Source organism: Cavia porcellus, unplaced genomic scaffold (genome assembly GCF_034190915.1).
Source record: "Cavia porcellus strain 051 isolate PalLab524CR breed Dunkin Hartley unplaced genomic scaffold, mCavPor4.1 scaffold_37, whole genome shotgun sequence".
Lineage (NCBI taxonomy): Eukaryota > Metazoa > Chordata > Mammalia > Rodentia > Caviidae > Cavia > Cavia porcellus.
Window position 1 is genome coordinate 8,127,287 of NW_026947520.1, and position 136,580 is coordinate 8,263,866.

Here is a 136,580-nt window from a genome sequence, read left to right on the forward strand (position 1 = left end):
TTTAGGGTTAGGCTTAGGATTAGAGGTTAGGGGTTAGGGTTAGTGTTAGGGTTTGGGTTAGGGTTTGGGTTTTATGTTTTGGGATAGGGTTAGGGTTAGGGTTAGGGTTAGGGTTAGGGTGAGCATCGGGTTAGTCTTAGTGTTAGGTTTAAGGGTTAGGTGTTAGGGATAGGGTTCCGGTTAGTCTTCGGTTTATGGTTAGTGTTAGGCTTATGATTAGGTTTAGTTTAGGGTTAGGGTTACCGTTAGGTTTAGGGTTATGTTTAGGGTTAGTGTTAGGTTTAGGGTTAGGGTTAAGGGTTATGTGTTAGGGATAGGTTTAGGGTGAGTATTAGGTTTAAGGTTAGTGTTAGGGTTAGTTTATGGTTAGGGTTAGGGTTAGTGTTAGGTTTATCATTAGGGTTGGGGGTAGGGTTAGGGTTAGGGTTAGTTTTAGGGTTAGAGGTAGGGTTAGAGGTAGGGTTAGGGTTAGGGTTAGGGTTAGAGTTACAGTTTAGTGTTAGGGTTAGTGTTAGGTTTAGGGTTAAGGTTAGGGTTACGGTTAGAGTTTAGGGTTATGGTTAGTGTTAGGGTTAGTTTTATGGTAAGAGGTTAGCGTTAGTTTTAGGGTTAGGGTTAGGGTTATGGATAGGGTGAGGTTTAGGGTTAGAGGTTAGGTTTAGTGTTAGTGTTAGGGTTACAATTAGGTTTAGTGTTAGGGTTACTGTTAGGGTTAGTGTTAGGGTTAGGGTTAGTTCTATGGCTTAGGTTTAGTGTTACTGTTAGGTTTAGGGTTACATTAGGGTTAGGGTTAGGATTAGGGTTGGGGTTAGGGTTAAGGGTAGGGGTAGGGCATTGTTTACGTTTAGGGTTTCCGATAGGTTTAGGGTAGTGTTTGTGTTCGAGTTAGGGTTAGGGATTAAGGAGAGGGTTATTGTTTGGCATTGGGTTAGGTTTAGGGTTAGAGTTAGACAAGGTTAGGGTTATTGTTAGGGGTAGGGTTAGAATTTAGGGTAAGTGTTAGTGTTAGGGTTTTGGTTAGGGTTATGGTTAGAAGTTAGCATTAGGGTAAAGGTTGGGCTTAGGGTTAGGGTAAGAATTAGCATTAGGGTTAGAAGTTGGGGTTAGTGTTAGGGTTAGTGTTAGGGCTTAGGTTTAGGGTTAGGGTTAGGGTTAGAGCTAAGTATTAGGGTTAGTACTAGGGTTAGGGTTAGGTTTAGGGTTAGGTTTAAGATTTGGGTTAGGGTTAGGTTTAGGTTTAGGCTTTGGGTTATCGTTTGCGTTAGGATTAGGTTTAGGGGTTAGGGTGAGTGTTAGTGTTAGTGTTATGGTTAGGTTTAGGGTTAGGGTGTTGTGTTAGTGTTACGGATAGGGTTACGGTTAGGGTTAGGGATTAGGTTTATGTTTAGAGTTAGTGCTGGGGTTTGGGTTAGGGTTAGGGTTACGGTTAGAATTTAGTGTAAGGGTTAGTGTTAGGGCTATGGTTAGGGTTATGGTTAGAGGTTAGCATTATGGTTGAGGCTGGGCTTAGGGTAATTTTTAGAGTTAGCGTTAGGTTTAGAGGTTACTGTTGGGGTTAAGGTTATTGTTAGTGTAGGGCTTAGGGTTAGGGTTAGGTTTAGGGTTAGAGCTAAGTTTTACGGTTAGTGTTAGTGTTAGGGTTAGGTTTAGGGTTAGGGTTAGGTTTAAGGTTTGGGTTACAGTTAGGTTTAGGTTTAGGCTATGGGTTAGCGTTTGGGTTAGGTTAGGTTTCGGGGTTAGGTTGAGTGTTAGTGTTACTGTTAGGGTTAGGTTTAGGGTTAGGGGTTTGGGTTAGGGTTAGGGTTATGGTTAGGGTTAGGTATTAGGGTTATGGCTAGGGTTAGTGTTATGGTTTGGGTTAGGGTTAGGGGTTGTAATTAAGGTTAGGGTTAGGGTTAGAGTTTAGGGCTAGGGTTAGTGTTAGATTTATTTTTAGGGTTAGGTTATGGTTAGAATTTAGAGTTAGGTTTAGTGTTAGGGTTATGGTTATGGTTAGTGTTAGGGTTAGTTTAGGGTTAGGGGTAGGATTAAGGTTAGGGTTAGTGTTGGGGCTAAGGGTTAGTGTTGGGGCTAGTGTTTAGGGTTAGGGTTAGGATTAGGGGCAGCGTTACAGCTGGGGTTAGTGTTACTGTTAGGGTTAGTGTTAGGGTTGGGGTTAGGGTTAGAGGTTAGCTTTAGGGTTTGGGTTAGGGTAACGTTTAGTCTTATGCTTAAGGTTAGGGATAGGTTCAGGGTTAGCATTAGGCTTATAGGTTATGATTAGTGTTAGGGTTATTGTTAGGTTTAGGGATAGGTTTAGGTTAGGATTAGTGTTGGGTTATGGGTTAGTTTTAGAGGGTTAGGGTTAGGATTAGTGTTAGGGTTATGGATAGTGTTAGTTTTAAAGGTCAGTGTTACGGTGAGCATTAGGGTGAGGTTTAGGGGTTAGTGAATAGGGTTAGGGTTAGGGTTAGGGTTAAGGTTACAGTTAAGGTTATGGTTATGGTTAAGGTTATGGTGAGTTTTACGGTTAGGTTTAGGGTTAAGTTTAGGGTTAGGTTTAGTGTTGGAATTAGGGATAGGGTTAGGGTTAGGTTAATGGTTAGGGTTAGGATTAGAGTTAGGGTTAGGGTTATGGTTGGGTTTAGTGTTACGGTTAGGGTAAGGGTTATGGTGAGGTTTAGGGTTAGGTTTACGGATTAGGTTTAGTGTTTGTATTAGTGTTAGGGTTAGGGTTAGGATTCGGGTTAGGGTTAGGGGAAGGCTCAGTATTAGGATTCGGGTTAGTTATAGGTTTTGGGTTAGGGTTAGGTTTACTTTTAGTTTCAGTTTTAGTTATAGGGTTAGGGTTAGGTTTAGGATTTTGGATAGGTTTAGGGTTAGGGTTAGAGGTTAGTGTTACAGTTAGTGTTAGGGTTACAATTAGGTTTAGTGTAAGGGTTACTGTTAGGGTTAGTGTTAGGGTTAGGTTAGTGCTAGGGCTTAAGATTAGTGTTTGTGTTAGGTTTAGGGTTAGGTTAGGTTAGGGTTAGGGTTAGGGTTAGGGTTAGTGGTAGGTTATTGGTTAAGTTTAGGGTTTCGGATAGTGTTAGTTTAGGGTTTGTGTTAGGATTAGGGTTAGGGATTAGGGATAGGGTTAGTGTTTGGCATTGGGTTAGGATTTGGATTAGGGTTAGGGGAAGGCTCAGTATTAGGATTCAGGTTAGTTATAGGTTTTGGGTTAGGGTTAGGTTTACTTTTAGTTTCAGTTTTAGTTATAGGGTTAGGGTTAGGGTTAGGTTTAGGATTTGGGATAGGTTTAGGGTTAGGGTTAGAGGTTAGTGTTACAGTTAGTGTTAGGGTTACAATTAGGTTTAGTGTAAGGGTTACTGTTAGGGTTAGTGTTAGGGTTAGGTTAGTGCTAGGGCTTAAGATTAGTGTTAGTGTTAGGTTTAGGGTTAGGGTTAGTGGTAGGTTATTGATTAAGTTTAGGGTTTTGGATAGTGTTAGGTTAGGGTTTGTGTTAGGATTAGGTTTAAGGATTAGGGATAGGGTTAGTGCTTTGCATTGGGTTAGGTTTAGGGTTAGGGTTAGACCAGGTTAGGGTTTTGGTTAGGGGTAGGGTTAGATTTATCGTTAGGGTTAGGGTTAGGGTTACAGTTAGGGTTAGGGTTAGGTTTAAGGTTAGGGTTACGGTTAGGGTTTTGATTAGAGTTTAGGCTAAGGATTATGGTTAGGGTTATGGTTAGGGTTATGGTTAGACATTAGCATTATGGTTAAGGTTACTGTTAGGGCTACGGTTAGGGTTAGGGTTAGCGTTAGGGTTAGAGTTTACGGTTTGGGTTAGTGTTTGGGTTAGGGTTAGGGCTTAGGTTTAAGGTTAGGGTTAGGTTTAGGGCTAAGTTTTAGGGCTAGGGTTAGGCTTACGGTTAGGGTTAGGGTTAAGGTTAGGTTTAGGGTTAGGTTTAGGATTTCGGTTAGGGTTAGGTTTAGGTTTAGGCTTTGGGTTAGCTTTTGGGTTAGTGTTAGGGTTAGGTGTTAGGTTAGTGTTAGTGTTAGTGTTAGTGTTAGGGTTAGGGTTAGGGTTAGGGTTAGGGGATTGGGTTAGTGTTATTGTTTGGCTTAGGGTTAGGGATTAGGGTTATGGCTAGGGTTAGGGTTATGGTTTGGGTTAGGGTTAGGGGTATAGTTAGAGTTAGGATTAGGGTTAAGTTTAGAATTTAGTGTTAGGGTTAGTTTTAGGTTTAATTTTAGAGTTAGGGTTATAGTTAGAAGTTAGAGTTAGGGTTAGTGTTAGGGTTAGGGATATGGTTAGGGGTAGGTTTAGCGTTACGTTTAGGGTTAGGGTTTGGTTTAGGTTTTGGGGTTAGTTGTTAGAGTTAGCATTAGGGTTTGGGTTAATTTTAGGTTTAGGGTTTGGTGTTAGGGGTTAGGGTTATTTTTAGGGTTAGTGTTAGATTTAGGGTTAGGGTTAGTGTTTGGCTTAGGGTTAGGGTTAGGGTTAGTGTTAGCTTTAGGTTTGTGGTTAGGGGTTAGGTGTGAGGGATAGGGTTAGGGTTAGAGTGAGGGTTAGTGTTAGTGTAAGGGTTAGTGCTAGGGCTTAGGATTAGTGTTAGTGTTAGGGTTAGGGTGAGGTTATGGTTATGGTTAGGGTTAGGGTTAGGGTTAGGGTATGGGCTAAGTTTAGGGTTTCTGATCAGTTTAGGGTAGGGTTTGTGTTAGGGTTAGCGTTAGGGATTAGCTTTAGGATTAGAGTTCAGCATTGGGTTAGGTTTAGTGTTAGGTTAGACAAGGTTAGGGTTGGGGTTAGGGTTAGGTTTAGGGTTAGGGTTTGGGTTACGGTTAGAGGTTAGCCTTCGGGTTAAGGTTAGGGTTAGGATTACGGTTAGGGTTAGAGGTTACGGTTGGTTTTAGTGTTAGAATTAGGGTTAGGGCTTAGAGTTGGGGTTAGGGTTAGGGTAAGGGCTAAGTGTTACGGTTAGGGTTAGGTTTAGGTTTAGGGTTAGGGTTATGTTTAGGGTTAGGTTTAGGATTTGGGTTAGGGTTAGGTTTAAGTTTAGGCTTTGGGTTAGTGTTAGGGTTAGGTTAGGGTTAGGGGTTAGGGTTAGTGTTAGTGTTAGTGTTAGGTTCAGGATAAAGGTTTTCATTTAGTGTTAGTGTTAATTTTAAGGTTAGGGTTGGGGTTAGGGATTAGGGTTATGGCTACAGTTACGGTTTTGACTTTGGTTAGGGTTAGGGGTTATAGTTAGAGGTTAGGGTTAGGGTTAGAGTTTAGGGTTTGGGTTAGTTTTAGGTTTATGTTTAGGGTCAGTGTTAGGGTTAGAATTTAAGGTTAGCAATAGTGTTAGGGTTAGGGTTACAGTTAAGGTTAGGGTGAGGGTTAGGTTAGGGTTAAGTTTAGGTTTAAGTTTAGGGTTAGGATTAGATTTACGTTTATGTTAAGGGTTACGCTTAGGGTTAGGGTCAGGGATTAGGATTTGGCTTAGGGTTAGCATTTGTGTTTGGGTTAGGGTTAGGATTAGGGTTAGACAAGTTTAGAGTTGGGGTTAGTGTTAGGGTTATGGTTAGTTTAGGGTTAGGCTTAGGGTTAGAGGTTAGGGGTTAGGGTTAGTGTTAGGGTTTGGGATAGGGTTTGGGTTTTATGTTTTGGGATAGGGTTAGGGTTAGGGTTAGGGTTAGCATTAGGGTTAGTCTTAGTGTTAGGTTTAAGTGTTAGGTGTTAGGGATAGGGTTCGGGTTAGGCTTCGGTTTATGGTTAGTGTTAGGCTTATGATTAGGTTTAGTTTAGGGTTAGGGTTACCGTTAGGTTTAGGGTTAGTGTTAGGTTTAGGGTTAGGGTTAAGGGTTATGTGTTAGGGATAGGTTTAGGGTGAGTATTAGGTTTAAGGTTAGTGTTAGGGTTAGTTTATGGTTAGGGTTAGGGTTAGTGTTAGGTTTATCATTAGGGTTGGGGGTAGGGTTAGTGTTAGGGTTAGTTTTAGGGTTAGAGTTTAGGGTTAGGGGTAGGGTTAGTGTTAGGGTTAGTTTTAGGGTGAGAGTTTAGGGTTAGAGGTAGGGTTAGGGTTAGGGTTAGAGTTACAGTTTAGTGTTTGGTTAGTGTTAGGTTTAGGGTTAAGGTTAGGGTTATGGTTAGTGTTTAGGGTTACGGTTAGTATTAGGGTTAGTTTTATGGTTAGAGGTTAGCGTTAATTTTAGTGTTAGGGTTAAGGTTATGGATAGGGTGAGGTTTAGGGTTAGAGGTTAGTTTTAGTTTTAGTGTTAGGGTTACAATTAGGTTTAGTGTTAGGGTTACTGTTAGGGTTAGTGTTAGGGTTAGGGTTAGTGCTAGGGCTTAGGATTAGTGTTACTGTTAGGTTTAGGGTTACGTTAGGGTTAGGGTTAGTATTAGGGTTAGCGGTAGGGGTAGGGGTAGGGGTAGGGCATTGGTTATGTTTAGGGTTTCCGATAGGTTTAGGGTAGGGTTTGTGTTCGTGTTAGCGTTAGGGATTAGGGAGAGGGTTATTGTTTGGCATTGGGTTAGGTTTAGGGTTAGAGTTAGACAAGGTTAGGGTTATTGTTAGGGGTAGGGTTAGATTTATCGTTAGAGTTAGGGTTAGGGTTATGGTTTGGGTTAGGGTTAGTGTTAGGTTTAGGATTAGAGTTAGGGTTAGGGTTACAGTTAGAATTTAGGGTAAGTGTTAGTGTTAGGGTTATGGTTAGGGTTATGGTTAGAAGTTAGCGTTAGGGGTAAGGTTGGGCTTAGGGTTATTGTTAGAGTTAGCGTTAGGGTTAGAAGTTACAGTTGGGGTTAGTGTTAGGGTTAATGTTAGGGCTTAGGTTTAGGTTTAGGGTTAGGGTTAGAGCTAAGTGTTTGGGTTAGTGCTAGGGTTAGTGTTAGGTTTAGGGTTAGGTTTAAGATTTGGGTTAGGGTTAGGTTTAGGTTTAGGCTTTGGGTTATCGTTTGCGTTAGGGTTAGGTTTAGGGGTTAGGGTGAGTGTTAGTGTTAGTGTTATGGTTAGGTTTAGGGTTAGGGTTAGGGTTAGGGTTACGGATAGGGTTATGGTTAGGGTTAGGGATTAGGTTTATGGTTAGGGTTAGTGTTAGAGTTCGGGTTAGGGTTATGGTTACGGTTAGAATTTAGTGTAAGGATTAGTGTTAGGGCTATGGTTAGGGTTATGTTTAGAGGTTGGCGTTATTGTTAAGTTTGGGCTTAGGGTTATGGTTAGAGTTAGCAGTAGGTTTAGAGGTTACAGTTTGGGTTAAGGTTATTGTTAGTGTATGGCTTAGGGTTAGGGTTAGGTTTAGGGTTACAGCTATGTTTTATGGTTAGTGTTAGTGTTAGGGTTAGGTTTAGGGTTAGGGTTAGGTTTAAGATTTGGGTTATGGTTAGGTTTAGTTTTAGGCTATGGGTTAACGTTTGGGTTAGGTTAGGTTTAGGGGTTAGGTTGAGTGTTAGTGTTACTGTTAGGGTTAGGTTTAGGGTTAGGGGTTTGGGTTAGGGTTAGGTTTAGTGTTAGGGGTTGAGGTTAGGGTTAGGGTTAGGGTTAGGGATTATGGTTATCCCTAGGGTGAGTGTTACGGTTTGGGTTAGGGTTAGGGGTTGTAATTAAGGTTAGGCTTAGAGTTAGAGTTTAGGGCTAGGGTTAGTGTTAGGTTTATTTTTAGGGTTAGGGTTATGGTTAGAAGTTAGTGTTAGGTTTAGAGTTAGGTTTAGTGTTAGGGTTAGGGTTATGGTTAGTGTTAGGGTTAGTTTTAGTGTTAGGGGTAGGATTAGGGTTAGGGTTAGGGTTGGGTTAGGGTTGGGGCTAGGGGTTAGTGTTAGGGCTAGTGTTTAGGGTTAGGGTTAGGGTTAGGATTAGGGGCAGGGTTACGGCTGAGGATAGTGTTACTGTTAGGGTTAGTGTTAGTGTTCGGGTTAGGGTTAGAGGTTAGCTTTAGGGTTAGGGTTAGTGTGACGTTTAGTGTTATGCTTAAGGTTGAGGATAGGTTCAGGATTAGCATTAGGCTTATAGGTTATGATTAGTGTTAGGGTTATTGTTAGGTTTAGCGATAGGTTTTATGTTAGGATTAGTGTTAGGTTATGGGTTATTTTTAGAGGGTTAGGGTTAGAATTAGGGTTAGGATTATGGATAGTGTTAGTTTTAAAGGTCAGTGTTACAGTGAGCATTAGGGTGAGGTTTAGGGGTTAGGGAATAGGGTTAGGGTTAAGTTTAGGGTTACAGTTAAGCTTAGGGTTATGGTTAAGTTTATGGTGAGTTTTACAGTTAGGTTTAGGGTTAAGTTTAGGGTTAGGTTTAGTGTTGGAATTAGGGATAGGGTTAGGTTTATGGTTAGGGTTAGGATTAGAGTTAGGGTTATGGTTGGGTTTAGTGTTATGGTTAGGGTAAGGGTTATGGTGAGGTTTAGGGTTAGGTTTACGGATTAGGTTTAGTGTTTGTGTTAGTGTTAGGGTTAGGGTTAGGATTCGGTTTAGGTTTAGGGGAAGGGTTAGTGTTAGGCTCAGTATTAGGATTCAGGTTAGTTATAGGTTTTGGGTTAGGGTTAGGTTTACTTTTAGTTTCAGTTTTAGCTATAGGGTTAGGGTTAGGTTTAGGTTTTGGGATAGGTTTAGGGTTAAGGTTAGAGGTTAGTGTTACAGTTAGTGTTAGGGTTACGATTAGGTTTAGTGTAAGGGTTACTGTTAGGGTTAGTGTTAGGGTTAGGTTAGTGCTAGGGCTTAAGATTAGTGTTAGTGTTAGGTTTAGGGTTAGGTTAGGGTTAGGGTTAGGGTTAGGTTTAGGGGTAGGTTATTGGTTAAGTTTAGGGTTTCAGATAGTGTTAGGTTAGGGTTTGTGTTAGGATTAGGGTTAGGGATTAGGGATAGGTTTAGTGTTTGGCATTGGGTTAGGTTTACGGTTAGGGTTAGACCAGGTTAGTGTTTTGGTTAGGGGTAGGGTTAGATTTATCATTAGTGTTAGGGTTAGGGTTACGGTTAGGGTTAGGTTTAAGGTTAGGGTTACGGTTAGAGTCTCGCTTAGAGTTTAGGCTAAAGATTATGGTTAGTGTTAGGGTTAGGGTTAGGGTTAGGGTTAAGGTTAGGGTTAGGTTTAGGGCTAAGTTTTAGGGTTAGGGTTAGGATTACGGTTAGGGTTAGGGTTAGGGTTAGAGGTTACAGTTGCTTTTAGTGTTAGAATTAGGGTTAGGGCTTAGAGTTGAGGTTATGGTTAGGGTAAGGGCTAAGTGTTATGGTTAGGGTTAGGTTTATGTTTAGGGTTAGGGTTACATTTAGGGTTAGGTTTAGGATTTGGGTTAGGGTTAGGTTTAAGTTTAGGCTTTGGGTTAGTGTTAGGGTTAGTTTAGGGTTAGGGGTTAGGGTTAGTGCTAGTGTTAGTGTTAGGTTTAGGATAAGGGGTTTCGTTTAGTGTTAGTGTTAGTTTTAGGGTTAGGGTTAGGGGTTAGGGTTAGTGCTAGTGTTAGTGTTAGGTTCAGGATAAGGGGTTTCGTTTAGTGTTAGTGTTAGTTTTAGGGTTAGGGTTAGGGTTAGGGATTAGGGTTATGGCTATGGTTAGGGTTTTGACTTTGATTAGGGTTAGGGGTTATAGTTAGAGGTTAGGGTTAGGGTTAGAGTTTATGGTTTGGGTTATTTTTAGGTTTATGTTTAGAGTCAGTGTTAGGGTTAGAATTTAAGGTTAGCGATAGTGTTAGGGTTAGGGTTACAGTTAAGGTTAGGGTTAGGGTTAGGGTTAGGTTAGGGTTAGGTTTAGGGGTTATTTTTAGGGATAGTGTTAGGGTTATGCTTTGGGTTATGGTTAGGGTTAGGGTTACAATTACGTTGAGTCTTACGGTTAGGGTTAATGTTAATGTTTGGGGGTTAGGGGTTAAGGTTAGGCTTAGCGTTAGAGTTTGGGTTAGAGTTAGGGTTAGTGTTATAATTAGGTTTAGGTTTAGGGTCAGTGTTAGGATTAGGGTTAGGATTTGGGTTAGCATTAGGTGTAGGGTTAGGGTTAATGTTAGTGTGAGTGTTAGGGTTAGAGTTAGTGTTAGGTTTAGTGTTAGGGTTAGGGGTTAGTTATTATGGATAGGGTTAGGGCTAGGCTTTGGGTTACGGTTAGTGTTAGGTTTATGAATAGATTTAGAGTTAGGCTTAGGGACAGCGTTAGGTTTAGGGTTAGGATTAGTGTTAGGTTTAGGTTTAGGGTTAGGGGTTAGTGGTAAGGGATAGGATTAGTGTTAGTGTTAGGGGTAACGTTAGTGTTAGGGTTAGTTTTAGGGTTAGGTTTATGGTTAGGGTTAGGGTTACTGCTGGGTTAGGTTTAGGGTAAGGTTTATGGTTAGTTTTAGGCTTCAGCTTTGGGTTAGGATTAGGTTTAGAGGTTAGGTTTACATTTAGGGTTAGGGTTAGAGTTACATTTTGGTTAAGGTTAGCGTTAGGCTTCATGTTAGGGATTAGGGTTTGTGTTAGGGTTAGCATTCGTGTTCAGGTTAGGGTTAGGGTTAGACAAGGTTAGAGTTGGGGTTAGGGTTAGGGTTAGGGTTTGGGTTTTATGGTTTGGGTTAGGGTTAGGGTTCAGTGTTAGGTTTAGCGTTAGGCTTAGTGTTCAGGGTTACTGTTAGGCTTAGGGTTATGGTTAAGGTTAGTGTTAGGTTTAGGGTTAGGGTTATGGCTTATGTGTTAGGGATAGGTTTAGGGTTAGTATTAGGGTTAAGGTTAGGTTTAGGGTTAGTTTTAGGTTTAAGGATACTGTTATGGTTAGGATTTACGGTTAGGGTTAGTGTTAGGGTAAGGTGTATGTTTAGGGTTAGTGTTAGGTTTAAGTTTAGAAGTTAGGGTTATGGTTAGCTTTAGGTTTAGGATTTTGTTTAGGGTTACTCTTAGAGTTTAAGGTTAAGGTTAGAGTTAGGGTTACGGTTAGTGTTACAGTTAGTTATAGGGTTAGGGTTAATATTAGGGATAGGTTTAGTGTTAGGGGTTAGGGTTAGTGTTAGTGTTAGGGTTATGGTCAGGGTAAGGGATTAGGGTTACGCTTATGGTTAGGGTTAGTGTTTTGGTTAGGGTTAGGGGTAGATTCAGAGGTTAGGGTTAGGCTTAGGGTTAGAGTGTAGGGTTAGGGTTAGTGTTAGGTTTATGTTTAGGGTTAGTGTTAGGGTTAGAAGTTACAATTAGTGTTAGGGGTAGGTTTAGGGTTAGATTTAGGGTTAGGGTTAGGGTTATTGTTAGGGTTAGTTTTAGAGTTAAGATTAGGGTTAGGGTTAGGGGTTAGGTGTTAGCGATAGGGTTAGGGTTAGTATTAGGGTTAGTGTTTGGTTTAGAGTTAGGGTTAGGGTTAGGGATCGTGTTAGGGTTAGGGTTAGAGTTTAGGGTTAGGGTTAGGGTTAGGGTTAGGGTTAGGGTTAGGTTCCGGGTTAGGTTTAGGGTTAGGCTTAGGATTAGGATTAGGGTTAGAGTTAGGGTGAAAGCTTAGGTTCAGTGTTAGGGTTAGTGTTAGGGTTAGGGTTAGTAACAGGGTAAGGGTTTGGATTAGGGTTAGTGGTTAATTTTAGGGTTAGTGTTACGATTAGGGTTAGGTTTAGAGGTTATTTTTCACGTTAGTTTTAGCATTAGGTTTAGTGTGAGGGTTAGGGTTAGAGTTAGGGTTAGGTTTAGGGTTAGGCTTATGGTTATGGTTAGGGTTAGGATTACAATAAGGTTAGCGTTAGTGTTAGGGTTAGGGTTGGGGTTAGGGTTTGCGTTAGATGTAGTGTTAGGGTTAGGGTTAGGGTTATGGTTAGGTTTAGGGGTTAGGTGTTAGGGATAGTGTTATGGGTTAGGGTTAGGGTTAGCGTTTATGGTTAGCGTTAGTGTTAGGGTTAGTCTTATTGTTAGGTTGAGGTTTAGGGCTAGGGTTAGGGTTAGTGTTAGAAGTTAGGTTTAGTCTTAGGATTAGGGTTAGGGTTAGAGATAGATTTACGGTTAGGTTTAGTGTTAGTGTTAGTGTTAGGGTTAGGGTTAGATTTATGGGTTAGGGTTAGGGATAGTGTTATGGTTAGGTTTAGGGTTAGGGTTAGGGTTTGGGTTAGGGTTAGGTTGAGGTTTAGGGTTAGTTTTAGAGTTAGGGTTAGGGTTAGGTTTTGGGGTTACGTGTTAGCGATAGGTTTAGGTTAGTGTTAGGTTTAGTGTTCCGTTTAGGGTTAGGATTAGGCTTAGTGATAGTGTTAGGGTTAGGGTTAGGGTTTAGGGTTAGGGTTAGTTTTAGAGTTAGGGTTAGCTTTAGTTTTAGTGTTAGGGTTAGTGTTAGGGTTAGAAGTTTGGTTTAGTGTTAGGGTTAGGGTTAGGGTTACGGTTAGGGTTAGAGTTTACTGTTTGGTTTAGGGTTAGAGTTAGGCTTAGGGTTAGGGTTAGGTTTCAGCTTAGAGGTTATGGTTATATTTAGGGGTAGGTTAAGGTTTAAAGCTTAGATTCAGGGTTTCAGTTAGTGTTAGGGTTAGGGTCACAGTTAGAGTTTAGGGTTAGATTTAATGTTAGGGTTATGGTTAGGGTTAGGGTTAGTGCTAGGGTTAGTCTTACGGTTAGGCTTTGTTTTAGGTTGAGGTTTAGGGTTAGGGTTAGGGTTAGGGTTAGGGTTAGAATTTAGGTTTAGTGTTAGGTTTAGGGTTAGGGTTAGGTATAGGTTTATGATTAGGGTTAGTGTTAGAAGTTAGTGTTAGGGTTAGGGTTAGGGTTTGGTTAGGGTTAGAGTTTAGGTTTATGGTTAGGTTTAGAGTTAGGGTTAGATTTACGATTAGGGTTAGGGTTACGCTAAGTGTTAGGGTTATGATTGAGGTTAGGGTTAGGTGTTAGGTGTTAGTGAGAGGGTTAGGGTTAGGCTTTGCTTTACGGTTAGGGTTAGGGATACGATTAGTTTTAGGGTTAGGTTTAGGGTTAGTGTTAGTGTTAGGGATAGTATTAGGGTTAGGTTCAGGGTTTACGGTTAGGGTAACGGTTAGGGTTAGGTTTAGGGATAGGCTTAGGGTTAGGGTTAGGGTTAGTGCTATGGTTAGAGTTAGGGTTAGGGTTAGGGTTATGCTTAGGCTTAGAGGTTATGGTTAGTGTTAAGGTTAGGGTAAGTGTTAGGTTTAGGGTCAGTGTTAGGTTTAGGGTCAGACTTTAGGGTTATGGTTATAATTAGAGTTAGGGTTAGTTTTAATATTAGGTTTAGAGTGACGCTTAGTGTTAGGGTTATGATTAATGTTTGGGTTAGGGTTTAGGTGTTAGGGAGAGGGTTAGGGTTAGGCTTTGGGTTATGGCTAGGGTTAGGGTTACGATTAGGTTTAGAGTTAGGTTTAGGGTTAGGGTTTAGGTTAGGGTTAGGTTTAGGGTTAGTTTTAGAGTTAGGGTTAGGGTTAGGGTTAGGGGTTTCGTGTTAGCGATAGGGTTAGGGTTAGGGTTTGGTTTAGTGTTCGGTTTAGGGTTAGGTTTGGTGTTAGGGTTAGGGTTAGGTTTTAGGGTTAGGGTTAGGTTTAGGGTTAAGGTTAGCCTTAGTTTTAGTGTTAGGGTTAGAAATTTGGTTTAGTGTTCGGGTTAGGGCTAGGGTTAGAGTTAGGGTTATGGTTAGACGTTAGCATTTAATTTAGGGTTAGAGTTAGTGTTAGGGTTATGGTTAGGGTTAGGGTTAGGCTTAGAGATTATGGTTATGGTTATGGTTAGGGTTAGGGTAAAGCTTAGGTTCAGGGTTATGGTTAGGGTTAGTGTTAGTGTTACGGTTAGTGTTTATGGTTAGGTTTAAGTTTACGGTTAGTGTTAGTGTTAGGGTTAGGGTTAGAAGTTAGCGTTTGGTTTACGGTTAGAGTTAGGTTTAGGGTTAGGGTTAGTGTTAGGCTTAGAGGTTATGGTTAGGGTTAGGGTTAGGTTTAGGTGTAAGGTGTTAGGGACAGGGTTAAGTTTAGGCTTCGGGTTATGGTTAGGGTTATTGTTACAATTAGATTGAGGGTTAGGCTTAGGGTTAGGGTAAGGGTTCGGGTTAGGGTTAGGGTTAGATTTATATTTAGGGTTAGGGTTTGGGATGGTGTTAGGTTTAGTGTTAAGTTTTAGGGTTAGGGTTAGGGTTAGGGTTAGGGTTAGTGTTATGGTTAGGCTTTGGATTACAGTTAGGGTTAAGGTTACGGTTATGTTAGGTTTAGGCTTCGGGTTAGTGTTACGGTTAGGGTTAGAGTTAGGGTTAGATGTTAGGGATAAGTTTAGGATTAGGGTTAGTGTTATGGTTAGAGTTTAGTGTTAGGGATAGGATTAGGTTTAGGGTTAGGGTTAGGCTTAGGCTTATGTTTAGAGTTTAGCATTAGTTTTGGGTTAGAGTTAGGGTTAGAGTTTAGTGTTTGTTAGGGTTAGAATTAGGGTTAGGGTTCGGCTTAGAGGTTATGGTTGGGGTTAGGGTTAGGGTTAAAGGTTAGATTCAGGATTAGGGTTAGGGTTTGGGTTAGGGTTAGGGATAGTGTAAGGGTTACTATTAGGGTTAGTCATTATTTTTAGATTTAGGGTTATGGTTAGGGTTAGGGTTAGGTTTAGATGTTAGTTTTAGGTTTAGGGTTAGGCTTAGTGTTATGTTTAGGGTTAGGATTACAATTAGGTTAGCGTTAGGGTTAGGATTAGGTTTAGGGTTAGGGTTTGCGTTAGATGTAGTGTTAGGCTTAGGTTTATGGTTAGGTTTAGGCCTTAGGTGTTAGGATTAGGGTTAGGGTTAGGGTTAGGGTTATTGTTGTGGGTTAGGGTTAGGGTAGGATTAGTGTTATGGTTAGGGTTAGGGTTAGGGTGAGGTTCAGGGTTAGGGTGACTATTAGGGTTAGAAGTTAAGTTTAGTGTTAGGTTTCGGATTAGGGTTAGGGATAGGTTTATGATTATGGTTACTGTTAGAGGTTAGGGCTACTGTTAGGGTTAGGGTTAGGGTTAGGTTAGTGTTATGGTTAAGGTTAGAGGTATGGGTTACGGTTAGTGTTAGGGTGAGGGGTAGGGTTAGGGTTATGGTTTAGGGTTATGGTTAGGTTAGGGTTAGGGTTACGCTTAGTGTTAGGGTTATGATTAAGGTTAAGTTTAGGGGTTAGGTGTTAGGGAGAGGGTTGGGGTTAGGCTTTGGTTTATGGTTAGGTTTAGGGTTACAATTACATTTAGGGTTAGGGTTAGAGTTAGGTTTAGGGTTAGTTTTAAGTTAAGGTTAGGGTTAGGGGTTAGGTGTTAGCAATAGGGTTAGTGTTAGGGTTAGGGTTAGTGTTTGGTTTAGGGTTAGGGTTAGGGATAGTGTTACTGTTAGGGTTAGGATTTAGAGTTAGGGTTAGGTTTAGGGTTAGGTTTACCTTTAGTTTTAGGGTTAGGGTTAATGTTAGGGTTAGAAGTTAGGTTTAGTGTTAGGTTTAGGGTTAGTGTTAATGTTATGGCTAGAGGTTAGCATCTGGCTTAGGGTTAGAGTTTGGGTTAGATTTAGGGTTAGGCTTAGAGCTTATGGTTAGTGTTAGGGTTAGGGTTAGGGTTAAATCTTAGGTTCAGGGTTATGGTTAGGGTTAGGGTTACGGTTATGGTTAGAATTTAGGGTTAGGTTTAAGGTTAGGGTTATGGTTAGTGTTAGGGTTAGGGTTATGGTTAGAGGTTAGCGTTTGTTTTAGGGTTAGAGTTAGGGTTAGGGGTAGGGTTAGTGTTAGGCTTAGAGGTTATGATTAGGGTTAGCGTTAGTGTTAGTGTTAAAGCTTAGTTTCAGGATTAAGGTTAGGTTTATGGTTAGGGTTAGGGATAGGGTAAAGGTTTTGATTAGTGTTAGTGGTTAGTTTAAGGGTTAGGGTTACGGTTACATTTAGGGTTAGATTTAGAGGTTAGTGTTATGGTCAGGTTTAGGGTTAGTGTTAGTGTGAGGGTTAGGGTTAGGGGTAGAGTTAGTGTTAGGTTTAGGCTTTGGGTTATGGTTAAGGTTAGAGTTACACTTAGGTTAGGGTTAGGGTTAGTTTTAGTGGTTAGCATTAGGTTTGGGGTAGGTTTACGATTAAAGCTTAGGTTTAGGGTTAGGTTTAGGGTTAGGGTTAGGGTTAGGGTTAGGGGTTAGGTGTTAGCGATAGGGTTAGGGTTATGGATAGGGTTCTGTTTGGGGTTAGGGTTAGGGTTAGGGATAGTGTTACAGTTAGTGTTAGGGTTTAGGGTTAGGGTTAGGGTTAGGGTCAGGGTTAGGTTTAGGTTTAGGCTTAGGGTTAGGGTTAGGGTTAGTTTTAGGGTTAGTGCTACGTTTAGAGGTTAGTGTTAGGGTTAGAGTTAGGGTTAGGGCTAGTGTTACGTTTAGAGTTTATGGTTACATTTTGGGTTAGTGTTAGGATTAGTGTAGGGTTAGGGTTAGATGTTAGTGTTTGGTTTAGGTTTAGAATTAGGGTTAGGGTTAGGGTTAGTGTTAGCCTTAGAGGTTATGGTAAGGGTTAGGTTTAGATTTAGGGTGAAAGCTAAGGTTCAGTATTAGGGCTAGTGTTAGGGTTAGGGTTAGGGATAGGGTAAGGTTTAGGATTCGGGTTCGTGGTCAATTATAGGGTTAGGGTCACGGATAGGATTAGGCTTAGGTTTAGAGGTTAGTTTTAGGGTTAGGGGTAGCGTAAGTTTTAGTGTGAGGTTTATGTTTAGGGTTAGAGTTAGGGTAGGTTTAGTGTTAGGCTTAGGGTTATGGGTAATGTTAGGACTACAATTAGGTTAGCGTTAGGGTTAGGGTTAGGTTTAGGGTTAGGGTTTGCATTAGATGTAGTGTTAGGGTTAGGGTTAGGGTTTGGGTTAGGTTAGGGGTTAGGTGTTAGGGATAGGGTTATGGGTTAGGGTAAGAGTTAGGGTTAGGGTTAGGGTTAGGGTTAGTGTTAGGGTTAGGGTTAGGGTTAGGGTTAGCATTTAGGGTTAGGGTAAGGGTTACGGTTCTTGTTATGGTTAGGGTTAGGGTTAGGTTGAAGTTTAGCGTTAGGGTTAGGGTTAGGGATAGAAGTTAGGTTTAGTATTAGGTTTAGCGTTAGGGTTAGGGATAGGTTTAAGTTTAGGGTTAGTGTTACAGGTTAGGGTTAGTTTTAGCATTAGTGTTAGGGTTAGGGTTAGTGTTATGGTTAGGGTTAGGTTAAGTTCAGGTTTAGGGCTAAGGTTATGGTTAGGTTTAGAAGTTAGGTTTATTGTTAGGTTTAGCGTTAGGGTTAGGGATATGTTTAGGTTTAGGTTTAGTGTTAGAGGTTAGGGTTAGTGTTAGTGTTAGGGTTAGTGTTACGGTTAGAAGTATGGGCTTGGGTTAGTGTTAGGCTTAGGTTTATGGTTAGGGTTGGGTTACAGTTTAGGGTTATGGTTAGGATTAGAGTTAGGGTTAGTTTTAATGTTAGGGTTAGGGTTATGCTTAGTGTTAGGGTTATGATTAAGGTTCGGGTTAGGGGATATGTGTTAGGGAATGGGTTAGAGTTAGGCTTTGGGTTACGGATAGGGATAAGGTTATGATTAGGTTTAGGGTTAGGGCTAAGGTTAGGGTTTGTGTTAGGTTAGGTTTAGGGTTAGTTTTTGAGTTAGGGTTAGAGTTAGGGGTTACGTGTTAGCGATAGGGTTAGGGTTAGGTTTAGTGTTCAGTTTAGGGTTAGGGTTAGGGTTAGGGTTAGGGATAGTGTAGGGTTAGGGTTAGGGTTTAGGGTTAGGGTTAGGTTTAGGGTTAGGGTTAGCTTTAGTTTTAGTGTTAGGGTTAGTGTTAGGGTTAGAAGTTAGTTTTAGTGTTAGGGTTAGAGCTAGGGTTTGGTAAAGGTTATGGTTACAGGTTAGCCTTTGGTTTAGGGTTAGAGTTAGTGTTAGGGTTAGGGTTAGGGATAGGGTTAGGCTTAGAGTTTATGGTTATGGTTAGGGTTAGGGTTAGGTTTAAAGCTTAGATTCAGGTTTATGTTTAGGGTTAGGGTTAGGGTTACGGTTAGAGTTTAGGGTTAGGTTTAAGGTTAGGGCTAGGTTTAGGGTTAGGGTTAGAGGTTAGCATTTGGTTTAGGGTTAGTGTTAGCGTTAGTGTTAGGGTTCGTGTTAGGCTTAGAGGTTATGGTTAGGGTTAGGGTTAAAGCTTAGTTTCATGTTTAAGGTTATGGTTAGCGTTATAGTTAGGGATAGCGTAAGGGTTATGATTAGGGTTAGTGATTAGTTTTAGGGTTAGGGTTACAGTTAGGGTTAGGGTTAGATTTAGAGGTTAGTGTTAGGGTCAGTGTTAGGGTTAGGGTTATTGTGAGGGTTAGGGTTAGTGTGAGATTTATGGTTAGAGTTAGGCTTAGAGTTATGGTTAGTGTTAGTGTTACAATTAGGTTAACGTTAGGGTTAGGGTTAGGGTTAGAGGTTAACGTTAGATTTGGGTTAGGTTTATGGCTAAAGATTAGATTTAGGGTTAGGGTTAGGGTGAGATTTGGGGTTAGGGTTAGGGTTAGTGTTAGGTTTAGGTTTAGGGTTAGGGTTAGGGTTAGGGTTATCGTTAGAGATTAGGGTTAGGGTTAGGTTTAGGGTTAGTTTTAGTTTTAGGCTTAGGGTTAGGGTTAGGTTTAGGTTTAGGGTTAGGGTTAGGGTTAGGGTTAGGGTTAGGGTTTGTGCTAGGGTTTGAGGTTAGTGTTAGGGTTAGAGTTAGTGTTAGGGTTAGTGTTACGGTTAGAGTTTATGGTTAGGTTTAGGGTTAGGGTTAGGGTTAGGTTTATGGTTAGTGTTAGAAGTTTGCATTTGGTTTAGCGTTAGAATTTTGATTAGGGTTGGGGTTAGTGTTAGGCTTAGAAGTTATGGTTATGGTTATGGTTAGGGTTAGGGTGAAATCTTAGGTTCAGTGTTAGGGTTAGGGTTAGGGATAGGCTAAAGGTTAGGATTAGGGTTATTGGTTAATTTTAGGGTTAGTGTCACCGTTAAGGTTAGGGTTAGGTTTAGAGATTAGTTTTAGGGTTAGGGTTAGGGTTAGGGTTAGTGTGAGTTTTAGGGTTACGGTTAGAGTTATGGTTAGGTTTAGGTTAGGCTTAGGGTTATGGTTAGGGTTAGGATTACAATTAAGTTAGCGTTAGGGTTAGGATTAGGGTTAGGTTTTGTGTTAGATGTAGTGTTAGGGTTAGGGTTAGGGTTAGGTTAGGGGTTAGGTGTTAGGGATAGGTTTATGGGTTAGGGTAAGAGTTATGGTTAGTGTTAGTGTTAGGGTTAGGGTTAGCGTTTAGGGTTAGGGTTAGTGTTAGGGTTCTTTTTATGGTTAGGGTTAGGGTTAGGGTTAGGTTGAGGTTTAGCATTAGGGTTAGGGTTAGGCATAGAAGTTAGGTTTAGTATTAGGTTTAGCGTTAGGCTTAGGGATAGGTATAAGTTTAGGGTTAGTGTTAGAGGTTAGGGTTAGTGTTAGTGTTAGGGTTAAGGTTAGGGTTAGAGGTATGGTTTAGTGTTAGCATTAGGGTTAGGATTAGGGTTAGGATTAGAAGTTAGGGTGAGGGGTAGTGTTAGTGTCATGTTTATGGTTAGGGTTAGGGTTAGTGTTAGGGTTAAGGTTAGGGGTTAGGTGTTAGGGAGAAGTTAAGTTTAGGCTTTGGGTTACTGTTAGGGTTAGGGTTATGATTAGGTTTAGTGTTAGGCTTAGGGTTAGGGTTAGGGGTAGGGTTAGATTTAGTGTTAATTTGAATGTTAGGTTTAGCATTAGGGTTATGGGTTAGGTGTTAGGGTTAGGGTTAGGGTTAGGTTTACTGTTAGGGTTAGGGTTAGGGATAGTGTTAGTTTTAGTGTTGGGGTTTAGTGTTAGCATTAGGGTTAAGGCTAGGGTTACGGTTAGGCTTTGGTTACGGTTACGGTTAGGGTTACAATTAGGTTAGGGCTATTGTTAGGTTTAGGGTTAAATGTTAGGGATAGTTTTAGGGTTAGGATTAGTGTTACGGTTCGAGTTTAGGTTTAGGGTTAGTATTAGTGTTACGGTTAGTGTTATGGTTAGAATTTAGTGTTAGGTTTGTGTTAGGGTTAGGTTTAAAACTTAGGTTTAAGGTTAGGGTTAGGGTGAGGGTGAGTGTTAGGGTTTGGGTTAGTGTTAGTGTTAGCTTTAGGGTTAGGGTTAGCGTTTAGGGTTAGGGTTAGGGTTAGAGGTGTGGGTTAGGGTTAGCGTTAGGATTAGGGTTACAGTTAGGGTTAGGATTAGAAGTTAGGCTTAGGGGTAAGGTTAGTGTTATGTTTACGTTTAAGGTTAGGGTTAGTGTTAGGGTTAGGGTTAGGGTTTAGGTGTTAGGGAGAGGGTTAAGTTTAGGCTTTAGGTTACGGTTAGTGTTAGGGTTACGATTAGGTTTAGGGTTAGGCTTAGGGTTAGGGTTAGGGTTAAATTTAGTGTTGATTTTAGGGTTAGATTTAACATTAGGGTTAGGGGTTAGGTGTTAGGGATAGGGTTAGGGTTAGGCTTAGGGTTAGGGTTAGGGTTAGGGTTAGGGTTAGTGATAGTGTTAGTTTTTGTGTTGGAGTTAAGTGTTAGGTTAGGGCTAGGGTTATGGTTAGGCTTTGGTTATGGTTATAGTTAGGGTTACGATTAGGTTAGGGCTATTGTTAGAGTTAGGGATATTTTTAGGGTTAGGGTTAGTGTTACGGTTAGAGTTTAGGTTTAGGGTGAGGGATAGTTTTAGGGTTAGGGTTATGGTTAGAGGTTAGCATTTGGTTTAGGGTTAGAGTTAGGGCTAGGATTAGGGTTATTGTTAGGCTTAGAGGTTATGTTTAGTGATAGTGTTTTGGTTCGGTTAAAGCTTAGGTTAAGGGTTAGGGTTAGGTTTAGGGTTATTTTTAGGGTTAGGATAATGGTTAGGATTAGCGTTAGTGGTTAGTTTTAGTGTTAGGGTTACTGTTAGGGTTAGATTTGGAGGTTAGTGTTAGGGTTAAGGTTAGTGTTAGGGTTAGTATTAGGGTTAGATTTCGAGTTAGGGTTAGGGTTAGGGTTAGGGTTAGGCTTATGGTTATGGTTAGGTTTATGGTTACAATTAGGTTAGGGTTAGTGTTAGGTTTTGTGTTAGATTTAGTGTTAGGTTTAGGTTAGGGTTAGATTTAGGGATTAGGTGTTAGGGATAGAATTATGGGTTAAGGTTAGGCCTACGGTTAGGGTTGGGTTTAGGGCTAGGGTTATGGTTAGCGTTAGCGTTTAGGGTTAGGGTTAGGGTTAGTGTTATGATTGGGGTTATGGTTAGGTTGAGGTTTTGTGTTAGGATTAGTGTTAGGGTTAGAAGTTTTGTTTAGTGTTATGGTTAGGGTTAGGGTTACGTTTAGGATTAGGGTTAAGGTTAGGGTTAGGGTTAGGGTTAGGGTTAGGTTTAAAGTTATGCTAGGGTTAGTGTTAGAGTTAGGGTTAGGTATTACAGTCAGGGTTAGGGTTAGTTTAAGGGATAGGGTTACGGTTAGAGTAAGGGATTAATGTTAGATTTAGGGTTAGGGTTATGGTTACGGTTAGGGTAAGGTTTAGGGTTTGTTTTAGAGTTTAGTGTTAGTGTTAGGGTTAGGGTTTGTGTTATTGTTACAGTTAGAGTTTAGGGTTAGGTTTAGGGTTAAGGTTAGGGTTATGGTTAGAGGTTAGCATTCAGTTTAGGGTTAGATTTAGGGTTAGGGTTAGCATTATGTTTAGGCTTAGAGATGATGGTTAGGGTTAGGTTTAGGGCTAAAGCATAGGTTCAGGGTTAGGTTTAGGGTGGGGTTAGGGTTAGGGATAGGTAAGGGTTAGGATTAGAGTTAGTGGTTAGGTTTAGCATTAGGATTATGGTTAGTGCTAGGGTTAGGTTTAGAGGTTAGTGTTAGTGTTAGGATCTGGGTTAGTTTTACTGTTAGTGTTAGGGTTAAGGTTAGGGTTAGGGTTAGGTTTAGGCATAGGGTTATGGTTTAGGTTAGGGTTACAATTAGGTTAGGGTTAGGGTTAGGGTTATGTTTAGGGGTTAGGTGTTAGCAATAGGGTTATTGTTATAGTTAGGGTTAGGGTTAGGGTTAGTGTTTGGTTTAGGCTTAGGATTAGAATTTAGGGTTAGGCTTACAGTTATGGTGGTTTAGGGGTTAGCTGTTAGGAATAGGGTTATGGTTATGGTTAGGTTTAGGGTCTGGTTTAAGGGTTAGCTGTTAGGAATAGGGTTATGGTTATGGTTAGGTTTAGTGTTAGGTTAGAGTTAGGTTTAGGGTTAGTTTTAGCGTTAGGATTAGAATTTAGGGTTAGGGTTAAGGTTAGGTTTACGTTTAGGGTTTGGTTTAGTATTAGGTTTAGGTTTAAGGTTATGGTTTAGGTGTTAGCCTTAGGGTTATGGTTAGTTTTAGGGTTATCGTTAGAGGTTGGCATTAATTTTAGTGTTAGTGTTGGGGTTAAGGTTAGGGTTAGAATTAAGGGTTAGGGTCAGGGTTGGGGTTACGGTCAGAGTTTAGGGTTAGTGTTAGAGTAAGGTTTAGGGTTAGGGTTATGCTTAGTTTTAGGGTTACACTTAGTGTTAGAGTTATGATTTAGGTTAGGGTTAAGGGTTAGCTGTTAAAGAGAGGGTTAGGGTTGGGCTTTGGGTTACGGTTATGATTAATTTTAGGGTTAGGGTTAGGGTTAAAGTTAGGGGTAGGGTTAGGTTTAGGGTTAGTTTTAGAGTTAGGGTTAGGGTTAGGTTTAGGGATTAGGTGTGAGCAATAGGGTTAGGGTTAGGGTTCGGATTAGTGTTCAGTTTAGGGTTAGGGTTAGGTTTTATTGATAGTGTTAGGGTTAGGTTTAGGGTTATTGTTAGGTTTAGTGTTAGGGTTAGGGTTAGGGATTATGTTTAGGGTTAGGGTTAGGGTTAGGGGTCAGGTGTTAGGGAGAAGGTTAAGTTGAGGCTTCAGGTTATGGTTAGTGTTAGGGTTACGATTAGGTTTAGGGTTAGGCTTAGGGTTAAGGTTCAGGTTAGGGTTACATTTAGTGTTAATTTTAGGGTTAGGTCTAGCATTAGGGTTAGGGGTTAGGTGTTAGGTATAGGGTTAGGGTTAGGGTTAGGCTTACACTTAGGGTTAGGGTTTGGTTTAGGTTTACGGTTAGGGTTAGGGTTAGGAATAGTGTTAGTTTTAGTGTTGGGGTTTAGTGTTAGTGTCAGGGTAAGGGCTAGGTTTATGGTTAGCTTTGGTTACAGTTAGGGTTAGGGTTACTATTAGGTTAGGGCTATTGTTAGGGTTAGGGGTAAATGTTAGGGATAGTTTTAGTTTTAGGGTTTGTTGGTGTCGCTCCCGGCCGGCAGGAAGAACACACGACAAGATCTGGCAGTGGCTGGGCTTTCTTTATTTTCCCTCTCCGTACAGTCTGCCCCGGGATTCTTCCCGGCCGAAGCCTCTACCGGTCTGCTCCCCGCGGCTCCTTTCGTGCTTCTCCCTCTGGCGGGAGAGGCACTCACTTTTATAAGGTTACAGTGGCCAATCAGTTCAAAGCACGTGATGCAGGCTGATTGGCTAACATCAGTTGTTGCTAGGCAGACTATCTTACAGAGTGGGTTGTTTACCAAGCAGGAAGCAGGAGACAAGCGCCATCTTAGCACACTCGATGGGAGGGGTAATCTAGCTCAGGCTTTGCTCTTTCCTACAGGCCTCACGTCCGCCAAGTAAGGCGACCGGGCTCGGCCGCGGCTCCCAACATCTCCCCCTATTTTATTTTACAAGAACGAGCGCATCGCAGCCCGTCCTGGATCGAGCATAGAGGCCTACGCCCTGTATCTGAGGCCCACCACAGGCCTTTGGGTTGGAACCCGGGCGGCCGTCCCAGGGTCCACCAAGGCCTTGAGGCCCTCGTCCTTTTTTCCAGGGCCAGGGATAGGTCAGACGGAACCTGGGTGCACATAGGCATACGCTCACGTCTCTCCTTATGATCCCCTTTGGAGAGGCATCTAGATTCGGGGCGGAATCTAGTGATCCAGCGGCTTTCGTGCGCCATGGGGTAGGGCCTGGCTTAGGTTGAGTCGTGCTGGGGAGGCACGCTCTTACCCGTCATTGACTCACCCACCCTACTACATGTTGTTGTCTAGGGAGGAGAATGTGGGAAGCCTGTCACTTTTAAACGCGGTCGTAGGCCATGCGAGCGAGCCATGCGTATACAAGGGTAGCACATAGGGGAGCAAGCCGTTCCAGGCCCCCAAAAAGGGATTGTCCTGCAGTTCTTTTAGGGCTCATCTTGTTGTTGGGTCTGCGGTTGGCCTCTGGTGGAACAGGCCTGATCCTCAGTTGAGGGACTTGTTGCACGCGTCAACCTCTCTGGGACCCACAGTGGTTCTTGTCCCGGTCCCTGTGGAACGACACAAACCGCGCCTCGGCTTCCTCTTTTGTATCTCTGCCCTCCTTGACGGACCCTTCTCGGGAGCTTCCTGACTGTGCCTGTTCAAACACCTTGCGTACTTCTACAAGTTCTTGAGAGCTCCCCCCGTAACTACCCTCACTCTTTAGGCACGCGTGTATCATTTCCCACAACGGACGAGCAGAGACCGAAGCTCTACCCTCCCGTTCTGCTAGGGAAAGGTCTCTGCCCAACTTTTCCCAGGAGGGTAGGTTTACATGCCCTGTAGGCAGAAACCAGGGAGCAAAGCTGTCAATTTCTGCAAGGAAATTTTCTAGAGTCTTACGCCCCACCTTGAGGTCCTTGGACTTTAGGAGTCTCCGAAGGACCAACACCAAGGCTGTGTATCTTTACTTGGCATGTTTCCCATTTTTAATATATCTTCTGTTATTTTTACTTCTATGTTTATGTTTTACACTCTTTTATTACCTTAAGTTCTGGTGTTATGTTTCATACTCACCGCGTGAGGCCCAAGAAACCCGCCACTTACGCGTGAGGTTGAGAGGAGTCTAAAAACCCTGTAGGTGCGCGCCACCCAGGGCCCAGGTTTATCCTCTACTCACCTGTCCTGCAGCACTGTATCGGAGACTGCTGTCCACTGCCACGTCTCGGGGCTGATCAGTTCCCCGGACGGGCCACCAGATGTCGGTGTCGCTCCCGGCCGGCAGGAAGAACACACGACAAGATCTGGCAGTGGCTGGGCTTTCTTTATTTTCCCTCTCCGTACAGTCTGTCCCGGGATTCTTCCCGGCCGAAGCCTCTACCGGTCCACTCCCCGCGGCTCCTTTCGTGCTTCTCCCTCTGGCGGGAGAGGCATTCACTTTTATAAGGTTACAGTGGCCAATCAGTTCAAAGCGCGCGATGCAGGCTGATTGGCTAACATCAGTTGTTGCTAGGCAGACTATCTTACAGAGCGGGTTGTTTACCAAGCAGGAAGCAGGAGACAAGCGCCATCTTAGCACACTCGATGGGAGGGGTAATCTAGCTCAGGCTTTGCTCTTTCCTACAGGCCTCACGTCCGCCAAGTAAGGCGACCGGGCTCGGCCGCGGCTCCCAACAAGGGTTAGTGTTACAGTTAGAGTTTAGGTTTAGGGTTATGGTTAGTGTCAGGGTTAGGGTTATGGTTAGAGATTAGCGTTAGGTTAGGGTTAGGGTTAGGTTTGGGTTAGGGTTAGGGTTAGAAGTTAGGGTTACGATTAGGGTTAGTTTTAGGGTTTTGTTTAGGGTTACAGTTAGAGTTTAGGGTTAGGTTTACGCTTAAGATTATGGTTAGGATTAGGGTTAGTTATAGGTTTAGGGTTAAGATTAGGTTTAGTTTTAGTGTTAGGGGTTAGTGTTAGTGTTAGTGTTAGTGTTAGTGTTAGTGTTATGGTCAGGGTAAGGTGTTAGGATTACGGTTAGGGTTAGGGATAGTGTTTGGGGTAGGGTTAGTGGTTAGAGTCAGAGGTTAGGGTAGAGTTAGAGTGTAGGGTAGGGTTAGAGTGTAGGGTTAGGGTTAGTGTTATTTTTATGTTTAGGGTTAGGGTTAGGGTTAGAAGTTAGAGTTAGTGTTATGGTTATGGTTAGGGTTAGGGTTAGGGCTAGGGTTAGGGTTAAGGATTAGGTTTAGTGTCCGTGTTAGGGTTAGGGCTAAGGTTAGGGATTAGGGTTAGGGTGAGGGTTAGGGTTAGTGTTAGGCTCAGTATTAGGATTAGAGTTAGGTATAGGTTTAGGGTTAGGGTTAGGTTAGGGTTAGTGTTAGAGTTCGGCATTAGGGATAGGATTAGGGTGAGTGTTAGGTTTACAGTTAGGGTTAGGGTTATGTATTATGTTTAGGGTTAGGTTTAGGGTTAGGGTTAGCATTAGTGTTAGTGTTAGGGATAAGGTTAGGGATAGTGTTAGGGTTAGGGTTATCCTTAGGGTTAAGGATTAGTGTTAGGTTTACGGTTACAGTATGGGTTAGGTTTAAGGTTAGTGTTCTGGTTAGGATTAGTGATTAGGGTTAGGGTTAGTGTTAGGCTTAGGGTTAGGGTTATGGTTAGGTTTACTTTTAGGGTTAGAAAAAGGGTTAGGGTTAGGTTTAAGGTTAGGGTTAGGGTTATTGTTAGGGTTAGGTTTAGGGTTATGGTTAGGTTTGGGGTTAGGGTGAGGGTTAGCATTAGGTTTAGGTTTAGTTTTAGGGTAGGTTTAAGTTTAGGGTTAGGTTAAGGGTTAGGGGTTAGTATTAGGGTTAGGTTTAGGGGTAGCGGTTTGAGTTACGGTTAGGGTAAGGTTTAGGGTTTCGGTTAGGGTTAGTTGTTAGATTTAGAGGTTAGGGTAAGGGTTAAGGTTAGGGTTAGGGTTAGGGTTAGGTTACAGCTTAGGGTTAGGGTTACGTTTAGAGTTTAGGGTTATGGTTAGTGTTAGTGTTAGTGTTATTGTTAGAGGTTAGCATTATGGTTAGTGTTATTGTTAGTGTTAATGGTTAGGGTTAGGGTTAGGATTAGAGGTTAGGGTTAGGTTTAGGGTTGGGGTTATTGTTAGGGTTATGATTAGGTTTAGTGTTAGGGTGAGTGTTAGGGTTAATGTTAGGGTTAGGGATTAGGGATAGGTTTAGGATAAGGGTTAGGCTTAGCGTTAGGTTTAGGGATAGGGTTAGGGTTACTATTAGGTTTATTGTTAGGGCTAGGGTTAGAGTTTTCGGTTAGGTTTAGTGTTATGCTTAGGGTTAGTGTTAGGTTTAGGTTTAGGGTTAGGTTTTAGGGTTAGGGTTAGGGTTAGGAGTTGGTTTTAGGGGTTAGTGTTAGTGTTAGGGTTAGTGTTTAGGGTTACAGTTAGTGTTAGTGTTAGGATTAGGATTAGGGTATGGCTTAGGGTTTTGGTTTTATGATTTGGGTTAGGGTTAGGGTTTAGGGTTAGGGTTAGGACTAGGCTTAGGGATAGTGTTAGGGTTAGGCTTAGGTTTAGGTTTAGGGGTTAGGTGTTAAGGATAGGGTTAGGGTTAGGCTTCGGTTTACCATTAGGGTTAGTGTTATGATTAGTTTTAGGTTTAGGGCTAGGGTTACCGTTAGGTTTAGTGTTAGGGGTAGGATTAGGTTAAGCGTTAGGGTTAGGGTTTGGGTACTTTTAGGGTTAGGATTTGGGGTTAGGGGTTAGGTTAGGGTTAGTGTTATGGTTTGGGTTTGGGTTAGGGTTGGGTTTAGGGTTTGGGTTAGTGCTAGGGCTTAGGATTAGTGTTAGTGTTAGGCTTAGGGTTAGGTTAGGGTTAGGGTTAGGGTATGGGTTACGTTTAATGTTTCAGATAGGGTTAGGTTTAGGGTTTGTGTTAGAGTTAGGGTTAGGGATTAGGGTTATGGTTAGGGTTCGGCATTGAGTTAGGTTTAGGGTTAGGGTTAGGGTTAGTGTTAGGTTTACGGTTAATGTTTAGGGTTAGGGTTCTTGTTATGGTTAGTGTTAGTGTTAGGTTGAGGTTTAGGGTTAGGGTTAGAGTTAGGGTTAGAAGTTAGGTTTAGGGTTAGGGTTAGGGATAGGTTTAAGTTTAGTGTTAGTGTTAGTGTTAGAGGTTAGGGTTTGTGTTAGTGTTAATGTTAGGTTTAGGTTTAGGGTTAGGGTTAGGGTTTTGTTTAGATGTATCGATTATGGTTAGCGTTAGAATTAGGGTTAGTGTTAGGGTTAGGATTACAATTTAGTGTTAGGGTTTAGGTGTTAGGGATACGGTTATGATTAGGGTTAGGGTTTGGTTTAGGGTTAGTGTTAGGGTTAAAGATTAGGTTTAGTATCCATGTTAGGGTTAGGGCTAGGGTTAGGGATTAGGGATAGGATTAGGGAGTGTTAGGTTTACGGTTAGGGTCAGGGTTAGGTGTTATGTTTAGGGTTATGGATACGGTTATTGTTAGTGTTAGTGGTTAGTGGTTAGGGTTAGTGTTATGTTTAAGTTCAGGGTTAGGGTTAGTGTTAGGCTTATGGTTAGGGGTTAGGTGTTAGGGAGAGGATTAAGTTTAGGCTTCGGGTTTTTTTAGTGTTAGGGTTACTATTAGGTTTAGGGTTAGGACTAGTTTTAGGTTTTCAGTTAGGGTCATGTTTAGAGGTTAGGTTTAGCGTTAGAGTTAGGGTTAAGTTTAGGTTTAGGGTTTAGATTAGAGTCACGTTTAGGTTAAGGGTTAGGCTTAGGGTTAGGGTCAGGGATTAGGGTTAGGTTTATGGTTAGCATTCGTGTTCAGGTTAGGGTTAGGATTAGGGTTAGCATTCATGTTCGTGTTAGGGTTAGGATTAGGGTTAGACAAGTTTAGAGTTGGGATTAGGGTTAGGGTTAGGTTTAGGGTTTGGGTTAGGGTTTGGGTTTTATGGTTTGGGATAGGGTTAGGGTTAGGTTTAGGCTTAGGGTTAGGTTTAGGGTTAGCATTAGGGTTATTCTTAGTGTTAGGGTTAAGGATTTGGTGTTAGGGATAGGGTTAGGGTTAGGCTTCGTGTTATGGTTAGGTTTAGGGTTATGATTAGGTTTAGTTTAGGTTTAGGGTTAGTGTTAGTTTTAGAGTTAGGTTTAGCGTTAGTGTTAGGCTTAGGGTTAGGGTTAAGGGTTATGTGTTAGGGATAGATTTAGGGTGAGTATTAGGTTTAAGGTTAGTGTTAGGGTTAGTTTTAGGGTTAGGGTTATGGTTAAGGTTAGGGTTATGGTTATGGTTTAGTGTTAGTGTTAGTGTTAGGGTAAGTTTTAGTTTTAGGTTTAGGATTAGGTTTAGGGTTAGAAGTTAGGGTTACAGTTAGGTTTAGGTTTAGGATTTTGTTTAGGGTTACGTTTAGAGTTTAGGGTTAGGGTTATTGTTAGGGTTAGGGTTAGTTATAGGGTTAGGGTAAAGATTAGGATTAAGGTTAGTGTTAAATGTTAGGGTTAGTGTTATGGTTAGGGTTATGGTCTGGGTAAGGGGTTAGTGTTACAGTTAGGGTGGTGTTTAGTGTTTGGGTTAGAGGTTAGGGTTCGGGTTAATATTAGTGATAGAGTGTAGGGTTAGGGATAGTGTTAGGTTTATGTTTAGGGTTAGGGTTAGGGTTAGAATTTAGAGTTTGTTTTGTTGTTAGGGTTAGGGATACTTTTAGGCTTATGGTTAGCGTTAAGGTTAGGGTATGGGTTATGTTTTGTATTTCAGATATGGTTTGAGTTAGGGTTTGTTTTAGGGTTAGGATTAGGATTAGTGTTAGGATTAGGGTAGGGTGAGTGTTAGGTTTAGGGATTATGTTTAGGGTTAGGGATAGGGTATGGTTTAGGTTTAGGGTTAGGGTTAGGATTAGGGATTAGTGTTAGGGTTATTGTTAGAGTTAGGCTTAGTTTTAGGTTTAGGAATAGGGTTAGGGTTAGGCTTAAGGTTAGCTTAAGTGTTATTGTTAGGGTTAGGATTAGGGTTAGGTTTAGGGTTAGTGTTAGGCTTAATTTTAGGGTTAGGATTAGTGTTAGTGTTAAGTTTAGTGTTAGGGTTAGGGTTAGGGGTTAGGGTTATGGTTAGGGTAAGGGTTAGGTTTTGGTTTAGGGTTAGTTGTTAGAGTTAGAGGTTAGGGTTAGGGTTAATGTTAGGGTTAGGTTTAGGGTTAGAGTTTAGAGTTAGGGTTAGTGTGAGGTTTACGGTTAGTGTTACGGTTATGGTTAGAGTTTAGGGTTACGGTTAGTGTTAGGGTTAGTGTTATGGTTAGAGGTTAGCGTTAGTTTTAGTGTTAGGGTTAGGGTTATGGTTAGGGTGAGGTTCAGGGTTAGAGGTTAGTGTTAGGGTTAGTGTTAGGGTTAGGGTTAGGGTTAGGGTTAGTGTTAGGGTTACTGTTAGGGTTAGTGTTAGGGTTAGGGTTAGTGCTAGGGCTTAGGATTAGTGTTAAGTTTAGGGTTAGGTTAGAGTTAGGGTTACGGTAAGGGTTAAGGGTAGGGCATTGGTTATGTTTAGGGTTTCAGATAGGTTTAGTGTAGGGTTTGTGTTCGGGTTAGGGTTAGGGATTAGTGACAGGGTTATTGTTTGGCAATATTGGCAATTTTGGCAATATTGGTTTAGGTTTAGGGCTATGGGTAGTCCAGTTTAGGGTTGTGGTTAGGGGTAGGGTTAGGTTTATCATTAGAGCTAGGGTTAGGTTTACAGCTAGGGTTAGGGTTAGGGTTAGCTTCAGGGTTAGGGTTAGGTTTAAGGTTAGAATTTAGGGTAAGGGTTAGTTTAGGATTATGCTTAGGGTTATGGTTAGAGGTTAGCGTTAGGATTAAGGTTGGGCTTAGAGTTACAGTTAGAGTTAGCATTAGGGTTAGAGGTTACGGTTTGGGTTAGTACTAGGGTTAGTGTTAGGGCTTAGGGTTAGGATTTGGGTTAGGGTTAGAGGTAAGTGTTAAGGTTAGTGTTAGTTTTAGGGTTGGGTTTAAGGTTAGGTTTAAGATTTGGGTTAGGGTTAGCTTTAGGTTTAGGCTTTGGTTTAGCGTTTGAGTTAGGGTTCATTTTAGGGGTTAGGGTGAGTTTTAGTGTTAGTGTTAGGATTAGGGTTAGGGTTAGGTTTAGGGTTAGTTGTTTGGGTTAGTGTTAGGGTTAGGGTTAGGGATTAGGGTTATGGTTAGGGTTAGTGTTAGTGTTAGGGTTAGGGTTAGGTTTAGGGTTACGGTTAGAACTTAGCATAAGTGTTAGTGTTAGGGTTATGGTTAGAGGTTAGCGTTAGTGTTAAGGTTGGGCATAGGGTTACAGTTAGAGTTAGCATTAGAGGTTACGGTTTAGAGGTTACGGTTGGGGTTAGTGTTAGAGTCAGTGTTAGGGCTTAGTGTTAGGGTTAGGGTTAGTGTTAGAGCTAAGTGGTAGAGTTAGTATTAGTGTTAGGGTTAGGTTTAGGGTTAGGTTTAAGATTTGGGTTAGGAAAACGTTTAGGTTTAGGCTTTCAGTTAGTGTTTTGGTTAGGGTTAGGTTTAGGGGTTACAGTGAGTGTTAGTGTTACTGTTAGGGTTAGTTTTAGGGTTAAGGGCTTGGGTTAGTGTTAGGGTTAGTGTTAGGGTTAGGGTTAGGGATTAGGATTATGGCTAGGTTTAGTGTTACGGTTTGGGTTAGTGTTAGGGTATGTAATTAAGCTTAGGGTTAGGGTTAGAGTTTAGGGTTTGGGTTAGTGTTAGGTTTATGTTTAGGGTTAGGGTTATGCTTAGAATTTAGTGTTAGGTTTAGTGTTAGTATTAGCATTATGGTTAGTGTTAGGGTTAGTTTTAGGGTTAGGGGTAGGATTAGGGTTACGGTTAGGTTTAGGGTTAGGGTTGGGTTAGAATTAGGGCTAGGGGTTAGTGTTAGGGCTAGTGGTTGGGTTAGGGTTAGGGTTAGGGGCAGGGTAATGGCTGGGGTTAGTTTTACTATTAGGGTTAGGGTTAAGGTTATGGTTAGTTTTAGAGGTTAGCTTTAGGGTTAGGGTTAGGGTTACGGTTAGTGTTATGCTTAAGGTTAGGGATAGGCTCAGGCTTAGCATTAGGCTTATACGTTAGGGTTAGTGTTAGGATTATTGTTAGGTTTAGGGATAGGGTTAAGTTTAGGGTTAGTGTTAGGTTATGGGTTCATTTTAGAGGGTTAGGTTTAGGGTTAGGATTACGGTTAGGGTTATGGATAGGGTTAGGTTTACACGTCAGTGTTCCGGTGGGCATTAGGGTGAGGTTTAGGGGTTAGGGAATAGGGTTAGGGTTAGGGTTAGGGTTACAGTTAAGGTTAGAGTTATGGTTAAGGTTACTGTGAGTTTTACATTTAGGTTTAGGGTTTAGTTTAGGCTTAGCTATAGTGTTGGAATTAGGGATAGGGTTAGGTTAGGTTTAGGGTTAGGGTTAGGGTTAGGGTTATGGTTGAGGTTAGTGTTACGGTTAGGGTAAGGATTATGGTAAGGTTTAGGGTTAGGGTTACTGATTAGGTTTAGTGTTTGTGTTAGCGTTAGGGTTAGGGTTAGGGATTCGTGTTAGGGTTAGGGGAAGTGTTAGTGTTAGGCTCAGTATTAGGATTCGGGTTAGTTATAGGTTTAGGGTTAGGATTCGGTTTACTGTTAATTTCAGTTTTAGTTATAGGGTTAAGGTTAGGTTTAGGGTTTCAGATAGGTTTAGGGTTAGGGGTTAGTGTTAGCGTTAGTGTTAGTGTTAGGGTTAGTGGTTGGGGTTAATGTTTGATTTAGGGTTAGTGTTAGGGTTAGGATTATGGTTAGGTTTAGAGTTAAAAGGTTATGGTTAGAGTAAAGATAGTGTTAGTGTTAGGGTTAGGGTTTGGGTTAGTGTAAGGGATAGTGTTAGGGTTAGGGTTAGATTTAGGTTTAGGGTGAGTGTTAGGTTTAGTGTTAGGGTTAGGGTTAGTGATTATATTTAGGGTTAGTGTTAGGTTTAGGGTTAGCATTAGGTTTAGGGCTAGATATAGGTTTAGGGATAGTGTTAGGGTTAGTGGTATCTTTAGTGTTAGGGCTTATGGTTAGGGTTAGGGTTAGGTTATGTGTTAGGTTTAGGGTTAGAGATATGGTTAGGATTTGGGATTAGGTTTAAGTTTAATGTTAGGGTTAGGGTTAGTGTTAGGCTTAGTTTTAGGGTAGGAATAGTGTTAGGGTTAGGCTTAAGGTTAGGGTTAGGATTATTGTAAGGGTTAGGTTTAGGTTTATGGTTAGGGTTAGTGTTAGGCTTAGTTTTAGAGTTAGGAATAGGGTTAGGGTTAAGTTTAGGTTAGGGTTAGCGTTAAGGGTTAGGGTTACGTTTAGGTTAAGGGTTAGGTTTTGGGTTAAGGTTAGTTGTTAGAGTTAGAGGTTAGGGTTGGCGTTAATGTTAGGTTTAGGTTTGGGTTTGAGTTTAGGGTCAGAGTTTGTGTTAGTTGTATGGTTAGGGTTAGGGTTACGGTTACGGTTACAGGTTAGGGTTAGGGTTAGGTTTAGGTTTAGGGTTAGGGTTAGGTTTACACTTAGATTTTAAGGTTACAGTTAGTGTTAGAGTTAGAGTTATTGTTAGAGGTTAGCATTAGGTTTTGTGTTAAGGTTAGGGTTATGGTTAAGGTTAGTGTTAGGGTTAGAGGTTAGGGTGAGTGTTAGCGTTAGGATTACTGTTAGGGTTAGGGTTAAGTTCGGGTTAGGGTTAGGGTTAGGGTTAGGGTTAGGGGTTTGTGTTAGTGTTAGGTTTAGGGTTAGGGTTAGTGTTAGTGTTAGTGTTAGGGTTAGGGTTAGGGTTAGATATTAGGGTTATGGTTCGGGTTATTGTTCGTGTTAGGGTTAGGGTTAGGTTTAGGTTTAGGCTTAGGGGTTTGGGTTAGTGTTAGGTTTAGGTTTAGGGTTAGGGTTAGGGTTAGGTTTAGATATTAGGGTTATGGTTAGGGTTAGTGTTAGTGTTAGGGTTAGAGTTAGGTTTAGGGTTACAGTTAGAATTTAGGGTAAGTGTTAGGGTTATGGTTAGGGTTATGGTTAGAGGTTAGCATTAGTGTTAATGTTGAGCTTAGGTTTACAGTTAAAGTTAGCATTAGGTTTAGAGGTTACGGTTGGGGTTAGTGTTAGTGTTAATTTTAGGGCATAGGGTTAGTGTCAGGGTTAGGCTTAGAGCTAAGTGTTAGGGTTAGTGTTAGCATTAGGGTTAGGTTTAGGGTTAGGTTTAAGATTTGGGTTAGGGTTAGTTTAGGTTTAGGCTTTGGTTAGCGTTTGAGTTAGGGTTAGGTTTAGGGGTTAGGGAGAGTGTTAGTGTTTGGGTTAGGTTTAGGGTTAGGGGTTTGGGTTAGTGTTAGGTTTAGGGATTAGGGTTATGGTTAGGGTTAGTGTTAGGGTTAGGGTTAGGGATAGGGATAGGGATAGGTTTAGGGTTATGGTTAGAATTTAGGGTAAGGGTTAATGTTAGGGTTATGGTTAGGGTTATGTTTAGAGGTTAGTGTTAGGGTTAAGGTTGCGCTTAGGATTACGGTTAAAGTTAGTGTTAGGATTAGAGGTTATGGATGGGGTTAGTGTTAGGGCTTAGCATTAGGGTTAGGGTTATGGTTAGGGTTAGAGCTAAGTGTTAGGGTTAGTGTTAGTTTTAGGGTTGGGTTTAGGGTTAGGTTTAAGATTTGGGTTAGTTTTAGCTTTAGGTTTAGGCTTTGGTTTAGCGTTTGAGTTAGGGTTCGGTTTAGGGGTTAGGGTGAGTGTTAGTGTTAGTGTTAGGGTTAGGGTTAGGTTTAGGGTTAGTTGTTTGGGTTAGTGTTAGGGTTATTGTTAGGGATTAGGGCTATGGTTAGGGTTAGTGTTTGGGTTATGGTTAGGGTTATGGTTAGAGTTTAGCGTTAGTGTTAAGGTTGGGCTTAGGGTTACGGTTAGAGTTAGCATTAGATTTAGAGGTTACGGTTGGGGTTAGTGTTTGCATTAGTGTTAGGGCTTAGTGTTAGCGTTAGGGTTAGTATTAGGGTTATGGTTAGGTTTAGGGTTAGGGTTGGGTTAGAATTAGGGCTAGGGGTTAGTGTTAGGGCTAGTGGTTGGGTTAGGGTTAGGGTTAGGGGCAGGGTAATGGCTGGGGTTAGTTTTACTGTTAGGGTTAGGGTTAAGGTTATGGTTAGGGTTAGAGGTTAGCTTTAGGGTTAGGGTTAGGATTACAGTTAGTGTTATGCTTAAGGTTAGGGATAGGCTCAGGCTTAGCATTAGGATTATACGTTAGGGTTAGTGTTAGGATTATTGTTAGGTTTAGGGATAGGGTTAAGTTTAGGGTTAGTGTTAGGTTATGGGTTCGTTTTAGAGGCTTAGGTTTAGGGTTAGGATTATGGTTAGGGTTATGGATAGGGTTAGGTTTACAGGTCAGTGTTCTGGTGGGCATTAGGGTGAGGTTTAGGGGTTAGGGAATAGGGTTAAGGTTAGGGTTAGGTTAGGGTTACAGTTAAGATTAGGGTTATGGTTAAGGTTACTGTGAGTTTTACAGTTAGGTTTAGGGTTAAGGCTTAGCTATAGTGTTGGAATTAGGAATAGGATTAGGTTAGGTTTAGGGTTAGGGTTAGGGTTAGGGTTAGGGTTATGGTTGGGGTTAGTGTTACGGTTAGGGTAAGGGTTATGGTAAGGTTTAGGGTTAGGGTTACTGATTAGGTTTAGTTTTTGTGTTAGTGTTAGGGTTAGGGTTAGGGATTCGTGTTAGGGTTAGGGGAAGTGTTAGTGTTAGGATCAGTATTAGGATTCGCGTTAGTTATAGGTTTAGGGTTAGGATTTGGTTTACTGTTAATTTCAGTTTTAGTTATAGGGTTAAGGTTAAGTTTAGGGTTTCGGATAGGTTTAGGGTTAGGTTTAGGGGTTAGTGTTAGCGTTAGTGTCAGTGTTAGGGTTAGTGGTTGGGGTTAATGTTTGATTTAGGGTTAGTATTAGGGTTAGGATTATGGTTAGGTTTAGAGTTAAAAGGTTATGGTTAGAGTAAAGATAGTGTTAGTGTTAGGGTTAGGGTTAGGGTTTGGGTTAGTGTTAGGGATAGGGTTAGGTTTAGGGTTAGATTTAGGCTTAGGGTGAGTGTTAGGTTTAGTGTTAGGGTTAGGGTTAGTGATTATATTTAGGGTTAGTGTTAGGTTTAGGGTTAGCATTAGGTTTAGGGCTAGATATAGGTTTAGGGATAGTGTTAAGGTTAGCGCTATCCTTAGTGTTAGGGCTTATGGTTAGGGTTAGGTTTAGGTTATGTGTTAGGTTTAGGGTTAGAGATATGGTTAGGATTTGGGATTAGGTTTAAGTTTAATGTTAGGGTTAGGATAGGTGTTAGGCTTAGTTTTAGGGTTAGGAATAGGGTTAGGGTTAGGCTTAAGGTTAGGGTTAGGGTTATTGTATGGGTTAGGTTTAGGTTTATGTTTAGGGTTAGTGTTAGGCTTAGTTTTAGAGTTAGGAATAGGGTTAGGGTTAAGTTTAGGTTAGGGTTAGCGTTAAGGGTTAGGGTTACGTTTAGGTTAAGGGTTAGGTTTTGGGTTAGGGTTAGTTGTTAGAGTTAGAGGTTAGGGTTGGCGTTAATGTTAGGTTTAGGTTTGGGTTAAGAGTTTAGGGTCAGGGTTAGTGTTAGTTGTATGGTTAGGGTTAGGGTTACGGTTAAGGTTACGTTTACAGGTTAGTGTTAGGGTTAAGTTTAGGTTTAGGGTTAGGGTTAGATTTACATTTAGATTTTAAGGTTACAGTTAGTGTTAGAGTTAGAGTCATGGTTAGAGGTTAGCGTTAGGTTTTGTATTAAGGTTAGGGTTATGGTTAAGGTTAAGGTTAGGGTTAGAGGTTAGGGTGAGAGTTAGCGTTAGTGTTAGGGTTACTGTTAGGGTTAGGATTAGGTTAGGGTTAGGGTTACTGTTAGGGTTAGGGTTAGGTTAGGGTTAGGGTTAGGGTTAGGTTAGGGTAAGGGTTAGGGTTAGAGTTGCGGTTAGGGTTAGGTGCTTGGGTTAGTGTTTGGTTTAGGGTTAGGGTTAGGGTTAGTGTTAGGGTTAGGGTTAGGGTTAGGGTTAGATATTAGGGTTATGGTTCGGTTAGTGTTAGTGTTAGGGTTAGGGTTAGGTTTAGGTTTAGGGTTAGGGGTTTGGGTTAGTGTTAGGTTTAGTTTAGGGTTAGAGTTAGGTTTAGGTTTAGGTTTAGTGTTAGGGTTAGGTTTAGATATTAGGGTTATGGTTAGTGTTAGTGTTAGTGTTAGTGTTAGGCTTAGGGTTAGGGTTAGGTTTAGGGTTTCGTTTAGAATTTAGGGTAAGGGTTAGTGTTAGGTTTATGGTTAGCTATAGTGTTGGTTTATGGTTAGGGTTATGGTTAAAGGTTAGCGTTAGTGTTAAGGTTGAGCTTATGTTTACAGTTAAAGTTAGCATTAGGTTTAGAGGTTACGGTTGGGGTTAGTGTTAGGGTTAATGTTAGGGCATAGTGTTAGTGTTAGGGTTAGGGTTAGATCTAAGTGTTAGGGTTAGTGTTAGCATTAGGGTTAGGTTTAGGGTTAGGTTTAAGATTTGGGTTAGGGTTAGCTTTAGGTTTAGGCTTTAGTTAGCATTTGAGTTAGTGTTAGGTTTAGGGGTTAGGGAGAGTGTTAGTGTTTGGGTTAGGTTTAAGGTTAGGGGTTTGGATTAGTGTTAGGGTTATGGATTAGGGTTATGGTTAGGGTTAGTGTTAGGTTTAGGGTTAAGGATATGGACAGGTTTAGGGTTATGGTTAGAATTTAGGGTAAGTGTTAGTGTTAGGGTTATGGTTAGGTTTAGGGTTAGAGGTTAGCGTTAGGGTTAAGGTTGTGCTTAGTGTTACGATTAAAGTTAGCATTAGGTTTAGAGGTTACGGATGGGGTTAGTGTTAGGGTTAGTGTTAGGGCTTAGCGTTAGGGTTAGGGTTATGGTTAGGGTTAGAGCTAAGTGTTAGGGTTAGTGTTAGGGTTAGGGTTACGGTTAGGGTTAGTTTAGGATTAGGTTTAATATTTGGGTTTGGGTTAGGTTTAGGTTTAGGCTTTGGGTTAGCATTAGGGTTAGGGTTAGGTTTAGGGATTGTGTGACTGTTAATGTTACTGTTAGGGTTAGGTTTACGGTTAGAGGCTTTGGTTAATGTTAGGGTTAGGGTTAGTTTTAGGGATTAGGGTTATTGCTAGGGTTAGGGTTACAGTTTGGGTTAGGGTTAGTGGAAGGGTTAGTGTTAAGCTCAGTATTAGGATTTGGGTTAGTTATAAGTTTAGGGTTAGGGTTAGGTTTACTGTTAATTTCAGTCTTAGTTATAGGGTTAGGGTTAGGTTTAGGGTTTGGGATAGGTTTAGGGTTAGGGTTAGGGGTTAGTGTTAGGTTTAGGTTTAGTGTTAGGGTTAGAGTTAGTGGTTAGGGTTAATGTTTGATTTAGGGTTAGTGTTAGGGTTAGGATTATGGTTAGGTTTAGAGTTAGAAGGTTATGGTTAGAGTAAAGATAAGGTTAGTGTTAGGATTAGGGTTTGGGTTAGAGTTCGGGATAGGGTTAGGTTTAGGTTTAGGCTTAGGTTGAGTGTTAGGTTTAGTGTTAGGGTTAGTGTTAGTGATTATATTTAGTGTTAGAGTTAGGTTTAGGGTTAGCGTTAGTTTTAGGGCTAGAAATAGGTGTAGGGATAGTGTTAGGTTTAGTGCTATCCTTAGTGTTAGGGCTTATGGTTAGGGTTAGGGTTAGGTTATGGGTTAGGTTTAGGGTTAGAAATATGTTTAAGATTTGGGATTAGGTTTAAGTTTTGTGTTAGGGTTAGGGTTAGTGTTAGGCTTAGTTTTAGAGTTAGGAATAGGGTTAGGGTTAGGCTTAAGGTTGGGGTTAGGGTTATTGTAAGGGTTAGGTTTAGATTACTTTTAGGGTTAGTGTTAGGCTTAGTTTTAATGTTAGGAATAGCATTAGGGTTATGTTTTGGTTAGGGTTAGCATTAGGGGTTAGGGTTACGGTTAGGGTAAGATTTAGGTTTTGCGTTAGGGTTTAGGTTCAGAGTTAGTGTTAGGTTTATTGTTAGGGTTAGGGTTTCGGTTAGGGTTACAGGTTAGGTTTAGATTTAGGGTTAGGGTTAGGTTTACAGTTAGATTTTAGTGTTATGGTTAGTGTTAGGGTTATAGTTAGAGGTTAACGTTAGGTTTAGTGTTAAGGTTAGGGTTATGGTTTAGGTTACGGTTAGGGTTAGAGGTTAGGGTTAGTGTTAGGGTTAGTGTTAGGGTTACAATTAGCTTTAGTATTAGAGTTACTGTTAGGGTTAGGGTTAGTGCTAGGGCTTAAGATTAGTGTTAGTGTTAGGGTAAGGGTTAGGTTAGGGTTAAGTTTAGGGTTAGGGTTAGGGCATTGGTTACGTTTAGGGTTACGTTTCGGATAGGTGTATGGTAGGGTTTGTGTTAGGGTTAGGGTTAGGTATAGAGACAGGGTTATTGTTTGGCATTGGTTTAGGTTTAGGGTTAGGGTTAGACCAGGTTAGAGTTGTGGTTAGGGGTAGGTTTAGATTTATCGTTAGAGTTAGGGTTAGGGTTACACTTAGGGTTAGGTTTATGTTTAGGGTTAGGGTTAGGGTTACAGTTAGAGTTTAGGGTAAGGGTTAAAGTCAGGCTTATGGTTAGGGTTATGATTACAGGTTAAAGTTAGGGTTAAGGTTAGGGTTAGAGTTACAGTTAAAGTTAGCGTTAGGGTTAGAGGTTATGGTTGGGGTTAGTGTTAAGGTTAGGGTTAGGGCTTAGGATTAGTGTTAGGGTTAGTGTTAGAGCTAAGTGTTAGGGTTAGTGTTAGGGTTAGGGTTACGGTTAGGGTAAGTTTAGGATTAGGTTTAAGATTTGGGTTAGGGTTAGGTTTAGGTTTAGGCTTTGGGTTAGCGTTTGTGTTAGGGTTAGGTTTAGGGGTTGTGTGACTGTTAGTGTTAGTGTTAGGGTTAGGGTTAGGTTTAGGGTTAGGGGTTTAGTTTAGTGTTAGGGTTAGGGTTAGGGTTATTTTTAGGGATTAGGGTTATTGCTAGGGTTAGGGTTACAGTTTGGGTTAGAGTTAGGGGTTGTAATTAATGTTAGGGTTAGGGTTAGAGTTTAGGGTTAGGGTTAGTGTTAAGTTTATGTTTAGGGTTAGGGTTATGGTTAGAATTTAGAGTTAGGTTTAGTATTAGGGTTAGGGTTATGGTTAGTGTTAGGGTTAGTTTTAAGTTTAGGGGTAGGATTAAGGTTAGGGTTAGAGTTAGGTTTAGGGTTGGGTTAGGGTTAGGGCTAGGGGTTAGTGTTAGGGATAGGGGTTAGGGTTAGGTTTAGGGTTTGGTTTAGGGGTAGGGTTAAAGCTGGGTTTAGTGTTACGGTTAGGGTTAGGGTTAGGGTTATGGTTAGGGTTAGAGGTTAGCTCTGGGGTTAGGGTTAGGGTTACATTTAGTGTTACGGTTAGGTTTAGATGTAAGTTCAGGGTTACCATTAGACTTATAGGTTAGGGTTAGTGTTAGGGTTATTGTTAGGGTTAGGGATAGGGTTAGGGTTGGGTTAGTGTTAGGGTAAGGTTTAGGTTTAGTGTTATGATTAGGGTTAGACTTATGGATAGGATTAGGTTTAGAGGTCAGTGTTAGGGTTAGGGTTAGGGTTAGGTTTGGGGTTATGGCATAGGGTTAAGGTTAGGGTTAGGGTTAGAGTTATAGTTAAGGTTAGGGTTATGCTTAAGGTTATGGTGAGTTTTACAGTTAGGTTTAGGGTTAAGTTTAAGGTTATGGTTATGGGAGGAATTAGGGATAGGGTTAAGATTAGGTTTAGGGTTAGGATTGGGGTTAATGTTACAGTTAGGGTAAGTGTTATGGTAAGGTTTAGGGTTAGGGTTATGGATTAGGTTTAGTGTTTGTGTTAGTGTTAGGGTTAGGGTTAGGGTTAGGGATTCGGGTTAGGTTTAGAAGAAGGGTTAGTGTTAGGCTCAGTATTAGGATTCGCGTTAGTTATAGGTTTAGGGTTGGGGTTAGGTTTATTGTTATGTTCAGTTTTAGTTGTAGTGTTAGGGTTAGGTTTAGGGTTAGGGATAGGTTTAGGATTAGGGTTAGGGATTAGTGTTAGGGTTAGTGGTTAGGGTTAATGTTTGATTTAGGGTTGGTGTTAGGGTTAGGATTATGTTTAGGTTTAGAGTTAGAAGGTTATGGTTAGAGTAAAGATAGTGTTAGGCTTAAGGTTTAGGTTAGTTTTAGGGTTAGGGTTAGGGTTAGGTTTAGGTGAATATTAGGTTTAGTGTTAGGGTTAGGGTTAGGAGTTATGTTTAGGGTTAGAGTTAGGTTTAGCATTAGCGTTAGTTTTAGGGCTAGAGATAGGGTTAGGGTTACCGTTATTGTTAGGCTTAGTTTTAGGGTTAGGAATAGGGTTAGGTTTAGGTTTAGGCTTAAGATTACTGTTATTGTTAGGGTTAGGTTTAGGTTTAGAGTTAAGGTTAGTGTTAGGCTTTGTTTTAGAGTTAGGAATAGGGTTAGGGTTAAGTTTAGGGTTAGGGTTAGCGTTAGGCGTTAGGGTTATGGTTAGGGTAAGGGTTAGGTTTTGCGTTAGATTTAGTTGTTAGGGTTAGTGTTAAGGTTAGAAGTTATTGTTAGGGTTAATGGTAGGGTTAGGCTTGGGGTTAGAGTTTAGGTTAGGGTTAGTGTTAGGTTTATGTTTAGGGTTATGGTTACCATTAGGCTTACAGATTAGGGTTAGGGTTAGGTTTATGGTTAGATTTTAGGGTTATGGTTAGTGTTAGGGTTAGGTTATGGTTAGAGGTTAGTGTTAGGTTTAGTGTTAGGGTTAGGGTTATGGTTAAGGTTAGGGTTAGGGTTTGAGGTGATGGTTAGTGTTATGGTTAGTGTTAGGGTTACGATTTGGTTTAGCGCTAGGTTTACTATTAGGGTTAGTGTTATGGTTAATGTTAGTGATAGGGCTTAATATTAGTGTTAGTGTTAGGGTTAGGTTTAGGTCAGGGTTAGGGTTAGGCTTAGGGTTAGGGGTGGGGTATTGTTTACATTTAGGGTTTCGGGTAGGGTTAGGTTAGGGTATGTGTTAGGATTAGGGTTAGGGATTAGGGACAGGGTTAGTGTTTCGCATTGGGTTAGGTTTAGGGTTAGGGTTAGACAAGGTTCGGGTTGTAGTTAGGGGTAGGGTTAGATTTATCATTAGGGTTAGGGTTAGGGTTACGGTTATTGTTAGGGTTAGGGTTACGGTTATTGTTAGGGTTAGGGTTAGGTTTAGGGTTAGGGTTTCTGTTAGAGTTTAGGGTAAAGGTTATGGTTAGGGTTATGATTAGGGTTTTGGTTAGAAATTAGCATTATGCTTATGGTTATTGTTAGGGTTAGGTTTAGGGTTAGCGTTAGGGTTAGAAGTTACGGTTGGGGTTAGTGTTAGTGTTAGGGTTAGGGCTTAGAGTTAGTGTTAGGGTTAGGTTTAGGTTAGGGGATTGGGTTAGTGTTATGGTTAGTGTTAGTGTTAGGGTTAGTGTTTAGGGTTAGAGTTAGCATTAGTGTTAGGATTAGGTTTAGAGTTTGGCTTAGGGTTTGGGTTTTATGATTTGGTTTAGGGTTAGGGTTTAGGGTTAGGGTTAGGACTAGGCTTAGGGTTAGTGTTAGGGTTCGGCTTAGGTTTAGGGTTAAGGGTTAGGTGTTAAGGATAAGGTTAGGGTTAGGCTTTGGTTTACCATTAGGGCTAGTGTTATGATTAGTTTTAGGTTTAGGGTTAGGGTTACCGTTAAGTTTAGTGTTAGTGTTAGGATTCGGGTAAGGGTTAGGTTTAGAGTTAGGGTGTGGGTTAGTTTTAGGGTTAGGATTTGGGGTTAGGGGTTCGGGTTAGTGTTAGGGTTATGGTTTGGGTTACTGTTAGGGTTGGGTTTAGGGTTTGGGTTAGTGCTAGGGTTTAGGATTAGTGTTAGTGTTAGGGTTAGGGTTAGGTTAGGGTTAGGATTAGAGTTAGGGTTAGGGTATGGGTTACGTTTAGGGTTTCGGATAGGGTTAGGTTTAGGGTTTGTGTTAGGGTTAGGGATTAGGGTTATGTTTAGGGTTCGGCATTGGGTTAGGTTTAGAGTTAGGGTTAGACAAGCTTAGGGTTAGGGTTAGGCTTAATGTTAGGGTTAGGGTTAGGGTTAGTGTTAGGCTTAGTTTTAGAGTTAGGAATAGGGTTAGGGTTAGGCTTAAGGTTGGGGTTAGGGTTATTGTAAGGGTTAGGTTTAGATTACTTTTAGGGTTAGTGTTAGGCTTAGTTTTAATGTTAGGAATAGCATTAGGGTTATGTTTTTTTTAGGGTTAGCATTAGGGGTTAGGGTTACGGTTAGGGTAAGATTTAGGTTTTGCGTTAGGGTTTAGGTTCAGAGTTAGTGTTAGGTTTATTGTTAGGGTTAGGGTTTCGGTTAGGGTTACAGGTTAGGTTTAGATTTAGGGTTAGGGTTAGGTTTACAGTTAGATTTTAGTGTTATGGTTAGTGTTAGGGTTATAGTTAGAGGTTAACGTTAGGTTTAGTGTTAAGGTTAGGGTTATGGTTTAGGTTACGGTTAGGGTTAGAGGTTAGGGTTAGTGTTAGGTTTAGTGTTAGGGTTACAATTAGCTTTAGTATTAGAGTTACTGTTAGGGTTAGGGTTAGTGCTAGGGCTTAAGATTAGTGTTAGTGTTAGGGTAAGGGTTAGGTTAGGGTTAAGTTTAGGGTTAGGGTTAGGGCATTGGTTACGTTTAGGGTTACGTTTCGGATAGGTGTATGGTAGGGTTTGTGTTAGGGTTAGGGTTAGGTATAGAGACAGGGTTATTGTTTGGCATTGGTTTAGGTTTAGGGTTAGGGTTAGACCAGGTTAGAGTTGTGGTTAGGGGTAGGTTTAGATTTATCGTTAGAGTTAGGGTTAGGGTTACACTTAGGGTTAGGTTTATGTTTAGGGTTAGGGTTAGGGTTACAGTTAGAGTTTAGGGTAAGGGTTAAAGTCAGGCTTATGGTTAGGGTTATGATTACAGGTTAAAGTTAGGGTTAAGGTTAGGGTTAGAGTTACAGTTAAAGTTAGCGTTAGGGTTAGAGGTTATGGTTGGGGTTAGTGTTAAGGTTAGGGTTAGGGCTTAGGATTAGTGTTAGGGTTAGTGTTAGAGCTAAGTGTTAGGGTTAGTGTTAGGGTTAGGGTTACGGTTAGGGTAAGTTTAGGATTAGGTTTAAGATTTGGGTTAGGGTTAGGTTTAGGTTTAGGCTTTGGGTTAGCGTTTGTGTTAGGGTTAGGTTTAGGGGTTGTGTGACTGTTAGTGTTAGTGTTAGGGTTAGGGTTTGGTTTAGGGTTAGGGGTTTAGTTTAGTGTTAGTGTTAGGGTTAGGGTTATTTTTAGGGATTAGGGTTATTGCTAGGGTTAGGGTTACAGTTTGGGTTAGAGTTAGGGGTTGTAATTAATGTTAGGGTTAGGGTTAGAGTTTAGGGTTAGGGTTAGTGTTAAGTTTATGTTTAGGGTTAGGGTTATGGTTAGAATTTAGAGTTAGGTTTAGTATTAGGGTTAGGGTTATGGTTAGTGTTAGGGTTAGTTTTAAGTTTAGGGGTAGGATTAAGGTTAGGGTTAGAGTTAGGTTTAGGGTTGGGTTAGGGTTAGGGCTAGGGGTTAGTGTTAGGGATAGGGGTTAGGGTTAGGTTTAGGGTTTGGTTTAGGGGTAGGGTTAAAGCTGGGTTTAGTGTTACGGTTAGGGTTAGGGTTAGGGTTATGGTTAGGGTTAGAGGTTAGCTCTGGGGTTAGGGTTAGGGTTACATTTAGTGTTACGGTTAGGTTTAGATGTAAGTTCAGGGTTACCATTAGACTTATAGGTTAGGGTTAGTGTTAGGGTTATTGTTAGGGTTAGGGATAGGGTTAGGGTTGGGTTAGTGTTAGGGTAAGGTTTAGGTTTAGTGTTATGATTAGGGTTAGACTTATGGATAGGATTAGGTTTAGAGGTCAGTGTTAGGGTTAGGGTTAGGGTTAGGTTTGGGGTTATGGCATAGGGTTAAGGTTAGGGTTAGGGTTAGAGTTATAGTTAAGGTTAGGGTTATGCTTAAGGTTATGGTGAGTTTTACAGTTAGGTTTAGGGTTAAGTTTAAGGTTATGGTTATGGGAGGAATTAGGGATAGGGTTAAGATTAGGTTTAGGGTTAGGATTGGGGTTAATGTTACAGTTAGGGTAAGTGTTATGGTAAGGTTTAGGGTTAGGGTTATGGATTAGGTTTAGTGTTTGTGTTAGTGTTAGGGTTAGGGTTAGGGTTAGGGATTCGGGTTAGGTTTAGAAGAAGGGTTAGTGTTAGGCTCAGTATTAGGATTCGCGTTAGTTATAGGTTTAGGGTTGGGGTTAGGTTTATTGTTATGTTCAGTTTTAGTTGTAGTGTTAGGGTTAGGTTTAGGGTTAGGGATAGGTTTAGGATTAGGGTTAGGGGTTAGTGTTAGGGTTAGTGGTTAGGGTTAATGTTTGATTTAGGGTTGGTGTTAGGGTTAGGATTATGTTTAGGTTTAGAGTTAGAAGGTTATGGTTAGAGTAAAGATAGTGTTAGGCTTAAGGTTTAGGTTAGTTTTAGGGTTAGGGTTAGGGTTAGGTTTAGGTGAATATTAGGTTTAGTGTTAGGGTTAGGGTTAGGAGTTATGTTTAGGGTTAGAGTTAGGTTTAGCATTAGCATTAGTTTTAGGGCTAGAGATAGGGTTAGGGTTACCGTTATTGTTAGGCTTAGTTTTAGGGTTAGGAATAGGGTTAGGTTTAGGTTTAGGCTTAAGATTACTGTTATTGTTAGGGTTAGGTTTAGGTTTAGAGTTAAGGTTAGTGTTAGGCTTTGTTTTAGAGTTAGGAATAGGGTTAGGGTTAAGTTTAGGGTTAGGGTTAGCGTTAGGCGTTAGGGTTATGGTTAGGGTAAGGGTTAGGTTTTGCGTTAGATTTAGTTGTTAGGGTTAGTGTTAAGGTTAGAAGTTATTGTTAGGGTTAATGGTAGGGTTAGGCTTGGGGTTAGAGTTTAGGTTAGGGTTAGTGTTAGGTTTATGTTTAGGGTTATGGTTACCATTAGGCTTACAGATTAGGGTTAGGGTTAGGTTTATGGTTAGATTTTAGGGTTATGGTTAGTGTTAGGGTTAGGTTATGGTTAGAGGTTAGTGTTAGGTTTAGTGTTAGGGTTAGGGTTATGGTTAAGGTTAGGGTTAGGGTTTGAGGTGATGGTTAGTGTTATGGTTAGTGTTAGGGTTACGATTTGGTTTAGCGCTAGGTTTACTATTAGGGTTAGTGTTATGGTTAATGTTAGTGATAGGGCTTAATATTAGTGTTAGTGTTAGGGTTAGGTTTAGGTCAGGGTTAGGGTTAGGCTTAGGGTTAGGGGTGGGGTATTGTTTACATTTAGGGTTTCGGGTAGGGTTAGGTTAGGGTATGTGTTAGGATTAGGGTTAGGGATTAGGGACAGGGTTAGTGTTTCGCATTGGGTTAGGTTTAGGGTTAGGGTTAGACAAGGTTCGGGTTGTAGTTAGGGGTAGGGTTAGATTTATCATTAGGGTTAGGGTTAGGGTTACGGTTATTGTTAGGGTTAGGGTTAGGTTTAGGGTTAGGGTTTCTGTTAGAGTTTAGGGTAAAGGTTATGGTTAGGGTTATGATTAGGGTTTTGGTTAGAAATTAGCATTATGCTTATGGTTATTGTTAGGGTTAGGTTTAGGGTTAGCGTTAGGGTTAGAAGTTACGGTTGGGGTTAGTGTTAGTGTTAGGGTTAGGGCTTAGAGTTAGTGTTAGGGTTAGGTTTAGGTTAGGGGATTGGGTTAGTGTTATGGTTAGTGTTAGTGTTAGGGTTAGTGTTTAGGGTTAGAGTTAGCATTAGTGTTAGGATTAGGTTTAGAGTTTGGCTTAGGGTTTGGGTTTTATGATTTGGTTTAGGGTTAGGGTTTAGGGTTAGGGTTAGGACTAGGCTTAGGGTTAGTGTTAGGGTTCGGCTTAGGTTTAGGGTTAAGGGTTAGGTGTTAAGGATAGGGTTAGGGTTAGGCTTTGGTTTACCATTAGGGCTAGTGTTATGATTAGTTTTAGGTTTAGGGTTAGGGTTACCGTTAAGTTTAGTGTTAGTGTTAGGATTCGGGTAAGGGTTAGGTTTAGAGTTAGGGTGTGGGTTAGTTTTAGGGTTAGGATTTGGGGTTAGGGGTTCGGGTTAGTGTTAGGGTTATGGTTTGGGTTACTGTTAGGGTTGGGTTTAGGGTTTGGGTTAGTGCTAGGGTTTAGGATTAGTGTTAGTGTTAGGGTTAGGGTTAGGTTAGGGTTAGGATTAGAGTTAGGGTTAGGGTATGGGTTACGTTTAGGGTTTCGGATAGGGTTAGGTTTAGGGTTTGTGTTAGGGTTAGGGATTAGGGTTATGTTTAGGGTTCGGCATTGGGTTAGGTTTAGAGTTAGGGTTAGACAAGCTTAGGGTTAGGGTTAGGCTTAATGTTAGGGTTAGGGTTAGGGTTAGTGTTAGGTTTAAGGTTAACAATTAGGGTTAAGGTTAGTGTTAGGGTTCTTGTTATGGTTAGGGTTAGGGTTAGGTTAAGGTTTAGGGTTAGGGTTAGGGTTAGAAGTTAGGTTTAGTATTAGGTTTAGGGTTAGGGTTAGTGATAGGTTTAAATTTAGGGTTAGTGTTAGAGGTTTGGGTTAGTGTTAGTGTTAGTGTTAGGTTTAGGGTTAGGGTTAGGGTTATGGTTAGGGTTAGATGCATGGGTTATGGTTAGTGTGAGGATTAGGGTTAGGGTTACGGTTAGGATTACAAGTTAGTGTTAGGGGTAGGGTTAGTGTTATGTTTACGTTTAGGTTTAGGGTTAGTGTTAGGCTTAGAGTTAGGGGTTAAGTGTTAGGAAGAGGGTAAAGTTTAGGCTTCGGGTTATGGTTAGTGTTAGGGTTACAATTAGTTTTAGGGTTAGGCTTAGGGTTATGGTTCGGCTTAGGGTTAGGGTTAAGGTTAGTGTTAGGGTTAGATTTAGTGTTAATTTTAGAGTTAGGTCTCGCATTAGGGTTAGGGGTTAGGTGTTAGGGATAGGTTTAGTCTTAGGATTTTGGTTAGTTTTAGGTTTATGGTTAGGGTTAGGCTTATGGATAGTGTTAGTTTTAGTGTTGGGATTTAGTGTTAGTGTCAGGGTTAGGGCTAGGGTTACGGTTAGGCTTCAGTTTTGGTTAGGGTTAGGGTTACGATTAGGTTAGGGCTATTGCTAGGGTTAGGGTTAAATGTTAGTGATCATTTTAGGGTTAGGGTTAGTGTTACAGTTAGAGTTTAGGTTTAGGGTTAGGGTTAGTGTTAGGGTTAGGGTTAGGGTTAGAGGTTAGCATTATGTTTGGGTTAGGGTTAGGGTTAGAAGTTAAGGTTACAGTTATTGTTAGGTTTAGGGTTTTGTTTAGGGTTACCTTTAGAGTTTAGGGTTAGGTTTATGGTTAGGGTTATCATTAGGGTTAAGGTTAGTTATAGAGTTAGGTTTAAGATTAGGGTTAGGTTTAGTGTTAGGGGTTAGTGTTAGTGTTAGGGTTAGGGTTATGGTTATGGTCAGTGTAAGAGGTTAGGGTTATGTTTAGGTTTTTGATAGTGTTTGGGTTAGGGTTAGTGGTTTGAGTCAGAGGTTATGGTTAGGGTTAGAGTTAAGGTTAGGGTTAGAGTGTAGGGTTAGGGTTAGTGTTAGGTTTTTGTTTAGGATTAGGGTTAGGGTTAGAAGTTAGAGTTAGTGTTAGTGTTAGGGTTAGGGATACAGTTCGGGTTAGGGTTAAGGTTAGGGTTAGGGTTAGGGCTAGGATTTGGTTTAGGTTTTGGGGTTAGTGGTTAGGGTTACAGTTAGGGTTTGGCTTAAGGTTAGTGTTAGGGTTTGGGGTTAGAGGTTAGGGTTAGGGTTAGCGTTAGGTTTAGGGTTAGGCTTAGAATTAGGGATAAGGTTAGGGTTAGGGTTAGGATTACGATTAGGTTTAGTGTTAGGCTTAGGGTTAGGGTGAATGTTAGAGTTAGTGTTAGGGTTAGGAATTAGGGATAGTTTTAGGGTTAGGACAAGGGTTAGGCTTAGGTTTAGGGTTAGGGATAGGGTTAGGGTTAGTATTAGGTTAATTTTTATGGTTAGGGTTAGGGTTTAGGTTTAGGTTTAGTTTTATGCTTAGGGTTAGGGTTAGGTTTAGGGTTATGGTTAGGGGTTGGCATTAGGGGTTAGTGTTAGGGTTAGGGTTAGTGTTTAGGGTTAGAGTTAGCATTAGGGTTAGTGTTTGGGTTTTATGGTTTGGGTTAGGGTCAGGCTTTAGCATTAGAGTTAGGAGTGGGCTTAGTGTTAGTGTGAGGGTTAGGCTTAGGTTTAGGGTTAGGGGTTAGATGTTAAGGATAGGGTTAGGGTTAGGCTTCGGTTTACCGTTAGGGTAGTGTTATGATTAGTTTTATGTTCAGGGTTAGAGTTATCATTAGGTTTAGGTTTAGGGTTAGGATTAAGTTTAGGTTTAGGGCTCGGGTTAGGGTTTGGGTTAGTTTTAGGGTTAGGATTTGGGGTTAGGCGTTAGGATTAGGTTCAGGGTTATGGTTTGGTTTAGGGTTAGGGTTAGTCTTAGGGTTTGGGTTAGTGCTAGGGTTAAGATTAGTGTTAGTGTTAGGGTTAGGGTTAGGTTAGGATTAGGGTTAAGGTTAGGGTATTGGTTACGTTTAGGGTTTCGGATAGGGTTAAGTTTAGGGTTTGTGTTAGGGTTAGGTTTAGGGATTAGGGTTAGGTTACGGCATTGGGTTAGGCTTAGGGTTAGGGTTAGACAAGGTTAGGGTTAGGGTTAGGGTGAAGGTTAGGGTTCGTTTTAGGGTTAGGTTTAGTGTTAGGGTTAATGGTTATAGTTAGAGGTTAGTGTTAGGGCTAGGGTAAGGGTTAGGGTTAGAGTTTAGGGTTAGGGTTAGTTTTAGGTTTATTTTTAGGGTCAGGGTTAGGGTTAGGGTTAGGATTAGGGTTTAGTGTTAGGGTTACTGCTAGGTTAGGATTAGGGTTAGGTTTAGGTTTTGGTTTAGGGTTAGGTTTAGAGGTTAAGTTTTGCATTAGTGTTAGGGTTAGGTTTAAGTTTAGGGTTAGAATTAGAGTTACATTTAGGTTAAGCGTTAGGCTTAGGGTTAGAGTGAGGGATTAGGGTTAGGCTTAGGGTTAGCATTCATGTTCATGTTAGGGTTAGGATTAGGGTTAAACAAGTTTAGAGTTGGGATTAGGGTTAGGGTTAGGGTTAGAGTTAGGGTTAGGGTTTAGTGTTAGGTTTAGCGTTAGGGTTAGGGTTAGGGTTTGGTTAGAGTTAGGGTTTGGGTTAGGTTTAGGGTTAGGCTTAGGTTTTGGGTTAGAATTTAGGTTTAGGGTTAGGTTTAGAGGTTAGGGTTAGGGTTAGGGTTTGAGTTTAGGGTTAGGTTTAGCATTAGGGTTAGGGTTAAGTTTAGTCTCACGGTTAGGGTTATAGATTAGCATTAGGATTATGGTTAGGTTTAAGGTTAGTGCTAGTTTTACAGTTAGGTTAGGCTGAGAGGTTAGGTTTAGGGTTATGGTTAGGGTTTAAGCTTAGTTTTAGATTTAGGGTTAGCTTTAGAAGTTAGCTTTAGTGTTATGGTTAGGGTTTGGGTTAGGCTGAGGTTTAGGGTTAGGTTTAGGGTTAGGCTTAGGTTTAGGTTTAGGGTTAGTTTTGAAGTTAGGGTTAGTGATAGTTTTGGGGTTAGGATTAGGGTTTAGGGTTACAGTTAGTGTTATGGTTAGGGTTAGTTTTAGGTTTAGGGTTAGTTTTAGGTTTAGGGTTAGGATTAGGGTTAGGGATAGGATAAGGGTTAGAATTAGGGTTAGAGTGTAGGTTTACTGTTAGGGTTAGGGTTATTGTTAGGGTTGGGGTTAAGGTTAGGGTTAGAGTTTAGGGTTAGGATTAGGGTTAGGTTTAGGGTTAGGGTTATGGATAGTGTTAGTGTTAAGGTTAGGGTTAGGGTTATGGTTAGGTTTTGGGTTAGGGTTAGGTTTAGGTTTAGGGTTAGGGATAGGCTAAGGGTTAGGATTAGGGTTAGAGGATACGTTTAAGATTAGGTTTAGGGTTATTGTTAGGGTTAGTGTTAGGGTTACAGTTTAGTGTTAGGGTTAGTATTAGAATTAGGGTTGGTGTTAGGGTTAGGGTTAGGGTTAGGTTTAGAGTTAAGTTTGGTTTTAGGTTTAGGGTTATGCTTAGGGGTTAGTTGTTAGTGATAGGGATAGTGTTAGGCTTTGGGTTAAGGTTAGGGTTACGGTTATGATTAGGTTCGGGTTAGGTTAAGGGTTATGGTTAGGGCTAGTTTTAGGATTAGGGTTAGCATTAGGTTTAGTGTTAGGGTTAGGGTCTGGGTTAGGTTCATGGTTTGTGGTTAGTTGTTAGGGATAGGGTTATGGTTATGGTTAGGGTTAGGGTTAGGGTTAGGGTTAGGGTTATGATTAGGGTTAAGTTAGTGTTAGTGTTATGGTTAGAGTTAGGAAATGGATTTGTGTTTGGCGTTAGGGTTAGGTTTAGGGTTAGGTTGAGGTTTAGGGTTAGGTTTAGGGTTAGGGTGAGGTTGAGGATTAGGCTTAGGGTTATGGTTATGGTTAGAATTTATGTTTGTGTTAGGGTTAGGGTTAGGATTAGCTTTAGAAGTTAGGTTTAGGGTTAGAGTTAGCATTAGTGTTAGTGTTAGGGTTAGGGTTAGGGTAAGGGTTAGGGTTAGGGTTAGGCTTAGGCTTAGGTTAGGGTTAGGTTTTGGGTTAGGGTTAGGGATAGAAAGTAACTTTGTGTTATGGTTATTGTTAGGATTAGGGTTAGGATAAGTGTTAGGATTAGGGCTATGTTTAGTTGTTTGTTTTTAGGGATAGGGTTAGTGTTATGCTTCGGGTTACAGTTAGGTTTAGGGTTACAATTAGGTTAGTTTTAGTGTAAGAGTTGGTGTTAGGGTTAGTTTAGGATTAGGGTTAGTGTTAGCTTTAGGGTAAGGTTTAGGGTTAGGGTTAGGGATAGAATATCCTAGTGTTAGGGTTAGGGTTATCCTTGTGTTAGGGTTAGGTTTAGGCTCTGGGTTAGAGTTATCTTTGTGTTAGGGTTAGGGTTACAGTTGGGGTTTAGGTTTAGGGTTAGAGTTTAGGGTTAGGGTTAGAGTTTGTGTTAGGGTTAGGTTTAGGCTCTGGGTTAGGGTTAGGGTTGTGGATAGTGTTAGGTTTAGGGTTAGGTTTTAGTGTTACAGTTTGGGTTAAGTCTAGTGTTACTGTTAGGGTTAGGTTTAGTGTTAGGGTTAGGGTGAGTGTTACGGTTAGAGTTTTGGATAGTGTTATGTTTAGGATTAGGGTTTAGGTTTACGGTTAGGGTTAGGCCTAGGGTTATGTTTATGTTTAGGGTTAGGGTTAGTGTTAGAGTTAGTTTTAGGTTTAGGTTTAGGGTATGGCTTAGGATTAGGGTAAGAGGATAGTTTTAGCGTTAGGGTAGGGTTATTGTTATGATTAGGGTTAAGGTTAGAGTGAGGGTTAGGGTTTGGATTACAGTTAGGGTTAGTGTTAAATTTAGGTTTAGGCTTATCATTAGGTTTAGGGGTTAGGATTAGTGATAGGGTTAAGTTTAAGCTTCGGGTTACCTTTAGGGTTAGGGTTACGATTAGGTTAGGGTTAGGGTAAGGGGATGGTTTCGACTAGTTTTCAGATTAGGGTTAGTGTTAGCGTTAGGTTTAGGGGTAGGGTTAGGGTTAGATTTAGGGTTACAGTTCGAGTTTAGTGTTAGGGTTAGGGTTAGCATTAGGGTTAGGCTTAGGTTTAGGGTTAAGGGTATGGATAGTGTTTCGCGTTAGATTTACGGTTAGTGTTAGGGTTAGGGTTAGAGTTAGGTGTAGAAGTTAGGGTTAGGGTTGAAGCTCAGGTTTAGGGTAAAGTTTAGGGTTAGAAGTTATCTTTAGTGATATGGTTAGGGTTAGGGTTAGGTTGAGGTTTAGGGTTAGGGATAGGGTTAGGGTTAGAAGCTAGGTTTGTTTAGGAGTAACGTTAGGGTTAGGGTTAGGGTTAGAGTTTAGGGTTAGTGTTAGGATTAGCTTTAGGGTTAGGTTTAGGTTTAAGGTTAGGGTTAGTGTGAGGTTGAGGTTAAAGGTAGGGTTAGTGTTATGTTAGAAATTAGGTTTGTGTTAGGGCTAGGATACGGGTTAGGTTTAGGGTTAGGTTTAGTTTTAGGTTTATGGTTAGGTTTAGGGTTAGGGTTAGATTTAGGGTTATGTTTAGGGGTTAGGTGTTTGAGATGGGGTTAGGTTTAGGCTTCCGGTTATGGTTAAGTTTAGTGTTACAATTAGGTTAGTGTTAGGGTATGTGTTATGGTTAGGGCTAATTTTTGTACTAGGGTTATTGTTAGGTTTAGTGTTAGGGTTAGGGTTAGCATCAAGGTTAATGGTTAGGTGTTAGGGATAGTTTTAGGGTTAGGTTTAGGTTTAGGGTTAGGGTTAGTGTTAGGTTAGGGTTGGGTTCAGGGTTAGGGTTAGGGTAAGCATTAGAATTTGGCATTAGGGTTAGGTTTAGGGTTAGGTTGAAATTTAGGTTTAGGGTTAGTGTTAGGTTGAGGTTGAGGTTTAGGGTTAGGTTTAGGGTTATGGTTAGATGTTAGGTTTGTGTTAGGTTTAGGTTAGGGTTGGGGTTAGGGTTAGGGTTAGGGCTAGTGGTTAGGTCTTAGGGATAGAGTTAAGGTTAGGGTTAAGGTTAAGGTTAGGTTTAGGTTAGCGTTAAGGTTAGTGTGAGGTTAGGGTTAGGGTTAGGATAAGCATTAGTGTTTTGCATTAGGTTTAGGTTTACAGTTAGTTTGAGGTTTAGGGTTAGGTTTTAGTGTTAGGTTGAGGTTGAGGTTTAGGTTTTGTGTTAGGGTTATGGTTAGAAGTTAGGTTTGTGTTAGGCTTAGGGTTAGGGTCAGGGTCAGGGTTAGTGGTTAGTTGTTAGGGATAGGGTTATGTTTAGGTTGTGGGTTAGGATTAGGATTAGGCTTAGGTTAGGGTGGGTAAGAGTTAGGGTAAGCCTTAGGGTTTGGCATTACGGTTAGGGTTACGATTAGGGTTAGGGTTAGTTTTAGGGTTAGGGTTAGGTTTAGGTGAGTTTTAGGTTTGGGGTTATGGTTAGGGTTAGAAGTTAGGTTTGTGTTAGCATTAGCGTTAGCGTTAGGGTTAGTATTAGAGGTTATGGTTAGGGTTAGGTTAAGGGTTAGGGTTAGGTTTAGCGTTAAGTTTAGGGTTAGGGTTAGGATTGGAGATAGTGTTAGGGTTGGGGTTAGGGTTAGGGTTTAGAGTTACATTTAGTGTTAGGGTTAGGGTTAGGTTTATATTAAGGGTTTGGGTCATGGTTAGAGTTAAGGTGAGGGTTAGGGATAGGGTAAATTTAGGATTAGGATTTGAGGATAGGTTTATGTTTAGGTTTTACCTTATTGTTAGGATTAGTGTTAGGGCTAGAGTTTATTGTTAGGATTAGGGTTAGGCTTAGGGTTAGTATTAGGGTTAGGGTTAGGTTTACAGTTCGGGTTAGGGTTAGGGTTAGGATTAGGGTTAGTTTTACGGTTACATTTAGGGTTAGGGTTAGGGTTAGGGTTAGGGTTAGCGTTAGGTTTAGGGGTTAGGTGTTAGGGATTGTGTTAGGGTTAGGCTTCGGGTTACGGTTAGGGTTAGGGTTATGATTAGATTAGGGTAAGATAAGAGTTAGGGTTAGTGTTAGTTTTAGGATTAGGGTTAGTTTTAGCATTAGGTTTAGGGGTAGGGTTAATGTTAGGGTTAGGGTTAGGGTTACGGTTCGAGTTTAGGGTTAGTGTTAGGGTTAGCATTAGGGTTAGGGTTAGAGTTAGGCTTAGGCTTTCGGTTAGGATTAGGGTTAGGGTTAGGCTTAGGGGGTAGGGTTAGCGTTGAAGCTTAGGTTTAGAGTTAAGTTTAAGGTTACAAGTTAACTTTAGGGTTATGGTTATGGTTATGGTTAGGGTTAGGTTGAGGTTTAGGGTTAGGTTTAGGGTTAGGGTTAGAAGTTAGGTTTGTTTTAGGAGTAAGGTTAAGGTTAGGGTTAGGGTTACAGTTAGAGTTTGGGTTAGTGTTAGGATTAGGTTTAGGGTTAGGTTTAGGTTCAGGGTTAGGTTTAGGGTTTGGGTTAGGGTTAGGGTAGTGTGAGTTTGAGGTTTAGGGTTAGGGTTAGTGTTATGGTTAGAAGTTAGGTTTGTGTTAGTGTTAGGTTCGGGTTAGGTTTATGTTTAGGGTTAGGGTTATGGTTACGGTTAGGGTTAGGTTTAGATTTAGCGTTATATTTAGGGGGTTAGGTGTTTGGGATAGGGTTTGGGTTATGCTTCGGGTTACGGTTAAGGTTAGGGTTATGATTAGATTAGTGTTAGGGTATGGATTATGGTTAGGACTAATTTTAGTATTAGGTTTAGGTTAGGTTTAGGTTTAGGGTTAGGGTTAGGTTAAGGTTAGGGTTATGGTTAGTTTCAGCATTAGGGTTTGGCATTACGTTTAGGGTTAGGGTTAGCTTGAGGTTTAGGGTTAGGTTTAGTGTTAGGTTTAGGTTGAGGTTTAGGTTTTGGGATAGGGTTATGTTTAGAATGTAGGTTTATGATAGGCTTAGAGTTTGGGTCAGGGTCAAGGTTAGTGGTTAGGTGTTAAGGATAGGGTTAGAGTTAGGTTTCGGTTAGGGTTAGGGTTAGGGTTATTGTTAGCGGTCAGGGTTAGGTTTTGGGTTAGTGATAGGGTTAGGGTTTGAAGTTAGGTTTGTGTTAGGATTAAGGTTAGTGTTAGGGTTAGGGTTAGGGTTAGAGGTTAGGTTTAGGGTTAGGGTTAGGATTAGGGTTAGGTTTAGGGTTATGTTTAGGGGATAGGTGTTTGGGATAGGGTTAGCGTTAGGCTTCCGGTTATGGTTATGTTTAGGGTTACAATTAGGTTAGGGTTAGGGTATGGGTTATGGTTATGGCTAATTTTTGTATTAGGGTTATCGTTAGCTTTAGTATTAAGATAAGGGTTAGCATCAAGGTTAGTGGTTAGGTGTTAGGGATAGGGCTAGGTTTAGGATTAGGTTTAGGGTTAGGATTAGGCTTAGGTTAGTGTTTGGGTTATGGTTATGGTAAGCCTTACGGTTTGGCGTTAGGGTTAGGGTTATGTTTAGGTTTAGGGTAAGGATTAGGGTTTGGTATTAGGGGTAGGGTTAGTGTTAGGTTGAGGTTTAGGCTTAGGATTAGGTTTAGGTTGAGGTTGAGGTTTAGGGTTAGTTTTAGGGCTATGGTTAGAAGTTAGGGTCGTTTTAGGCTTAGGGTAAGGTTTAGTATTAGAGCTCAGGGTTAGGTTTCAGGTTAGTGATAGGGTTAGGGTTAGGTTTAGGTTTAGAAGTTAGGTTTGTGTTAGGATTAAGGTAACTGTTAGGGTTAGGGTTAGGGTTAGTGTTAGAGGTTAGGGTTAGGTTTCGTGTTAGTGATAGGGTTAGGGTTAGGGTTAGAAGTTAGGTTTGTGTTAGGATTAAGGTTAGTGTTAGGTTTAGGGTTAGGTTTATGTTGAGGTTTAGGCTTAGGGTTAGGGTTATGTTTAGGGTTAGGGTTAGGTTTAATGTTATGTTTAGGGCTTAGGTGTTAGGTATAGGGTTAGGGTTAGGCTTCAGGTTACAGTTAGGTTTAGGGTTACCATTTGGTTAGGTTTAGGTTATGGGTTATGTTTAGGGCTAGTTTTATGATTAGGGTTAGCTTTAGGTTTTATGTTAGATTAGGGTTAGGATTAGGTTCAGGGTTAGTGGTTAACTGTAAGGGTTAGTGTTAGGGTTAGGTTTAGGTTTAGGGTTAGGATATGGTTTGGGTTACTTTTAGTGTAAGCATTATGGTTTGGCATTAGGGTTAGTGTTAGAGTTCGGTTGAGTGTTAGGGTTAGGGTTAGGAAAAGGGTAAGACAGGATTAGGATTAGAGGATATGTTTCTGTTTAGGTTTTACATTATTGTTAGGATTAGGGTTAGGTTTAGAGTTTATTGTTAGGATTAGGGTTGGGCTTAGTGTTAGTATTAGGGTTAGGGTTAAGTTTACAGTTAGGGTCATGGTTAGGGTTAGGTTTAGGGTTAGGGTTAGTTTTATGGTTAGGGTTAGGGTTAGCGTTAGGTTTGGTAGTTAGGTGTTAGGGATAGTGTTAGGGTTAGGCTTCGGGTTATGGTTAGGGTTAGGGATACAATTAGATTAGGTTACGGTAAGAGTTAGGGTTAGTGTTAGTTTTAGGATTAGGGTTAGTATTAGTTTTAGGATTAGGATTAGTGTTAGAGTTAGGTTTAGGGGTAGGGTGAATGTTAGTGTTACGGTTAAGGTTAGGGTTAGGTTTACGGCAAGGTTTAGGGTTAGGGTTATGTTTAGGGTAATGTTTAGGAATTAGGTGTTAGGGATAGGGCTAGGGTTAGGCTTCGGGTTACGGTTAGGGTTAGGGTTACGATTAGGTTAGGGTTACAGTACGGGTTGTGGTTAGGACTAGTTTTAAGATTAGGGTTAGTGTTAGGTTTAGGTTTAGGTTTAGGTTTAGGATTAGGTTCAGGGTTTGTGGTTAGGTGTTAGGGATACTGTTAGCATTAGATTTAGCTTTAGGTTTAGGGTTAGTGTTAGGTTAAGGTTAGGTTTAGGGTTAGGGTAAGCATTAGGTTTTGGCATTAGGGTTAGTGTTAGGGTCATTTGACATTTAGGGTTAGGTTTAGGGTGAGGTTTAGGTTTAGGATTATGGTTAGGGTTAGGTTAGGGTTAGGGTTAGGGTTTTGGGTTAGGGTTAGGGTTAGGGTTAGGGTTAGGGTTAGGGTTAGGGTTAGGGTTAGGGTTAGCATTAGAGGTTAGGTTTTGGTTTCCAGTTAGTGATAGGGGTAAGGTTAGGGTTAGGGTAAGTGTTAGAGTTAGGATTAGAGTTAGGGTTAGGGTTAGGGTAAGGGATAGTGCTACCTTTAGGGTTAAGGTTTAGGGTTACAGTTAGGCATAGGGTTAGTGTTAGGGTTAGGGTTAGCATTAGGGGTAGGGCTGGGGTTATGTTTAGGGGTTAGGTGTTAGGGATAGGGTTAGCGTTAGGTTTTGGATTAGGGTTTGGTCTAGGTTTAGGTTTAGGATTATGGTTAGGGTTATTGGATAGGTGTTAGGTTTAGGGTTAGGGATAGGGTTAGGATTAGGTTAGGGTTAGTGTTACGGTTAGTGTTAGGTTTAGGGTTAGGGTTAGTATTAGTTTTTTGCATTAGGGTTAGGGTTAGGCTTAGGGTTAGGGTTAGGGTTAGGGTTATGTTTAGGGTTATGTTTAGGAGTTAGGTGTTAGGGATAGGGTTAGGGTTAGGCTTCGTGTTACGTTTAGTGTTAGGGTTACGATCAGCTTAGGGTTATGGTACGGGTTATGGTTAGGGCTAGTTTTAGGATTAGGCTTAGCGTTAGGTTTAAGGTTAGATTTAGGTTTAGGATTAGGTTCAGGGTTTGTGGTTAGGTGTTAGGGATACGGTTAGGGTTAGATTTAGCTTTACGTTTAGGGTTAGTGTTAGGTTAAGGTTAGGTTTAGGGTCAGGGTAAGCATTAGGGTTTGGCGTTAGGGTTAGTGTTAGTTTTAGGATTAGCGTTAGTGTTAGCATTAGGTTTAGTGGTAGGGTTAGTGTTAGGGTTAGGGTTAGGGTTAGATTTAGGGTTACAGTTCGAATTTAGTGTTAGGGTTAGGGTTAGCATTAGGGTTAATGGTTGGATAAGGGTTACAATTAGGGTTAGAAGGTAGGTTTAGTGTTAAGGTTAGGGTTAGAGTTAGGCTTTGTGTTAGGGATAGATTTTAGTGTTAGGTTAGGGCTAGTGTTCAGATTAGTGTTGGGGTTGGAGTTAGGGTTAGAGTTTGGGTTAGGGTTAGGGTTAGGGTTAGGTTTAGGGTTAGGGTTAGGGGTCAGGTTTAGAGTTAGGGTTTTTGTTACATTTATGGATAGGGTTAGTGTTAGTTTAAGTGTTAGGTCTAGGTTTAGGGTTTGGATTATAAGTTAGAGTTAGGTGTAGGCTCAGGGTTAAGGTTACAGTTATGTTTAGGGTTAGGGTTAGTTGTTAGGTGTTAGGTAGAGGGTTAGAGTTAGGCTTAGGGTTACGGTTAGGGTTGTGGTAAAAATTAGGTTTAGAGATATTGTTAGGGTTAGAGTTAGTGTTAGGGTTTGTTTTGGGTTAGAGTTTAGGGTTAGGATTAGATTTAGGGTTAGGGTTAGGGTTAGGGTTAGGGTTAGGTTTAGGGTTAGCGCAAGGGTTAAGTTTAGATTTAGTGTTACGTTTAGGGTTAGGGTTAGAATTTAGGTTTAGTGATAGGGTTACGGTTAGGTTTAGGGTTAGGTTTAGAGGTTAGTGTTAGGGTTAGAGTTTGGGTTAGGGTTGCATTTCAAGTTTAGGGTTAGGTTTAGCATTAGGGTTAGGGTTATGATTAGGGTTAGGGTTAGGGTTATGGTTACCAGTTAGCATTAGATTCAGTTTTAGGGTTAGTGTGAGAGTTAGGGTAGGCTTAGAGGTTAGGGTTCGGGATATGGTTAGGGTTTAAGCTTAGGTTTAGGTTTAGGGTTAGGGTTAGAATTTAACTTTAGGGTTATGGTTAGTCTTAGGGTTAGGTTTAGGTTTAGGGTTAGGGTTAGGGTTAGGGTTAGGTTAGGGTTTGGATTAGGGTTAGAGTAAGCATTAGGGTTTGGCGTTAGGGTTAGTGTTAGGGTTCCATTGAGCTATAGGGTTAGGGTTAGGGTTAGGTTGAGGTTAAGGTTAAAATTTAGGGTTAGGTTCGGTTTAGTAGTTAGGTTTGTGTTAGGGTTAGGGTTAGGGTTAGGGCTAGTGTTAGAGGTTAGGGTTAGGTTTCCAAATATTGATAGGGTTATGGTTAGTGTTGGGTTAGGGTTAGGGTTAGGATTAGGGTTACAGTTACATTTAGAGTTAGGCTTAGGGTTAGGGTTCAGGTTAGGAACAGTGTTATGTTTAGGGTTTGGGTTTAGGGTTACGATTAGGTTTAGGGTTAGTGTTAGTGTTAGGGTTAGCATTAGGGGTAGGTTTAGCATTATGTTTAGGGGTTAGGAGTTAGGGATAGGGTTAGGGTTAGGCTTCAGTTTATGGTTAGGTTTAAGGTTAGGGTTAGGGTTAGGATTAGGGTTAGGGTTACGTTTAGAGTTAGGCTTAGGGTTAGGGTTCAGGTTAGGGACAGTGTTAGGTTTAGGGTTTGGGTTTAGGGTTACGGTTAGGTTTAGGGTTAGTGTCAGGGTTAGGGTTAGCATTAGGGGTAGGGTTAGCGTTATGTTTAGGGGTTAGGAGTTAGGGATAGGATTAGGGTTAGGCTTCGGTTTACACTTAGGGTTAGGGTTACGATTAGGTTAGGGTTACTGTAAAGATTAGTGCTATGGTTTGTTTTAGGATTAGGCTTAGCGTTAGTGTTTGGGTTAGGTTTAGGGCTAGTTTTAGGGTTAGGTTTAGTGTTAGGGTTAGTGGTTAGATGTTAGGGATAGGGTTAGGGTTAGGATTAGGTTAGGGTTAGTGTTACGGTTAGGGTTATGTTTCGGTTTAGGGTTAGTATTAGGGTTTGGTGTTAGGGTTATGATTAGGGTTAGGGTGAGGTTTAGGGTTAGGTTTAGCTTTAGTGTTAGGGTTAGTGTTAGGGATAGTTTGAGGTTTCGGGTTCGGGGTAGGGTTAGAAGTTAGGTTTGTGTTAGCATTAGCGTTAGGGTCAGGGTTAGGGTTAGAGGTTAGTGTTAGGGTTAGACTTAGTGTTAGGGCTAGGTTTAGGGTTAGGTTTAGTGTTAGGGTTAGGTTTGGGGATAGTGTTAGGGTAAGGGTTAGGTTTAGGGTTAGGGTGACATTGAGGTTTAGGGTTAGGGTTAGTGTTATGTTTACAAGTTAGGTTTGTGTTAGGGATAGGTTTTGGGTTTGGTTTAGGGTTAGGGTTAGGGTTAGGGTTACGTCTAGGGTTAGGGTTAGGGTTATGTTTAGGGTTATGTTTAGGAGTTAGGTGTTAGGGATAGGTTTAGGGTTAGGTTTTGGGTTACGGTTAGGGTTAGGGTTATGATTAGCTTAGGGTTATGGTACGGGTTATGGTTAGGGCTAGTTTTAGGATTAGGCTTAGCGTTAGGTTTACGGTTAGATTTAGGTTGAGGATTAGGTTCAGGGTTAGTGATTAGGTGTTAGGGATACGGTTAGGGTTAGATTTAGCTTTACTGTTAGGGTTAGTGTTAGGTTAAAGTTAGGTTTAGGGTTAGGGTACTCATTAGGGATTGGTGTTAGTGTTAGGGTCATTTGACGTTTAGGGTTCGGGATAGGTTTAGGGTGTGGTTGAGGTTTATGGTTAGTGTTAGGGTGATGTGTTAGGGTTAGGGTTATGGGTTAGGGTTAGAGTTAGCATTAGATGTTAGTTTTAGGCTTCCGGTTAGTGATAGGGTAAGGTTAGGGTTAGGGTAAGTGTTAGGTTTAGGATTAGAGTTAGGGTTAGGGTTAGGAATAGTTCTAGGTTTAGGTTACAGTTAGCCAGACGAGTAGTTTTAGGGTTAGGGTTAGCATTAGCAGTAGGGTTAGGGTTATGTTTAGGGGTTAGCTGTAATGGATAGGTTTAGGGCTAGGCTTTTGGTTATGGTTAGGGTTAGGGTTACGATTAGGTTAGGGTTAAGATAAGGGCTAGTGTTAGGGTTAGTTTTAGGATTAGGGTTAGCGTTAGGTTTTGGGTTAGGGTTTGGTCTAGGTTTAGGTTTAGGGTTAGGGTCAGGGTTATTGGATGGGTGTTAGGTTTAGGGTTAGGGATAGAGTTAGGATTAGGTTAGGGTTAGTGTTATGGTTAGTGTTAGGTTTAGGGTTAGGGTTAGTATTAGTTTTTTGCGTTAGGGTTAAGGTTAGGTTTAGGTTTATGTTTAGGGTTATATTTAGGAGTTAGGTGTTAGGGATAGGGTTAGAGTTAGGCTTCGTGTTACGTTTATGGTTAGGGTTATGATCAGCTTAGGGTTACGGTACGGGTTATGGTTAGGGCTAGTTTTAGTATTAGGCTTAGCATTAGGTTTAAGGTTAGATTTAGGTTTAGGATTAGGTTCAGGGTTAGTGGTTAGGTGTTAGGGATACGGTTAGGGTTAGATTTAGCTTTATATTTAGGGTTAGTTTTAGGTTAAGGTTAGGTTTAGGGTTAGGGTAAGCATTAGGGTTTGGCGTTAGGGTTAGTGTTAGTTTTAGGATTAGGGTTAGTGTTAGTGTTAGGTTTAGTGGTAGGGATAGGGTTAGGGTTAGGGTTAGATTTAGTGTTACAGTTCGAGTTTAGTGTTAGGGTTAGGGTTAGCATTAGGGTTAGGGTTAGGGTTAGGTGTATGTTTAGCGTTTTGCATTAGATTTAGGGTTCATGTTAAGGTTTCGTTTAAGGTTAGGGTTAGGTGTTAGGGTGAGGGTTAGTGTTAGGGTTATGGTTAGGGTTAGGGTTAGATTTAGGGTTACAGTTCGAGGTTAGTGTTAAGGTTAGGGTTAGCATTAGGGTTAGGGCAAGGGTTTGGGTTAGGGTTAGGTGTCTGGTTAACTGTTTGCGTTAGATTTAGCGTTAGTGTTAGGGTTAGGGTTAGGGTTAGGGTTAGATTTAGGGTTATAGTTCGAGGTTAGTGTTTGGGTTAGGTTTAGGGTTAAGGTTAGGCGTATGGTTAGCGGTTTGCATTAGATTTAGGGTTAGTGCTAGGGTTAGGGTTAGGGTAAGAGTTAGCGTTAGTGTTAGGTTTACGGTTAGGGTTAGGGTTAGGGTTAGGGTTAGGGTTAGGTTAGGGTTATGTTTAGGTGTTAGGTGTTAGGTATAGTTTTAGGGTTAGGCTTTGGGTTACGGTTAGGTTTAGGGTTATGATTAGGTTAGAGTTAGGTTATGGATTATGGTTAGGCCTAGTTTTATGATTTTGGTTAGCCTTAGGTTTTATGTTAGGGTTAGGGTTAGGATTAGGGTCAGGGTTAGTGGCTAGGTCGCAGCCATAGGGCTAGGGTTAGGTTTAGGTTTAGGATTAGGTTTAGGGTTAGGTTAGGGTTTGGGTTAGTTTTAGTGTAAGCATTATAGTTTGGAATTACGGTTAGTGTTAGAGTTCGGTTGAGGTTTAGGGTTAGGGTTAGGGTGAGGTTGAGGTTTAGGTTTAGGGTTAGGGTTATGTTTAGTAGTTAGATTTGTGTTAGGTTTAGCGTTAAGGACAGGTTTAGGGTTAGGGTTAGGTTTAGAGTTAGCGTTAGATATTAGGTTTAGATTCCCTGTTAATGATAGTGTTAAGGTTAGGGTTAGTGTTAGGTTAAGCTTTAGGTTTAGAGTTAGGGTTAGGGTTAGGGTTCAGGTTAGGGACAGTGTTAGGTTTAGGGTTTGGGTTTAGGGTTACGGTTAGGTTTAGGGTTAGTGTTAGGGTTAGCATTAGGGGTAGGGTTAGCGTTATGTTTAGGGGTTAGGAGTTAGGGATAGGGTTAGGGTTAGGCTTCGGTTTATGCTTAGGGTTAGGGTTACGATTAGGTTAGGGTTACTGTAAAGATTAGTGCTATGGTTTGTTTTAGGATTAGGCTTAGCGTTAGGGTTTGGGTTAGGTTTAGGGCTAGTTTTAGGGTTAGGTTTAGTGTTAGGGTTAGTGGTTAGGTGTTAGGGATAGGGTTAGGGTTAGGATTAGGTTAGGGTTAGTGTTACAGTTAGGGTTATGTTTTGGTTTAGGGTTAGTATTAGGGTTTGGCATTAGGGTTATGATTAGGGTTAGGGTGATGTTTAGGGTTAGGTTTAGCTTTAGTGTTAGGGTTAGTGTTCGGGTTAGTTTGAGGTTTCGGGTTCGGGGTAGGGTTAGAAGTTAGGTTTGTATTAGCATTAGCGTTAGCTTTAGGGTTTGTATTAGAGGTTATGGTTAGGATTAGGTTTAGGGTTAGGGTTAGGTTTAGCATTAGGTTTAGGGTTAGGGTTAGGGTTAGGGTTGGGGATAATATTAGGTTTGGGGTTAGGGTTAGGGTTTAGAGTTACATTTAGTGTTAGGGCTGGGTTACGTTTATATTAAGGTTTTGGGTTAGGTTTAGAATTAGGGTAAGGGTTAGGAATAGGGTAAGGCTTAGGACTATGATTAGAGGATATGTTTCTGTTTAGGTTTTATTTTATTGTTAGGATTAGGGTTAGGGTTAGAGTTTATTGTTAGGATTAGGGTTAGGCTTAGGGTTAGTATTATGATTAGGGTTAGGTTTACAGTTAGGGTTATGGTTAGGGTTAGGTTTAGTGTTAGGGTTAGTTTTACGGTTAGGGTTAGGGTTAGCGTTAGGTTTAGGGGTTAGGTGTTAGGGATAGTGTTAGTGATAGGCTTCAGGTTATGGTTAGGGTTAGGGATACGATTAGCTTAGGTTACGGTAGGAGTTAGGGTTAGTGTTAGTTTTAGGATTAGGGTTAGTGTTAGAGTTAAGTTTAGGGGTAGGGTTAATGCTAGTGTTACAGTTAGGGTTAAGGTTACGGTTACGGTTCGAGTTTAGGGTTAGGGTTAGTGCTAGAGTTAGTGTTAGAGTGTTACAGCCAGGGTTAGGGTTAGGGTTAGGGTTAGGGTTAGAGTTATGGTTAGGGTTAGGGTTAGGTTTAGGGTTAGGGTTAGGTTTAGGGTTAGTGTTACGATCTGGGCTACTGATAGTGTTAGTTTTAGGGTTAGCGTTTATGGTTATGGTTAGGGTTAGAGTTAGGTTTAGCTTTAGGGTTAGTGTTAGGGTTAGTGGTTGGATAAGGGTTTGGATTAGGGTTAGAAGGTAGGTTTAGTGTTAGGGTTAGGGTTAGAGTTAGGGTTTGGGTTAGGGATAGAATTTAGTGTTAGTTTAGGGCTAGAGTTCAGATAGTGTTGGGGTTGGGGTTAGGGTTAGAGTTTGGGTTAAGTTTAGGGTTAAGTTTAGGTTTAGGGTTAGGGTTAGGGGTCAGGGTTAGAGTTAGGGTTATTCTTACATTTAGGGATAGGGTTAGTGTTAGTTTAAGTGTTAGGTTTAGGTTTAGGGTTTGGATTATAAGTTAGAGTTAGGTGTAGGCTCAGGTTTACGGTTACGGTTATGTTTAGGGTTAGGGTTAGTTGTTAGGTGTTAGGTAGAGGGTTAGAGTTAGGCTTAGGGTTATGGTTAGGGTTAGGGTAAAAATTAGGTTTAGAGATATTGTTTGGGTTAGAGTCAGTGTTAGGGTTTGTTTTGGGTTATAGTTTAGGGTTAGAATTAGATTTAGGGTTAAGGGTTACAGTTAGGGTTAGGGCAAGGGTTAAGTTTAGATTTAGGGTTACGTTTAGGGTTAGGGTTAGAATTTAGGTTTAGCGTTAGGGTTAGGGTTAGGTTTAGGGTTAGGTTTAGAGGTTAGGGTTCGGGTTAGCGTTTGGGTTAGGGTTGCATTTCAAGTTTAGGGTTAGGTTTAGCATTAGCGTTAGGGTTAGGGATAGGGTTAGGGTTAGGGTTATGGTTACCAGTTAGCATTAGATTCAGTGTTAGGGTTAGTGTGAGGGTTAGGGTAGGCTTAGAGGTTAGGGTTCGGGATATGGGTAGGGTTTAAACTTAGGTTTAGTTTTAGGGTTAGGGTTAGAATTTAACTTTAGGGTTATGGTTAGTCTTAGGGTTAGGTTTCGGTTTAGGGTTAGGGTTAGGTTAGGGTTTGGATTAGGGTTAGAGTAAGCATTAGGGTTTGGCGTTAGAGTTAGTGTTAGTGTTCCATTGAGTTATAGGGTTAGGGTTAGGGTTAGGGTGAGGTTAAGTTTAAAATTTAGCGTTAGGGTTATGTTTAGTAGTTAGGTTTGTGTTAGTGTTAGGGTTAACATTAGGGCTAGTGTTAGAGGTTAGGGTTAGGTTTCCGAATATTGATAGGGTTAGGGTTAGGGTTAGGGTTAGGGTTGGTTTGGGGTTAGGGTTAGGGTTAGGGTTAGGGTTAGGGTTAGGGTTAGGGTTAGGTTTAGAGTTAGGCTTATGTTTAGGATTCAGGTTAGGGACAGTGTTAGGTTTAGGGTTTGGGTTTAGGGTTACGGTTAGGTTTAGGGTTAGTCTTAGGGTTAGGGTTAGCGTTAGGTGTAGGGTTAGCGTTATGTTTAGGGGTTAGGAGTTAGGGATAGGTTTAGGGTTAGGGTTCGGTTTACGGTTAGGGTTAGGGTTACGATTAGGTTAGGGTTACTGTAAAGATTAGTGTTATGGTTTGTTTTAGGATTAGGTTTAGCGTTAGGGTTTGGGTTAGGTTTAGGGTTAGTTTTAGGGTTAGGTTTAGTGTTAGGGTTAGTGGTTAGGTGTTAGGGATAGGGTTAGGGTTAGGATTAGGTTAGGGTTAGTGTTACGGTTAGGGTTATGTTTCGGTTTAGGCTTAGTATTAGGGTTTGGCATTAGGGTTAGGATTAGGGTTAGGGTGAGGTTTAGGTTTATTTTTAGCTTTAGTGTTAGGTTTAGTGTTAGGGTTAGTTTGAGGTTTCGGGTTAGGGGTAGGGTTAGGAGTTAGGCTTGTGTTAGCATTAGCGTTAGGGTCAGGGTTAGGGTTAGAGGTTAGGGTTAGGGTTAGACTTAGTGTTAGGGCTAGGTTTAGGGTTAGGTTTAGTGTTAGGGTTAGGTTTGTGGATAGTGTTAGGGTAAGGGTTAGGTTTAGGGTTAGGGTGACATTGAGGTTTAGGGTTAGGGTTAGTGTTATGTTTACAAGTTAGGTTTGTGTTAGGGATAGGTTTTGGGTTAGGTTTAGGGTTAGGTTTAAGGTTAGGGTTATGGCTAGTCTTAGGGTTAGGGTTATGTTTAGGGTTATGTTTAGGAGTTAGGTGTTAGGGATAGGTTTAGGGTTAGGTTTCGGGTTACGGTTAGGGTTAGGGTTACAATTAGCTTAGGGTTACGGTATGGGTTATGGTTAGGGCAAGTTTTAGGATTAGGCTTAGCCTTAGGTTTAGGGTTAGATTTAGGTTTAGGATTAGGTTCAGGGTTAGTGATTAGGTGTTAGGGATACGGTTAGGGATAGATTTAGCTTTACGTTTAGGGTTAGTGTTAGGTTAAGGTTAGGTTTAGTGTTAGGGTACGCATTAGGGATTGGCGTTAGTGTTAGTGTTAGGGTCATTTGACGTTTAGGTTAGGGATAGTCTAGGTTTAGGGTTAAGGTTTAGGGTTACAGTTAACCATAGGGTTAATGTTAGGGTTAGGGTTAGCGTTAGGCCTAGTTTTGGGGTTATGTTTAGCGTTTAGGTGTTAGGGATAGGGTTAGGGTTAGGCTTTGAGTTATGGTTAGGGTTAGGATTATGATTAGGTTAGGGTTAAGGTAAGCATTAGTGTTTGGTTTAGTTTTAGGGTTAGGGTTAGCATTAGGTTTTGCGTTAGGTTTTGGGCTAGGTTTAGGTTTAGGGTTAGAGTTAGGGTTAGTGGTTAGGTGTTAGGGATAGGGTTAGGCATAGGTTTAGGATTAGGTTAGGATTAGTGTTATGGTTAGGGTTAGGTTTAGGGTTAGGGTTAGGATTAGGTTTTGGCGTTAGAGTTAGGGTTTGTATTAGGGTTAGGGTGAGATATAGGGTTTGGGTTAGGTTTAGGTTTAGGTTTAGAAGTTAGGTTTGTGTTAGCATTAGCATTAGGGTTAGTATTAGGTTTAGAGGTTAGGGTTAGGGTTAGGTTTAGGGTTATTTTTGGGTATAGTGTTAGGGTTAGTGTTAGGGTTAGTATTTAGTTTTACGGTTAGGGTTAGGCTTAGAGTTAGATTTAGGGTGAGGTTTAGGGATAGGTTAAGGCTTAGGATTAGGGTTAGAAAATAGGTTTATGTTAGGTTTTATGTTATCGTTAGGAATAGGGTTAGGGTTAGGGTTAATGTTATGGTTACAGTTAGGTTTACAGTTATGGTTAGGGTTAGGTTTAGGGTTAGGGTTAGTGTTAGCGTTAGGGTTAGGGTTAGATTTAGGGTTAGGGTTATGGTTATGTTGAGGGTTAGGTTTAGTGGTTAGGTGTTAGGGATAGTGTTAGGCTTAGCCTTTGGGTTATGGTTAGGGTTAGGGTTACAATTAATTTACATTACAGTAAGAGTTACGTTTAGTGTTCGTTTTAGGATTAGGGTTAGTGTTAGCGTTAGGTTTAGGTGTAGGGTTAGGGGTAAGGTTAGGGTTAGATTTAGGGTTACAGTTCGAGTTTATTGTTAGGGTTAGGGTTAGGTTTAGCATTAGAGTTAGGGTTAGGGTTAGGGTTAGGTGTATGGTTAGTGATTCCCGTTAGATTTAGGGTTAGTGTTAGTGTTAGGGTTAGGGTTAGTTTTAGGATTAGGTGTAGAAGTTATGGTTAGGGTTGAATCTTAGGTTTAGGGTTAAGTTTAGGGTTAGAAGTTAGCTTTAGTGTTATGGTTATGGTTATGGTTAGGGTTAGGGTTAGGTTGAGGTTTAGTGTTAGGGATAGGGTTAGGGTTAAAACCTAGGTTTGTTTAGGAGAAAGTTTAGGGTTAGGGTTAGGGTTAGAGTTTAGGTTTAGGTTTAGGATTAGGTTTGGGGTTAGGTTTAGGTTTAAGATTATGGTTAGAGTTTGTGTGAGGTTCAGGTTAAAGGTTAGGGTTAGTGTTATGGTTAGAAATTAGGTTTGTGTTAGGGTTAGGGTTAGGGTTAGGGTTAGTTTTAAGGTTACGTTTAGGGTTAGGGTTAGATTTAGGATTGTGTTTAGGGGTTAGGTGTTTGGGATAGGGTTAGGGTTAGGCTTCTGGTTATGGTTAAGGCTAGTGTTACAATTAGGTTAGGGTTAGGGTATGTGTTATGGTTAGGGCTAATTTTTGTGTTAGGGTTATCATTGGGTTTAGTGTGAGGGTTAGGGTTAGTGTCAAGTTTAGTGGTTAGGTGTAAGGGATAGGGTTAGGGTTAGGTTTAGGTTTAGGTTTAGGGTTAGGGTTAGGTTATGGTTAGGGTTAGGGTTAGGGTAAGCATTAGGGTTAGGTTTAGGGTTAGTTTGAAATTTAGGGTTAGGGTTAGTGTTAGGTGAGGTTGAGGTTTAGGGTTAGGGTAAGGGTTATGGCTAGGAGTTAGGTTTGTGTTAGGGTTAGGGTTAGTGGTTAGGTGTTAGGGATAGAGTTAAGGTTAGGGTTATGGTTAGGTTTAGGTTTAGGTTTAGTGTTAGGGTTAGGTTAGGGTTAGAGTAAGGGTTATGGTTAGAAGTTAGGTTTGTGTTAGGGTTAGGGTTAGGGTTAGGGTTAGTGGTTAGGTGTTAGGGATAGAGTTAATGTTAGGTTTAGTGTTAGTGTTAGGTTTAGGTTTAGGGTTAGTGTTAGGGTTAGGTTAGTGTTAGGTTTAGGGTTAGGGTTAGGATTAGCATTAGGGTTTGGCGTTAGGGTTAGGGTTAGTGTTATTGTTAGGGTTAGGGTTAGGGTTAGCATTAGGCTTCGGCTTAGGTTAGGGTTAGGGTATGCCTTAGGTTTTGGCGTTAGGGTTAGGGTTAGTGTTAGTGTTAGGTTTAGGGTTAGGGTAAGGACTAGGTTTTGGCATTAGGGATAGGGTTAGTGTTAGGTTGAGGTTTAGGCTTAGGATTAGCTTTAGTGTGAGGTTGATGTTTAGGATTAGTGTTAGGGCTATGGTTAGAAGTTAGGTTTGTGTTAGGTTTAGAGTTAGGGTTAGTGTTAGAGGTTAGGGTTAGGTTTCAGGTTAGTGATAGGGTTAGGGTTAGAAGTTAGGTTCGTGTTAGGATTAAGGTTAGTGTTAGGGTTAGGGTTAGGGTTAGAGTTTAGGGCTAGGGTTAGGGTTAGTTTTAGGTTTAGGTTTAGAGTTAGGTTTAGGGTTAGGGTGATGTTGAGTTTAGGGTTAGGGTTGTGTTTTGATTAGAAGTTAGTTTTCTGTTAGGGTTAGTGTTAGGTTTAGGTTTAGGGTTAGGGTTAGAGTTACAGTTAGGCTTAGGGTTAGGGTTGGGTTTAGGGTTATGTTTAGGGGTTAGGTGTTAGGGATAGGGTTAAGGTTAGGCTTCAGATTACGGTTAGGTTTAGGGTTACGATTAGGTTAGGGTTAGGTTATGGGTTATGTTGAGGGCTAATTTTATGAGTAGGGTTAGCTTTAGGTTTTATGTTAGGATTAGGGTTAGGCTTAGGGTCAGGGTTAGTGGTTAGGTGTTAGGGATAGGTTTAGGGTTAGGTTTAGGTTTGGGTTAGGGTTAGGGTTAGGTTAGGGTTTGGGTTAGGTTTAGGGTAAGCATTATGGTTTGGCATTAGGGTTAGTGTTAGAGTTCGGTTGAGGTTTAGGGTTAGGGTGAGGTTGAGGTTTAGGTTTAGGGTTAGTGTCAGGTTTAGGGTTAGGGTTAGAGTTAGAGTTAGCGTTAGATGGTAGGGTTAGGTTTCCTGTTAGTGATAGGGTTAGGGTTAGCTTTAGGTTTATGTTTAGAGTTAGGGTTGGGGTTAGGGTTCAGATTAGGGATAGTGTTAGATTTAGGGTTAGGATTTAGGTTTACGGTTAGAGTTGGGGTTAGTGTTAGAGTTAGGGTTAGCATTAGGTGTAGGGTTAGGGTTATGTTTATGGCTTAGGAGTTAGGGATAGGGTTAGGTTTAGTCTTCGGGTTACGGTTAGTGTTAGGGTTATTATTAGGTTTGTGTTAAGGTAAGGGTTAGTGTTAAGTTTTGTTTCAGGATTAGGGTTTATGTTAGGTTTTGGGTTAGGGTTAGGGCTAGGTTAGTGTTAGGGTTAGGGTTAGTGGTTAGGTGTGGGATAGGGTTAGAGTTACGGTTAGGATTAGGTTAGGGTTGTTATCGTTAGAGTTATGTTTAGGTTTATGGTTAGGATTAGTTTTTTGCGTTAGGGTTAGTGTTAGGTTGAGGTTTATGGTTAGGGTTATGGTTAGGTTTAGAAGTTAGGTTAGGGTTAGCATTAGCATTAGGGTTAGGTTAGTATTAGAGGTTATGGTTAGGGTTAGGTTTAGGGTTAGGATTAGGTTTAGCGTTTCGTTTAGGGTTAGGTTTAGGTTTAGGGTTCGGGATCATGTTAGGGTTGGGGTTAGGGTTAGGGTTTAGAGTTACATTTAGTGTTAGGGTTAGGTTTATATAAAAGGTTCGGTTTAGGGTTAGAGTTAGGGTGAGGGTTAGGGATAGGGTAAGGTTTAGGATTAGGATTAGAGGATATGTTTATGTTTAGGTTTTACGTTATTGTTAGGATTAGAGTTAGAGTTTATTGTTAGGATTAGGGTTAGGCTTAGGCTTAATATTAGGGTTAGTGTTAGGTTTACAGTTAGGGTTAGCATTAGGGTTAGTGTTAGGGTTAGTTTTATGGTTAGGGTTAGGGTTAGGGTTAGCGTTAGGTTTAGGGGTTAGGTGTTAGGGATTGTGTTATGGATAGGCTTCGCATTATGGTTAGGGTTAGGGTTATGATTAGATTAGGTTACGGTAAGAGTTAAGGTTAGTTGTTAGTATTAGGATTAGGGTTAGTGTTAGCGTTAGGTTTATGTGTAGGGTTAATGTTAGGTTTATGGTTAGGGTTAGGGTTAGGGTTACGGTTTGAGTATAGGGTTAGGCTTAGTGTTAGGCTTAGGGTTAGAGTGTTACTGTTAGGGTTAGGGTTAGGTTTAAGGTTAGGGTTAGAGTTTAGTGTTAGGGATAGAACTAGGGTTGGGGTTAGGGTTATGGTTAGTTTTAGAGTTAGTGTTACGATTAGGGCTACTGATATTGTTAGTGTTAAGTTTAGGTTTTATGGTTACGGTTAGGGATAGGATTAGAGTTAGGTTTAGGTTTAGGGTTAGTGTTATGGTTAGTTTTTAGATAAGGGTTAGGATTAGGGTTAGAGGATAGGTTTAGTGTTAGGGTTAGGGATAGAATTAGGGTTAGGGTTAGGGATAGAGTTTAGTGTTATGGTTAGGGCTAGTATTAAGATTAGTGTTGGGGTTAGGTTTAGGGTTAGAGTTAGGGTTAGGTTTAGGGTTATGATTAGGCCTCTGGGTTAGGTTTAGTGTTACGTTTAGGGTTAGGTTTAGTGTTAGCTTAAGTGTTAGGTTTAGGGTTAGGGTTTGGATTATAAATTAGAGTTAGGTGTAGGCTTATGTTTAGGGTTGCGGTTATGTTTAGGTTTAGGGGTAGTTGTTAGGTGTTAGGGAGTGGGTTAGGGTTAGGCTTAGGGTTAGGGTTAGGGTTAGGGTTAACATTAGGTTTAGAGATATTGTTAGGGTTAAAGTTAGTGTTAGGGTTAGTTTTGGGTTAGATTTTAAGGTTAGGATTAGATTTAGGATTAGGGTTAGGGTTAGGTATAGGGTTAGGGTTAGGGCAAGGGTTAGGTTTAGGTTTAGGGTTAGGTTTAGGGTTAGGGTTAGGGTTATTGTTATTGGTGAGCATTAGATTCAGTGTTAGTGATAGTGTGAGGGTTAGTGTGAGGGTTAGTGTAGGCTTAGAGGTTAGGGTTCGGGGTATGGGTAGGGTTTAAGCTTAGGTTTAGGGTTAGGGTTAAGGTTAGAAGTTAACTTTAGGGTTATGGTTAGTCTTAGGGTTATGTTGAGGTTTAGGGTTAGGTTTAGGGTTAGGGTTAGAGATAGGGTTAAGGTTATGTTAGGGTTTGGATTAGGGTTAGAGTAAGCATTAGGGTTTGGCGTTAGGGTTAGTGTTAGGGTTCCGTTGAGGTATAGGGTTAGGGTTAGGGTGAGCTTAAGGTTAAAGTTTAGGGTTAGGATTATGTTTAGTAGTTAGGTTTGTGTTATGGTTAGGGTTAGAGTTAGGGCTAGGATTAGGTTTAGTGTTAGAGGTTAGGGTTAGGTTTCTGAATATTGATAGGGTTAGGGTTAGGGTTAGGGTTAGTGTTAGGTTTAGAGTTAGGCTTAGGGTTAGGCTTCAGGTTAGGGATAGTTTTAGGTTTAGGGTTAGGGTTTAGGGTTATGGTTAGGGTTAGGTTTAGTGTTAGGGTTAGGATTAGCGTTAGTGGTAGGGTTAGCATTATGTTTAGGGTTTAGGCGTTAGGGATAGGGTTAGCGTTAGGCTTTGTGTTAAGGTTAGGGTTAGGGTTACGATTAGGTTAGGGTTAAGGTAAAGATTAGTGTTAGGTTTTGTTTTAGGGTTAGGTTTAGCGTTAGGTTTTGAGTTAGTGTTAGGGCTAGGTTTAGCGTTAGGTTTAGTGTTAGGGTTAGTGGTTAGGTTTAAGGAATAGGGTTAGTGTTAAGGTTAGGATTAGGTTAGGGTTAGTGTTATGGTTAGGATTAGGTTTAGATTTAGGGTTAGTATTAGGTTTGGCATTAGGGTTAGGATTAGGGTTAGGGTGAGGTTTAGGGTTAGGTTTAGCTTTAGTGTTAGGGTTAGTGTTAGGGTTAGTGTTAGGGTTAGTTTGAGGTTTCGGGTTTGGGGTAGGGTTAGAAGTTAGGTTTGTATTAGCATTAGCATTAGTGTCAGATTTAGAGTTATAGGTTAGGGTTAGGCTTAGTGTTAGGGCTAGGTTTAGCGTTAGGTTTAGTGTTAGGGTTAGGGTTAGGTTTGGGTATAGTGTTAGGGTAAGTGTTAGGTTTAGGGTTATGGTGACTTTGAGGTTTAGGGTTAGGGTTAGTGTTATGTTTAGAAGTTAGGTTTGTGTTAGGGATAGGGTTTGGGTTAGGTTTAGGTTTAGGGTTAGGGTTAGGGTTACGGCTAGGTTTAGGGTTAGGGTTATGTTTAGGGTTATGTTTAGGAGTTAGGTTTTAGGGATAGGGTTAAGGTTAGGCTTGGGGTTACGGTTAGGGTTAGGGTTATGATTAGGTTAGGGTTACGGTACGAGTTATGGTTAGTGCTAGTTTTAGGATTAGGGTTAGCATTAGGTTTAGTGTTAGGTTTAGGTTTAGGATTAGGTTCAGGGTTAGTGTTTAGGTGTTAGGGATATGGTTAGGGTTAGATTTAACTTTAGGGCGTAGGGTTAGTGTTAGTTTAAGGTTAGGTTTAGGGTTAGAGTCAGCATTAGGGTTTGGCGTTAGTGTTAGTGTTAGAGTCATTTGAGGTTTAGGGTTAGGGTTAGTTTTATGGTGTGGTTGAGGTTTAGGGTTAAGGTTAGGGTTATGGGTTAGTGTTAGGGTTAAGGTTAGGGTTAGGTTTAGGGTTAGGGTTAGCATTAGAGGTTAGGTTTATGTTTCCGGTTAGTGATAGGGGTAAGGTTAGGGTTAGGGTAAGGGTTAGGTTTAGGATCAGAGTTAGGGTTAGAGTAAGGGTTAGGGATACTTCTAGGTTTAGGGTTAAGGTTTAGGGTTATGCTTAGCCATACGGTTAGTGTTAGGTTAGGATTAGCATTAGGGGTAGGGTTGGCGTTATGTTTAGGGGTTAGTTGTTAGGGATAGTGTTAGGGTTAGGCTTTGGGTTACAATTAGGGTTAGGGTTACGATTAGGTTAGGGTTAAGATAAGGGTTAGTGTTAGGGTTAGTTTTAGGATTAGGGTTAGCGTTAGGTTTTGGGTTAGGGTTTGGGCTAGGTTTAGTTTAGGTTTAGGGTTAGGGTTTGTGGTTAGGTGTTAGGGATAGGGTGAGGGATAAGGTTAGGATTAGGTTAGGGTTAGTGTTATGGTTAGGGTTAGGTTTAGGGTTAGGGTTAGGATTCGGTTTTGGCCTTAGTGTTAGGGTTTGGGTTAGGGCTAGGGTGAGGTTTAGCATTTGGGTTAGTTTTATGTTTAGAAGTTAGGTTTCTGTTAGCATTAGCATTAGGGTTATTGTTAGGATTAGATGTTAGGGTTAGGGTTAGGTTTAGTGTTAGGTTTAGGGTTAGGTTTTGGGTTATTGTTGGGCATAGTGTTAGGGTTAGGGTTAGGGTTAGGGTTTAGGGTTACGGTTAGGGTTAGTGTTAGGGTTAGATTTAGGGTGAGGATTAGGGATAGGATAAGGCTTAGTATTACGGTTAGAATATAGGTTTATGTTTAGGTTTTATGTTATCATTAGGATTAGGGGTAGGGTTAGGGTTAATATTAGGGTTAGAGTTAGGTTTACAGTTAGGGTGAGGGTTAGGCTTAGGGTTAGGTTTAGTGTTAGGTTTAGGTTTCAGATTAGGTTTAAGGTTAGGGTTAGGGTTTTTTTAGGTTTAGGTTTAGTGGTTAGGTGTTAGGGATAGTGTTATGCTTAGCCTTTGTGTTACGGTTAGGGTTATGGTTACAATTAAGTTACGTTATTGTAAGAGTTAGGGTTAGTGTTAGTTTTAGGATTAGGGTTAGTGTTAGCGTTTGGTTTAGGGGTAGGTTTAGGGTTAGGGTTAGGGTTAGATTTAGAGTTACAGTTCGAGTTTAGTGTTAGTGTTAGTGTTAGTGTTATGGTTAGGGTTAGGTGTATGGTTAGCAGTTCATGTTAGATTTAGGGTTAGTGTTTGGGTTAGTGTTAGGGTTAGGTTTAGGGTTAGGTGTAGAAGTTAGTGTTAGGGTTGAAGCTTAGGTTTAGGGTTAAGTTTAGTGTTAGAAGTTAGCTTTAGTGTTATGGTTATGGTTAGAGTTAGGTTGAGGTTTAGGGTTAGGGATAGGGTTAGGGTTAGAAGCTAGATTTGCTTAGGAGTAAGTTTAAGTTTAGGGTTAGGGTTAGCATTTAGGGTTAGGATTAGGATTAGTTTTAGGGTTAGTTTTAGGTTTAGGGTTAGGGTTAGGGTTAGGTTTGGTTTAGGGTTAGGGTTAGGCTAAGCATTAGGGTTTGGCATTAGGGTCAGGTTTAGGGTTAGGTTGAAATTTAGGTTTAGGGTTAGTGTTAGGTTGAGGTTGAGGTTTAGGTTTAGGGTTAGGGTTATCGTTAGAAATTAGGTTTGTGTTAGGGTTAGGTTAGGGTTAGGGTTAGGGTTAGGAAAAGCATTAGGGTTTGGCATTAGCTTTAGGGTTAGGGTTAGTTTGAGGTTTAGGGTTAGGTTTAGTGTTAGGTTGAGGTTGAGGTTGAGGTTTAGATTTTGGGTTAGGGTTATGGTTAGAAGTTAGGTTTGTGTTAGGCTTAGGGTTAGGGTCAGGGTCAGGGTTAGTGGTTACGTGTGGATAGGTTTAGGGTTAGGTTTAGGTTTAGGGTTAGGATTAGGCTTAGTTTAGGTTTAGGGTTAGGGTTAGGGTAAGCCTTATGGTTTGGAGTTAGGGTTACGGTTAGGTTTAGGGTTAGGGTAAGGATTAGGGTTTGGCATTAGGGTTAGGGTTAGTGTTAAGTTGAGGTTTAGGCTTAGGATTAGGTTTAATGTGAGGGTAACGTTTAGGGTTATTGTTAGCGATATGGTTAGAAGTTAGGTTTGTGTTAAGATTAGGTTTAGGGTTAGGTTTAGTATTAGAGGTTAGGGGTAGTTTTCGGGTTAGTGATTGATTTAGGGTTAGGGTTAGAAGTTAGTTTTGTGTTAGGATTATGGTTAGTGTTAGATTTAGGGTTAGAGGTTAGGGTGAGTGTTAGGGTTAGGGTTGGGTTTAGGTTTAGCGTAAGGGTTAGGGTTAGGGTGAGGTTGAGGCTTAGGGTTAGGGTTTGTGTTATGGTTAGAAGTTACATTTCTGTTAGGGTTAGGTTTAGGTTTAGGTTTAGGGTTAGGGTTATGGTTAGGGTTATGGGTAGGTTTAGGGTTATGGTTAGGGGTTAGGTGTTAGGGATAGGGTTAGGGTTAGGCTTCGGGTTACGGTTAGGTTTAGGGTAACGTTTAGGGTTAGGGTTAGGGTTAGATTTAGGGTTATGTTTAGGGGTTAGGTGTTTGGGATAGCGTTAGGGTTAGGCTTCCAGTTATGGTTAAGGTTAGGGTTAAAATTAGGTTAGGGTTAGGGTATGGGTTATGGTTAGGGCTAATTTTTGTATTAGGCTTTTCGTTATGTTTAGTGTTAGGGTTAGGGTTAGCATCAAGGTTATTGGTTAGGTATTATGGATAGGGTTAGTGTGAGGTTTAGGTTTAGGGTTAGGATTAGGCTTGAGTTAGGTTTAGGGTTAGGGTTAGGGTAAGCCTTAGGGTTTGGCGTGAGGGTTAATGTTAGGGTTAGGGTTAGGGTTAGGGTTAGAAGTTAGGTTTGTGTTAGGGTTAGGGTTAGGTTTAGGTTTAGGGTTAGGTTTAGGGTTAGGGTTAGGATTAGGGTGACGTTGAGTTTCAGGGATAGGGTTTGTGTTAAGGTTAGATGTTAGGTTTCTGTTAGGGTTAGGGTTAGGGTTAGGGTTAGGTTTACAGTTAGGTTTAGGGTTATGGTTAGGGTTAGGTTTAGGGTTAGGCTTAGGAGTTAGGTGTTAGGGATAGGGTTAGTGTTAGGCTTTGGGTTACGTTTAGGTTTAGGGTTATGATTAGGTTAGTGTTAGTTTATTGGTTATGGTTAGGGCTAGTTTTATGATTATGGTTAGCTTTAGGTTTTATGTTAGGGTTAGGGTTAGGAATAGGGTCAGGGTTTGTGGTTAGGTGTTAGTAATAGGCCTAGGGTTAGGTTTATGTTTAGGGTTAGGTTTAGGGTTAGGTTAGGGTTTGGGTTAGTTTTAGTGTAAGCATTATGTTTTGGCATTACAGTTAGTGTTAGAGTTCGGTTTTCGTTTAGGGTTAGGGTTAGGATTATGGTGAGGTTGAGGTTTAAGTTTAGGGTTAGTGTTATGTTAGTAGTTAGATTTGTGTTAGGGTTTTGGTTAAGGTCAGGGTTAGGGTTAGTGTTAGGTTAAGAGTTAACGTTTGATGTTAAAGTTAGGTTCCCTGTTAATGATAGGGTTAGGGTTAGGGTTAGGGTTAGGGTTACGGTTCAAATTCAAGGTTAGGGTTAGTGTTAGGGTTAGAGTTAGAGTGTTATGGTTAGGGTTAGGGTTAGGTTTAGTGTTAGGGTTAGAGTTTAGTGTTAGGGATAGGGCTAGGGTTTTGGTTAGGGTTAGGGTTAGGTTTAGGGTTCGTGTTACAATTAGGGCTACTGATAGTGTTAGTGTTAGGGTTAGGGTTTATGGTTACGGTTAGGGTTAGAGTTAGGTTTAGCTTTAGTTTTAGTGTTAGGGTTAGTGCTTGGATAAGGGTTAGGATTAGGGTTAGAATGTAAGTTTAGTGTTAGGCTTAGGGTTAGAGATAAGGTTAGGGTTAGGGATAGAGTTTAGGGTTATGGTTAGGGCTAGTGTTAAGATTATTGTTGGATTTAGGGTTAGGGTTAGAGTTAGGGTTAGGGTTAGGGCTAGGGTTAGGGGTCAGGGTTAGAGTTAGGGTTATTGTTATGTTTAGGATTTGGGTTAGTGTTAGGTTGAGGTTTAGAGTTTGGATTATAAGTTTGAGTTAGGTGTAGGCTCAGGGTGACGGTTATGGTTATGTTTAGGGTTAGGGTTAGTTGTTAGGTGTTAGGTTAGGGTTAAGCTTAGGGTTACGGTTAGGGTTAGGGCAAAAATTAGGTTTAGAAATATTGTTAGGGTTACAGTTAGTGTTAGGGTTTGTTTTGGGTTAGAGTTTAGGGTTAGGATTAGACTTAGGGTTAGGGTTAGGGTTAGGGTTAGGGCAAGGGTTAGGTTTAGATTAAGGGTTACGTTTAGGGTTAGGGTTAGAATTTAGTTTTATCATTAGTGTTAGGGTTAGGGTTAGGGTTTGAGTTTGGATTAGGGTTGCGTTTTGAGTTTAGGGTTAGTTTTAGCGTTAGGGTTAGGGTTAGGGTTAGGGCTATGGTTACCAGTTAGCATTAGATTCAGTGTTAGGGTTAGTGTGAGGGTTAGGGTAGGCTTAGAGCTTAGGGTTTGGGATATGAGTAGGGTTTAAGCTTAGGTTTAGGGTTAAGGTTGAAGTTAATTTTAGTGTTATGGTTAGTCTTAGGGTTAGTTTGAGGTTTAGGGTTAGGGTTAGGGTTAGGGTAAGGTTAGGGTTTGGATTAGGGTTAGAGTAAGCATTAGGGTTTGGCGTAAGGTTAGTGTTAGCGTTCCATTGAGGTATAGGCTTAGGGTTAGTTTTAGGGTGAGGTTAAGCTTAAAGTTTAGGGTTAAGGTTATGTTTAGTAGTTATGTTTGTGTTAGGGTAAGGGTTAGGGTTAGCGTTAGAGGTTAGGTTTAGGTTTCCGAATATTGATAGGGTTAGGGTTATGGTTAGGGTTAGGGTTAGGGTTAGGGTTAGGGACAGTGTTTGGTTTAGGGTTTGGGTTTAGGGTTACGGTTAGGGTTAGTGCTTGTGTTAGGGTTCGCGTTAGGGTTAGCGTTAGTGTTACGTTTAGGGGTTATGAGTTAGGGATAGGGTTATGGTTAGTATTTTGGTTTTTGGTTAGGGCGAGGTTTAGGTTTAGGTTTAGTGTTAGGGTTAGTGGTTAGGAGTTAGGAATAGGGTTATGGTTAGTATTAGGTTAGGGTTAGTGTTACGGTTAGGGTTAGGTTTAGGTTTAGGGTTAGTATTAGGGTTTGTCGTCAGGGTTAGGATTATGGTTAGGGTGTGTTTTAGGGTTAGGTTTATCTTTAGTGTTAGGGTTAGTGTTAGGGTTACGTTGAGGTTTCGTTTTAGGGGTAGGGTTAGAGGTTAGGTTTGTGTTAGCATTAGCGTTAGGGTCAGGGTTAGGGTTAGAGGTTAGGGTTAGGGTAAGACTTAGTGTTAGGGCTAGGTTTAGCATTAGGTTTAGTGTTAGGGTTAGGGTTAGGTTTGGGGATAGTGTTAGGGTAAGTGTTAGGTTTAGGGTTAGGGTGACATTAGGTTTAGGGTTAAGGTTAGTGTTATGTTTAGAAGTTAGGTTTGTGTTAGGGATAGTGTTTGGGTTAGGTTTAGGGTTAGGGTTAGGGTTACAGCTAGGTTTAGGTTTAATGTTATGTTTAGGGCTATGTTTAGGAGTTAGTTATTAGGGATAGGTTTAGGGTTAGGCTTCGGGTTACGGTTAGGGTTAGGGTTACGATTAGGTTAGGGTTACAGTATGGGTTGTGGTTAGGGCTAGTTTTAGGATTAGGCTTCGCGTTAGATTTAGGGTTAGGTTTAGGTTTAGAATTAGGTTCAGGGTTAGTGGTTAGGTGTTAGGGTTACGGTTAGGGTTAGATTTAGCTTTAGGGTTAGGATTAGTGTTAGGTTAAGGTTAGTTTAGGGTTAGGGTAAGCATTAGGTTTTGGCGTTAGTGTTAGTGTTAGGGTCATTTGACGTTTAGGGTTAGGTTTAGGTTTAGGGTGAGGTTGAGGTTTAGGGTTAGGGTTAGGGTTATGGGTTAGGGTTAGAGTTAGGTTTATGGTTAGGGTTAGCATTAGAGGTTAGGTTTAGGATTCCGGTTAGTGATAGGGGTAAGGTTAAGGTTAGGGTAAGTGTTAGGGTTAGGATTAGAGTTAGGGTTAGGGTTAGGGTTAGGGTTAGGGTTAGGGATAGTGCTAGGTTTAGGGTTAAGGTTTAGGGCTACGGTTAGCCATAGGGTTATTGTTAGGGTTAGGGTTAGCGTTAGGGGTAGTGTTGGGATTAAGTTTAGGGGTTAGGTGTTAGGGCTAGGTTAGGGTTAGGCTTTGGGTTACAGTTAGAGTTAGGGTTACGATTAAGTAAGGTTTAAGTTAAGGGTTAGTGATAGGGTTAGTTTTAGGATTAGGGTTAGCGTTAGGTTTTGGGTTAGGATTTGGGCTAGGTTTAGGTTTAGGGTTATTGGTTGGTGTTAGGTATAGGGTTAGGGATTAGGTTGGTGTTAGGTATAGGGTTTGGTTTAGGTTAGGATTAGGGTTATTGGTTGGTGTTAGGTATAGGGTTAGGGATAGTGTTAGGATTAGGCTAGGGTTAGTATTATGGTTAGGGTTAGGTTTAGGCTTAGTTTTTAGCATTAGGGTTAGGATTTGGGTTAGGGTTAGGGTGAGGTTTAGGTTTCGGGTTAGGTTTAGGTGTAGAAGTTAAGTTTGTTTTAGCATTAGCATTAGTGTTAGTGTTAGGATTAGACGTTAGGGTTTAGGTTAGGTTTAGTGTTAGGTTTAGTGTTAGGTTTAGGTTTAATGTTGGGCATAGTGTTAGGGTTAGTGTTAGGGTTAGGGTTTAGGGTTACATTTAGGGTTGGTGTTAGGGTTAGATTTAGGGTGAGGGTTAGGTATAGGGTAAGGCTTAGGATTAGGGCTAGAAAATAGGTTTATGTTTAGGTTTTATGTTATCGTTAGGATTAGGCTTAGGGTTAGGTTTAATGTTAGGGTTAGAGTTAGTCTTACAGTTACGGTTAGGGTTAGGTTTAAGTTAGGGTTAGTGTTGGGGTTATGGTTGGGTTAGGTTTAGGTTTAGGGTTAGGGTTAGGGTTAGGGTTATGTTGAGGATTAGGTTTAGCGGTTAGGTGTTAGGGATAGTGTTAGGCTTAGTCTTTGTTTTACGGTTAGGGTTATGGTTACAATTAATTTATGTTATGGTAAGAGTTACGGTTAGTGTTAGTTTTAGGATTATTGTTAGTGTTAGCATTAGGTTTAGCAGTAGGGTTAGGGTTAGAGTTAGGGTTAGGGTTACGGTTAGGGTTAGGGTTAGCTTTAATGTTACAGTTCGAGTTCAGTGTTAGGGTTCTGGTTAGTATTAGGGTTAGGGTTAGGGTAAGGGTTAGGCGTATGGTTAGTGTTTTGCATTAGATTTAGGGTTAGTGTTAAGGTTAGGATTAGGGTTAGGATTAGGTGTTAGGGTTAGAGTTAAGGTTAGGGTTAGGTTTAGGGTTAGGGTTAGGGTTACAGTTCGAGTTTAGTGTTAGGGTTAGGGTTAGCATTAGGGTTAGGGTTACCGTTGGGGTTAGACATATGGTTAGCGGTTTGTGTTAGATTTAGTGTTAGTGTTAGTGTTAGTGTTAGGGTTAGGGTTAGGGTTAGGGTTAATGTTAGATTTAGGGTTACAGTTCGAGTTTTGTGTTAGGGTTAGGTTCAGCATTAGGGTTAGGGTTAGGATTAGGGTTAGGGTTAGGCATATGTTTAGCGGTTTGCGTTAGATTTAGGGTTAGTGTTAGTGTTAGGGTTAAGGTTACGGTTACGGTTAGGGTTAGGGTGAGATTTAGGTTTATGTTTAGGTGTTACGTGTTAGGTATAGGGTTAGGGTTAGGGTTAGGGTTAGGGTTAGATTTAGGGTTACAGTTTGAGTTTAGTGTTAGCGTTAGGTTTAGCATTAGGGTTAGGGTTAGGGTTAGGGTTATGGTTAGGCATATGTTTAGCAGTTTGCGTTAGATTTAGGGTTAGTGTTAGGGTTAGGGTTAGGGTTAGGGTTAGGGTTAGGTTTAGGGATAGGATTACAGTTAGTGTTAGGGTTAGTTTTAGGGCTATGTTTAGGGGTTAGGTGTTAGGGTTAGGGTTAGGGTTAGGCTTTGGGTTACAGTTAGGTTTAGGGTTACAATTAGGTTAGGGTTAGGTTATGGGTTATTGTTAGTGCTAGTTTTATGATTATGGTTAACTTTAGGTTTTATGTTAGGGTTAGCGTTAGGATTAGGGTCAAGGTTAGTGGTTAGGTGGTATCAATAGGGCTAGGGTTAGGTTTATGTTTAGGGTTAGGTTTATGTTTAGGTTAGGGTTTGGGTTAGTTTTAGTGTAAGCATTATGGTTTGGCATTAGGGTTTGTGTTAGAGTTCGATTGAGGTATAGGGTTAGGGTTAGGGTTTGGGTGAGGTTCAGGTTTAGTTTTATGGTTAGTGTTATGTTTAGTAGTTAGATTTGTGTTAGGGTTAGAGTTAAGGTCAGGGTTAGGGTTAGGGTTAGGTTTAGAGTTAGTGTTAGATGTTAGGGTTAGGTTCCCTGTTAATGATAAGGTTAGGGTTAGGGTTAGGGTTAGGTTTAGGTTTAGAGTTAGGGTAAGGTTTTAGGTTTACCGTTAGGGTTAGGGTTAGTGTTAGAGTTAGGGTTAGCGTTAGGTGTAGGGTTAGGGTTATGTTTAGGGGTTAGGAGTTAGGGATAGGGTTAGGTTTAGGCTTCGGGTTAAGGTTAGTGTTAGGATTATGATTAGGTTTGTGTTAAGGTAAGGGTTTGTGTTAGGTTTTGTTTTAGCATTAGGGTTTGCGTTAGGTTTTGGGTTAAGGTTAGGGCTAGGTTAGGGTTAGGGTTTGGGTTAGTGGTTAGGTGTTAAGGATAGGGTTAGAGTTAGGGTTAGGATTAGGTTAGGGTTAGTGTTATGGTTAGTGTTAGGTTTAGGGTTAGGGTTAGGATTAGTTTTTTCCACTAGGGTTAAGGTTAGGGTTAGGGTGAAGTTTAAGGTTAGGTTTAGCTTTAGTGTTAAGGTTAGTGTTAGGGTTAGGTTGAGGTTTAGGGTTAGGATTACGGTTAGGTTAGTGTTATGGTTAGTGTTAGGTTTAGGGTTAGGGTTAGGATTAGTTTTTCATTAGGGTTAGGGTTAGGGTTAGGGTGAAGTTTAGGGTTAGGTTTAGCTTTAGTGTTAGGGTTAGTGTTAGGGTTAGGTTGGGTTAGGGTTAGGGTTATGGTTAGGGTTAGAAGTTAGGTTTGTGTTAGCATTAGCATTAGGGTTAGGATTAGTATTAGAGGTTACGGTTAGGGTTAGGTTTAGTGTTAGGGTTAGGTTTAGCATTAGGTATAGGTTTAGAGTTAGGGTTACGGTTGGGGATAGTGTTAGGGTTGGGGTTAGGGTTAGTGTTTAGAGTTACCTTTAGTGTTAGGGTTAGGGTTAGGTTTATATTAAGGGTTTGGGTTAGGGTTAGAGTTAAGGTGAGGGTTCAGAATAGGCTAAGGTTTAGGATTAGGATTAGAGGATATGTTTCTGTTTAGGTTTTATGTTATTGTTAGGATTAGGGTTAGGGTTAGAGTTTATTGTTAGGATTAGGGTTAGTATTAGGGTAAAGGTTAGGTTTACAGTTAGGGATATGGTTAGGGTTAGGTTTAGGGTTAGGGTTAGTTTTATGGTTAGGGTTAGGGTTAGCGTTAGGTTTAGGGGTTCGGTGTTAGGGATAGTGTTAGGGTTAGGCTTCGGGTTATAGTTAGGGTTAGGAATACGATTAGATTAGGTTACGGTAAGAGTTAGGCTTAGTGTCAGTTTTAGGATTAGGGTTAGTGTTAGAGTTAGGTTTAGGGGTAGGTTTAATGTTAGTGTTAGTGTTAGTGTTAGTGTTAGTGTTAGTGTTAGTGTTAGGGTTAGGATTACGGTTTGAGTTTAGGTTTAGGGTTAGTGTTAGGGTTCGGGTTAGAGTGTTACAGTTAGGGTTAGTGTTAGGGTTAGGTTTAGGGTTAGGGTTAGAATTTAGTGTTAAGGATAGGGCTATGGTTTGGGTTAGGGTTAGGTTTAGGTTTAGGGTTAGTGTTACGATGAGGGCTACTGATAGTGTTTGTGTTAGGGTTAGAGTTTATGTTTATGGTTAGGGTTAGAGTTTGTTTAGCTTTAGGGTTAGTGTTAGGGTTAGTGGTTGGATAAGGGTTAGGATTAGGGTTAGAAGGTAGGTTTAGTGTTAGGGTTAGGGTTAGAGTTAGGGTTAGGGTTAGAGTTAGGGTTAGGGTTAGGGTAGAGTTTAGTGTTAGGGTTAGGGCTAGTGTTAAGATTAGTGTTGGGGTTAGGGTTAAGGTTAGAGTTAGGCTTAGGGTTAGGGTTAAGGTTAGGGGTCAGGGTTAGAGTTAGGGTTATTGTTATATTTAGGGTTAGGGTTAGTGTTAGGTTAAGTGTTAGGTTTAGGTTTAGGGTTTGGATTATAAGTTAGAGTTAGGTGTATGCTCAGGGTTAGGTTTACGGTTATGTTTAGGATTAGGGTTAGTTGTTAGGTGTCAGGTAGAAGGTTAGGGTTAGGCTTAGCGTTATGGTTAGGGTTAGGGTAAATATTAGGTTTAGAGATATTATTAGTGTTAGAGATAGTGTTAGGGTTTGTTTGGGTTAGAATTTAGAGTTACAATTAGATTTAGGTTTAGGGTTAGGGTTAAGTTTAGATTTAGGGTTACGTTTAGGGTTAGGGTTTGAATTTAGGTTTAGTGTTAGGGTTAGGGTTAGGGTTAGGGTTAGAGGTTAAGGTTAGGGTTAGTGTTTGGGTTTGGGTTGCGTTTCGAGTTTAGGGTTAGGGTTAGGGTTATTGTTACCAGTTAGCATTAGATTCAGTGTTAGGGTTAGTGTGAGGGTTAGGGTAGGCTTAGAGGTTAGGGTTCAGTATATGGGTAGGGTTTAACCTTAGGTGTAGGGTTAGTGTTTTGGTTAGAAGTTAACTTTAGGGTTATGGTTAGTCTTAGGGTTAGGTTGAGGTTTACGGTTAGGGTTAGGGTTAGGGTTAGGTTAGGGTTTGGATTAGGGTTAGAGTAAGCATTAGGGTTTGGCATTAGGGTTAGTGTTAGGGTTCCGTTGAGGTATAGGGTTAGGGCAGTGTTAGGGTGACATTAAGGTTAAAGTTTAGGGTTAGGGTTATGTTTAGTAGTTAGGTTTGTGTTAGGGTTATGGTTAGGTTAGGGTTAGTGTCAGAGGTTAGGGTTAGGCTTCCGAATATTGATAGGGTTAGGGTTATGGTTAGGGTTAGGTTTAGGTTTCAGGTTAGGGACAGTATTAAGTTTAGGGTTTGGGTTTAGGGTTACGCTTAGGGTTAGGGTTAGTGTTAGGGTTAGGTTTAGCGTTAGGTGTAGGGTTAGCATTACGTTTAGGTTTTAGGATTTAGAGATGGGGTTAGGGTTAGGCTTTGGGTTATTGTTAGGGTTAGGGTTACGATTAGGTTAGGGTTAAGGTAAAGATTAGTGTTAGGGTTTGTTTTTTGAATTAGGGTTAGCGTTAGGTTAGGGCTAGGTTTAGGTTTAGGTTTAGTGTTAGAGTTAGAGGTTAAGTGTTAGGGATAGGGTTATGGGTAGGATTAGGTTAGGGTTAGTGTTACGGTTTGGGTTAGGTTTAGGTTTAGGGTTAGTATTAGGGTTTGGCGTCTGGGTTAGGATTAGGGTTAGGGTGAGTTTTAGGTTTAGGTTTAGCTTTAGTGTTAGGGTTAATGATAGGGTTAGGTTGAGGTTTCGGGTTAGGGGTAGGGTTAGAAGTTAGGTTTGTGTTAGCATTAGCGTTAGGGTCAGGGTTAGGGTTAGAGGTTAGGGTTAGGGTTAGGCTTAGTGTTAGGGTTAGGTTTAGCGTTAGGTTTAGTGTTAGGGTTAGGGTTAGGTTTGGGGATAGTGTTAGGGTAAGTGTTAGGTTTAGGGTTAGGGTGACATTGATGTTTAGGGTTTGGGTTAGTGTTATGTTTAGAAGTTAGGTTTGTGTTTGGAATAGGGTTTGGGTTAGAGTTAGGGTTAGGGTTAGGGTTACGGCTAGGGTTAGGGTTAGGGTTATGTTCAGGAGTTAGGTGTCAGATATAGGGTTAGGGTTAGGCTTCGGGTTACATTTAGAGTTAGGGTTACGATTAGGTTAGGGTTACGATACGGGTTATGGTTAGGGCTAGTTTTAGGATTAGGGTTTGCGTTAGATTTAGGGTTAGGTTTAGATTTAGCATTAGGTTCAGGGTTAGTGATTAGGTGTTAGGGATACGGTTAGGGTTAGATTTAGCTTTACGGTTAGGGTTAATGTTAGGTTAAGGTTAGGTTTAGGGTGAGGGTAAGCATTAGGTTTTGGCGTTAGGGTCAGTGTTAGGGTCATTTGACGTTTAGGGTTAGGGTTAGGTTTAGGGTGAGGTTGAGGTTTAGGGTTAGGGTTAGGTTTATGGGTTAGGGTTGGGGTTAGTTTTAGGGTTAGGTTTAGCATTAGAGGTTAGGTTTAGGTTTTCGGTTAGTGATAGGGGTAAGGTTAGGGTTAGGGTAAGGGTTAGGGTTAGGTTTAGGGTTAGTGATAGTGCTAGGTTTGGTGTTAAGGTTTAGGGTTACGGTTAGCCATAGGGTTAGTGTTAGGTTAAGGTTAGGTTTAGGGTGAGGGTAAGCATTAGGTTTTGGCATTAGGGTCAGTGTTAGGGTCATTTGACGTTTAAGGTTAGGGTTAGGTTTAGGGTGAGGTTGAGGTTTAGGGTTAGGGTTAGGTTTATGGGTTAGGGTTGGGGTTAGTGTTACGGTTAGGTTTAGCATTAGAGGTTAGGTTTAGGTTTTTGGTTAGTGATAGGGGTAAGGTTAGGGTTAGGGTAAGGGTTAGGGTTAGGTTTAGAGTTAGGGTTAGGTTTAGGGTTAGGGATAGTGCTAGGTTTAGTGTTAAGGTTTAGGGTTACGGTTAGCCATAGGGTTAGTGTTAGGTTAGTGTTAGCGTTAGGGGTAGGTTTGGGGTTATGGTTAGGGGTTAGGCGTTAGGGATAGTTTAGGGTTAGGCATTGGTTTACGGTTAGGGTTAGTGTTACGATTAGGTTAGGCTTAAGGTAAGGGTTAGCATTAGGGTTAGTTTTAGGATTAGGGTTAGTGTTAAGTTTTGGGTTAGGGTTTGGGCTAGGTTTAGGTTTAGGGTTAGGGCTATTGGTTAGGTGTTAGGAATAGGGTTAGGAATAGTGTTAGGATTAGGTTAGGGTTAGTGTTATGGTTAGGGTTAGGTTTAAGGTTAGGGTTAGATTTAGGTTTTGACATTAGGGTTAGGATTTGGGTTAGGGTTAGGGTGAGGTTTAGGGTTCGGGTTAGGTTTAGGTTTAGAAGTTAGGTTTATTTTAGCATTAGCATTAGAGTTAGTGTTAGGATTAGAGGTTAGGGTTAGGGTTAGGTTTGGTGTTAGGTTTAGGGTAAGTTTTAGGGTTATTGTTGGGCATAGTGTTAGGGTTATTGTTAGGGTTAGGGTTTAGGCTTACAGTTAGGGTTAGGGTTAGAGTTAGATTTAGGGTGAGGGTTAGGGATAGGGTAAGGCTTAGGATTAGGGTTATCAAATAGGTTTATGTTTAGGTTTTTTGTTATCATTAGGATTAGGTTTAGGGTTAGGGTTAATGTTAGGGTTAGAGTTAGTCTTACAGTTATGGTTAGGGTTAGGGTTAGGTTTAGGGTTATGGTTATGTTTAGGGTTATGTTGAGGGTTAGGTTTAGCGGTTAGGTGTTAGTAATAGTGTTAGGCTTAGCCTTTGGATTACGGTTAGGGTTAGCCTTCCAATTAAGTTATGTTACATTAAGAGTTAGGGTTAGTGTTAGTGTTAGGATTAGGGTTAGAGTTAGCATTAGGTTTAGGGGTAGTGTTAGGGTTAGGGTTATGGTTAGGGATAGGGTTAGATTTAGGGTTACAGTTCGAGTTCAGTGTTAGGGTTAGGGTTAGCCTTAGGGTTAGGGTTAGGGTAAGGGTTATGCGTATGGTAGCGTTTTGCATTAGATTTAGGGTTAGTGTTAAGGTTAGGGTTAGGGTTAGGTGTTAGGGTTAGAGTTAGGGTTATGGTTAGGGTTAGGGTTAGGCGTATGGTTAGCAGTTTGCGCTAGATTTAAAATTAGTGTTAGGGTTAGGGTTAGGGTTAGCATTAGAGGTTAGGTTTTGATTTCCAGTTAGTGATAGGGTAAAGTTAGGGGTAGGGTAAGTGTTAGGTTAGGATTAGAGTTAGTGTTAGGGTTATTGTTAGGGATAGTGATATTTTTTAGGGTTAAGGTTTAGGGTTATGCTTAGCCATAGGGTAAGTTTTAGGGTTAGGTTTAGCGTTAGGGGTAGGGTTCGGGTTATGTTTAGGGGTTAGGTGTTAGGGATAGTGTTAGGGGTAGGCTTTGGGCTACAGTTAGGGTTAAGGTTACGATTAGGTTAGGGTTAAGCTAAGGGTTAGTGTTAGGATTAGTTTTAGGATTAGGGTTAGCATTAGGTTTTGGGTTAGTGTTTGGGCTAGGTTTAGGTTTAGGGTTAGGCTTAAGGTTATTGGTTAGGTGTTAGGGATAGGGATAGTGAAAGGGTTAGGATTAGGTTAGGGTTAGGTTTAGGTTTAGGGTTATGATTAGGTTTTGGCGTTAGGGTTAGTGTTAGGGTGAGGTTTAGGTTTCGGGTTAGTTTGAGGTTTAGAAGTTAAGTTTGTTTTAGCATTAGCATTAGGGTTATTGTTAGGATTAGAGGTTATAGTGTTAGGTTTAGGGTTATTATTGGGCATAGTGTTAGGGTTAGTGTTAGGGTTATGCTTTAGGGTTACATTTAGGGTTAGGGTTAGGGTTAGATTTAGGGTGAGGGTTAGGGATAGGGTAAGGCTTAGGATTAGGGTTAGAAAATAGGTTTATGTTTAGGTTTTATGTTATCATTAGGATTAGGGTTAGGTTTGGGGTTAATGTTAGGGTTAGAGTAAGTCTTACAGTTATGGTTAGGGTGAGGTTTAGGGTTAGGGTTAGTGTTAGGGTTAGTGTTAGGGTTAGGTTTAGGGTTATGTTGAGGGTTAGGTTTAGCGGTTAGGTGTTAGGGATAGTGTTAGGCTTAGCCTTTGAGTTACGGTTATGATTAGGGTTACAATTGAGTTACATTATGGTAAGAGTTAGGGTTAATGTTAGTTTTAGGATTAGGGTTAGTGTTAGCGTTAGGTTTAGGGGTAGGGTTAGGGTTAGGTAGGGGTTAGATTTAGGGTTACAATTTGAATTTAGTGTTAGGGTTAGGCTTAGCATTAGGGTTAGGGTTAGGGTAAGGTTTAGGCATATGGTTAGCATTTTGCATTAGAAAAAGTGTTAGTGTTAAGGTTAGGGTTAGGGCTAGGGTTAGGTGTTAGGGTTAGGGTTAGTGGTAGAGTTAGGGTTAGGGTTAGGGTTAGATTTAGGGTTACATTTCGAGTTTAGTGTCAGCTTTAGGGCTAGCATTAGGGTTACGGTTAGGGTTAGGTTTAGGCATATGTTTAGCGTTTTGCGATAGATTTAGAGTTAGTGTTAAGGTTAGGTTTAGGGTTAGGGTTAGGGTTAGGTGTTAGGGTTAGGGTAAGTGTTAGGTTTAGGGTTAGGGTTAGGGTTAGATTTAGGGTTACAGTTCGAGTTTAGTGTCAGCTTTAGGGTTAGCATTATGGTTACGGTTAAGGTTAGGGTTAGGTTTAGGGTTAGGGTTAGGCGTATCGTTAGCGGTTTGCATTAGATATAGGTTTAGTGTTAGGGTTAGGGGTAGGGTTAGGATTATGGTTAGGTTTAGGGTTTTGTTTAGGGGTTACGTGTTAGTTATAGGCTTAGGCTTCGGGTTACGGTTAGTTTTAGGGTTACCATTAGGTTAGGCTGAAGTTATTGGTTATGGTTAGGGCTAGTTTTATGAATAGGGTTAGCTTTAGGTTTTATGTTAGAGTTAGGTTTAGGATTAGGTTCAGGGTTAGTCGTTAGATGTTAGGTATAGGGTTAGGTTTAGGTTTAGGTTTAGGGTTAGGGTTAGGGTTAGGTTAGGGTTTCGGTTAGTTTTAGTTTAAGCATTATAGTTTGGCATTAGGGTTAGTGTTAGAGTTCAGTTGAGGTTTAGGATTCAGGTTAGGGTTAGAGTGAGGTTGAGGTTTAGGTTTAGGGTTATTGTTATATTTAGAAGTTAGATTTGTGTTTGTGTTAGGGTTAAGGTCAGGGTTAGGGTTAGGGTTAGGTTTAGAGTTAGCGTTAGATGTTAGGGTTAGGTTCCCTGTTAATGATAGGGTTAGGGTTAAGGTTAGGTTTAGGTTTAGGTTTAGAGTTAGGGTTAGGGTTAGGGTTCAGGTTAGGGATAGTGTCAGATTTAGGGTTAGGTTTTAGGTTTACGGTTAGGGTTAGGGTTAGTGTTAAGAGTTAGGGTTAGCGTTAGGTGTAGGGTTAGGGTTATGTTTATGGGCTAGGAGTTAGGGATAGGGTTAGGTTAAGGCTTCGGGTTAAGGTTAGTGTTAGGATTTTGATTAGGTTTGGGTTAAGGTAAGGGTTAGTGTTAGGTTTTGTTTTAGGATTAGGCTTTGCGTTAGGTTTTGGGTTAGGGTTAGGGCTAGGTTAGTCTTAGGGTTAGGGTTAGTGTTAGGGTTACGGCTAGGGTTAGGGTTAGGGTTATGTTTAGGGTTATGTTTAGGAGTTAGGTGTTAGGGATAGGGTTATGTTAGGGTTAGGATTAGGTTAGGGTTAGTGTTAGATTAAGGTTAGGTTTAGGGTTAAGGTGAGCATTAGATTTTAGTGTTAGGGTTAGTGTTAGGGTCATTTGACATTTAGGGTTAGGGTTAGGTTTAGGGTGAGGTTGAGGTTTAGGGTTAGGGTTAGGGTTATAGGTTAGGGTTAGGGTTAGGGTTAGGGTTAGCATTAGAGGTTAGGTTTAGGTTTTCGGTTAGTGATAGGGTAAGATTAGGGTTTGGGTAAGTGTTAGGGTTAGGATTAGAGTTAGGGTTAGGGTTAGGGATAGTGCAAGGTTTAGGGTTACGGTTAGCCATAGTGTTAGTGTTAGGGTTACAGTTAGCATTACAGGTAGGGTTGGGTTTATGTTTAATGGTTAGGTGTTAGGGATAGGGCTAGGGTTAGGCTTTGGGTTACGGTTAGGGTTAGGGTTATGATTAGGTTAGGGTTAAGATAAGTGTTAGTGTTAGGGTTAGTTTTAGGATTAGGGTTAGCGTTAGGTTTTGGGTTAGGGTTTGGGCTAGGTTTATTTTTAGGTTTAGGGTTATTGGTTAGGTGTTAGGGATAAGGTTAGGGATAGGGTTAGGATTAGGTTAGGGTTAGTGCTATGGTTAGGGTTAGGTTTAGGGTTAGGGTTAGGATTAGGTTTTGGCATTAGGGTTAGGGTTGTGTTAGGGTAGGGTGAGGTTTAAGGTTCGGGTTAGGTTGAGGTTTAGAAGTTAGGTTTGCCTTAGGATTAGCATTAGGGTTAGTGTTAGGATTAGATGTTAGGGTTAGGGTTAGGTTTAACGTTAGGTTTAGGGTTATTGTTGGGCATAGTGTTAGGTTTAGTGTTAGGGTTAGTGTTTAGGGATACGGTTAGGGTTAGGGTTAGATTTAGGGTGAGGTTTAGGGACAGGGTAAGGCTTAGTATTAGGGTCAGAAAATAGGTTTATGTTTAGGTTTTATGTTATCATTAGGATTAGGGTTAGCGTTAGGGTTAATGTTAGGGTTAGCGTTAGTCTTATAGTTATGGTTAGGGTTAGGTTTAGGGTTAGGTTTAGTATTAGGGTTAGGGTTAGGGTTAGGTTTAGGGTTAGGGTTAGGGTTATGTTGAGGGTTAGGTTTAGCGGTTAGGTGTTAGGGATAGTGTTAGGCTTAGCCTTTGGTTTACGGTTAGGGTTAGAGTTACAATTAAGTTACGTTATGGTAAGAGTTAGGGTTAGTGTTAGTTTTAGGATTAGGGTTAATGTTAACGTTAGGTTTAGGTGTAGGGTTAGGGGTAAGGTTCGGGTTAGATTTAGGGTTACAGTTCGAGTTTAGTGTTAGGGTTATGGTTAGCATTAGGGTTATGGTTAGGGTCATGGTTAGTCGTATGGTTAGTGGTTTGCATTAGATTTAACATTAGATTTGTGTTAGGGTTAGGGTTAGGGTTAGGGTTAGGCTTAGCGTTAGATTTAGGGTTACAGTTCGAGTTTAGTGTTAGCATTAGGATTAGCATTAGGTTTAGGGTTAGGGTTAGGATTAGGGTTAGGGTTAGGGATAGGATTACGGTTAGGGTTAGGGTTAGTTTTAGGGCTATGTTTAGGGGTTAGGTGTTAGGTATAGTGTTAGGGTTAGGCTTTGGGTTACGGTTAGGTTTAGGGTTAAGATTAGGTTAGGGTTAGGTTAAGGGTTATGGTTAGTGCTAGTTTTATGATTACGGTTAGCTTTTGGTTTTATGTTAGGGTTAGCGTTAGGATTAGGGTCAAGGTTAGTGGTTAGGTGGTATCAATAGGGCTAGGGTTAGGTTTATGTTTAGGGTTAGGTTTATGTTTAGGTTAGGGTTTGGGTTAGTTTTAGTGTAAGCATTATGGTTTGGCATTAGGGTTAGTGTTAGATTTCAGTTTGAGGTATATGGTTAGTGTTAGGGTTTGGGTGAGGTTGAGGTTTAGGTTTAGGGTTAGTGTTATATTTAGTAGTTAGATTTGTGTTAGGGTTAGAGTTAAGGTCAGGGTTAGGGTTAGGGTTAGGTTTAAATTTAGAGTTAGGCTTAGCTTTTAGGTTTACAGTTAGGGTTAGGGTTAGTGTTAGAGTTAGGGTTAGCATTAGGTGTAGGGTTAGGGTTATGTTTATGGGTTAGTAGTTAGGAATAGGGTTAGGTTTGGGCTTCGGGTTAAGGTTAGTGTTAGGATTTTGATTAGGTTTGGGTTAAGGTAAGGGTTAGTGTTAGGTTTTGTTTTAGCATTAGGGTTTGTGTTAGGTTTTGGGTTAGGGTTAGGGCTAGGTTAGGGTTAGGGTTTGGGTTAGGGTTAGGATTAGGTTAGGGTTAGTGTTATGGTTAGTGTTAGGTTTAGGGTTAGGTTAGGATTAGTTTTTTGCATTAGGGTTAGGGTTAGGGTTAGGGTTAGGGTTAGGGTGAAGTTTAGGGTTAGGTTTAGCTTTAGTGTTAGGGTTAGATTGAGGTTTATGCTTAGGGTTACGGTTAGGGTTTGAAGTTAGGTTTGTGTTTGCATTAGCGTTAGGGTTAGTATTAGAGGTTATGATTAGGGTTAGGTTTAGGATTATGGTTAGGTTTAGCATTAGGTTTAGGTTTAGGGATAGGGTTAGGGTTGGGGATACTGTTAGGTTAGTGATTAGGGTTAGGGTTTAGAGTTACATTTAGTGTTTATGTTAGGGTTTGGTTTATATTAATGGTTCGGGTGTGGGTTAGAGTTAGGGTGAGGGTTAGGAATAGGGCAAGGTTCAGGATTAGGATTAGAGGATATATTTCTGTTTAGGTTTTACGTTATTGTTAGGATTAGGGTTAGGGTTAGAGTTTTTTGTTAGGATTAGTGTTCGGCTTAGGGTTAGTATTCGGGTTAGGGATAGGTTTACAGTTCAGGTTATGTTTAGGGTTAGGTTTAGGGTTAGCGTTAGTTTTACGGTTAGGGTTAGGGTTACGGTTAGCGTTAGGTTTAGTGGTTCGGTGTTAGGGATAGTGTTAGTGTTAGTCTTCGGGTTATGGTTATGGTAATGGTTAGGGTTAGGGTTCGGGTTAGGGTTAGGGTTAGTTTTAGGATTAGGGTTAGTGTTAGAGTTAGGATTACAGTTAGGGTTAATGTTAGTGTTAGGGTTAGAGTTAGGGTTACTGTTTGAGTTTAGTGTTAGGGTTAGTGTTAGGGTTAGGGTTAGAGTGTTAGGGTCAGTGTTATGGTTAGGGTTAGGTTTAGCATTAGGGTTAGAGTTTAGTGTTAGGGATAGGGCTAGCATTATTGTTTGGGTTAGGGTTAGGTTTAGGGTTAGTGTTATGTTTAGGGCTACTGATGGTTTTAGTGTTAGGGTTAGGGTTTATGGTTACGGTTAGGGTTAGAATCAGGTTTAGCTTTAGGGTTAGTGTTAGGGTTAGTGGTTGGATAAGGGTTAGGATTAGGGTAGAAGGTAGGTTTAGTGTTAGGGTTAGGTTTAGAGTTAGGGTTAGGGATAGAGTTTAGTGTTAGGGTTAGGGCTAGTGTTAAGATTAGTCTTGGGGTTAGGTTTAAGGTTAGATTTAGGGATAGGGTTAGGGTTAGGGGTCAGGCTTAGAGTTAGGGTTACTTTTACGTTTACGGTTAGGGTTAGCGTTAGGTTAACTGTTAGGTTTAGGTTTAGGTTTAGGGTTTGGATTATTGGTTAGAGTTAGGTGTAGCCTCAGGGTTAGGGTTACGGTTATGTTTAGGGTTAGGGTTAGTTGTTAGGTGTTAGTTAGAGGGTTAGGGTTAGACTTAGGGTTACGGTTAGGGTTATGGTAAAAATTAGGTTTAGAGATATTGTTAGGATTAGAGTTAGTGTTAGGGTTTGTTTTGGGTTAGAGTTTAGGGTTAGGATTAGATTTAGGTTTAGGGTTAGGGTTAGGGTTAGGGTTAGAGGTTAGGGTTAGGGTTAGAGTTTGGGTTAGGGTTGCATTTCAAGTTTAGGGTTAGGTTTAGCATTAGGGTTAGGGTTAGGGTTAGGGTTATTGTTACCAGTTAGCATTAGATTCAGTGTTAGGTTTAGTGTGAGGGTTAAGGTAGGCTTAGAGGTTAGGGTTTAGGATATGGGTAGGTTTTAAGCTTAGGTTTAGGGTTAGGGTTAGGGTTAGAAATTAACTTTAGGGTTATGGTTAGTCTTAGGGTTAGGTTGAGGTTTACAGTTAGGGTTAGAGTTAGGGTTAGGGTTAGGGTTAGGTTAGGGTTTGGATTAGGGTTAGTGTAAGCATTAGGGTTTGGCATTAGGGTTAGTGTTAGGGTTCCATTGAGGTATAGGGTTAGGCTTAGGGTTAGGGTGAGGTTAAGATTAAAGTTTAGGTTTAGGGTTATGTTTAGTAGTTAGGGTTATGTTAGGGTTAGGGTTAGGGTAAGGGTTAGTGTTAGAGGTTAGGGTTAGTTTTCTGAATATTGATAGGGTTAAGGTTATGGTTAGAGTTAGGGTTAGGGTTCAGGTTAGGGACAGTGTTAGGTTTAGGGTTATGGTTATGGTTATGGTTAGTGTTAGGTTTAGGGTTAGTGTTAGGGGTAGGGTTACCATTACCTTTAGGGGTTAGGAGTTAGGGATAGGGTTAGGGTTAGGCTTCGGGTTACCTTTAGGGTTAGGGTTATGGTTAAGGTAAAGATTAGTGTTAGAGTTTGTTTTTAGGATTAGGGTTAGCGTTAGGTTTTGGGTTTGGTTTAGGGCTAGTTTTTGGGTTAGGTTTAGTGTTAGGGTTAGTGATTAGGTGTTAGGGATAGTGTTATGGTTAGGATTAGTTTAGGCTTAGTGTTACGGTTAGGGTTTGGTATAGGTTTAGTGTTAGTATTAGGGTTTGGCGTCAGGGTTAGAATTAGGGTTAGGGTGAGTTTTAGGTTTAGGTTTAGCTTTAGTGTTAGGGTTAGGCTTCGGGTTACGCTTAGGGTTAGGGTTACGATTAGGTTAGGGTTATGTTATGGGTTATAGTTAGGGCTAGTTTTAGGATTAGGGTTTGCATTAGATTTAGGGTTAGGTTTAGATTTAGGATTAAGTTCAGGGTAAGTGGTTAGGTGTTAGGGATATGGTTAGGGTTAGATTTAGCTTTAGGGTTTGGGTTAGTGTTAAGTGAAGGTTAGGTTTAGGGTTAGGGTAAGCATTAGATTTTGTCATTAGGTTTAGTGTTAGGGTCATTTGACGTTTAGGGTTAGGCTTAGGTTTAGGGTGAGGTTGAGGTTTAGGGCTAGGGTTAGGGTTAGGGTTAGGGTTAGTGTTAAGGTTAGGGTTAGGATTAGCATTAGAGGTTAGGTTTAGGTTTCTGGTAAGTGATAGGGGTAAGGTTAGGGTTAGGGTAAGTGTGAGGGTTAGGATTAGAGTTAGGGTTAGTGTTAGGGTTATGGATAGTGCTATGTTTAGGGTTAAGGTTTAGGGTTACGGTAAGCCATAGGGTTAGTGTTAAGGTTAGGGTTAGCATTAGGGGTGGGGTTGGGGTTATGTTTAGGGGTTAGGTGTTAGGGTTAGGCTTTGGGTTATGGTTAGGTTTAGGGTTAAGTTTAGGGTTAGGGTTAGTGTTAGGTTTAGTTTTAGGATTAGGGTTAGCGTTAGGTTTTGGGTTAGGGTTTGGGCTAGGTTTAGGTTTAGGGTTAGGGTTAGGGTTATTGGTTAGGTGTTAGGGATAGGTTTACAGCTAGGGTTAGGATTAGGTTAGGGTTAGTGTTATGGTAAGGTTTAGGTTTAGGGTTAGGTTTAGGTTTAGTTTTTGGTGTTAATGTTAGGGTTTGGGTTAGGATTAGGGTGAGGTTCATGTTTCGGGTTAGGTTTAGGTTTAGAACTTAGGTGTGTTTTAGCATTAGCATTAGGGTTAGTGTTAGGATTAGAGGTTAGGGTTAGGTTTAGTAGTAGGTTTAGGGTTAGTTTTAGGGTTATTGTTGGGCATAGTTGTCACGAGTGTCTAGTGCACTCAGGATCCCAGGAAGAGGCTCACACATCAAGTCAATTTCGGGACACGGGGGGAGCAGCGCAGAGAGGAAGCAGAGAGAAACAAAGATTGCAACTGCACACTAAGTCTTTATTCTAAGGCTCCTATATAGTAAAACCAGGTCAGCTCACAGAGTAAAGGCAATTATCTTGAAAAGGCACTCTTTGTGACAAGATTTGTGACCAACTATAAAGTTTATCTCTACTCTCTAAGTTAAACAAGCGAAAACAGTTCTTCTAACCACACTAACCCAGGAGGAATCCAATTAGCCCAAGAATGCACTCCAATTAGCTCAAGGATGCTCTTAACTAAGTTTGTTCTTTCTAGCCACCTGAAGGTCGGCCACCTGGAGGTCGGCCACCTCCCCATGACCCTGCAAACAAAGCCAAGTCACACAGTATCAGTTAGAGGGGGAAACATTTTCCCGCACTGGGATCCGGGCCTTCCCGTCCCATCTCTGTCCTGCATAACAGGGGCTATTGTTTATTGCAGGTCACGAGGGGGCAAGAGCCTCAGGTTAACTCTTCATCCTCCATACTTCCTCTCTTTTTATTTTTAAATGTAATTTCCATAAGACCAGATTATTTGTAGCATTTCGTCTTATGCAGTAAAAATACAAAAGAACTATGGCAATGAGAGCTATAATTAAGCTAAGTCCCATGCCGCTTAAAGTGTGGGTGAAGCTCTGCCAAGTTCCTTTAGGGTCTAGCCCTTCCAAGGAATGGGCAAGCAATTGAGCAAATTGTGCCAGAGATTCATCATCATTATTCTTTGCAAAATCTTGGTCAATTTGATTATGCAAAGATTCTATTTCCTCCTGGGCGGAAGTGTTTCCATTTAGATACATTTTAATCATTTCCCATTCATGTATTGTTTGATTATAAGGTCGTTGTGTTATACAGAAAGTAGTTGAATTCCAATCACATTTTAAAAACACTTGATGCTGAAGAGCCAATATTTTTCTCCCCATCCATTCAACTGTTTGTTTAAGAAGGTCTATTTGCTGTTGTATTTTAGCATTTATTTCCTATTTGGTTAACCAAAGTTCATGAGAATTCTCATTCCATTGTTCCACAACATGTTTTTCTTGTAAAGAGGTTTGTAAAGCTATTCCTGAGACTGCTGCTAAAGATGCCACAGTTATCAGACTTAACAATACAACGACCACTATTCCAATAAATCTTTTTGTACATTTTAACAGACGTTGAAAAAATTCAGTAGTAACAGAGATTACTGGGTCCTGAGACCGTGGTCAAGTCAGATTCACAGGTAACCAAATATGAGTTTTTTGTTGCAAAAGCAAAACTGTATAAGGCTTAGTGAAATTCAATGTGCTATTTAAATAGGTAAACAATTGACAATTTAAACAAGTACAAGAAAAATGTGTAAAATTAAAAGTTCCCACTAAAAAAACATAAGGCAGAGGTGCACAAACAGTAACATTATATATCATAAACTTAGTAAAATTATAAGTAGTAGATACAGATTGACTAGTTCCTGAATAGGAAATATTGTACAAGGTTACAGGTTGCATAGCGGCTGGAATCTTCCAAATGTGATTTTGGAGATTATGAGGGTACTCTTCGGCTGCAACAGCAGGATTGGCGATTCCACTGTCTCCCCACCACAGGAGATGTGTCTTTTGAGGGAAGACGAGAGCTCCATCAGTTATGTTCTTCGGATCTGGGAGACTATATATAACAGAGAGATTACATCTTGTCTCATTCCATTCAGCACATCCATTAACAAATTTTCCAAATGGTCCCCAAATAATATATCCATCAATATTTTTAGCAAACTTCCCCATACATTGTTGCCAAATTATGGGATTATAAGAAATATTATGATAAGTGAAATCAGGGCATACAGGATATGTGTTTTTATCAGGCGCTGTTAAATTTTTCCAGGTAACATTAAAAGTTTGAGCAGCCAAAGCTTGAAGCTTTGTCCTTATGCTGCCTGCTTTTATTCCATGTTGAATCCAATACTGCCATCCCAGAGGGATGCAAGGCGGTTTCCCAATACAAATAGGCCTTTGATTGCCATAATAAGTAAAATTGAACAATGTTCCATCATCCTGATTATGGGGGGGTTAAATCAGCTCACGGTGCTGACAAAATCTCCCTTGGTGTTGTATATAGTGATATATCAATAGTTCCCCATACTACAGGTTCCAGTAAAGGTGGATTTGGAATATAAGCCCAATAAGAATGTTGGGGTACCTCAGTCCCCAATGCAACGGTGAGCAAGGCACATAAAGCTAAAAACAAATTTTCAGGGTTTAAAGGCTTCCCTGTTTGAAGGACAAGCCGTTGCCCTTGTTGGGTCAATTTCTTTATTTGTCCCCATGTAAGGAGAGGGTTTAAATTTGGTTGCCATGAATGGCGGCGGGAATTTCTTAGCTGTAATCTGGCCATGGCGGCAATAGGGACAGGTTCGTCATTTCATCCTCTAGCTGGTTTCGAGCTCGCCTCGGAGGATACGGTTCCTCGGGGAGTTGTCTCCAGGATTGGCGAAGAGGGCCTCGAGGCGCGGATCTTGATCCATCGTCCTGGGACCCATTGTTGAATTCCATGTTCTGTGGAGATATAACCAAAACCTCTCCCCTTATAAAGCAATGTACCCTTCTCCCATTCTGCCTCTGGGCTGTTTTAGTCCAAATAGGCTCATTAATCACATATGGTTGTTGCTGCTGTTCGAAATGTCTTTCAGCCCTTGTTAATATTTCACCTTGTGGTAAATTGAGAAAATTTAAAATAAACAGTACTTGATGTAGCAATGTTTTTGGACTGTTTTGCAATTTAAACAGTATTGGTATCTGAATATCCTCCTGACTCCTCTTTTTTAATTTTTTAATTTGCAACTTAAGAGTGCCATGTGCTCTTTCAACAATAGCTTGACCCTGGGGATTATATTCAATCCCTGTAACATGAATGATATTATGGATATCACAAAATTGTTTAAATGTTCTGCTAGTATAAGTGGGTCCATTATCTGTTTTGATTTTAGAGGGAATTCCCATAACTGCAAAAGTCTCCAATAAATGTATAATAACATTTTTAGTGGATTCTCCCTGTTGGGCAGTGGCCCATAGAAATGAAGAATAAGTATCAATGGTTACATGCACATAAGAAAGCCGGCCAAATGAAGGCACATGTGTAATATCCGTTTGCCATAACTCATTAGGTTGAGTTCCTCTAGGATTGACACCTGGGGGGTTAATTCTTAAATGTAATGGCCTACAAATAGGGCAGGCTTTTACAATTTGTTTAGCTTCTATAAAGGGTATCTTATATTTAAAATGTAAATGTCCGGCATTAGCATGATTAAATTGATGTTCTTCAACAGGGGTAGTAAACATAACTAAAGAATCTACTGCTCTATTACCTGATACTAATGGTCCAGGTAACTGAGAATGAGAACGTAAATGAGTAATAAAATAAGAATTATTTCTTTTTTGAACATGTATTTGTAATTTCTGAAATAAAGACAATAAGGTAGGTTTATTAGAATATAACACAGCTGAATAGATATTTCTCACTACTCCAACATAATAGGCTGAATCAGCTATGATATTAATAGGTTGGTCAGGAAAATCTAAAAACATTTGCAATATAGCAAAAAGTTCATTTTGTTGCACAGAATTAAAATTTGTCTGAGGTACCCAATAAGATTTTTGAGTCCAATATGCAGCTTTATTTTTAGATCCATCTGTAAATATAGTCAAAGCTTGTGGAATTGGTTGTACAGCTAATAAAGCATTGATCACAAATTGTTGACGTCTAAAAAAGTCCCATAATTTACTTTTAGGAAAATGATATGAAAAGGTTCCCATGAAATCTGCTAAGGCAATTTGTAAGGTTTCAGTAATTGATAACTAATATTCCCATTGTTCCTTAGTTAAGGGGATAACTATATTGTTTATATCTTTTCCTATCAAAGTTATAGAATGGGCTCTGCCATTCATAATTAAAGATGCAATCATATCAATATAAGGCATAACATTTTTAGATTGCTTAGTTTTAGCAAATACCCATTCTACTGGCGTAGCATTCTGACCTAAAACTGTAGAGGGATATTGAAAGGTATTAATAATATATAAAGTTAGAGGCAATTGAGGATCAATCCTAATTTAAAATGCATCCTTAATTCGTTGTTCTACAAACTGTAATTCCTGCTCTGCTTCTGCTGTTAATGTACGAGGGCTAGATGGATCTGAAGAACCCTGTAAAGTAGCAAACAAATGCTGTAATGCATGAGTAGGAATACCTAGTGTGGGACGGAGCCAATTGATATCTCCTAATAATTTTTGAAAATCATTTAAAGTGGATAACTTATCTCTCCTAATAGACATTTTTTGTGGAATCACCTTTTGTCTAGTAAGAATATATCCCAAATAATGACTAATTTCTTCCTTTTGAATTTTATCTTGTGCTATTACAAGTCCAAACGGAGAAAAATATTGAGGCAAAGTTTTCAAAATATCTTCTAAAACATTTTTGTCATTATATGAAAATAAAATGTCATCCATGTAATGAGCCATATAAATCTGAGGCCATCATGCACGCACTGGTTTTAATGCTGCATCAACATAAATTTGACATATAGTTGGAGAATTTATCATACCTTGGGGTAAAACTCTCCATTGATATCCTTGATAAGGTCTTTGATAATTTATTTGAGGAATTGAAAAGGCAAACCGTTTTCTATCTTCTGGGTGCAAGGTAATATTAAAGAAACAATCCTGTAAACCTATAATATATACAGGCCAACCAGCAGGGAGCGCTGAAGGCAAAGGAATGCCAGGCTGGAGAGCTCCCATAGAAAACAGAGATGCATTAACAGCACGTAAATCTGTTAAAAGTCTCCACTTGCCTGATTTCTTTCTTATCACAAATATTGGAGAATTCCAAGGAGATGTGGATGGTTCTATATGATGTAGAGAAAGTTGTTGATCAATCAATTCCTGTGCTGCCTGTAACTTTTGAGTAGTCAAAGACCACTGATCTATCCAAATTGGGTCATCATTTTTCCAATTAAGCTTTAAAGGATTCATTCCCCAAAGCTGTAGAGACATCTAAAATATTAAAAATGTATATGAGCATTGTTCCAATATATCTCTTCCTAAAATAGAAACTGGCACTTCTAAGATATAAGGTTTAATAACAGCAACTTGACCCTCTTCATTTTTTATATGCATATGCATTGTGGCTTGACCAATTGTATTTACTGGAGTTTTACTTACTCCTTTTATATTACATGGAATAGTAATATAAGTAATATGAGAAGGCCAATCAGTAGATTTAATAATAGTAATATCTGAACCTGTATCTATAAGAGCTTGAATTTTCTTATGCTCAATAAAAATATTAATAAGAGGTTGTTGTTGAGATAATTTAGCCATCCACATTACATTAATAGGGTTACTGCTGCCGAACCCTCCTGTTTGGTGAACAACAGAGGATCCTATCGGGATATAGGGCAGCAATATGAGTTGAGCTATACGTTCTCCCTTTAATAATTTGTAATCTGCAAGTGAGAACATCAAGATTTGAATTTCTCCAGTATAATCTGCATCAATTATTCCTAAATGAACAGTAATGCCTTTCTGATTTAAACTAGATCGACCCATGAGTAAGCCAAAAGTTCCTGCAGGCAGGGGGCCAAAAATTCCTGTAGGAATTCTCACGGGAGATTGTCCAGCCTTTAATTCTATGTCTTTTATGGCTGGTATGTCCACTGCAGCGCTGTGTTGGGTGGCAGGTTGTAAGGAGAATATGGTAGGTTTCCCCCATTGCATTGTCCTGGGCCTGGGGTCGGGCCCGTTTTCCGGTTTCCCTTCTGTTCAGCTGAATTAACTTGTTTACTCCTGCATTCCCGAGCCCAATGATACCCCTTATGGCACTTTGGACATAAGCCAGGGGCTTTAGATTTTTTTTTTTTGATCATTGCCTGAAAGTTTTGGAAAGGCCCTTTTTACATGCCCTGTCTGACCACAACCAAAACATTTTAAAGACTGTTCCTTTTTAGACTGCAAATTATTCCACGTGGTTACCATGGTTTCAGCAAACAGTTGCATTTTTTTAGATTCTGAATTTAAATCTTTACATTGTTTTATAAAATTGTCAATTGTTCCAGTATCTTTTACTGGAATTAAAACCTTTTTGCATTCATCATTGGCATTTTCAAAGGCTAAAAGCTTTAAGAGATGTTGTTGTAAATCTTTCCCCACTACTGTTTTTTCTATAACATTTTCAAGTCTGGCAATGAACTCAACATACGGTTCATTAGTTCCTTGCAGAACTTTAGCCCAAGATCCATATTCTGATCCTTGAGGCCGCATTTTATCCCAAGCTTCTAAAGCAATATTACTTAATTGAGCATGAATCTCTCTTGGGGCCGCAGCCTGATGTTCAACAGTATCATAAAAACCTGTACCAGAAAGCATGGGATAGGAAATGAGTCTAACATTAGGATCTCAGTCCTCAGCATTTTGTCTTGCCTTCTCAGCACAACCTTCCATAAACCACATGTGCCGCTGTAAATATTCTGGCTCCTTTAAAAGAATTTTAGCCAAGGTTCTCCAATCATAAGGAGCAAGATTACCATATTGATCTGCTACTGCTATTAATAATTCTCTAGTGTAATGAGCCTGAGGGCCATAAAGTGTCACGGCCTTTTTTAACTTTGCTAAATCATCCATTTTAAATCCTTTCCATCTAGGGGGAACTGCCGCTCCATCCACAGGTTGCGGCCTAATAACAGGAAAAGCAAAGACAGAAGTTTCATCATCTTCAGAGTCCCCTGTTCTTGGCATATCGGCCAAAGTTAGTTTAACCTTTTTCCAGTCAGGGTTAGATGGGGGAGGTGCGGAGGGACATACAGGAAGGCTCTGCTTAATGGAGAGCTGTTCTACCGCCTGTGTTAGGTGTTTTACAGCCTGTAATAGTAGGCGATCCTCAGAAGTTGATATTGCTGCGGCAGCTAAATCCGAATCAGCTGCGGCGAGTTTTACTTTTGGTTTGGACGCTTTTTCACTAGTTAAAGTGATAGCGTCATTTTGGACTACAGTCTGCTCCTCCTCTGTGAGGGGCAATTCCTGAATAACCGGTTTAATTTCTTGTTGGAGATTTTCTACAATATGTTCATCTTCCATAGCCTTTAATAAAGTGTTGGGAGCCTGCCATGTTATTCATGAGAGCATATTCATAAGATGGCACCCGCCTGCCGCCTCTGCTGCTCCCCACCCATCGTGTGCCCAAGATGGCACCTACATCCTGCTTCCGGGTTCTTGCTCGGCTCACCGCCACCGCCAAATATGGCAGTCATTGATTACTTCCCCGTTATCACCCAATTGCCTGTCCCCACGTGTAATCTCATGGTTGGATAGTACTAGTCTTATAAGCTTAGGCATAGGAAGTGCTCGGGGCACAACACGGAAGAAGCCGTCGAGGACGGACATGTATTGAGGTTGCTGCCCAGTCAATAAAGGTTCTTGCAGAGGCTGAGTGTTCGTGTGCTCCATTCTGCGGGACGGAAGCGGCTCCGGACAGCTGGTGGCCCATACGGGGACCCTGCGATTGCCCCCGCGCCCTCTGCGACTCCTGTGACTGCGTTGAGAGATGGTACGTACCTGCGGGTGAGTGGAGGCTCAACATGGCCCTTGGTGGACGCACTTTAAGGGATTTGTTAGTCGACCCCTTGTTAGGGTTGATTTTGCCCAAAAAGGAAGGGCAGGCCCCTGCTGGCTATAGCGCCTTGGGGCTTTCTATATTTGCTGAAATGGGCAATGTTAATTGTGGCCCCCTCGCCCTATTATTGCGGATGTTGCTTGGGGCACGAGGAATTAGGATGGAAAAACAAACGGTTTTACAATTCTTCAAATGCATCAACGATTTGGCCCCATGGTTCCTGCCCACCGGCTCCCTCACCTTGCCCTCCTGGGAGAAATTAGGACGAGACATTCAATTTGCAGAAGAGCAAGGCATGGGTGTCGACCCCATGGTTCGCCCCATTTGGGAGATGGTTCGTGCATGTCTCAGAACCGAAAGTATGGTAGGCGCAGCCCAGGGACTCAAAGAGGCATGTCATGCTTTCGAGCAGGCACGCTCGGAGAGCTCCAGGGAGGCCTCAGAGGTTGGCTCACCGAGCCATTCAGATTCAGAGGGGGAAGACCCTAAGGTGGGCCCAAAGGAGGAAACTGACAGTAAGATAGGCCCACATCGCAATACAGGGCAGAAAGTTCATAAACCTGCTGGAGCCTTGTGTGAAGGGATGATGGAGAGCCTAGGGGAGGAGCTCGAGAGGGTGGAGAGTGATCTGCAGGAAATGCGCACCCCCGGCAAGGCAGGGTTAGTCCCGTCGGCCCCTCCCTGGGAAACACCCCAGGGAATGAGTGCCCCTGGTGGTTGGGGGCCTCCTCCTCCCTTCCCTGCCACACTTCCGTTCTCCGGGCGCCGCTCATTTCATGGCCATTTATGGGACGTCTTGCATAGGGGCCTTGCCTCGTATGACGCCCCCAGCTTCTACCCGGTCCTCCAGGACCAGGCCGGCGCGCCTTATTATCAGCCCCTGGACATGAGAGTGGTTAAGGGGTTAAAAGTGGCAGTCTCCACTTACGGCCCCAACGCCCCCTTTATGCAGGCTCTTTTGGAAAACATAGGACCCACCCCTCTGACACCCTCGGATTGGGCACAACTCGCAAGGGCGTGTTTGTCCCCAGGCCAATTTATGGACTGGAAGGCATGGAATGATGAGTATTGCGGAGAGCAGGCTGAGAAAAATGCTAGAGAGCGCAATGTCAGGTGGAACAAAGATATGTTATTAGGCCAGGGAGCCCATGCACAGGATCAAATTCGACATCCTCAGGCAGTTTATGATCAGATTACTAAGTGTGCCATCGCCGCTTGGAAACAACTTGCCAAGGCAGGCGAGCATACTGCCTGTCTTACCAAAATTGTGCAGGGAACGACAGAGCCTTTTTCTGATTTTGTGGCCAGGATGTTAGATGCCGCCGGCAAGGTCTTTCCAGACCCTAGTGTAGCCCAGCCCCTGGTAAAACAGCTAGTCTCTGAACAGTGTACCAAGGATTGCCGTGCAGTGATTACACCGCAAAAAATAAGAGTCTAGAGACTTGGACCAAGTTATGCAGAGAGGTAGGGGGGCCGCTATCCAATTCAGGCCTTGCAACCCTGGTGAGCGCGTCTATTAACGCCGCCCTCAGCTCTCGCACCCCAGCAACACAACAACAGACACAAAGAAATAAAAAATGTTTTGAGTGCGGCCAGACAGGACATGTTAGATTTTGTCCAAATAAAGAAAGCAAAGGTGACCACCCTCAACCAAGTGGGACACCCGTGGAGGACAAGCGGGCCTATGTCAACGGTGCCATAAGGGCCACCATGCCGCCAAGGACTGTCGTTCCGTTTTTGATAAGGAGGGCAATTCTCTAACTGGCCGCAAAGAGTCCCAGTCAAAAAACGGCCAGAGGGGGCCCTCCCACCGGGCGGGCCCCCATCCCCTCAACAACCTCTTCCCGGGAATGAACAGCCAGTTAGGGCCACCCCAGGATCAGCAGGAGTGGACCTCTGTGCCACCTGCGGACTCATACTAACACCTGACATGGGAGTCCAATTGATAGAAACTTCATTTAAGGGGCCATTGCCACCAAATACTGTTGGCCTGCTTTTAGGGTGCTCTTCAGTGGCCCTTCGTGGCCTTACAGTTGTGCCAGGTGTCATCGATTCTGATTATATGGGCAAGGTTAAGATTATGGCTCAGTCATTACAAGGAACACTGATTATAAACAAAGGGGATAGGATAGCCCAGTTACTTATTCTGCCCAGCTTGCATGGTCAATATCCAGCTAAGCAACAGTCTCGGGGTGCCCAGGGATTTGGGTCCACAGGCGAAAATTTTATTGGCCTTCATATGACCTTGCAAGAACGACCCGTGTTGCTCCTCTCAATCAATGGTAAGAAAATTAAGGGGTTACTAGACACCGGCGCTGACCGCTCTATCATTGCTCATAAAGATTGGCCGGCCTCCTGGCCCCTCAATGTGGCAGAACAGACCCTTCAGGGATTGGGATTTGTGCATTCACCCAGTATAAGTGCGCAGTCCCTTCCCTGGCAGGACAAGGAGGGACATGGTGGGTCTTTTCAACCCTATGTCCTTAACCTCCCAGTAACCCTTTGGGGCAGAGATATTCTAGTCCAAATGGACATCACCCTACATACGGGATGTTCTGAGGTGTCTCAAAACATGATGAAGTGGATGGGCTATACCCCCGGTAAAGGCCTGGGAATCAAATTGCAAGGAAATACTTCTCCTGTGTCCACTACCATTAAACAAGCCAGGAAAGGGTTGGGTTTTTCTTAGGGACCGCTGCAATGCCTCTCACACCCACTCCCATAAAATTGACATGGAAGTCAGATACCCCTGTCTGGGTGACACAGTGGCCCCTGCCTACAGAGAAAAGAGAGGCAGCATTTCAATTGATACAAGAGCAGTTACGGCTGGGGCACATCCTGCCGTCCACTTCCCCTTGGAATACCCCCATATTTGTTATCAAAAAGAAATCTGGAAAGTGGAGGCTTCTCCATGATTTGCGGGCTGTCAATGCACAGGTCCAGCCGCTGGGAGCAGTACAGCGAGGCCTGCCGGCACTCACAGCCCTACCGCGAGGATGGCCTCTCTATGTGATAGACTTGAAGGATTGTTTTTTCTCTATCCCATTACATGAGGCAGATACCCCCCGATTTGCATTCACCTTGCCCACGATCAATCAGGAGGGTCCAGATTTACGCTTTGAATGGAAGGTTCTGCCCCAAGGAATGACCAATAGCCCCACTATATGCCAGCTGTATGTCAGCTTGGTCATTCAGCCAGTGCTTCAAGAATTCCCTACCATCAGGTGTTTTCATTACATGGATGACATCCTACTTTCTGGGAAGGACGAGGTCAAACTACGGTCTGCCCTCAGTTCACTGGTTGACACACTCCGCCAGGCTAACCTATGGCCCCAAACAAGATCCAACAGTCTGCCCTAACCTCGTATTTGGGGGCTAACATCTCACCTACTCAGATCTTCCCTCAAAGGCTTACCATCCGCAGGGACACCATAAAGACCCTCAACGATGCTCAGCAATTGCTAGGTGATATTAATTGGATCAGGCCGTATCTGTCTTTGCCCAATCACGAGCTACAGCCCCTATTTGAAATTCTCAAGGGAGACTCAGATCTAACTTCCCCCAGGGTGCTCAACCCGGCAGCAGAAGCTGCCCTGCAGAAGGTTGAACAAGCACTAACCAAGGCAGCACTGCAACGTATTGACCCAGAAAAACCTTTTGTTGCATGCCTCTTGAAAACAGCAAAACAACCTACAGCCGCTTTATGGCAAGATGGACCCCTGCTTTGGGTCCATCCCAGAGTCTCCCCTGCTAAGGTTATACAGTACTACCCAGAAGCGATAGCCTCTCTCGCCCTAAGAGCTGTCCAACAATCCATCCAACATTTTGTCATCCCGCCCACGGCGTTGCATGTTCCTTATGCCGAGGAACAGATACAAACCCTAACAGCTTGTGTAGATGTGTGGGCTATCCTCAGATGCTCCTTTCATGGACCCATCAATAATCAGATGCCCAGAAGCCCGCTCCTACAATTTATGACTGCCCACCCAGTTATTTTCCCTAAAATAACCTCCTCACAGCCCATCGCGAATGCTCCAGTAATATTTATGGATGGGTCAAAATCGGGGATAGGGGCATATGTAGTGGCCGGCCACCCCCCGGTCTCTCACCAGTTCGCCCCTGATCAGCCTCAGGTAGTGGAACTCCAAATTGTGTTAAAGGTCCTTCGAATGTTTCCAGAGAACATTAACATCATTTCAGACTCCAAGTATGTGGTCAATGCCATGCAGATCTTAGAATCGGCCAGATCTATTAAGCCCTCTTCCACAGTTACTCACTTATTACAAGACATACAAAACCTGCTGCTCTCCCGCAGGGGTAAGGTGTTCACCACTCACATTAGGGCCCATAGTCAACTGCCTGGACCTCTGTCCCAGGGCAATGCTGTCGCTGATGCGGCAACGCGCCCCTTGTGGATCTTCGAATTCCAGGACCCATATTCAGCAGCAAAGGAGTTCCATTCCTTGTATCATGTTAATGCGTGCACCCTAGCGGCACGATTTGGGATACCTAGACAATAGGCATGTGAGATAGTAAGGTTATGCTCAGATTGCACAGTTCTTCTACCTACACCCTCTGTCGGAATCAATCCTAGAGGCTTGAGTCCCAATCACATCTGGCAAATGGATGTTACCCATATTCAAGAATTTGGAACCCTTAAATACATGCATGTGTCTGTTGACACCCTTTCGCAGGTTATCTTTGCCACTGCAGAAACCGGTGAAAGGGTCACACATGTTATTAATCATTGCCTGGCTGCCTGGGCTGCATGGGGAAGGCCAAAAATACTAAAGACTGATAATGGCCCGGCATATACCAGCCAAGCCTTCGCTCAATTCTGCTCTAGAATGCAAGTAACTCTCAAACATGGAATACCCTATAACCCACAAGGGCAGGGCATTATTGAACGAGCTCATAGAACACTCAAGACTGTCTTACAAAAACAAAAGGAGGGAATAGGCCATGGCCTCCCCCCAAAAGGAAGACTCTCATTGGCTCTGTTTACATATAATTTTTAAAATCTGAATGCACATGATTGCTCCCCTGCAGAGGAGCACACAAGTCCCTCTCCTAAGCATAAGGGTATGGTAAAATGGAAGGATGTCCTTACAGGACAATGGAATGGCCCGGACCCAGCGCTCAGCTGGACCCGAGGTGCGGTTTGTGTCTTCCCACAGGAACCAGGAAAGGAACCGGTGTGGATTCCAGAACGACTGGTGAGGATCTCCAATGCGCCGTGGACGGAGGAACCACAGGAGCTGGGAAATGACTCTGTCACCGAAAAGCAATCGCCCTCCCAACAATGCGACAGTTGAGGTCTGGGGGATTCCCCTGACGTTACCGGTCACAGGTACCTTGGGAACCCCCACTCACGTCAAGTTTGCTAGGCGAAGCTATAGTGTATATCTCCACATAGTATTGCTTGCTATCGCCACCAGCATGGCTGCTGCACAGGATACCCAGTATCTTTGGGGCCTTTGGCACCACCCCCCCACTTTGGCCCCCTTTTCTGCGGCTTCCCCTGCGTCACCCATGGTATATACTATCAATCAGACTATCCTAGACCTCCCTCATAAGCATGTTTCACGTACCCATTATGATTTTAACCTCTCCTTCCCGCTTACTTCTGATACGATTATACTCTCTTATGCAAACTTATCCATCACCAAAGAAAGGGCCAACCTGACATTCCCATTGCTGGAATTTGTTAATTGGACATGCCAGGAATGTGAGGGTACATCCAGGGTCAATTCGTCAGAAGGATTAAAAAACCCCCAAAACCTGTCTGACCCTTAATGAGGCGCGGTGGCCCATACTGCCTGACTGTAATAAAGATTTCCAGGCCCCAAGGCATCCGTCCTTTGAATCCTGCTCTAATATTCCCAGAATGACTAGACTAGAAGCCTCTAATATTCCCAGAATGACTAGACTAGAAGAACTCTTCTGGCGCCGCTGTGTCCCGGTTGTGCATCCCTACCCTGTAACACAGGAGGGATGGTGGCTCTGGACCACTCACCCTAGAAAGGAGGGTAATATATCCAAAATCCTAAATTACTCGGTGGAAGCCGCCTGGTTGTCTACGAGTTACTGCAGTGAGCCTCAATCTAACCCCCTCAAATATACTTCCTCCATATTTGCACAACATCAGCTCTGTAACATAATGGGAGCATGCTTAGACCTTCGCCCCTTCATGACACTTAATCAGACATTGTCCAATACTTCCACTGCCACCGGGGCAGCCAATAAGACCCACCCGCTCAACAAGGAGATCTGTGTAGACCCTTCGTTTGTCTTTGTCCTCTCCTATCGGTATTCCTTTTATTGTAACTCATCTGCTGATAATGAGACCAATGAGACCATCTGCACACTGTCCAACTGCTGGAATGGTTACCCTAATTTTGCCATTCTAGCTTACGGCCCAAGTTATCTTTGGATTCCCGTGCAAGCCCAGGACTGGGTTGGACCGGTCTCACAGCAGATCTCGCTCTCTTCCTTACCAACCAGAACTAAAAGAGGGATAAAAGATTGGTTGTGGCAGGCAGCGGAGGTGGTCTCTTCTTTGTTTGTCCCTGCAGTGGGACAGGCTGTTTTGCAGGCATGGACCTCCGACCAGCTTGCGTTGACCATGGAGGCGGTCAATCGGCTGAGCAACGCCACACGGGAAACCATTAGAGCCCAGGAACAACAGATAGAGCTAAACAGCCAAGCAATACTCCGGCTACAAGAAGAAATCCAACTCATCGGACAAGAGATCGATGCCCTGTGGCAGGTCGCCACTCAACTTTGCGACCAGAGGTGGCTGTCCTTCCGGGTGTGCATCACTCCCGTTCGCACCAACTTGACTGAAACCACAAAAACTATGACCGCATGGTTACAGGACACTTATCTGCCAAAATTTCATAATCTGTCTGTGATTGTTAATCACGAGTTAAACGAGATAGAAAAGGTTCAATTAAACCCAGTTAGGTTTGATTTGTCTACCCTGAGGGACGTCCTAAAAGGTTTGTGGGACCATGTCACTTCCTGGTTCTCTTGGCCCAATTTGACTACTTGGATTCTGATTGTTGTTGCCATACTGGTGGGGTTGGTGGTTGTCAAATGCTTGCTAGCCCGCTTGATGCAAACCCAGCAGCAGGTCAAGTTCACAGCTATGGCGGCAATGCAGCTGGCGGAAGGGGGCCCATCCGGTAGCCAGGCGGCTGCATATCTCCTCCATGTCGCAGAGCATCAGTTATAAAATGCTGGATGGGTGAGCCAAAAATGGGTAAGACTGAGGTACCCCACCTTGCTCAACCTAAGACAGGCCCCATTCCACACAATGACAGCAAGAGGCACCAAGGTGCGAGACCAGATGGTACTGCATGACACTCTACTCTTGGGGGTGTAAGAGAGAGGTCAGACTATATGCCTGTATGCATCTAGGTTTCATCCTAAATACCCTAGCCCCGCGCAAAGGGATGAGGCTCGAAGGTTCCTTTGGACACAGGGGTGGCCAACCTGTGCCTGAGGGTAGCCACAGAGCCATACACAGCGGGGTACAGACCACTGTAGTCACTTGGAAGACCTCGCTGTCATTTGCTTGTAAATAAGAAAGGGGGAGATGTTGGGAGCCTGCCATGTTATTCATGAGAGCATATTCATAAGATGGCACCCGCCTGCCGCCTCTGCTGCTCCCCCGCCCATCATGTGCCCAAGATGGCACCTACATCCTGCTTCCGGGTTCTTGCTCGGCTCACCGCCACCGCCAAATATGGTAGTCATTGATTACTTCCCCGTTATCACCCAATTGCCTGTCCCCACGTGTAATCTCATGGTTGGATAGTACTAGCCTTATAAGCTTAGGCATAGGAAGTGCTCGGGGCACAACATGGAAGAAGCCGTCGAGGACGGACATGTATTGAGGTTGCTGCCCAGTCAATAAAGGTGCTTGCAGAGGCTGAGTGTTCGTGTGCTCCATTCCGCGGGACGGAAGCAGCTCCAGACAATAAAGAGTACACAACTGACCAAATAGCCCAAAAACGTAAAGGAATTTTTTTATCCTGTTGCATAGCCTTCTCTATATTAACTCTCGCCCTCCTCCATAATTCTACATCCAAAGTTCCTTCATCTGGAAACCAAGGATTATATTCTTTAATTGTATGAACACACATATCCAAGTCAGCTGACCTGAGCGATATGCCATACATAGAAAGTAAATGCTTAAGAATTTTTAAGAAAGGAGAAGAGAAGGATTGTCCCATTTCCCCGTAATAAATATATACACTCACCTCTCCTAAGCAACCGTCGGGGTCCCTGATTCAGGCGCCACTTGTCACGAGTGTCTAGTGCACTTGGGATCCTGGGAAGAGGCTCACACACCAAGTCAAGTTCGGGACACGGGGGGAGCAGTGCAGAGAAGAAGCAGAGAGAAACAAAGATTGCAACTGCACACTAAGTCTTTATTCCAAGGCTCCTATACTGTGAGCAGGTCAGCTCACAGAGTAAAGGCAATTATCTTGAAAAGGCACTCTTTGTGACAAGATTTGTGACCAACTATAATGTTTATCTCTACTCTCTAAGTTAAACAAGCGAAAACAGTTCTTCTAACCACACTAACCCAGGAGGAATCCAATTAGCCCAAGAATGCACTCCAATTAGCTCAAGGATGCTCTTAACTAAGTTTGTTCTTTCTAGCCACCTGAAGGTCAGCCACCTGGAGGTCGGCCACCTCCCCATGACCCTGCAAACAAAGCCAAGTCACACAGTATCAGTTAGAGGGGGGAACATTTTCCCACACTGGGATCCGGGCCTTCCCATCCTGTCTCTGTCCTGCATACCGGGGGCTATTGTTTATTGCAGGTCACGAGGGGGCCAGAGCCTCAGGTTAACTCTTCATCCTCCACACATAGTGTTAGGGTTAGTGTTAGGGTTAGGGTTTAGGGTTACGGTTAGGGTTAGGGTTAGGGTTAGATTTAGGGTGAGGTTTAGGGATAGGATAAGGCTTAGGATTAGAGTTAGAAAATAGGTTTATCTTTAGGTTTTATGTTATCATTAGGATTAATGTTAGGGTTAGGGTTAATGTTAGGGTTAGAGTTAGTCTTACAGTTATGTTTAGGGTTAGCTTTAGGGTTAGGTTTAGGGTTTGGGTTAGGTTTAGTGTAAGGGTTAGGGTTATGTTGAGGTTTAGGTTTAGCGATTAGGTGTTAGGGATAGTTTTAGGCCTAGAAATTGTGTTACGGTTAGGGTTATGGTTATAATTAAGTTACGTTACGGTAAGAGTTAGGGTTAGTGTTAGTTTTAGGATTAGGGTTAGTGTTAGGGTTAGGTTTAGGGGTTGGGTTAGGGTTAGGGTTAGGGTTAGATTTAGGGTTACAGTTCGAGTTTAGTGTTAGGGTTAGCATTAGGGTTACGGTTAGGGTTAGGGTTAGGCGTATGATTATCATTTTCCATTAGAAAAAGGGTTAGTGTTAAGGTTAGTGTTAGGGATAGGGTTAGGTTTTAGGGTTAGGGTTCGGGTTAGGGTTAGGGGTAGATTTAGGGTTACAGTTCGAGTTTAGTGTTAGGGTTAGGGTTAGCATTAGGGCTAGGGTTAGGGTTAGGGTTAGGCGTATGGTTAGCGGTTTGCATTAGATTTAGGGTTAGTGTTAGGGTTAGGGTTAGGGTTAGGTTTAGAAGTTAGGGTTAGGGTTGAAGCTTAGGTTTAGAGTTAAGTTTAGGGTTAGAAGTTAGCTTTAGTGTTTTGGTTAGGGTTATGGTTAGGTTGAGGTTTAGTGTTAGGGAAAGGTTTAGGGTTAGAAGCTATGTTTGTTTAGGAGTAAGTTTAGGGTTAGGGTTAGAGTTTAAGGTTAGGGTTAGGATTAGATTTATGGTTACGTTTAGGTTTAGGGTTATTGTGAGGTTGAGGTTTAAAGTTAGGGTTAGTGCTATGGTTAGAAATAAGATTTGTGTTAGGGTTAGCGTTCGGGTTAGGTTTAAGGTTAGGTTTAGTTTTAGGGTTACATTTAGTGTTAGGGTTAGGGTTATATTTAGGGTTTGTTTAGGGGTTTTGTGTTTCGGATAGGGTTAGGGTTAGGCTTCTGGTTATGGTTAATGTTAGGGTTACAATTAGGTTAAGTTTAGGGTATGGGTTATTGTTAGTGCTAATTTTTGTTTTAGGGTTATCGTTAGGTTTAGTATGAGGGTTAGGGTTAGCATCAAGGTTAGTGGTTAGGTGTTAGGATGGGGTTAGGTTTAGGTTTAGGGTTAGGGATTGGGTTAGGCTTAGGTTAGGGTTAGGGTTAGGATTAGGGTAAGCATTAGGGTTTGGCATTAGGTTTAGGTTTAGGGTTAGGTTGAAATTTTGGGTCAGGTTTAGTGTTAGGTTGATGTTGATGTTTAGGGTTGGGGTTAGGGTTATGGTTAGAAGTTAGGTTTGTGTTAGGGTTAGGGTTAGTGTTAGGGTTAGGGTTAGGGTTAGTGGTTAGGTGTTAGGGATAGAGTTAAGGTTAGGGTTAGGGTTAGGGTTAGGTTTAGGTCAAGGGTTATGGTTAGGTTAAGGTTAGGATTAGGTTTAGAATAAGCATTAGGGTTTGATGTTAGGGTTAGGGTTAGGGTTAGGGTTAGGATTAGTCTTAGGTTAGGGTTAGGGTTAGGTTTAGGGTAAGCCTTAGGGTTTGTAATTAGGGTTAGGGTTAGGGTTAGGTTTAGGGTTAGGGTAAGGATTAGGGTTTGGCATAGTTAGGTTGAGGTTTAGGCTTAGGATTAGGTTTAGTATGAGGTTGGGGTTTAGGGTTAGTGTTAGGGTTATGGTTAGCAGTTAGGTTTTCATTAGGGTTAGGGTTAGGTTTAGGGTTAGTGTTAGAGGTTAGGGTTAGGTTTCAGGTTAGTGATAGGGTTAGTTTAGAAGTTATGTTTGTGTTAGGATTAAGGTTAGTGTTATGGTTGGGGTTAGGGTTAGAGTTTAAGGTTAGGGTTAGGGTTAGTTTTAGGTTTAGGTTTAGGTTTAGGGTTAGGGTTAGGGTTAGGGTTAGGGTGATGTTGAGATTTAGGTTTAGGGTTTGTGTTATGGTTAGAAGTTAGGTTTCTGTTAGGGTTGGGGTTAGGTTTAGGGTTAGGATTAGGCTTAGGGTTACAGTTAGGGTTAGGTTTAGGTTTATGTTTAGGGGTTAGGTGTTAGGGATAGGGCTAGTGTTCGGATTACGGTTAAATTTAGGGTTACGATTAGGTTAGGGTTAGGTTATGGGTTATGGTTAGGGCTAGTTTTACGTTTAGGGTTAGCTTTAGGTTTTATGTTAGGGATTAGGGTTAAGATTAGGGTCAGGGTTAGTGGTTAGGTGTTAGGGATAGGGTTAGGTTTAGGTTTAGGGTTAGGGTTAGTGTTAGGTTTATGGTTAGGTTCAGTGATTAGGTGTTAGGGATAGGGTTAGGGTTAGGGTTAAGATTAGGTTAGTGTTAGTGTTATGGTTAGGGTTAGGTTTAGGTTTAGGGTTAGGATTGGTTTTTGGCATTAGGGTTAGGGTGAGGTTTAGGGTTAGGTTTAGCTTTAGTGTTAGGGTTAGTGTTAGGGTTAGGTTGACGTTTAGGGTTAGGGTTACGGTTAGGGTTAGAAGTTAGGTTTGTGTTAGCATTAGGGTTATGGTTAGTATTAGAGGTTATGGTTAGGGTTAGGTTTAGGGTTAGGGTTAGGTTGAGCGTTAGGTTTAGGGTTAGGGTTAGGGTTAGGGATAGTGTTAGGGTTGGGTGAGAGTTAGGGTTGAGAGTTACATTTAGTGTTAAAGTTAGGGTTAGGTTTATATTAAGGGTTCGGGTTAGAGTTAAGGTGAGGGTTAGGGGTAGGGTAAGGCTTAGGATTAGGATTAGAGGATATGCTTCTGTTTAGGTTTTACGTTATTGTTATGATTAGGGTTAGGTTTAGAGTTTATTTTTAGGATTAGGGTTAGACTTAGGGTTAGTATTAGGGTTTGGGTTAGTTTTACATTTAGCGTTAGGGTTAGGGTTAGGTTTAGGGTTGAGGTTAGTTTTACGGTTAGGGTTAGGGTTAGCGTTAGGTTTAGGGGTTAGGTGTTAGGGATAGTGTTAGGGCTAGGCTTCAGGTTACGGTTAGTGTTAGGGGTACAATTAGATTAGGTTACGGTAAGAGTTACGGTTAGTGTTAGTTTTAGGATTAGTGTTAGTGTTAGCATTAGGTTTAGGGGTAGGATTAATGTTAGGGTTAGGGTTAGGGTTAGGGTTGCGGTTTGAGTTTGTTGTTATTGTTAGTGTTAGGGTTAGGGTAGAGTGTTATGGTTAGGGTTAGTGTTAAGGTTAGGTTTAGGGTTAGAGTTAGAGGTTAGTGTTAGTTATAGGGCAAGGGTTGGTGTTAGGGTTAGGATTAGGTTTAGTGTTAATGTTATGATTAGGGCTACTGATAGTGTTAGTCTTAGGGTAAAGTTTATGGTTATGGTTAGGGTGAGGGTTAGAGTTAAGTTTAGGCTTAGGGTTAGTGGTTGGGTTAGTGCTTGGATAAGGGTTAGGATTAGGGTTAGAGTGTAGGTTTAGTGTTAGGGTTAGTGTTAGAGTTAGGGTTAGGGTTAGGGATAAAGTTTAGTGTTAGGGTTAGGGCTAGTGTTTAGGTTAGTGTTGGAGTTAGGGTTAGGTTTAGAATTAGGGTTAGGTTTAGGGTTAGGGTTAGGGGTCAAGGTATGGCTTAGGGTTAGTGTTACGTTTAGGTTTAGGGTTAGTGTTAGGTTAAGTGTTAGGGTTAGGGTTAGTGTTTGGATTATAGGTTAGAGTTAGGTATATGCTCAGGGTTAGGGTTACAGTTATGTTTAGGGTTAGGGTTAGTTGTTAGTTGTTAGGTAGAGGGTTAGCGTTAGGCTTATGGTTTAGGTTAGGTTTAGAGTAAATATTAGCTTTAGAAATATTGTTTGGGTTAGAGTGAGTGTTAGGGTTTGTTTTGGGTTAGAGTTTAGGGTTAGGATTAGATTTAGGGTTAGGGTTAGGGCAAGCATTAGGTTTAGATTTAAGGTTATGTTTAGAGTTAGGGTTAGAATTTAGGTTTAGCGTTAGGGTTAGGGTTAGGGTTAGGGTTAGGGTTAGAGGTTAGGGTTAGAGTTTGGGTTAGGGTTGCATTTCAAGTTTAGGGTTAGGTTTAGCGTTATGGTTAGGTTTAGGTTTAGGGTTAGGGTTAGGGTCACAGGTTAGCATTAGATTCAGTGTTAGGGTTAGTGTGAGGGTTAGGGTGGACTTAGAGGTTAGGGTTCCGGATATGGCTAGGGTTTAAGCTTAGGTTTAGGGTTAGGGTTAGGGTTAGAATTTATCTTTAGTGTTATGGTTAGTCTTAGGGTTAGGTTGAGGTTTAGGGTTAGGGTTAGGGTTAGGGTTAGGTTAGGGTTTGGATTAGGGTTAGGGTAAGCATTAGGGTTTGGCCTTAGGATTAGTGTTAGGGTTCCATTGAGGTATAGGGTTAGGGTTAGGGTGAGGTTAAAGTTAAAGTTTAGGGTTAGGGTTATGTTTAGTAGTTAGGTTAGTGTTAGGCTTAGGGTTAGGGATAGGGCTAGCGTTAGAGGTTAGGGTTAGGCTTCCGAATATTGATAATGTTAGGGTTAGGGTTAGGATTAGGGTTAGGGTTAGGTTTAGAGTTAGGCTTAGTGTTAGGGTTCAGGTTAGGGACAGTGTTAGGTTTAGGGTTTGGGTTTAGGGTTATGATTAGGTTTAGGGTTAGTGTTAGGGTTAGGGTTAGCGTTAGGTGTAGGGTTAGCGTTACATTTAGGGGTTAGGAGTTAGGGATAGGGTTAGGGTTAGGCTTCGGGTTATGGTTAGGTTTAGGGTTATGATTAGGTTAGGGTTAAGGTAAAGATTAGTGTTGGGTTTGTTTTAGGATTAGGCTTAGCATTAGGTTTTGGGTTTGGGTTAGGGCTAGGTTTAGGGTTAGGTCTATTGTTAGGGTTAGTGGTTAGGTGTTAGGGATAGGGTTAGGGTTAGGATTAGGTTAGGGTTAGTGTTATGGTTAGGGTTAGGTTTAGGTTTAGGGTTAATATTAGGTTTTGGCGTTAGGGTTAGGATTAGGGTTAGGGTGAGATTTCGGGTTAGGTTTAGCTTTAGTGTTAGGGTTAGTGTTAGGGTTAGGTTGCGATTTTGGGTTAGGGGTAGGGTTAGAAGTTAGGTTTGTGTTAGCATTAGCGTTAGGGTCAGTGTTAGGGTTAGAGTTTAGGGTTAGGGTTAGGCTTAGTGTTAGGGCTAGGTTTAGCGTTAGGTTTAGTGTTAGTGTTATGGTTAGGTTGGGGGATACTGTTAGGTAAGGGTTAGGTTTAGGGTTAGGGTTACACTGAGGTTTAGGTTTAGGGTTAGTGTTATGTTTAGAAGTTAGGTTTGTGTTAGGGATAGGGTTTGGATTAGGTTTAGGGTTAGGTTTAGGGTTACAGCTAGTGTTAGGGTTTGGGTTATGTTTAGGGTTATGTTTAGGAGTTAGGTGTTAGGGATAGGGTTAGGGTTACGCTTTGGGTTATGGTTAGGGTTAGGGTTACTATTAGGTTAGGGTTACAATATGGGTTATGGTTAGGGCTAGTTTTAGGATTAGGGTTAGCATTGGGTTTAGGGTTAGGTTTAGGTTAAGGATTAGGTTCAGGGTTAGTGGTTAGGTGTTAGGGATACGGTTAGGGTTAGATTTAGCTTTAGGTTAGGTTTGGGTTAGTGTTAGGTTTTGGGTTATTGTTAGGATTAGGGTTTGGTTTAGTGTTAGGTTAAGGTTAGTGTTAGTGTTATGGTAAGCATTAGGGTTTGGCGTTAGGGTTAGTGTTAGGGTCATTTGACTTTTAGGGTTAGGGTTAGGTTTAGGGTGAGGTTGAGTTTTAGGGTTAGGGTTAAGGTTATGAGTTAGTGTTAGGGTTAGTGTTAGGTTTAGCATTAGAGGTTAGGTTTAGGTTTCCGGTTAGTGATAGGGGTAAGGTTAGGGTTAGGGTAAGGGTTAGGTTTAGGATTAGAGTTAGGGTTAGGGTTAGGGATAGCGCTAGTTTTAGGGTTAAGGTTTAGGTTTACAGTTAGCCATAGTGTTAGTGTTAGGGTTAGCATTAGCGTTAGTGGTAGGGTTGGGGTTATGTTTAGGGGTTAGGTGTTAGGTATAGGGTTAGGGTTAGGCTTTGGGTTATGGTTAGTGTTAGGGTTACGATTAGGTTAGGGTTAAGGTAAGGGTTAGTGTTAGGGTTAGTTTTAGGATTAGGGTTAGTGTTAGGTTTTGGGTTAGGATTTGGGCTAGGTTTAGGTTTAGGGTTAGGGTTAGGTTAGTGGTTAGGTGTTAGGGATAGGGTTAGGGATAGGGTTAGGATTAGGTTAGGATTAGTGTTATGGTTAGGTTTAGGTTTATGGTTAGGATTAGGATTAGGTTTTGGCATTAAAGTTAGTGTTTGTGTTAGGGTTAGGGTGAGATTTAGGATTTGGATTAGGTTTAGGTTTAGAAGTTAGGTTTGTGTTAGCATTAGCATTAGGGTTAGTGTTAGGATTAGATGTTAGGGTTAGGGTTAGGTTTAGTGTTAGGTTTAGGTTTAGGGTTATAGTTGGGCATAGTGTTAGGATTAGGACTAGGGTTAGGGTTTAGGGTTATGGTTAGGGTTAGGGTTTGGGTCAGATTTAGGGTGAGGGTTAGGGATAGGGTAAGGCTTAGGATTAGGGTTTGAAAATAGGTTTATTTTTAGGTTATGTTTTATGTTATTGTTAGGATTAGGGTCATGGTTAGGGTTAATGTTAGGGTTAGAGTTAGGTTTACAGTTATGGTTAGTGTTAGGGTTAGGCTTAGTGTTAGTGTTAGTGTTAGGGTTAGGGTTAGGGTTAGATTTAGCTTTAGGTTAGGTTTGGGTTAGTGTTAGGTTTTGGGTTATTGTTAGGATTAGGGTTTGGTTTAGTGTTAGGTTAAGGTTAGTGTTAGTGTTATGGTAAGCATTAGGGTTTGGCGTTAGGGTTAGTGTTAGGGTCATTTGACTTTTAGGGTTAGGGTTAGGTTTAGGGTGAGGTTGAGTTTTAGGGTTAGGGTTAAGGTTATGAGTTAGTGTTAGGGTTAGTGTTAGGTTTAGCATTAGAGGTTAGGTTTAGGTTTCCGGTTAGTGATAGGGGTAAGGTTAGGGTTAGGGTAAGGGTTAGGTTTAGGATTAGAGTTAGGGTTAGGGTTAGGGATAGCGCTAGTTTTAGGGTTAAGGTTTAGGTTTACAGTTAGCCATAGTGTTAGTGTTAGGGTTAGCATTAGCGTTAGTGGTAGGGTTGGGGTTATGTTTAGGGGTTAGGTGTTAGGTATAGGGTTAGGGTTAGGCTTTGGGTTATGGTTAGTGTTAGGGTTACGATTAGGTTAGGGTTAAGGTAAGGGTTAGTGTTAGGGTTAGTTTTAGGATTAGGGTTAGTGTTAGGTTTTGGGTTAGGATTTGGGCTAGGTTTAGGTTTAGGGTTAGGGTTAGGTTAGTGGTTAGGTGTTAGGGATAGGGTTAGGGATAGGGTTAGGATTAGGTTAGGATTAGTGTTATGGTTAGGTTTAGGTTTATGGTTAGGATTAGGATTAGGTTTTGGCATTAAAGTTAGTGTTTGTGTTAGGGTTAGGGTGAGATTTAGGATTTGGATTAGGTTTAGGTTTAGAAGTTAGGTTTGTGTTAGCATTAGCATTAGGGTTAGTGTTAGGATTAGATGTTAGGGTTAGGGTTAGGTTTAGTGTTAGGTTTAGGTTTAGGGTTATAGTTGGGCATAGTGTTAGGATTAGGACTAGGGTTAGGGTTTAGGGTTATGGTTAGGGTTAGGGTTTGGGTCAGATTTAGGGTGAGGGTTAGGGATAGGGTAAGGCTTAGGATTAGGGTTTGAAAATAGGTTTATTTTTAGGTTATGTTTTATGTTATTGTTAGGATTAGGGTCATGGTTAGGGTTAATGTTAGGGTTAGAGTTAGGTTTACAGTTATGGTTAGTGTTAGGGTTAGGCTTAGTGTTAGTGTTAGTGTTAGGGTTAGGGTTAGGGTTAGATTTAGGTTTAGGTTTAGGGTTATGTTGAGGTTTAAGTTTAGTGGTTAGGTGTTATGGATAGTGTTAGTCTTAGCCTTTGGGTTACTGTTAGGGTTAGGTTTACAATTAAGTTACGTTACGGTAAGTTATGGTTAGTGTTTGTTTTAGGATTAGGGTTAGTGTTAGCATTATTTTTATGGGTAGGGTTAGGGTTAGGTTTATATTAAAGTTTCGGGTTAGGGTTAGAGTTAGGGTGAGGGTTAGGGATAGGGTAAGGCTTAGGATTAGGATTAGAGGATAAGTTTATGTTTAGGTTTTACATTATTGTTAGGATTAGGGTCAGAGTTAGAGTTTATTGTTAGGATTAGGGTTAGGCTCAGGCTTAATACCAGGGTTACTGTTAGGTTTACAGTTAGGGTTATGGTTATGGTTAGGGTTAGGTTTAGGTTTAGGGTTAGTGTTAGGTTTAGGGGTTAGGTGTTAGGGATTGTGTTAGGGATAGGCTTCGGGTTTCGGTTAGGGTTATGTTATGATTAGATTTAGAGTTAGGGTTAGTGTTAGTATTAGGATTAGGGTTAGTTTTAGCGTTAGGTTTAGGGGTAGTGTTAATGTTAGGGTTAGGGTTAGGGTTAGCGTTAGGGTTAGGGTTAGGGTTAGAGTGTTACGGTTAGGGTTAGGTTTAGGGTTAGTGTTACGATGAGGGCTACTGATAGTGTTTGTGTTAGGGTTAGGGTTTATGGTTATGGTTAGGGTTAGGGTTAGAGTTGGGTTTAGGTTTAGGGTTAGTTTTAGGGTTAGTGGTTGGATAAGGGTTAGGATTAGGGTTAGAGGGTAGGTTTAGTGTTAGGGTTAGAGATAGAATTAGGGTTAGGGTTAGGCCTAGTGTTAAGACTATTGTTGGGGTTAGGTTTAGAGTTAGGGCTAGGGTTAGGGTTAGGGTTAGGCGTCAGGGTTAGGTTTAGTGTTACGTTTAGTGTTAGGGTTAGTGTTAGGTTAAGTGTTAGGTTTAGGTTTAGGGTTTGGATTATAAGTTAGAGTTAGGCGTACCCTTAGGGTTAGGGTTATTGTTATGTTTAGGGTTAGGGGTAGTTGTTAGGTGTTAGGGAGTGGGTTAGGGTTAGGCTTAGAGTTAGTGTTAGGGTTAGGGTTAACATTAGGTTTAGAGATATTGTTAGGGTTAGAGTTAGTGTTAGGGTTAGTTTTGGGTTAGAATTTAGGGTTAGGATTAGATTTAGGATTAGGGTTAGGGTTAGAGATTAGGGTTAGGGTTAGAGTATGGGTTAGGTTTGCCTTTCCAGTTTAGGGTTAGGTTTAGCATTAGGGTTAGGTTTAGGTTTAGGGTTAGGTTTGGGGATAGTGTTAGAGTAAGGGTTAGTTTTAGGTTTAGGGTGACATTGAGGTTTAGGGTTAGGGTTAGTGTTATGTTTAGAAGTTAGGTTTGTGTTAGTGAGGTTTAGGATTAGGGTTAGGATTAGGGTTACAGCTAGGGTTAGGGTTAGGGTTAGGGTTATGTTTAGGGTTATGTTTAGGAGTTATGTGTTAGGGATAGGGTTAAGTTTAGGCTTCGGGTTATGGTTAGGGTTAGGGTTACAATTAGGTTATGGTTACGGTACGAGTTATAGTTAGGGCTAGTTTTAGGATTAGTGTTAGCATTAGGTTTAGTGTTAGGTTTAGGTTTAGAATTAGGTTTAGGGATAGTGTTTAGGTGTTTAGGGATACAGTTAGGGTTAGATTTAGCTTTAGGGTTAAGGTTAGGTTTAGGGTTAGGGTAAGCATTGGGGTTTGGCATTAGTGTTAGTGTTAGGGTCATTTGACGTTTAGGGTTAGGGTTCGGTTTTAGGGTGAGGTTGAGGTTTATGGTTATGGGTTTAGGGTTAGGTTGTTTAGGGTTATGGATTAGAGTTAGGGTTAGGGTTAGGGTTAGGGTTAGGGTTAGGGTTAGCATTAGAGGTTAGGTTTAGGTTTCCAGTTAGTGATAGGGGTAAGGTTAGGGTTAGGTAAGTGTTAGGGTTAGGATTAGAGTTAGGGTTACGGTTAGGGTTAGGGATACTGCTAGGTTTAGGGTTAAGGTTTAGGGTTACTGTTAGCCATAGGGTTAGTGTTAGGGTTAGGGTTAGCATTAGGGGTAGGGCTGGGGTTATGTTTAGGGGTTAGTTATTAGGGATAGCGTTAGGGTTAGGCTTTGGGTTACGGTTAGTGTTAGGGTTATGATTAGGTTAGGTTTAAGGTAAGCATTAGTGTTAGGGTTAGTTTTAGGATTAGTGTTAGCATTAGGTTTTCGGTTAGCTTTTGGGCTAGGTTTAGGTTTAGGGTTAGGGTTAGGGTTAGTGGTTAGGTGTTAGGCATAGGGTTAGGGATAGGGTTAGAATTAGGTTAGGGTTAGTGTTATGGTTAGGGTTAGGTTTAGGGTTAGGGTTAGGATTAGGTTTTGGCATTAGGTTTAGAATTTGGGTTAGGGTTAGGGTGAGGTTTAGCATTCAGTTTAGTTTTAAGTTTAGAAGTTAGGTTTGTTTTAGCATTAGCATTAGGGTTAGTGTTAGGATTAGAGGTTAATGTTAGGTTAGGTTTAGTGTTAGGTTTAGGGTTAGGTTTTGGGTTATTGTTGGGCATAGTGTTAGAGTTAGGGCTAGGGTTTAGGGTTACGGTTAGGGTTAGCGTTAGGGTTAGATTTAGGGTGAGGGTTAGGGATAGGATAAGGCTTAGGATTAGGGTTAGAAAATAGGTTTATGTTTAGGTTTTATGTTATCATTAGGATTAGGGGTAGGGTTAGGGTTAGGGTTAGTGTTAGAGTTAGGGTTAGGGTTAGGTTTAAGGTTAGGGTTAGGGTTATGTTTAGGTTTAGGTTTAGTGGTTACGTGTTAGGGATAACGTTAGGCTTAGCCTTTGTGTTACGGTTAGGGTTAGGGTTACAATTAAGTTACGTTATGGTAAGAGTTTGGGTTAGTGTTAGTTTTAGGATTAGGGTTAGTGTTAGATTTACATTTAGGGGTAGGGTTATGGGTAGGATTAGGGTTAGATTTAGGGTTACAGTTCGAGTTTAGTGTTAGTATTAGGGTTAGCATTAGGGTTAGCGTTAGGTTTACGGTTAGGGGTATGGTTAACTGTTCGCGTTAGATTTAGGGTTAGTGTTTGGGTTAGTGTTAGGGTTAGGGTTAGGGTTAGGTGTAGAAGTTAGTGTTAGGGTTGAAGCTTACGTTTAGTGTTAAGTTTAGGATTAGAAGTTAGCTTTAGTGTTATGGTTAAGGTTAGGGTTAGGTTGAGGTTTAGGGTTAGGTATAAGGTTACGGTTAGAAGCTAGGTTTCTTTAGGAGTAAGTTTAGGGTTAGGGTTAGGCTTAGAGTTTAAGGTTAGGGTTAGGATTAGGTTTAGCGTTAGGTTTAGGTTTAGGGTTAGGGTTAGGGTTAGTGTGAGGTTGAGGTTAAAGGTTAGGGTTAGTGTTATGGTTAGAAATTAGGTTTGTGTTAGGGTTAGTGTTCGTGTTAGGTTTAGTTTTATGGTTAGGGTTAGGTTTAGGATTAGGGTTAGATTTATTGTTATGTTTAGGGGTTAGGTGTTTGGTATAGGGTTAGGGTTAGGCTTCCGGTTATGGTTACAATTAGGGTTACAATTAGGTTAGGGTTAGGGTATGGGCTATGGTTCGGGATAATTTTTGTATTAGGGTTATTGTTAGGTTTAGTGTTAGGGTTAGGGTTAGCTTCAAGTTTATTGGTTAGATGTTAGGGATAGGTTTAGAGTTAGGTTTAGGTTTAGGATTAGGGTTAGGGTTAGGTTAGGGTTAGGGTTAGGGTTATGGTAAGCATTAGGGTTTGGCGTTAGGGTTCATGTTAGCCTTAGGGTTAGGGTTAGGTTTAGGGTTAGGGTAAGGATTAGGGTTTGGTGTTAGGTTTAGAAGTTAGGTTTGTTTTAGGATTAAGGTTAATGTTAGGTTGAAGTTTAGGGTTCGGATTAGGTTAAGGGTGAGGTTGAGGTTTAGGGTTAGTGTTAGGGCTATGGTTAGAAGATAGGTTTGTGTTAGGGTTAGGGTTAGGTTTAGTATTAGAGGTTAGGGTTAGGTTTCGTGTTATTCATAGGGTTAGGGTTAGTGTTAAGGTTAGAAGTTAGGTTTGTGTTAGGATTAATGTTAGTGTTAGGGTTGGGTTTAGGTTTAGGTTTATGTTTAGTGTTAGAGTTAGGTTTAGGGTGACGTTGAGGTTTAAGGGTAAGGGTTTGTGTTATGGTTAGAAGTTAGGTTTCTCTTAGGGTTAGGGTTAGGTTTAGTTTTAGGTTTAAGGTTAGGGTTATGGTCAGTGTTACGGTTATGGTTAGGGTTAAGGTTACGTTTAGGGTTATGTTTAGGGCTTAGGTGTTAAGGATAGGCTTAGGGTTAGGTTTCGGGTTACGGTTAGTTTTAGGGTTACAATTAGGTTAGGGTTAGATTATGGATTATGGATAGGCTACTTTTATGATTAGGTTTAGCTTTAGGTTTTATGTTAGGATTATGGTTCGAGTTTAGGTTTAGGGTTAGGGTTGACATTAGGGTTAGGTTTAGGGTTAGGGGTATAATTAGAGGTTCGTGCTAGATTTAGGGTTAGGGTTAGGGATAGGCTTAGGGTTAGGTTTAGGTTTAGGCTTAGGTTTAGTTGTTAGGGTTAGGATTGAAGCTTAGGTTTAGGGTTAAGTTTAGGGTTACAAGTTAACTTTAGGGTTATGGTTATGGTTAGGGTTAGGGTTATGTTGAGGTTTAGGGTTAGGGTTAGAAGTTAGGTTAGTTTTAGGAGTAAGGTTAGCGTTAGGGTTAGGGTTACGGTTAGAGTTTAGGGTTAGTGTTAGGTTTAGGTTTAAGGTTAGGTTTAGGGTTAGGTTAGGTTTAGGGTTTGGGTTAGGGTTAGGGTTAGTTTGAGTTTGAGGTTTAGTGTTAGGGTTAGTGTTATGGTTAGAAGTTAGGTTTGTGTCAGTGTTAGGGTTCTGGTTAGGTTTTGGTTTAGGGTTATGGTTAGGGTTACGGTTAGGGTTAGGTTTAGATTTACCGTTATGTTTAGGGGGTTAGGTGTTTGGGATAGGGTTAGGGTTAGTCTTCGGGTTACAGTTAAGGTTTGGGTTATGATTAGATTAGAGTTAGGGTATGGGTTATGGTTATGGTTATGGTTAGGGTTAGGGTTAGGGTTAGTGGTTAGGTGTTAGGTATAGGGTTAGGGTTAGGGTTAGGATTACGTTAGGGTTAGTGTTATGGTTAGGGTTAGGTTTAGGGTTAGGGTCAGGATTAGGTTTTGACATTAGGGTTAGGGTAAGGGTTAGGGTGAGGTTTAGGTTTAGGTTTAGCTTTAGTGTTAGGGTTAGTGTTAGGGTTAACTTGAGGTTTATGTTTAGGGTTACGGTTAAGGTTAGAAGTTAAGTTTGTTTTTTCATTAGCATTAGGGTTATGGTTAGTTTTAGAGGTTATGTTTAGTTTTAGGTTTAGGGTTAGGGTTAGGTTTAGGGTTGGGGATAGTGTTAGGGTTAGGATTAGGGTTAGGGTTTAGAGTTACATGTAGTGTTATGGTTAAGGTTAGTTTTATATTAAGGGTTGAGATTAGGGTTAGAGTTAGGGTGAGTGTTAGGGATAGGGTAAGGCTTAGGATTAGGATTAGAGTATTGGTTTATGTTTAGGTTTTACATTATTGTTAGGATTAGGGTTAGGGTTAGAGTTTATTGTTAGGCTTAGGGTTAGGCTTAGGGTTAGTGTTAGGGTTAGGGTTAGGTTTATAGTTATGGATATGTTTAGGGTTAGTTTTAGGGTTAGGGTTAGTTTTACGGTTAGGGTTATGGTTAGGGTTAGGCTTAGGTTTATGTTTAGCATTAGGTTTAGGGGTTAGGTTTTAGGAATAGTGTTAAACTTATGCTTTGGGTTACGGTTTGTGTTAGGGTTATGATTAAATTAGGTTACGGTAAATGTTAGGGTTAGTGTTAGTTTTAGGATTAGGGTTAGTGTTAGAGTTAGGTTTAGGGGTAGGGTTAATGTTAGGGTTAGGGTTAGGGTTAGGGTTAGCATTAGGGTTAGGATTAGGGTTAGGCGTATGCTTAGAAGTTCACGTTATAATTAGTGTTAGGGTTAGGCTTAGGCTTAGAGTTAGGGTTAGGGTTAGGGTTAGGCTTAGGGACTAGTGTTAGGGTTGAAGCTTAAGTTTAGGGTTAAGTTTAGAGTTACAAGTTAACTTTAGGGTTATGGTTATGATTAGGGTTAGGTTGAGGTTTAATGTTTGGGTGAGGGTTAGGGTTAGAAATTAGGTTTGTTTTAGGAGTAAGGTTGGGGTTAGGGTTAGGGTTACAGTTAGAGTTTAGGGTTAGTGTTAAGATTAGGTTTAGGGTTAGGTTTAGGGTTAGGGTTAGGTTTAGGGTTTGGGTTAGGTTTAAGGTTAAGGTTAGTGTGAGTTTGAGTTTTAGGGTTAGGGTTAGTGTTATGGCTAGAAGTTAGGTTTGTGTTAGTGTTAGGGTTCGGGTTAGGTTTAGGGTTAGGGTTATGGTTAGGGTTAGGTTTAGATTTAGCATTATGTTTAGGGGGTTGGGTGTTTGGGATAGGGTTAGGGTTAGGCTTTGGGTTATGTTTAAGGTTAGGGTTACGATTAGATTAGAGTTAAATTATGGGTTATGGTTAGGACTAACTTTAGTATTAGGGTTAGTTTAGGTTTAGGTGTAGGGTTAGGGTTAGGGTTATGTTAATGTTAGGGTTAGGGCCAGCATTGGGGTTTGGCATTAGGTTTAGGGTTAGAGTTACTTTGATGTTTAGGGTTAGGTTTAGGGTTAGGTTAGGGTTAGGGTTAGGGTAAGCCCTAGGGTTTGGGGTTAGGGTTAGTGTTAGGTTTGGGTTTAGGGTTATGGTTAGGGTTAGATTTAGGGTTAGGGTAAGGATTAGGGTTTGGCATTAGGGTTAGGGTTATTGTTAGGTTGAGGTTTAGGCTTAGGATTAGGTTTAGGGTGAGGTTGAGGTTTAGCGTTAGTGTTAGGGCTATCGTTAGAAGTTAGGTTTGTTTTAAGGTTAGGGTTCGGTTTAGAAGTTAGTGTTATGTTTTGGGTTAGTGATAGGTTTAGGGTTAGAGTTAGGGTTAGAAGTTAGGTTTGTGTTAGGTTTAAGGTTAGTGTTAGGGTTAGGGTTAGAGGTTTGGGTTAGGGTTAGGGTTAGTGTTAGGTTTAGGTTTATGTTTAGGGTTAAGATTAGGGTGACGTTGAGGTTTAGGTTTAGGGTTTGTGTTATGTTAGAAGTTAGGTCTCTATTAGTGTTAGGTTTAGGTTTACTGTTAGGCTTAGTGTTAGTTTGAGGTTGAGGTTTAGGATTTGGGTTAGGGTTATGGTTAGAAGTTAGGTTTGTGTTAGGCTTAGGGTTAGGGTCAGTGTTAGGTTTAGGTTTAGAGTTAGGATTAGGATTAGGCTTAGGTTAGTGTTAGGTAAGGGTTAGGGTAAGCCTTAAGTTTTGGCGTTAGGGTTAGGGTTAGGTTTAGGTTTAGGGTTAGGGTAAGGATTAGGGTTTGGCATTAGGGTTAGGGTTATTTTTAGGTTGAGTTTTAGGCTTAGGATTAGGTTTAGTGTGAGGTTGACCTTTTGGGTTAGTGTTAGGGCTATGGTTAGAAGTTATGTTTGTGTTAGTATTAGGGTTAGGTTTAGGCTTAGTGTTAGAAGTTAAGGTTAGGCTTCAGGTTAGTTTCATATTTAGTGTTAGGGTTAGAAGTTAGTTTTGTTTTAGGATTAAAGTTAGTATTAGAGTTAGGGTTAGGGTTAGAGATTAGGGTTAGTGTTAGGGTTAGGGTTAGAGATTAGGGTTAGTGTTAGGGTTAGGGTTTGGTTTAGGTTTAGAGTAAGGGTTAGGGTTAGTGTGACGTTTAGGTTTAGGGTTAGGGTTAGGGTTTTTGTTATGGTTAGAAGTTAGGTTTCTGTTAGGGTTAGGGTTAGGTTTAGGTTTAGGGTTAGGGTTTGGGTTACGGCTAGGGTTAGTGTTAGGGTTAGGTTTAGGGTTATGTTCAGGGGTTAGGTGTTAGGGATAGGGTTATGGTTAGGCTTAGGGTTACGGTTAGGTTTAGCATAAAGGTTAGGGTTAGGGTTAGTGTTAGATTTAGGGTTATGTTTAGGGGTTAGGTGTTTGGGATAGGGTTAGGGTTAGGCTTCTGGTTATGGTTAACGTTAGGGTTGGGGTTAGTATTACGGATAGGGTAAGGGTTAAGGTAAGGTTTAGGGTTAGGGTTACGGATTAGGTTTCGTGTTTGTGTTAGTGTTAGGTTTAGGGTTAGGTATTCGGGTTAGGGTTAGGGTTAGGGGAAGGGTTATTGTTAGGCTCAGTACTAGAATTAGGGTTAGTTATAAGTTTAGGGTTAGGGTTAGGTTTATTGTTATGTTCAGTTTTACTTATACTGTTAGGGTTAGGTTTAGGGTTAGGGATAGGTTTAGGGTTATGGTTAGGGCTTAGTGTTAGGGTTAGGGTTAGGGTTAGTGATTAGGGTTAAGGTTCGATTTAGGGTTGGTGTTAGGTTTAGGATTATGCTTAGGTTCAGAGTTAGAAGGTTATGGTTTGAGTAAAGATAGGGTTAGTGTGAGGCTTAAGGTTTGGGTTAGGGTTAGGGTTAGGGTTAGGGTGAATGTTAGGTTTAGTGTTAGGGTGAGGGTTAGAGATTATGTTTAGGCTTAGCGTTAGGTTTAGGGTTAGCGTTAGTTTTAGGGCTAGAGATAGGTTAAGGGATAGTGTTAGGGTTAGTGCTATCCTTAGTGTTAAGGATTTGTGTTATGGTTAGAGTATGGGTTAGGTTTAGGGTTAGGGGTAGGGGTAGGATTAGGGATTATGTTTAGGGTTAGTGTTATGGTTAGGGTTAGTGTTAGGTTTAGTTTTAGGGTTAGGAATAGCATTAGGGTTAGGTTTAGGCTTAAGGTTAGGGTTAGGGTTACTGTTAGGGTTAGCGTTAGGGTTAGAGGTTATGGTTGGGCTTAGTGTTAGGGTTAGGGTTAGGGCTTAGAGTTAGGGTTAGGGTTAGGTTTAGGGCTAAGTTTTAGGGTTAGGGTTATGGTTAGGCTTAGGGTTAAGTTTAGGTCTAGGGTTAGGGTCAAGATTTCGGTTAAGGTTAGGTTTAGGTTTAGGCTTTGGGTTAGCTTTTGGTTTAGGTGTTAGCGTTAGTGTTAGTGTTAGGGTTAGCTTTAGGGTTAGGGGATTGGGTTAGTGTTATGAATAGTGTTAGTGTTAGTGTTAGGGTTAGTGTTTTGGGTTAGAGTTAGCATTAGTGTTAGGATTAGGGTTAGGGTTTGGCTTAGGGTTTGGGTTTTATGATTTGGGTTAAGGTTAGGGTTTAGGCTTAGGGTTAGGACTAGGCTTAGGGTTAGTGTTAGCGTTAGGCTTAGGTTTAGGGTTAGGGGTTAGGTGTTAAGGATAGGGTTAGGGTTAGGCTTTGGTTTACCATTAGGGCTAGTGTTATGATTAGTTTTAGGTTTACGGTTAGGATAACCATTAAGTTTAGGGTTAGGGTTAGGTTTAGGGTAAGGGTTAGGTTTAGGGTTAGGGTGTCAGTTAGTTTTAGGGTTAGGATTTGGGGTTAGGTGTTTGGGTTAGGGTTATGGTTTGGGTTACGGTTAGGGTTGGGTTTAGGGTTTGGTTTAGTGCTAGGGCTTAGGATTATTGTTAGTGTTAGGGTTAGTGTTAGGTTAGGGTTAGGGTTAGGATTACAGTTAGGGTTAGGGTATGGGTTACGTTTAGGATTTTGGATATGGTTAGGTTAGGGTTTGTGTTAGGGTTAGGGTTATGGTTAGGGTTCAGCATTGGGTTAGGTTTAGTGTTAGGGTTAGACAAGGTTAGGGTTAGGGTTAGGGTTAGTGTTAGTGTTAGGTTTAGGGTGAACGTTTAGGGTTAGGTTTAGGTTTTGGGTTCTTGTTATGATTAGAGTTAGGTTTAGGTTGAGGTTTAGAGTTAGGGTTTGTGTTAGGGTTAGCAGTTAGGTTTAGTATTAGGTTTACTGTTAGGGTTAGGGATAGGTTTAAGTTTAGGTTTAGTGTTAGTCTTAGTGTTAGTGTTAGTGTTAGTGTTAGTGTTAGTGTTAGTGTTAGTGTTAGGTTTAGGATTAGGGTTAGGTTAGGGTTAGGGTTAGATGTATGGGTTATGGTTAACGTTAGGATTAGGGTTAGGGTTAGGGTTAGGATTACAAGTTAGTGTTAGGCGTAGGGTTAGTGTGAAGTTTATGTTTAGGGTTAGGGTTAGTGTTAGGCTTAGGGTTAGGGGTTAGGTGTTAGGGAGAGGGTTAAGTTTAGGCTTCGGGTTACGGTTAGTGTTAGGGTTACAATTAGGTCTAGGGTTAGGCTTAGGGTTATGGGTTAGGGTTAGGGTTAGGGTTAGGAATAGGGTTAGGGTTAGGGTAAGGGTAAGGGTTAAGGTTATGGTTAGGGTTAAGTTAGTGTTAGTGTTAGGGTTAGAGTTAGGGAATGGATTAGGGTTTGGTGTTAGAGTTAGCTTTAGGTTTAGGTTGAGATTTAGGTTTAGGGTTAGGTTCAGGTTGAGGATTATGCTTAGGGTTATGTTTTTGGTTAGAATTTAGGTTTGTGTTAGGGTTAGGGTTAGGATTAGCTTTAGAAGTTAGGTTTACTGTTAGTGTTAGTGTTAGTGTTAGTGTTAGTGTTAGTGTTAGTGTTAGGGTTAGGGTTAGGCTTAGGCTTAGGCTTAGGCTTAGGTTTAGGTTAAGGTTAGGTTTATGGTTAGGGTTAAGGATAGTTTTAGTGTTAGGATTAGGTTTTAAAGTTTCCGTTCGGGTTAGGATTATGGTTAGGTTTTGGGTTAGGTTTAGGGTTAGGGTTAGGTTTAGGACTAGGTTTAGTAATAGGGTAAGGTTTCAGATTTGGGTTAAAGGATATGTTTAAGGTTAGGGTTAGGGTTATTTTTAGGGTTAATGTTAGGGATAGAGTTTAGTGTTAGGGTTAGCATTAGAGTTAGTGTTAGTGTTAGAGTTAGGTTTAGGTTAAAGTTAGGGTTAGTGTTAGGTTTAGCTTTAGGGTTAGGGTTAGGCTTTGGGTTACCTTCAGGGTTAGGGTTACGAATAGGTTAGGGTTAGGGTTAGGGTTATGGTTTGGACTAGTTTTCAGATTAGGGTTAGTGTTAGTGTTAGGTTTAGGCGTAGGGTTAGGGGTAGGGTTAGGGTTAGATTTAGGGTTACAGTTCAAATTTAGTGTTAGGGTTAGGTTTAGCATTAGGGTTAGTGGTAGGGTTAGGGTTAGGTGTAGAAGTTAGGGTTAGGGTTGAAGCAGAGGTTTAGGGTTAAGTTTAGGGTTAGAAGTTAGCTTTAGTGTTATGGTAAGGGTTAGGGTCAGGTTGAGGTTTAAGTTTAGGGATAGGGTTAGAGTTTAGGGTTAGGGTTAAGATTGGGTTTAGGGTTAGGTTTAGGTTTAGGTTTAGGTTAGGGTTAGTGTGAGGTTTAGGTTAAATGTTAGGGTTCTTGTTATGGTTAGAAATTAGGTTTGTGTTTGGGTTAGAGTTCAGGTTAGGTTTAGGGTTAGGTTTAGTTTTAGGGTTATGGTTAGGGTTAGGGTTATGGTTTGATTTAGGGTTATGTTAGGGGTTAGGTGTTTGGAATAGGGTTAGTGTTAGGCTTCCGGTTATGGTTAAGGTTAGGGTTACCTTTAGGTTAAGGTTAGGGTATGGGTAATGGTTAGGGCTAATTTTTGTATTAGCGTTATTGTTAGGTTTAGTGTTAGGGTTAGGGTTAGCGTCAAGTTATTGGTTAGGTGTTAGGTATAGGGTTAGGGTTAGGTTTAGGTTTAGGGTTAGGGTTAGGGTTAGGTTAGGGTTAGGGTTAGGGTAAGCATTAGGTTTTGGCATTAGTGTTAGATTTAGGGTTAGGGTTAGTGTTAGGTTGAGGTTTTAGGTTTAGGGTTAGGGTTAGGGTTAGGGTGACGTTGAGGTTTAGGGTTAGGTTTTGTTTTATGGTTAGAAGTTAGGTTTCTGTTAGGGTTAGGGTTGGGTTTAGGTTTAGGGTTAGCATTAGGGTTACAGTTAGGGTAAGGGTTAGGGTTAGTGTTAGGTTTAGGGTTATTTTTAGGGGTTAGGTGTTAGGGATAGTGTTAGGGTTAGGCTTCGGGTTACAGAGAGGTTTAGGGTAACGGTTAGGGTTAGGGTTAGGTTTAGATTTAGGGTTATGTTTAGGGGTAGGTGTTTGGGATAGGGTTAGGGTTAGGCTTCCGGTTATGGTTAAGTTTAGGGTTACGATTAGGTTAGGGTTAGGGTAAGGGTTATGTTTAGGGCTAATTTTTGTATTAGGGTTATCGTTAGGTTTAGTGTTAGGGTTAGGGTTAGCGTCAAGGTTAGTGGTTAGGTGTTAGGGATATGGTTAGGGTTAGGTTTAGGGTTACAATTAGGCTTAGGTTAGGGTAAGGGTTAGGGTCAGGGTAAGCCTTAGAGTTTGGCATTAGGTTTAGTGTTAGGATTAGGATTAGGTTTAGGGTTAGGGTAAGGATTAGGTTTGGTATTAGGGATAGGTTTAGTGTTAGGTTGAGGTTTAGGCTTAGGATTAGGTTTAGGGTGAGGTTGATGTTTAGGCTTAGGATTTGGTTTAGGGTGAGGTTGAGGTTTAGGATTAGTTTTAGGGCTATGGTTAGATGATAGGTTTGTGTCAGGGTTAGCGTTAGGGTTAGGGTTAGACGTTAGATTTGTGTTAGGATTAAGTTTAGTGTTAGTGTTAGGGTTAGGGTTAGTGTTAGAGGTTAGTGTTAGGTTTCGTGTTAGTGATAGGATTAGGGTTAGGGTTGGGTTTAGAAGTTAGGTTTGTGTTAGGATTAAGGTTAGTGTTAGTGTAAGGGTTAGGTTAGGTTTATGTTTAGGTTTAGGGTTAGGTTTAGGGTGACGTTGAGGTTTAAGCTTAGGGTTTGTGTTATGGTTAGAAGTTAGGTTTCTGTTAGGGTTAGGTTTAGGTTTAGGGTTATGTTCAGGGCTTAGATGTTAGGGATAGGGTTAGGATTAGTCTTCGCGTTACGGTTAGGTTTAGGGTAACGGTTAGGGTTAGGGTTAAGGTTAGATTTAGAGTTATGTTTAGGGGTTAGGTGTTTGGGATAGGGTTAGGGTTAGGCTTCCGGTTATGGTTAAGGCTAGGGTTATGATTAGGTTAGGGTTAGGGTAAGGCTTATGATTATGGCTAATTTTTGTATTAGGGTTATCGTTAGGTTTAGTGTTAGGGTTAGGGTTAGTGTCAAGGTTAGTGGCTTGGTGTTAGGGACATGTTTAGGGTTAGGTTTATGTTTAGGGTTAGGGTTAGGATTAGGTTTTGGCATTAGGGTAAGGATAAGGGTTAGGGTGAGGTTTAAGGTCAGGTTTAGCTTTAGTGTTAGGGTTAGTGTTAGGGTCAGGTTGAGGTGTAGGGTTAGGGTTACGGTCAGGTTTAGAAGTTAGGTTTGTGTTAGCATTAGCATTAGTGTTAGGGTTAGTATTAGAGGTTATGGTTAGGGTTAGGTTTAGGGTTTGGGTTAGGGTTAGTGTTTAGAGTTACTTTTAGTTACTTTTAGTGTTAGGGTTGGGGTTAGGGTTAGTGTTTAGAGTTACTTTTAGTTTTAGGATTAGGGTTAGGTTAATATTAAAAGTTCGGGTTAGGGTTAGAGTTAGGGTGAGGGTTAGGGATAGGGTAAGGCTTAGGATTAGGATTAGAGGATAGGTTTTTATTTAGGTTTTACGTTATTCTTAGGATTAGGGTTAGGGTTAGAGTTTATTGTTAGGATTAGGTTTAGGCTTAGGGTTAGTATTAGTGTTAGGGTTAAGTTTACATTTAGGGTTAGCGTTAGGTTTAGGGTTAGGTCTAGTTTTACGGTTAGGGTTAGGGTTAGGGTTAGGGTTATGGTTAGCGTTAGGTTTAGGGGTTAGGTGTTAGGGATAGGGTTAGAGTTACGCTTCGGGTTACGGTTATGGTTAGGGTTACGATTAGATTAGGTTACAGTAAGAGTCAGGGTTAGTGTTAGTTTTAGGATTGGGGTTAGTGTTAGAGTTAGGTTTAGGGGTAGGGTAAATGTTAGGGTTAGGGTTAGGGTTACGGTTCTAGTTTAGGGTTAGGGTTAGGGTTAGGGTTCAGTTTAGGGGTATGTTTAGAGGTTCGTGTTAGATTTAGGGTTAGGGTTAGGCTTAGGCTTAGGGTTCGGGTTAGGGTTAGGCTTTGGCTTAGGGGTTAGGGTTAGGGTTGAAACTTAGGTTTAGGGTTAAGTTTAGGGTTACAAGTTAACATTAGGTTTATGTTTATGGTTAGGGTTAGGTTGAGGTTTAGGGTTTGGGTTAGGGTTAGGGTTAGAAGTTAGGTTTGTTTTAGGAGTAAGGTTGGGGTTAGGGTTAGGGTTACGGTTAGAGTTTAGGGTTAGTGTTAGGATTAGATTTAGGGTTAGGTTTAGGTTTAGGGTTTGGGTTAGTGTTAGGGTTAGTGTGAGTTTGAGGTTTAGGGTTAGGGTTAGTGTTATGGTTAGAAGTTAGGTTTGTGTCAGTTTTAGGGTTCTGGTTAGGTTTAGGGTTTGGGTTATGGTTAGGGTTACGGTTAGGGTTAGGTTTCGATTTAGCGTTAAGTTTAGGGGGTTAGGTGTTTGGGATAGGGTTAGGGTTAGGCTTCGGGTTACGGTTAAGGTTAGGGTTACGATTACATGAGAGTTAGGGTAGGGGTTATGGTTAGGACTAATTTTAGTAGTAGGGTTAATTTAGGTTTAGGTTTAGGGTTATGGTTAGGGTTAGCGTTAAGTTAAGGTTAGGGTTAGGGTAAGGGTTAGGGTCAGCATTAGGGTTTCACATTATGTTTAGATTTAGGGTTAGTTTGAGGTTTAGGGTTAGGTTTAGTGTTAGGTTGAGGTTGATGTTTAGGTTTTGGAATAGATGTTAGGTTTTGAGATGGTGTTTAGGTTTATGGTTAGAATTTAGGTTTGTGTTAGGTTTAGGGTTAGGGTCAGGGTCAGGGTTAGTGTTTAGGTGTTAAGGATAGGGTTAGGGTCAGGTTTAGGTTTAGGGTTAAGATTAGGCTTAGCTAGGGTTAGGGTTAGGGTAAGACTTAGGGTTTGGCGTTAGGGTTAGGGTAAGGATTAGGGTTTAGCATTAGGGTTAGGGTTAGTGTTAGGTTGAGGTTTAGGCATAGGATTAGGTTTAGGGTGAGGTTGACATTTAGGGTTAATGTTAGGGCTATGCTTAGAAGTTAGGTTTTTGTTAGGGTTAGGCTTAGAGTAGGGTTATTGTTAGAGGTTAGGGTTAGGTTTTGGGTTACTGAAAAGGTTAGGGTTAGAAGTTAGGTTTGTGTTAGTAATAAGGTTACTGTTAGGGTTAGGGTTAGGTTTAGCTTTATGGTTAGGGTTAGGTTTAGGGTGACATTGAGGTTTAGGGTTAGGGTTTGTGTTATGGTTAGAAGTTATTTTTCTGTTAGGGCTAGAGTTAGGTTTAGGGTTTGGGTTAGGTTTAGGGTTAGTGTTATAGTTACAGTTAGGGTGAGGGTTAGGTTTAGGGTTATGTTTAGGGGTTAGGTGTTAGGGATAGGGTTAGGGTTAGGCTTCGGGTTACGGTTAGGTTTAGGGTTACAATTAGGTTAGGGTTAGGTTATGGGTTATGGTTAGGGCTAGTTTTATGACTAGGTTTAGCTTTAGGTTTTATATTAGGGTTAGGGTTAGGATTAGGGTCAGGGTTAGTGTTTAGGTGTTAGAGATAGGGTTAGGGTAGGTTTAGGTTTAGTGTTAGGGTTAGGTTAGGGTTTGGGTTAGGTTTAGGGTAAGCATTATGGTTTGATATTAAGGTTAGTGTTAGAGTTCAGTTGATGTTTAGGGTTAGGGTTAGGGTTAGGGTGAGTTTGAGGATTAGGTTTAGGGTTAGGATTATGTTTAGTGGTTAGATTTGTGTTAGTATTAGGGTTAGGGTCAGGGTTAGGGTTAGGATTAGAGTTAGATTTAGCGTTAGATGTTAGGTTTAGGTTCCCTGTTAATGATAGGGTTAGGCTTAGGGTTAGGTTTAGGGTTAGAGTTAGGGTTAGGTTAGGGGCTCAGGTTAGGGATAGTGTTAGTTTTAGGGTTAGGTTTTAGGTTTATGGTTAGGGTTAGGGTTAGTGTTAGATTTAGTGTAAGCGTTAGGTGTAGGTTAGGGTTATGTTTATGGCTTAGGGTTTGGGTTAGAGTTAGGTTTAGGGTTAGGGTTAGTTTTACGGTTAGGGTTAGAGTTAGGGTTAACATTATGGTTAGGGGTTAGGTGTTAGGGATAGTGTTAGAGTTAGGCTTCCAGTTACGGTTAGGGTTAGAGTTACGATTAGATTAGCTTATGGTAAGAGTTAGGTTTAGTGTTAGTTTTAGGATTAGGGTTAGTGTTAGCGTTACGTTTAGGGCTAGGGTAAATGTTAGGGTTAGGGTTAGTTTTAGGGTTATGTTCA